General features: G+C 38.9%; 3 protein-coding genes and 1 long non-coding RNA gene across 4 annotated transcripts; 3 read left to right on the top strand and 1 right to left on the bottom strand.

Moving 5' to 3' along the window:
* Nucleotides 1-1,989: 1,989 nt before the first annotated feature.
* On the top strand, nt 1,990-23,742 carry LOC124131169 (multiple epidermal growth factor-like domains protein 10). Its single transcript, XM_048395169.1, has 16 exons — nt 1,990-2,049; nt 5,382-5,459; nt 5,914-6,048; nt 6,498-6,632; nt 7,086-7,220; nt 7,670-7,804; nt 8,257-8,391; nt 8,841-8,975; nt 9,429-9,563; nt 15,817-15,951; nt 16,389-16,523; nt 19,839-19,976; nt 21,192-21,317; nt 21,864-21,908; nt 22,093-22,171; nt 22,577-23,742. The coding sequence occupies exons 2-16, from the start codon at nt 5,399-5,401 to the stop codon at nt 22,767-22,769; spliced, it is 1,857 nt and encodes a 618-aa protein (XP_048251126.1). The 5' UTR covers nt 1,990-2,049; nt 5,382-5,398; the 3' UTR covers nt 22,770-23,742.
* Nucleotides 23,743-25,326: 1,584 nt separating this feature from the next.
* On the top strand, nt 25,327-34,124 carry LOC125379212 (fucolectin-3-like). Its single transcript, XM_048395446.1, has 4 exons — nt 25,327-25,360; nt 32,156-32,233; nt 32,485-32,589; nt 33,883-34,124. The coding sequence occupies exons 2-4, from the start codon at nt 32,173-32,175 to the stop codon at nt 34,122-34,124; spliced, it is 408 nt and encodes a 135-aa protein (XP_048251403.1). The 5' UTR covers nt 25,327-25,360; nt 32,156-32,172.
* A 66-nt stretch (nt 34,125-34,190) lies between these two features.
* LOC124131170 lies at nt 34,191-91,702 on the top strand. Its single transcript, XM_048395166.1, has 32 exons — nt 34,191-34,396; nt 36,317-36,427; nt 37,055-37,288; nt 37,857-38,054; nt 39,568-39,702; nt 54,223-54,357; nt 54,811-54,945; nt 55,400-55,534; nt 55,989-56,123; nt 56,541-56,675; nt 57,130-57,264; nt 58,003-58,137; nt 58,592-58,726; nt 59,144-59,278; nt 73,374-73,488; nt 74,013-74,089; nt 74,380-74,576; nt 74,909-74,996; nt 75,594-75,667; nt 76,032-76,068; nt 76,459-76,556; nt 76,932-77,063; nt 78,982-79,136; nt 79,353-79,488; nt 79,733-79,879; nt 81,177-81,276; nt 81,576-81,649; nt 82,872-82,994; nt 83,835-83,957; nt 84,390-84,526; nt 84,850-84,985; nt 90,334-91,702. Exons 1-32 carry the CDS (start codon nt 34,204-34,206, stop codon nt 90,403-90,405), a joined length of 4,107 nt encoding a protein of 1,368 aa, XP_048251123.1. The 5' UTR covers nt 34,191-34,203; the 3' UTR covers nt 90,406-91,702.
* Nucleotides 62,588-67,324, bottom strand: LOC125379148. The gene is made up of 3 exons (XR_007220605.1): nt 66,980-67,324; nt 64,182-64,369; nt 62,588-62,613 (listed from the first exon to the last, which is right to left on the bottom strand). It is a non-coding gene; the product is annotated as an uncharacterized LOC125379148 (long non-coding RNA).
* Nucleotides 91,703-144,179: the final 52,477 nt, after the last annotated feature.

Raw genomic sequence — 144,179 nt, forward strand, 5'->3', positions numbered from 1 at the left:
AATACTAACTACACTATGTATTATATACACTATATACTACTGGTATATTACTGGTTAGTTGACAGTTAAACAAAACCTGTAACTGCCACATTGTAACCACCCGACCTGTCAGACACACTTGAGATTTCGTTTGATTTGTTATTCTCGTGTTTGTTCAGGTGAATACAAAACTTGGCTTGCATGCTTTTGTGGTGCCCTTATCGCGAACAACGTGTATCATCATTCTTTTATGGTAATTCATAAACACATTTTAATGATATTGTCAGAATCATACAATGGACACTTCTAAGGAGAGATTTCTTATTATTATGGAAACCATTTTGTCGCTTTTATCACGTTCACTAAATGGTGTCCTAGGCAAACAGGAACAGTTCGAGATTTATGCAAAACATACACATACACGTTTTGTCACATACCAGGAAGCTAATTCCTTAAAACAGAAGGGTTAAACATTTTCCTTATACTTTAGCTTGGTGCGTTCTTTCTCATTGATTCCTATGTGGCCATTAGTGCTGTGGGCTGCCTGTTGTGTCGCGTGTTCACTCAGCGTTATCATGTTCAGGATAGATTTGTGGTTTGCCCTCCTTCCCTTCCCTTCCCTTCCCTTCCCTGTTAACCCTTAACTCACAAAGAATAGCATGTTGGTTTGTTACCAATCCAGCGAAGCAAACAAAAGACGTTATGTGCGGGTCATAAACATGACTAGTTGTAAAATAATGCTGCCTTAAAATGTACTTGAGCTCTAAGTTAAATGGATTGTTTTCAAATTACACTGCGGTATGGTGATATTGAAACATAAACGTCGATTTTACGCCATGTCGAATAGTAACACCGGAATTCGCTTGAAAATCCATCAACAAAACCTAGCCCTCCCCAACACCCAATTCCACCATCACCCCCACACACCAAGCACGACCACAAATGAGCATGACTGACGTTGCCCATCCATCTATAGCTGGCCGTTATCGTGTGGCTTTGTTGTTGAATCATCATGTGTCCCCATCGTGTATAAAGTGATGTATCTTTAGATCAGCACATTATTCTTTCCATTATTTGATCCAAATAAGTAGTTAGTGGTAAGCTGTTTTTTTTATATTTTGCATTATCCGTTCAGTGATAAACATTTTAATCCTGATGTTTTGATTCGTTACTATCTTGTTATTTGGAACAATTATGTTTGTATGAATATGTACAATAACAGTATAGTTCATCCAAGCACATAAAAACTCTTCGTTGTGGTTCTGCAATCTTGAAAGACCTAGCTGTATTCTTTGCCTGTATTAATCTGTATAGTTGTTAAAGAATATGTTTATATTCTGGACCATGTGGTTTCTGAGTACATTTGTCTGAGTGCCTGACTGTATGTAACGAACGACGTTACTTGAAGCTCACTGCTGTGAACACTGCTCCAACTTACAAACAGTGCAGTAATTGAGGTATCTGACTGATGGATAAAGTAGATTCCTGTTACAGCAGAAACAGGGAACGGTCTTCGTGTACATGTTGTTGGAACAACATAATGTGTCTCGTACAGAAAACAACACCCGCACTTTCTGTTGTTGTTAGTTCCAACTCGGACGTGTCTAGCCTTGCTTCGGTCCCATATCGCTGACACGATTCCGATAAATATACTGTTTGTTTACTGTATAAGTCCAGGTATTGCCATCAAATTTTGAAAGCAGTATTCTTTTTTATATATGTAGATTAAGACGCGTCATCAATTATTTCATACACTTCAGACGATTTATGAACACTACAGTTAATATAAGAGGGACAAGTGAGTAAGAGGGATAAGTGAGTATGTGTTTTATCAATGCCTGCACGTTGAAAATTGGAGTCCGTTCATGTGTTAATAAAGTACACATGGTTATATTATCATTATTAAAGGGTCGTGTGTGGCTACATTGTCGGACGAACATTGCCGACTGACTACATATTTTATCAGTGATAGGTCGTACATCCTGACCCCACACCGTGATAAGAAACTAATTTACTTCCTTGTTCAACACAAGCTGGCTCGGGGTGATTCAAGTGATGTGAGGAGAACAGGTGAGCCTTTTCGTTACTATTATTTGTCAGCACCTTGCTTGAGTTTCACAAAGGTGGTACAAGTCTCTGACCTGATTCACCTTGAGCTTTCGTCTCACATTGAGCTGGCAGACTATGATATAACTGAGATACTGTTCAGGGAGGTGTTAAACCCCAAATCCATCATTAACACTGAGAACACAATATCTGTCATCATAATAATTTCTATTCCTTTCACAATATTCTGTACAAGTCGGTTTAAAGCAGCAATTTGGTTACTGATTTTCATGATAATGGATCATAATGTCATCATGACAATTACATGCACTGTCCTGTAACAGTAGAGATCTTGTTGAGGGGATGAAGTCCTGTGATAAGAATTTATGTGCAGTTACACAATTGACTTGTTGAGGGTTTAAAGACCCAGTAAACGTTCCTTGACGAAATGTAAATGTATTTTGAGAAGTCTATTTCAGTTTGACCCTCATTTGAGTACGCCCTATCACAGTATCTCAAAGTGCCAGTACCGCATTTGTGAGAAAACGGGTGCATGCTTATGTCCAAGAAGCAGTGACAACCAATAGCTGTGATATATGGGACCGTCATGGATCCATAAATGCAAAGACTACAATACAGTTCTCTGTGTTCGTGTTTAGAGCACGTTTAGAAAGTTGGGTTAGAGTAAGCGTGAATAATGTAAATGTAATTACTAAGATTCCGTATACAAGTATTTGAGGCATATTTCTCAAAAGTGTCACAGGTTTTTTTTCTGTGAAACAGAAAGGTCAAGGTATTCGAGGTATTTGATCGTGGTGATCTATCTACATGTAAGTAAATCTCGGGGAACGGGTATTGATTTCCTCTACGTTTAGTAATATTCAATGAATTTCACGGCGAAGGTAAACAGGTATGGGATTCACACCTTTTACTTATGTGAGTAACTGAAACTTGCCCTCCGGAGCGGACGCTTCATCTACTACAAAAACAAGTGTAAACATACTCAACAACGAAAGTTCCTGTGACACAACCTTCCTAGTGCTCAAATGGGATACAAAAATATATAAATTGTATCACAAACGCAAAACCTGAGCAGACAAGCATGATCTGATGGCAAAAAGTGTCTTTCACGCAGCAATCGTGCAATTGATGATATACACCAGGGTATGAAAGCATGCGTGTTGTAAAGATTCGGTATGAATGGTTTCTGCTTGTCTTAGCACCTGCAACCAGGAAAAAATAACAAATTTCAATCATTATTTGAAGTTTCGAGATGCCACGCCTTTCTGAAAATTACCGCTTGAGAGCCATTGGTATGCTCCAGTCAGGAACGTCGCATCCTGAAGTAGCCTGGCGAGTGAACGTGCACATAAACACCATTTGGACGTTTTGGCAGCGTTAGCAGCAAACAAACACTGTCAAAGACCGACCAAGGAGCGGCAGGGTCCTCCGTTACGAGCGTCCGTCAAGATCGTTGGATTCTCACCACCCATCTGCGAAACCGTTCTAGCCTACAACAATCACTGCGAGAACCATCCCTGGCCTTTGTCGAATATCGGCACAGACTGTACGTCGCCATCTTAGACGTTACGAGATTGTTGCGAGGAAACCAGCCAGACGTCCAGTTCTGACCAACAATCACCGCCGATTGGGTCTGCAGGGGTGTAGACAGCGAGTGCGTTTGACGGAAATTCAGTGCAGGCAGGTTCTGTTCACCGATGAGTCTCGTTTTGACCTCCATCACAGTGATGGCCGAATACGAGTATACCGACGTCGTGGCGAACGTTACGCTCAGAACTGTGTTCTGGAGGAAGACCGTTTCGGAGGAGGCAGTGTTATGGTGTTGGGATGAGTTTTCAGCGCGACAACGCCCGACCCAATGAAGCCCTGATTGTTTAACACGCACTTGAACAGAACAACGTGAATGTGATCCCATGGCCTGCTCGCTCTCCAGATCTTCTCCAATTGAACACGTGCGTGATGAAATGGAACGCCGTCTCCGACTTTTACCACGTGCTCCGACTACAGTACAGGGACTGAGAGACAGACTGGTGGAGATATGGGATGCCATCCTACAATTCTGTGATTTTCGTTATTTTGCAAATATTACGAATCAACATTGCTATGCATGGAATGCAGGCTAAAAGTCTTTTAACAGTTCTAAAATGCCAATATATAACTATCACATGAAACATATGAGATCTTACGAAAATAAAACTGACCCAATTCCTAGAACCAAACTAAACTGTAATAATACAAAGATTGTTGTTGTGTCCCGCATAAAGGTCTAGCTTGCTATCGGCGTGACCTAGCATTGTCCTTTCCTTCCTGGCCATGGTATAAAGCTCAAACCCGCTGTCACGCATTTGCATCACGAATAAGCTGTCATTCAGAAATACATATAGAACGTTAAAAGTCATGTTTATACGAAATGCTATTACACATGAATGATTGATATAAAGACGCCAAGACTGTTGATTGTTGAGATTGCATATCGATGTTACAACTGAAGTATAACATGGAATTGTGAAGGTGTATTTTTTAAGAGAACTCTTCAATAGGGAACTCTTTCTTTTAATAATTTGACAAAACATTATTATATCCGAATACTTGCTAATTCCGCAAATGCACCAATTAGGACGTATTCTCTCACAAAATGTCTTTACATAGAGTTAAATTGTAAAAAAATATCTGTTTGTTGGCATAATAATGCACAACCAATATCTGGAGTGACTTGGGCCTAGACTGATGAGTTCATGTTTATTCATAACACCGGTAATACCATAAGAATGTATGTCGACAATCACAATTACCTTTTCAGGTAAGAAGAAGGTCACATAAACATCTGAAACCTTCAGAATTGTACACCGAAACAGAACAGAAGAGTAGAATCATTTAAAAATGTGGGGAATTGATTTGAGCTCAAAGGGGAGTGATCAGAACCTGGAGTGATTGTTTTGGGCCTAGTAGAGAGGAGTGACCTTAGCCTAGGCTAAAAACACTCTCAAGTGATCTCAGACAGGGTTCAAATCACTCTAGAGTGATTTTTTAAGGGAATGATTAGAGCCTGCTAAACCGAAGTGCAGCTGGAACATTTTGCATACCGGAGCGGTAACGATAAGAAAGAAAGCTTTTTTAGAAATATTTACATTTTCGTGGGCATGCTCCACACTGTCTCTTCCTTTCTTTCAGCTCGTTAGATACATTTAAACATAAAACAACACCCATTGTACCAAAATGGAGGTCGTTTAGTAATCTGTATATAGTGTTTACTTTCATTCTTTATTGTTACCGTTGTAATATATGTTTCAATTTTCTCATTTGTGTTTTCATTTAGATAATTCGGTATTTTTCAGCACCTGACCTGTGCAAGATGTGTTTTGTTGTCTGTCTTCTCATGATCATGCACGCAATGTCGGTCATAGCTGCGCAAGGTACGATATAGTGAATGAATTGTGTTTAAGACATGGCACATTGTGATCAAATGAATGTTTTCGGTATATTTCATGTTACAATATATTTAACAGTCCTTATCTCAATGCACTAATGGTACTTTGGTAATGCTCATGACCAACGTGGCTACCGATCTAGACGTGAGTGATTTGCTCTCACAATCCCACCAAGTTGTGAATGGGAAAACTGACGATATTATGTCGTGTATCATAATGTGTCAAACTATCAGAAAATCTCCAAGCGTCACTGCTGTAATGGGGCAAACTATAGTACATTTTGTAACTTATCTGGTTCAATTATTTCTCAATTTACCTCATAATTCATTCCTGAAAAAAACACATGTTCATTTCAAATCTGCACAAGACGATTAAGAAAACAAATGAGAAATAAGCTATTGAGAGAAATCTACATTGATGTTCAATATTTCCATTTTAGACTGTGTAGATGGATATTACGGAGGAAACTGTTCACAGCAGTGTGGTTCTTGCAAAGATGGTACTCATTGCAACAAAAGTAATGGTGAATGTCCACAGGGATGTAAGACCAACTTCCAAACACCATATTGCAAAGGTAAGTGTAGTGAATGAATTGTGTTTAACACATGGCACATTGTAATCAAATGAATGTTTTCGGTATGTTTCATGTTACAATATATTTTACAGATCTTTGCTAAATGCACTAATGGCAATTTGTAATTGTTCATGGCCAACGTGGCTACCGATCTAGACGTGAGTGATTTGCTCTCACAATCCCAGCAAGCTGTGAATGGGAAAACTGACGATATTATGTCGTGTATCATAATGTGTCAAACTATCAGAAAATCTCCAAGCGCCACTGATGTAATAGACAAACCATAGCACCTGTTGTAACTTATCTGGTTCAATTATTTCTAAATTTACCTTTTCATACATTCTTGAAAAAAGACGTACATTTCAAATCTGCACAAGACGATTAAGAAAACAAATGAGAAATAAGTTATTGAAAAATAGGTTTTTTGATGTTCAATGTTTCCATTTTAGACTGTGAAGATGGATATTACGGAGGAAACTGTTTACAGCAGTGTGGTTCTTGTAAAGATGGTACTCATTGCAACAAAAGTAATGGTGAATGTCCACAGGGATGTAAGACCAACTTCCAAACACCATATTGCAAAGGTAAATGTAGTGAATGAATTGTGTTTAACACATGGCACATTGTGATCAAATGAATGTTTTCGGTATATTTCATGTTACAATATATTTAACAGTCCTTATCTCAATGCACTAATGGTACTTTGGTAATGCTCATGACCAACGTGGCTACCGATCTAGACGTGAGTGATTTGCTCTCACAATCCCACCAAGTTGTGAATGGGAAAACTGACGATATTATGTCGTGTATCATAATGTGTCAAACTATCAGAAAATCTCCAAGCGTCACTGCTGTAATGGGGCAAACTATAGTACATTTTGTAACTTATCTGGTTCAATTATTTCTCAATTTACCTCATAATTCATTCCTGAAAAAAACACATGTTCATTTCAAATCTGCACAAGACGATTAAGAAAACAAATGAGAAATAAGCTATTGAGAGAAATCTACATTGATGTTCAATATTTCCATTTTAGACTGTGTAGATGGATATTACGGAGGAAACTGTTCACAGCAGTGTGGTTCTTGCAAAGATGGTACTCATTGCAACAAAAGTAATGGTGAATGTCCACAGGGATGTAAGACCAACTTCCAAACACCATATTGCAAAGGTAAGTGTAGTGAATGAATTGTGTTTAACACATGGCACATTGTAATCAAATGAATGTTTTCGGTATGTTTCATGTTACAATATATTTTACAGATCTTTGCTAAATGCACTAATGGCAATTTGTAATTGTTCATGGCCAACGTGGCTACCGATCTAGACGTGAGTGATTTGCTCTCACAATCCCAGCAAGCTGTGAATGGGAAAACTGACGATATTATGTCGTGTATCATAATGTGTCAAACTATCAGAAAATCTCCAAGCGCCACTGATGTAATAGACAAACCATAGCACCTGTTGTAACTTATCTGGTTCAATTATTTCTAAATTTACCTTTTCATACATTCTTGAAAAAAGACGTACATTTCAAATCTGCACAAGACGATTAAGAAAACAAATGAGAAATAAGTTATTGAAAAATAGGTTTTTTGATGTTCAATGTTTCCATTTTAGACTGTGAAGATGGATATTACGGAGGAAACTGTTTACAGCAGTGTGGTTCTTGTAAAGATGGTACTCGTTGCAACAAAAGTAATGGTGAATGTCCACAGGGATGTAAGACCAACTTCCAAACACCATATTGCAAAGGTAAATGTAGTGAATGAATTGTGTTTAACACATGGCACATTGTGATCAGATGAATGTTTTCGGTGTATTTCATGTTACAATATATTTTACAGTCCTTATCTCAATGCACTAATGGTACTTTGGTAATGCTCATGACCAACGTGGCTACCGATCTAGACGTGAGTGATTTGCTCTCATAATCCCACCAAGTTGTGAATGGGAAAACTGATGATATTATGTCGTGTATCATAATGTGTCAAACTATCAGAAAATCTCCAAGCGTCACGCTGTAATGGGGCAAACTATAGTACATTTTGTAACTTATCTGGTTCAATTATTTCTCAATTTACCTCATAATTCATTCCTGAAAAAAAACCATGTTCATTTCAAATCTGCACAAGACGATTAAGAAAACAAATGAGAAATAAGCTATTGAGAGAAATCTACATTGATGTTCAATATTTCCATTTTAGACTGTGAAGATGGATATTACGGAGGAAACTGTTTACAGCAGTGTGGTTCTTGCAAAGATGGTACTTATTGCAACAAAAGTAATGGTGAATGTCCACAGGGATGTAAGACCAACTTCCAAACACCATATTGCAAAGGTAAATGTAGTGAATGAATTGTGTTTAACACATGGCACATTGTAATCAAATGAATGTTTTCGGTATGTTTCATGTTACAATATATTTTACAGATCTTTGCTAAATGCACTAATGACAATTTGTAATTGTTCATGGCCAACGTGGCTACCGATCTAAACGTGAGTGATTTGCTCTCACAATCCCAGCAAGCTGTGAATGGGAAAACTGACGATATTATGTCGTGTATCATAATGTGTCAAACTATCAGAAAATCTCCAAGCGCCACTGATGTAATAGACAAACCATAGCACCTGTTGTAACTTATCTGGTTCAATTATTTCTAAATTTACCTTTTCATACATTCTTGAAAAAAGACGTACATTTCAAATCTGCACAAGACGATTAAGAAAACAAATGAGAAATAAGTTATTGAAAAATAGGTTTTTTGATGTTCAATATTTCCATTTTAGACTGTGAAGATGGATATTACGGAGGAAACTGTTCACAGCTGTGTGGTTCTTGTAAAGATGGTACTCGTTGCAACAAAAGTAATGGTGAATGTCCACAGGGATGTAAGACCAACTTCGAAGCACCACATTGCAAAGGTAAATGTAGTGAATGAACTGTGTTTAACACATGGCACATTGTGATCAAATGAATGTTTTCGGTATGTTTCATGTTACAATATATTTTACAGATCTTTGCTAAATGCACTAATGGCAATTTGTAATTGTTCATGGCCAACGTGGCTACCGATCTAGACGTGAGTGATTTGCTCTCACAATCCCAGCAAGCTGTGAATGGGAAAACTGACAATATTATGTCGTGTATCATAATGTGTCAAACTATCAGAAAATCTCCAAGCGTCACTGCTGTAATGGGGCAAACTATAGTACATTTTGTAACTTATCTGGTTCAATTATTTCTAAATTTACCTCATAATTCATTCCTGAAAAAAAACCATGTTCATTTCAAATCTGCACAAGACGATTAAGAAAACAAATGAGAAATAAGCTATTGAGAGAAATCTACATTGATGTTCAATATTTCCATTTTAGACTGTGTAGATGGATATTACGGAGGAAACTGTTCACAGCAGTGTGGTTCTTGTAAAGATGGTACTCATTGCAACAAAAGTAATGGTGAATGTCCACAGGGATGTAAGACCAACTTCCAAACACCATATTGCAAAGGTAAGTATAGTGAATGAATTGTGTAAGGATAAGAAATTTATGGATGAACAACTTCTTTATTACAATTAAGAGCGACGTTTCGGTGTAGGTTCTAACACCGTTATCAAGCAAGTGATTATACAGAGTGACTGACTGACTGACTGATATAGAAGATTTAATGTGCGCTTTCCGACTGCAGCGTTTTTCGCACACGGGCCTGGCCAGACCATTTAGTGTATTCCGAGAAGGGTGAAAGTGGTGTGTGCAACACAAGAGGGGGCTTTTAGGGGTTGCTTATATCGATTTTTGGACGTTTTAAAATTTGGAATAAATGCCGAGGTGGGTGGAGGAGGGAACTAAGGGAGCCGGGTGAGGTGGGTGTTTGTATGTTTATTGGATTTTGGATTGGTAGATTAATTAGTTTTTAGATGCGCTTAATTAGGCCTGTTTTGATTAGGAATACGCCTAGGGCCTTGAAGTTTTCTAGTTTATTTTGGGGGTTTAGTATTTCATCTAGAGTAGGAACCTTATTTAGATTGAGGTTGGTTTGTAGTGTGGTTCTGTGTGTTTGGTAGTGGGTGCAGTGGATGAGTGCGTGTTCTGTGGTTTCGGGTTGTTTGCAGTGGGGGCAGTTGCCTGTGGTGTGTCTTTTAAGTTGTTTTAGGTGGTTATTTAGGTTCGTGTGTCCTGTTTGGAGTTTTGTAATTAATCTGTCAATTTTTTTAGAGGGGTGTAGGATTTTAGGTTTGGCTAGTGGTTTTCTGAGCACTTTTTGGATTTGGCTATTTGAGTTTTGATATTGATTATGCCATTTTTTGGTTATTTTTTGTTTGTTTACACTTTTAATTTCTGATTTTGAGATGGGTAGGTTTAGGCTTATTTCTGGTATTTTGAGAGATAATTTAGCTGCTTTATCGGCGCTTTCGTTGCTGTAAATTCCTACGTGGGCGGGGATCCACAAGAAGGTTATTTGTTTGCCTGCTTTTGTTAGGTCGTATATTGGTGTATTGCTTGTTTAGCTGTCCTGTTTTTATATCCTGTTCTAGTCGGGCAAGGTTATCGAGAGTTGATCGGCCAGGAGTGAAGCCGCTTTGGTCGGGGTTTATGATGTTGTTTTGGTCTAGGTAGTGCTGTAGCCTATTTTTCGTCCTAAGTTCCATTATTTTGCAGAGATTTGAGGTTAGGGATATGGGCCTATAGGAGTTTGCCTGATCTGCTGGTTTATTTGGTTTAGGTATTGGGATTACTAGAGCTTCCTTCCATGAGGATGGGACCTGTCCGTTTAGGTAAACTAGGTTGTATAGTTTAAGTAAAGTTTGGAGTAGTTTGGTAGGTAAGTGTTTGATTATTTGGTAAGAGGTGAGGTCTAGGCCAGGTGCTGTTCCTTTTTTTCTATTGTTTAGTACGTGATTTAGTTCTTCTATGGTGTAAGGTTGATTTATTTCTAGGTTGTCTTGTCTGATTTCTTTGGAGAATTTTATTTCTTTATTTAGTTTATCTTGGAATTTCTTACTGAAGTTACTGTTGCTACTAACTTTAGAGAAGTGTTTGGCTAGGTTGTTGGCCTTTTGGGTGGGGTTAGTTGAGTTGTTTATATTGGGGCTTTTTTTGTGCCGTTTGATGCCTCGGATGGCGTGAATTTTGCGCCACACCTTCCTAGCGTCGGTGTGGTGGTTTAGCTCCTCACAGAATTTTTTCCAGTTTTTGGTTTTAGCAGTTTTAACTAGGTTTTGGACTTGGTGGTTTAGTTCATGAGCTGTTTTTAGATGAGAGGGGTCTCGTTTAGCTCTGTTGAAAGCTGAGTTGCGTTTTAGTCTAGTTAGCTCTATTTCCTCATTCCACCAAGGGACAGTGGGTTTTCCTGGGTTGGATGATTTGAAGGGGATTGCGGATTTGGCTGCGTTGATTATGAAGTTAGTTAGGTTTTGACAGAATGTTTCGGGGTCTGTTGTTTCTAAATCGTTTAGATTAGCTTCGTTGCATAATTCTTGGAATTGGTCCCAGTTGGCGTTTTTGTACTGAAATTTAGGTTCCTGTTTAGGGGTTTGATTTGGTATTTTTATATTTCCTAGGGTTATATTTATGGGAAAGTGGTCGCTGCCTAGAGGTACTGAGTAGACGTCCCACATCAGACTTTGTGCTAAGTCTGGCGTACATATTGTTAAGTCGATAGCCGACATGGTGTGGTGGATTTTGTCGTATCTAGTTGGTTGGTTATTGTTTAATAATATTAGGTCATTTTTTTCGATCCACTCTGATATTAGTTGTCCATGGTTGTCTAGTTTATCTGCAATGCCCCAGGTAGGATGATGGGCATTGAAGTCTACTAGGAAGATGGTTGATTTATTTCCTAATTGGTAAAGGATATCTAGGTCTGTATCTTTAATTGGTTTTAGTGTTGAGTGATAAATGTTAATGATTTTTTTTTTTTGGTTATTGATGGTGACTTGGATTCCATTAGCTTCTAGATTAGGAGTGTTTACTTTAACTTCCTCGTAGTTTATATCCTCTCTAACGTAGATGATTAGACCTCCTCCTGTTCTGCCTGGGATGGTTTTGGACCTGTCGGTTCTCACTGCGTTATAATTTGGTAGGTTGAATTTAGTTTTATGTGAGTATTTGGTTTCTTGAATACAAGTTACATGGGGACCTTTATCTATTTTGAATTTAGCTTTAAGTTCAGAACCATGGCCGGCGAGGCCATTGGCATTCCATTGAAAAATGTTTAGGCCTTCCATTGGGAAACTGGGTGGATTTATGTTTGGTTTAGGCTTGGTTTAGGTATTTACTTTAGTAGGTTATTAAGGTTGCTGCTGAAACGGTCGAAAGAGGTGGTGACGAGTTTTAGTTTATGTGCTACACCAAAGAAGGCTTTGGAGCTGGCTTCTGGATTAGACTGCTTTAACATGTAAGCTAGAAGGAGGACTAAGTTGTTTAGTTTTTTGCTTGCTACGTTTTGGGTGAGTTTTTTTCTATAGCTTTTGGTTTTTGGGGCTGACAAGGTAAGATCGTTTATTTCCTCTGAGGATGTGTACTCGTCCTCTTCGGTTAAGTTATCTTTAGTTTGGTCACTCTGTTCGGTGGTGGGTTGCATGCTGGGTTTGGGTGCGAGAGTCTGAGTGGTTTCTGTAGTTTCCCTGTTGACTGGGTGTTCGGGGGGTGCCTGTAGGTTTTGGAGTGTTGTTGCCCTTGTGGCTGTGATGGCTTGTGTTGGTGCTGGTTGTGTGGTGGTCGTTGTGCGTTGGGTTTTGCTTGCGGGTGTAGATGTGGTAATTGTAGGGTGAGAGGCGGGGAGGGTGAGAGTGTGAGTTTGTGGGATGTGTAGGGTGTTTGTTTCATTTGCGATGTATGCGTCTCGCTGATTTTGGTCCCATACGGAGACTGGGTATACTGTTTTGCGTGCGTGAGTGTTGTTGTTTGGGGGGGGTGTTGGTAGTAGTGGTTTGTATGCTTGCGGTGTGGGTTTTTTGGTTTGGATTTTGGCCGTGTTTATGTCTATATGTTTGTTGGCCTGTTGGGTGAGTGATAGTCTGTGGGGGCATTGGTTCGAGAGTGATGAGTGTTTTATGGATTTGCAGTGGATGCACCAGGGTGTGCATATCCCTGGGCAGTCCGTTTGGGCACAGTTTTTGCATTTAGTTTTTTTGAAAGTACATTTGTAAGCGGTGTGATTATATTGGAGGCAATTTGAACATTGCTTTACTTGCTTGATGTATGGTTTGACCTCTAAGTTATGGTTAGCGCCGAAAATGATATGTTTGGGGGCTTCAGGGTGTTTAGCTGTTTTTTTTAAGTTTATTATTACAATAGGTGTGGGGGTGGTTTTCCCGTTTCTGTTTGATTTAATCCTGCGGAGGCTAGTTATTTGTGGTTGGGTTTGGATAGTGTTAGCTTCTTTGGCGTATATGTCGAGGTCCTCGTCGGTTTCCCTTGGGTGCACTCGAATAACTCCCCTAGTGTATATTTGCCAGTTAGGTTTAGAGCTATTTACGGTGAATTGGAATATTTGTTTAATTTTAGTTGCGGCTATGTAGGATTCCTGATTTGGGAAGATTATCTGATATCCTTTGAAGCTACGTTTGATGTTTAGGTAATTGATTTTTTGTTGCCTTAGCCACATGCCTATTTTATTTATGGTTAGTGTTGGAGCTAGTTGTACTGAGGGGGTGGCCGAAAAAAAGTAGAGGGCCCATGTGGTGATGAGGGCTGCGGGTGAGAGGGTGTGTGAGGTAGGTGATGCCGATGCGTCTAGTTTGCGTTTTTTTGAGTTGCATGCTTGGGGAGGTGGGGTGCTGGGTTGAGTTTCCATGTAGGAGGCTTGAGGGTCTTGATCGCCGTAGCCTGTTGGAATGAGTGAGGGTGTTTCCCTGTCGGAGGTGTTGTGCGCCTCCGCAGGTGTAGGGGAAGTAATGCCAGAGATTTCGCTTATCTCGATTTGTCTTTGGTCTGCCATGCTGGGATTGGGTGTATAGGATGAGTGTGTGTTGTTGTGGTGTTTGAGGTGAGGGGTTGTGGGTGGAGTGTTTGGAAGGGGTGAGTAGTGTTTGCGGTGTTTTGGTTGTTTTGGGTTTGTGAGTTGTTTACAGCTTTAAGAGATTAATTAGAGGGCTTGTGTTTTAATTTCAAGTGTTTGAGTTTGTTTAGGTGGGCTTTTTTAATGTAGTTTTAGGTTTGGGCTTGGGTGTGAGCGTTGATTAGGAGGTGTAGGTTGTTGTGAATGGATGGGTGAGTGGTTATATAATTACCTTTGGGTTGTTGTGAATGGATGGGTGAGTGGTTATATAATTACCTTTGAAGTTCTCCCTGGGCTTGCTATCAGCGGTGCTGTGCGTGGGCTTGAGGAGGCTACAGAGTGCAGTAAGCAAGTATATATACACGTAGGAGGCAATGTTTATACAGTAGGGTAGATATTGTTATACTGGGGTAGAGAAGCCTGTTGTGTACACACAAGGGCAGTGATGATAACCATCGGTGAAGTCAGTGCCATGAAACAAAGGATGAAGCCAGTAATGTAAACAACGGGATTATGGCTGATTGGGGTCTTTGGGGTCTTTGATGAGTTGATGGAACGCCAGGGGTATGTAATAGCCTTGGTCACGGTTGATTGAGGGCTGAAGTCTTTTGATGTTGATGGCTTCTTGTAGTTTCCTGATCTTGAAGTCTTTGAGGTTGGTGCACACACTACCTAACACATCGAACCGCATTACAAACCACCCTCAATCTAAACAAGGCTCTAACTCTAGAAGCAATACTAAACCCACAAAATAAACTAGAAAACTTCAAGGCCTTAGGCGTATTCTTAATAAAAACGGAACTAATAAAACGCATCTAAAAACACAATAACTCACCAAATCAAAATCACATAAACAAACAAACATCCACCATACCCAGCTCCCTTAGTTCTCCTCCCCAATCCCATCGGCATCTATTCCAAATCTCAAAATTCCCAAATTCTATATAAGCAACCCCTAAAACCCCCCTCTTGGGTTGCACAGACCACCTTCGCCCCTTTCGGAAACACATTAAATGGCCTGGCCGGCCCGTGTGCGAAATACGCATCAGTCGGAAAGCGCACGTTAAATCTCCAAAGTAAGTAAGTAAGTAGGCGAGGGTTGTAACTCTCTCCCACTGGATGCTGTGGCTCGGGTTGTCACGGATGTGGTCTGATAGAGCTGATTTAGAGTATACTTGCTTACTGCACTCTGTATAATCACTTGCTTGATAACGGTGTTAGAACCTACACCGAATCGTCGCTCTTAATTGTAATAAAGAAGTTGTTCATCCATAAATGTCTTATCCTTACGTAGTACTCCAACTTCTAAATGCCTATCAAACAACTGAATGAATTGTGTTTAACACATGGCACATTGTAATCAAATGAATGTTTTCGGTTTATTTCATGTTACAATATATTTTACAGATCTTTGCTAAATGCACTAATGGCAATTTGTAATTGTTCATGGCCAACGTGGCTACCGATCTAGACGTGAGTGATTTGCTCTCACAATCCCAGCAAGCTGTGAATGGGAAAACTGACGATATTATGTCGTGTATCATAATGTGTCAAACTATCAGAAAATCTCCAAGAGCCACTGCTGTAATAGACAAACCATAGCACCTTAGTACCTTATTGGTTCAATTATTTCTAAATTTACCTTTTCATACATTCTTGAAAAAAGACGTACATTTCAAATCTGTACAAGACGATTAAGAAAACAAATGAGAAATAAGCTATTGACAAAAGGTACATTGATGTTCAATATTTCCATTTTAGGCTGTGAAGACGGATATTACGGAGGAAACTGTTTACAGCAGTGTGGTTCTTGCAAAGATGGTACTTATTGCAACAAAAGTAATGGTGAATGTCCACAGGGATGTAAGACCAACTTCAAAGCACCACATTGCAAAGGTAAGTGTAGTGAATGTATTGTGTTTAACACATGGCACATTGTGATCAAATGAATGTTTTCGGTATATTTCATGTTACAATATATTTTACAGATATTTTCTAAAATTTGGTATTTTTCATGACTAACGTAGATATCGAGGTACACGTGAGATATTTACTCTCACAATCCAACCAAGTTTTGAATGGTTATACTCACGATATGATGTCGTGTATCATAATGTGTCAAACCATCAGAAAATCACCAAGCACCACTTCTGTTATGAAGCTAATAGTACATTTTTTAACTTATCTGGTTCAATTGTTTCTAAATTTACGTTTTGATACATTTCGGTAAAAACATACATTTACATTTCAAATCTGCACAAGACAATGAAGAAAACAAATGCGAAAAGGCTATTGAGAGAAACCTGTATTGATGTTCAAAATTTCCATTTTAGACTGTAAAGATGGATATTACGGAGGAAACTGTTTACATCAGTGTGGTTCTTGCAAAGATGGTACTTATTGCAACAAAAGTAATGGTGAATGTCCACAGGGATGTAAGACCAACTTCAAAACACCATTTTGCAAAGGTAAGTGTTGTGAATGAATTGTGTTTAACACATTGCTTGGTTTTCATGAGTGTGGAAAAATAAGGTACTGCCAAAATTTGGTGAAAAGAAAAAAACCACAAACATCTGAGGGCATGGCACCAAAACACACCAACATGACATGTAGGGCTATAAAAACGTTGGGTTTTCATTTGGATGGCATCACAACCTTGAACAGTGAACGGCAATAACACGCCACGACTGACAGAAGCCCAACGCAACAACGCCATCCGCCGACTGCATACACATACAGGCGAATCATCTTCGGCCGAAGTCAGGTTATCCCACGTAGGACCAAGCACCATTACAAGACACTGCGGAGCCATTATCAGACACCCGAGACAACACGTGGCCTTCCCAGATCACTACCAGAGCACCGGACAGATTCATACGACCACGTCACTTCCGTGATGGAACCACAACGGCCACCTCTGCAAAATGTGGAGGATATCAGCTCAGACAGTGAGAAACCGCTTCCGCGCTGAAGGTATTCGCGCAAGACGTTCCGTTTGAGGTGTCATTTTGACGGACCTGCATCGTCGGCTGTGTCAAAGTCACAGAGTATGGGAGACGTCATGTTTACAGGCGTCGCGGGGAATGTTATGCCCGAAACTGCATTCAGGAAGCTGACAGATTTGGCGGTGGTTGAGTGATGATGTGGACAGCCATCTCCTACACATATATAACACAATTGGTGCAACTTCAAGGTAATTTAGCATCACAACGTTACACGGATGCACAAATGAGATGAATCGGCCACACGTCCTTCCAATGATGCAGCAAGGGAAAGTGATTTTCCAACAAGACAACGCCCGCCCTCACACTGACAACAGCCATTTTGAGTAATCACAACACAGACGTCCTTCACCTTGAAAATCTACTGTTCCATGTGTTCCATATGGAACCTGAGTCAATGAGAATGATGTGTGCCAATTTTGAACAATCGATTACCATCTGTTCATAATTAATGTGATATACATAAAATATACATCTAAAATCACTTTTACGTTGTTGTTTTTTGTTTTTTTTGCAGAGTATCAATTTCCTACTTTTAAAAGGCTTTTCTCAATGTATTGAATATAGCTTTATAGACAAGGGGTTTGTTTGTTCTCTATCAGATAAATATGCATATACATGTATGTGCTATGAATGGTCATATTTCGTTAGAGGCATTTAAAACTACTTGCAGAAGCAGAAACACCACCTTCACTTTCATTTCCGTCAAATATTTCAACATCAGAAATATCGTGTACTTCAAGTCTGAAACATTACTTCCAGACATTGATCTTAATCGAAACAATTCGAAAGATCCAGCAGTGACCCAAGTCTCACGATTGTAAAGACATAACTAGCAAATAGTGAATGCCTGGCAATAACCTCGACATTGACCTTTATGGATGTAGTAAGGTTTGTAAGGTTACATGCAAAAAAAAATAACCAGGCCCCAGCAATCGGTAAAGATAAAACCTTTATCAAAATCGGAAAGCTAACATTGACCTTGACCTTATAACGTTTTAAACCAGAGCACCATCCCGGACAAGGTATTTACTAAATGTATTGATAATGCCTGAAAACATTTTAGAAAGTGTAATGGAAACTTTTTTATGAGATTTGTTAGATATAACGACCTTGACCTTTGACTTCCTCATGACATAGACCAAATAAATTAGCAAGAGTCCATGGAAGAATAATCTCTAATTCTAATAATCTCTGTGTAATAAAAGTTCAACAATTTTCAACAGATTTCTGTACTATTGACATCACTTATGGTCTCAAACAAAACATGACATATATCCTGCGTATCCGATTGCGCTAACTTCAATAAGGAAATTATACATCACATCAGAGTCATGGCATTCCCTCTGCATAATAAAAAAGAGTGCACTTCCAGTTTAATGACTTCATTTCCAGTCCAGGAAACCACATGTCATATGTTGTACGTATTTAAACAAAGGGTATCATGCATCTAGTTACCCTTTACTAAAGTAATGTACATTTTCTTGTAAATGACATCACCTCCACTTTTGAAACATCGTATGTGATGCAGCTTCACTTTAAAAAGATACACTGCAATGTCTGTAGCTACCGTTATAGAAAGTCAACTCACCTTTAAACAGAATGTATCATTGCTGTAGCTTTCCCTACAAGGACATTATATGCACCTTCCATTTGGAAGAGGCATGCCACATGAACTTCGGCTTTAGAAAAGAAAGGCCTATGGCAGCTCTCAAAACTTTTTATGCCATAAAAGGAAGTGAATCGATAAAGAAAGATTAGGTATTTTTAATGTGAATGTTGATCTTCTAGATCCACATAGTCAGCTTATGTTGTGTACTCCTCAGTGAGCCTACAATGACATTAGAGAGCATACCGACCCATTAAAATAAGTTGTAGCTCTATGAACATGCTAGTTTGTGTTGTCATTATTAATACTCTAGGACCGCCTCCGTGGTCTAGTGGTAGAGCGTCCGCCCGGAGAGCGGAAGGTCCGGGGTTCGATCCCCGGCCGCGTCATACCAAAAGACGTTTAAAGATGGTACTTGGTGTTACCCTGTCTGGCGCTCGGCATTAAGGGCCTAAAACAAGGACTGGTCGGCTCGGAGTCAGTATACTGTGTCTGAGTGGGGTATTCATGTTAAACTGCGGCATGGTATCTCAGTGGGCTAGCACTATAAATCGGCATCAGTCCGGACTAGTACAAGCAGCCACACAAACACACACACGTACATGGACGTCGCTTTATAAGTGCAATAATCTTGGACGCGTCGTTAAACCCAATTTCACCTCACCTCACCTATTATTACTTTAGAGCAGGGACCTTATATCACAATTTCACTCATGAGTCACATATCTAAAAGGCGTCTATGAAAACGTTACGGTAATCGCTTTAGGAGGAGCCTTTTGATCTTGGTGGACTATTGGTTAAAGGAAGAAATTTAATATTAATGAATAATGTGAATTTAGATCCTGCGACATACTAGGATGAGATTTTGCTGATGGCCGTGTTACCGTTTTTTTGCAATCGAACGGCCCTGGCCCTGGCACGATCACGCCAGAAAACAAGTCGACAGAGTTGCACAGCAGTATCTGACTCAGAACAATGTTTATGTGTTACCCTGGACTGTAAGCGTGAGACAAAGTGAGCCGAATCTGGAGAGGCCTTCTGTAGAATATTTGTAGCACCAATGTGAAATTTGATCAAGAAGTGGGTATCCCCACGGGCATCGTTCTCCACTTTGCTGATCGTTTGTATAATTACATGTGATTACTTGATAAGGCTTTTTTCGTCTTTTTCAGTTTGCAAGGATGGCGTGTTTGGCACTGACTGTAGCAAACACTGTAAATGCAGAAATAGAACTGAAACATGTGACAAGGTGACAGGTAACTGTAGAAGTGGATGTCCTGCTGGGATACGCGGATCTGGATGCCAGGAGGGTAGGATATGATTAAGTGATTCTTGTTACAAAATGTAGTTATGGCACTGGTGATGTTTTTATCAAATACATTTCTACAATATATCATTTGAAGTCTTGTAGTGGTTAAAGGCCACTATATTCACAAAAAGCAAGTTATAAGTAATGCGTATGAAACCAACTGGCTTTTCAGGAGTGGATAAATTGATGCGAAACATGGACTTGGGAACCAGAAGCGGATGTAAACAATGAATAAAACATCATAAAATTAAATTAATTGCATGCTGCTATTAGTAGGACAAAAATTGCAGCGAAATTTAACATACGTTTGTACTTTGGTTTTCAGTTTGCAAAATGATTATCCTGCATTACCTTTTCATTCACAACATACTTCTCTGAAACCCCTCGCCTTTGGAGCTTAAGCTTTGTTTGAATGATCCTACCAGCTACCAGAATAGTATAATATGCTGAAAAGCAGTCTCTAAATGTGAGGAAGCTCAGGCGTTTTACAAGTTTTGGCAACTTTGCAGACATAAATTGCGAAACGATTTTTCGAGAGCACTAGCCAAATGAGATCAGTTTTCATATCTATGCTTGTAGACCTTTTGGGCTTGGAACCTTTTCCACAAATTAAAACAGTTGGATACGAAATATGTCCCAATTGTTCCCTTGTTTCGTTATGTCGCGGTGTGTACATTTGACAGGACTTAACGTAAAGTTATAACAGGACAGACCGACTGACACGTTCTGCCCATAATAGTGAGAAACGACAAGGTTGATACATCTCCATTTATCCTGTCTGCTATTGTAAGAGTTTGGGACATATGCACGGTGATTGTGCGGCTCTCGTATCTACACACGTAAACTAATCACATATTAATCGACTTACAATATTAGATAATAGTCTCTTCGCCAAATGCTCATGGATTCAAATAACGTGTTGTGTTGCTCACAGAATGTTATGTAGCTGGAAACATTTGCCGCTTTCATTTGAAATACACTCAACAATGACATGTGGCATGGTTCATAAAGAATCATATACCTTGACTTTCAATCTCAACCATGACATATGTCTAGTAAATGGAATAAAGCAGGTGACTTATTATTTTATTGAAAAAATGAGCCAACCCCATGGCAGTCATATACGTTTATAGGGATGGCTTAAGTGTATTCTGTAGGTACTACATTGTGACTACTTTCGTGAACATGATTTTGTTACAAACATATTTGATTACAGAATGTGCGGACTACACATACGGCTTCAACTGTTCCGGTGTCTGCAGCTGTCTGAACCAGTGTGAGGTGTGTGAGAAGATGACGGGGGAATGTCAAACTGGATATCACACTACAACAGCGGAGAAGAGTCAGTTCATTTGGATGCTTATAAAGCGAATTGAATCATGATTAATGTAACAGACATCTGAAATTATAAGAAACAAACACAATTTGGTAAACACATACGCCTTTCTTCACAATAAAGTCTTTATTTTGTGTTCACGAATATCTGCTTGAAATATAAGCGAAACAATCAGCAGATGATTTAAAAAGTCAATTCAAGAGCATATGCAGAATCCATTGAACGTAAAAGGCAAATTAGTGGTAAAAAATTATATGAATGGATGACTGAAAATCAGTGAAGACACCCAGTGTTCAGGAAACTGGTACGCTCCACGAGTAGTACCGATCACTCACACAATTTGCATAGAAAGTGTTTGTTTGTTGCCTGACGCCGCACGGCAGTACGTACACGTGTCAAACATGTTATTGAGGACAAGCAACAAAAGCAAATACATAGATTAAGATCACATCGATATGATAATACTGAAGAAACCAGTTCAAACGTAGATTTAGCGTTGTATCGTTCACATATGTTGCCATGCTTGGTTTATATATTATTTTATCCAAATAGGCACAGCGATTCCTTTGAAGAACGAAAATATTGGACACAAGACAGGTATTGACATTTCAACTCATATGATCAATACATATATTATGCTATATATAAGATGGTGTCATGACGACTAGCCAGCAGCATTGAGGAAAAACATTTCCTCGATAAATCGAGGTTCCCCCATAAATATAGGAGACATGTTAAGCATATGCATATACTCTTTTCACTGATATTTACCCTGTTTCAGATGTTCGTTTCATCGTAGTGTGTTGTCTGATGGTGGTGCTTGGCGTTTACTCAGCTGCAGCCACGACTCTCGTTTTCAGGTAAGATTTTACTTCCTGGTGTACTAGTATATCAAGTTCTGATTGTAATGTTGCCAAGATACCAAAGATAAGTTACACCTTAAATGGTGACACTTTAATTGTGCTTATCGTATTATACTGGACCTATCAATTATAGTTTACTAATACTTATTCAATTGTCATCTATACACATTCGTTTATCAGTCTGTTACTCATTTTTAAATATGAGCTTTCTGTATTGAAAATTCATTGTAAAGTTCTGGGCATATACTCACTTTTATTTCCTGAGTGTTTGTTTTGCAATTCTACCATCTGAAAAAACCCGTGTCTATTCTTTTCATGCTTTCAGTACCGAATCAGTTCCAAAATCAACAATAGCAATTACTCACATAAAAATTGAATTGTTCGTGTTTTACATTTTTTCAGACTTAAACGAAAAAATGCCAAAACCCAAGCTGAACTAGAGAAGCAGTATATGTCACTGGAGACTCGGGGGGGATCCTCCGTCTATGACGTCATTGACGGAACTCATACATACATCAATGACGTACAACCTGAGAACAGTGTTTATGAAAACACGACCAGGCGTGTCATGAAACGCGATGAACATTCATTATAGCATGCCTGATGCCTTCACGAGAACAGTCAACATGATGGAGACACACGTGACAGATGTCATGTCCAAGTCCATATTGAAATCAAAGATGATCTTGAAGAAGACCCATGTCATGTGTGGTCCTGAAGATGAATTGTCTCAAAATGAAAGACAATAATACTTAAGGCATGCACTTATATTCGACTATTAGGATAAACAGTGAGTGAGTGAGAATGGTTTTACATCGCTTTTAGCAATATTCCAGCAATATCACGGCGGGGGGCACCAGAAACGGGCTTCACACAGTGTACCCATGTGGGGAATCGAACACGGACCTTCGGCGTGACGTATGAACGCTTTACCCACTAGGCTACCCCACCACCCCCTGACACACAGAGGGAATTCAAGTTTGACCAACTCCTCTTGAGTCCCATACCCCCGAATTTTCAACATGAAAAGGTACACAAGGTACCGCCGATCTCACATTTCACGCCTTGGCGATTCATTACATCACATCAATATTTTCTTGAACAGACCGACTCCACTTGACACGGAGAATTAGCATTGTGACCGTTGGGAGGGGTTCAGTGATCAGGGGTATGTCGGTGTATGTCGCGTGTCAAGTCGAGTGGTGTGTTTGGTGTGTGCTTCAAGATTGATCAAAGGCGGTGCATTTTGGATAAAAAAAATTAAATGTACGTTCCCCCGTCTTTCAAATTCAAATACAGTTTTTCTCGGGTCATAATGTTAGATATGTGCAATGTATCGAGTAATCTTACAAAAGTTTGAATGAACGCAACAGCAGTTTATGTGAGGACAGTCAGCAGAAGAATAACTAAGTCTAATCATGTTAAAGTGTTACGTATATATTGTTCTATTCATTCTTGTAGTCATCCTTCTAAAACTGATTACATCTGTATCTTTAAGTAAGTTTTCTCTGAAATGTCTTGATAATGATGACAGCAATTTCCAGTAATAAAAACGTGTATTATGTTTACTTGTTACTTTGTTTTTGCATAATGTATCATAAACAATGCATCAACTATCAGGGACTGTTTTTGCCGTGAAAGGATTCAATACAAATGTGATTGCGTGACAATGAGATATATGATACTGGATTCAGTTATTATTCAACGATAATTATTTTTGCCAACAATACCTACCTCAACGACACCAGACGCATATTTCTAACGAAATGTATAATATAATCTCCATGAAAGATCTCTAGATAATCGTTATGGAGCTCTCCAGTGTTTGGCAGCAACGAATCACGCTGCGTGGGAGCGATGACACACAATCAGCCAGGTCACACATTGTAACCACCCGACAATCATCAGCCAAGCATGGGAACAAGTGCCTTTTTCTCCTCATGGGCTGGATAATTCATGTTGTAGCGACGTTAATACAGCGCTTTCCGATTTAGATACTATGCCACAATTGACCATGAATACCCCACTTATGCACCTGGACGAAAGGGTATTTTTTTACAATTTGTTTATTTTCCTGGAGCAATTACATGGTTGTGCATGACAATATATTCACAGAAACAAAGCATGCAAGCTTGAACGAAACTTGTTAATGTAATCTCTATTACAAATTAATGACGGAAGTATACCTTGTTAACTTGTTCAATTCTTCAATCCTTCTGTATAAATTGTTTTTCTCGTGTTTGTTCAGGTGAATACCCGACTTGCTTTTCATGTTTTTGTGGTGACCTCATCGGGAACAACATGATTGTTGTATAGTGACTCATAACATATTTTGATGATATAGTCAAACTCACTACTCACTAGTACAAAGGACACTTCTAAGGAGAGATTTTTTCATGATTATGGAACCATTTTGTCGCTATTATCGCGTTCACTAAATGGTGTCCTAGGCAGAGACGAACACTTCGAGATTTATGCAAAACATACGCATACACGTTCATCACGAAACTAATTCCTTTATACAGAAGGGTTAACCATGTTGACCCTTAATTCGTTGAAGTACGCGAAGATGACAGCACATTTTACCTCCGAGCATTAAGCAATCGACTCTCTTTATTTCCAAACTTGCAACAGTATTTCGAATATGAAAGCTGTACACACAGTTTTCCCTTTTCTTGAGGTTGGTGCGTTCTTTCTCACTGACTCCTATGTGGTCATCAGTACTGCCTGTTGCGTCGCGTGTTTACTCAGCGTTATCATTTTCAGGTTAAATTTGTGTCCCATATCGCTGACACGAATCCGATAAATATTAGTATACTCTTTGTTTACTGTATAAGCCTGTGTCCATGTATTGGAATTATCACATATTTTGAAAGCAGTATTCTTTGTCATACATTTAGATTACGCGTCATCAATTCAATTATTTAAAACACGACAGACGATTTATGAACACCACAATTAATATAAGACGGATACGTGTTTCGTTCGGGTGTTAATAAAGCCCACATGGTTCTATTGTCTATTAAAACGTCATGTGTGGCTACATTGTCGGGCGAACTTTGCAGTCTGACACCATATTTTATCAACAAGGGCCGTACATCCTGACCCCACATCGTGATAAGAGACTAATTTACTTCCTTGTTCAACACAAACTGGCTCGGTGTGATTCAGGTTATGTGAGAACAGGTAAGTCTCTTCGTTACCATTGTTTGCCAGCGCCTCTCTTGGGTTTCAGAAAGGTGGTAAAGTCTCTGACCTGATTCACCTTGAGCTTTCCTGTCACTTTGAGCTGGTACACTGTGATATAACTGAGGTACTACTCAGGGAGGTATTAAACACCAAATCCATCATTAATGGTGAGTACACAATATCTGGCATCATACAAAATATGATATTCCTTTCACAATAATCAGTACAAATCGGTTTCAAGCTGCACTTGCTTTACTGATTTCCATGATAATGAATCATAATGTCAACATGACACAACTGCATCTACTGTCCTGTACGAGTAGAGATCCTGTTAATGTGGTAAAGTCCTGTGATAAGAATTTATGTGCAGTTATACAAATGACGTGTTGAGGGTTTCAAGACCCAGTACTCGCTCCTTGACCAAATGTAAATATATTGTGAGAAATCCATTTCACTTTGACCCTCATTTGCATACACCCTATCACAGTATCTCAAAGTGCCAGTAACGTATTTGTGAGAAAACAGGTGCATCCATATGTTCAAGAAGCCGTGACAGTCAATGACTGTAATATATGCGACCGTCATGGATCCATAAATGCATAGACAGTTCTCTGTTTAGAGAAAGTTTTGTGAGTTGGGTTAGAGTGACCGTGTACATTGTAAACATACATATGAAATTCCATATACTAGTATTTGAGGCTTATGTCTCAAAAGTGTCACAGTTGTGTTTGTACTGATGATGGAACAGAAAGGTCACGGTATTCGAGGTATTTTGTCGTGGTGATGTAAGTAAGAGTCGGTGAAAGAGTATGGATCTACGCCGCGTTTAGCAATATTCAATCAATATCGCGGCAAGGGAATCTACGTATGGGTTCCACACCTTTGGCCTTTTGTGTGTAACAAATGCGTGACGGTGGGGTTGAGCTTAAAACTAGGAAGGAAAAGACAATGTTATGTCATATGGAAAGCAAGCTGGACGCTAAGGTGGGACACAACAGCCATGTTGTAGAGCATCTGGTATTATCTTTCTAATATTACAGTTTAGTTTGCTTCTACCAATTGGTTTAGTTTCGATTTCGTGAGATCCCTTATGTGTCATGTGATAGTTATACTAACCTTGGTACTTTAAACTTTTAAAATACTTTCTAGCTTGCATACCATGCATAGCAAATGCAATTTTAGTCCAATACTGTGGCAACAGGGATGTTCAACGTTTTATCTGTAAGCCAGTAACAGGACGTACATTCCACTGTAGCACAGGGAAAACATTTTCTTTCCATATCTTTTACTGAGTTTTACTGAGTCATCTTACGACGAGTACATACATGCTCAGCACCGGCGTTGAGCAAACACAAACTTTGTCACCTTTATACTTCATAGTACTACTTCCAACATCTGTAAAGGGCACGGGTGGCGCAGTCGTTGTAATACGTCAACGCCAGAGAATAACCAGTCTCAATTATCCCCCGAAACAGATTTCATTCGGCGTTAAAGGCAAATAGCGATGAAATTAAGTGAAGGATCACTGAGTTTGTTGCCTGAACCCGCAGGCCAATACTCTTGCCATGCGACGGCGGCTTTTAACCAAACGAATCAAGTGATCGATGGACCAGACAAAATAGACTCTGCAATTCGAGTTGAGGTAATTTTGCATGCCAGAAACATATGATGGAGGGCTCGAATCCCAGATTCTCCTTAATTATGTTTCTTGGTTTGTCTGCATCATACCCGTGCTCGTGAGTGGTAAACATCTGAGACCTGTATCATTTGGGGATTTCCTCCCGCATCAAGTTGAGATGCCATTATATACTAAACTGCAAAAGAAACGTCACCATGGATAGATATATCAGAAACCTTATTTGTCCAAACACTGTAAACATGCTTTGAGAAATATTAAATAGATGAAACTTGGCAAAACGGAAATTAAAGTATCGAACGTTCTTGAAGTGAAACCCACCACTAGTCTCTGGGAAAATGGCATCACAAGTCAGTATCTCGGGTGTCCGCCAGGTGCATTGATGACTGCCGTGCAACGTCGATACATGGAATGGATGAGGCGGTTGATGAAGGTCATAGGCACTTGAGCCCACACTACAGATTTCAGGCCACTGCATGGTTCTGATGCCATTCTGCTTGAAGTAGTCTCCTGTTGCTCTCGCAGTGTGGGCACGGGCGTTATCATTCTGAAACTCGTGGTTGCGGCGACGTGCCAAATGAGGTAGGGCGTGTGGTCGCAAGATTTGATCAATGTACCGAGCTGCTGTGACGCCATTGCGTCTCCCTGGACCGATGTGATGGAAGACCACAGGACCGACCCTCTGTGCAAGACCAATTCCACACACCATGGTGCTCGGACCACCCCACCAGTCTCTCTCAACAACACAAGCATGCGAATAACGTTCCCAACGGCGTCGCCAGACTCTCTCTCTGCCATCTGCTGTTGAGATGCAGTAACGGCTCTCGCCTGAGAAGGAACTCTTCTCCACCGCCAATGCTGGTGCTGTGTTGCCCACTGAAGACGGTCCCGGTGATAACGCGGTGTCAGAATTGATCCTCGGTGTGGCCTGTGACAGTGGAGGTGTCCGCTCGTCAATCGTCGACGCACTCATTTGTCGCTGGTGTGTCCCCATGGTCTGTCGAGCAGTTTCCGCAGCAGTAACAAAGTGATCCTGAAGATGCTGTCGCACAATTTGACGATCCTGACGTCGGGTGGTGACCCTTGGTCTTCCACTACGGGGTCGGTCATCTGTGGTGTTGGTGGTCTGGTACCGTTCCTGGAGCCTGTATATTGTCCTTACGTGGACTTGAAATGCATTGGCTACTTGCTGGGCGGTTTGTCCAGCTTGCAATCGTCCAAGGGCTTGGTGTCGCTGGTTATTTGTCAATCTTGGCATGTGGTAGCAATTCAATCACGAATGAATGTTATCCGATCTGGGTGGATTTTTATGGGGCACTTCAATTTGCACGTGCAACGGGTTATCATGGCCGTTGCTGTGATGCGTTTGGACGATCGGTTTTATTGTCATCTGCTTTGGGTTTTTTTACCATCAAATTTCATTTTTCCGGACAAGGTAATGTTACTTGGGGTGACGTTTCTTTTGCGGTTCAGTATATAATACTGATGAAAGCGGCCTCAAACAAAACGCACTCACCGAAAGATCAGTCACTCTTTCAAATCAATATATTGTCAGAACCTTTGATAAGTGGATGTCTTTTGAATAGATTTGCTCTATATTAAGCTCCAAATTGTGACACTTTTCAACATGAAGGAAAGTGATCATAGGCTTTCGTGTTTTCGTATTTTCTAAAGCATACAAGACGTATTATTATTGGCGACATTTTATAACGGTTATTGGAGTTTTGATCAAGCACTGACATGATCACCAATATGATTGTTTCAGTAATTATACGGAAGGGTCCTAAAACTATTTTTATGTCTTCTGAAGCTGTTTTGCCTAAAACTATTGTAAATAACATCACATAGGTATAAAATACTAAACTCGATCTCGTTTCATACCAATGTTATGGAAATCGTGAATAGTTCTAGTATCTGACTCGATTTCACTCACACATTTCATAAAATTGGTATGACATGGGAGCGAGTTCAGTATTTTATGTATTACTTCACGTTTAAACCTTCTGTAGGTGTCATTATCGTCTGTAAATAGGCAGACATCTACGCGATCCACATCATAATCCAAATGAGGTTTACAGTATGATACTTCAAACACATTAAAATTTGATACGTATTGATTTGATACCCCAGAACAGAACTATTAGAATTGAGGGATCTGTCCCACAAAGCTATCGCAGCGTTAGAATAATCGTAATGCAACTCCCATACTTTAACATAAACAGACGACGGGAGTTGCGCTACGACCACTTTGTGGACCGGGCCCTGCACCACAATACCATATGACGTCATTTTGGAAATGCTGTTGCAAGATACAACCAAACAATGTCATATGACCTAGCAACATGGTGACTGGGGTCATCTGGTGTGCATAAGATCCTCTCAGTTATCTATCATCTCTACACGCAATGTGTCTGATATCCATTTGTCTGATATGTCTACATAGAGTAGAGACAGGCATGGAGATGTAGACCTTCTTCATATGTTTGTTTCAGTTGCCCCAAAACGGATACTTATTGAAACATTTTAATTGATTTTATTAGGTCCGAGATCTTTGGCTGTAAACTTTGATCTATCGCTAGACGAATATTTGGAGTCCAATGGGAATAGGGATAGTTCCTTCTGAGACAACAAGCATGCGGCAGTATTTATTATCTTGAAATATTGTATTTCAAGTAAACCACGTTAGAACTATTATCCCCAATTCTGTCACCGATGCAGTCTTTTTCGATGTTCCAGTACTTAGCGATAATTGCAATAAATTACATATGGCATGTAGCTCTCGAACATCATATGGTCAAATGGATATTACTGGATCTTTTATCGGACTCCCACAACCAACTCTGAACCAATGTTACATAAAATGAAGCTTGTTTTTGTGTGATTCCAGTATTTTCACGTGTTTATCTTTTGATCAAAACAAAATATTTTTTTGACAACTTCACAATTGATACGTCAAGCAATTGTTAGATTTAAGACGCTTTACCATCCAAAGTAAATATGCTTCTGCGAATATTTTGTGTGCCCAAATACGTTGAAACAATGACTGTTGCTACATTAAGTTAAATATAATTCATGTTCTAAAAGTGATAAAGCATAAACTAAAAAGAAAGGTGTATTTTAAAGAGAATTCTTCCGATGATCTATGAACTGACCAATAGGTAACTCTTTATTTCGATAATTTGACAAAACATTATTTTATCCGAATACTTGCTAAATCAGAAAATGCACAATTAGGACGATTCTCTCATAAAATGTATTAACACAGAGTTACATTGTAAAGAATATCTGTTTGTCAGCATTGATGTAATGCACAATCGATATTTAACACTGTTAACAAAATATTTAACATGCAGAGGATACCTGCCATATTCACCATAGGTAACAGTTTAAGCATCTCCAGCACCCATGCCATTTATGTCAATCACCGGATGGTCTTGTCCAGACGCGATTCTTTACATACCGCCGGTGTTGGAGGCTCAACTCAATCCCCAGCTCAAATCACCCTGGAGTGGCTTGGGCCTAGGCTGATGAGTTCACATCCGGCCTTAGAAGATTTGTCCAACTGATCTGATAGTGTTTTTCATACGTAATACCGATGATACCATAAGAATGTATGTCGACAATCACAAATAAATTTTCAGGTAAGAAGGTCACATATACATCTGAAACATTTTGGGCCAAGCAGAGAGGATTGACATGAGCCTGGAGTGAATGTTTTGGGCCAAGTAGAGAGGAGTGACATGAGCCTGGAGTGAGTGTTTTGGGCCTAGCAGAGAGGAGTGACTTGAGCCTGGAGTGAATGTTTTAGGCCTAGCAGCGAGGAATGACATGGGCCTGGGGTGAATGTTATGGGCCAAGTAGAGAGGAATGACTTGAGCCTGGAGTGAATGTTTTGGGCCTAGCAGCGAGGAATGACATGGGCCAGGGGTGAATGTTATGGGCCAAGTAGAGAGGAATGACATGAGCCTGGAATGAGTGTTTTGGGCCTAGTAGAGAGGAGTGACATGAGCCTGGAGTGAGTATTTTGGGCCTAGTAGAGAGGAGTGACCTGAGCCTGGAGTGGGTGTTTTGGGCCAAGTAAAGAGGAGTGACCTGAGCCTGGAGTGAGTGTTTTGGGCAAAGTAAAGATGAGTGACCTGAGGCTGGAGTGTGTGTTTTGGGCCAAGTAAAGATGAGTGACCTGAGCCTCGAGTGAATGCTTTGGGCCAAGTAGACATAATACCGATGATACCATAAGAATGTTTGTCGAAAATCACAACTACCTTTTCAGGTAAGAAGAAGGTAACATAAACATCTGAAACATTCTGAAACTGGACACCGAAACAGAACAGTAGAAGTAAAATCCTGTAAAAAATGTAGGGGATTGATGTGAGCCCCACGGGGAGTGATCTGAGCCTGGAGTGAGTGTATTGGGCCAATTAGAGAGGCGTGATCTGAGCCTGGAGTGGGTGTTTTGGGTCGAGTAGACAGGGATGACTTCAGCCCAGCTCTAGCCCACTCTAGAGTGATTGTTGGGGGATTGATTTGAGCCTTCTACACCGGCATATAGCTTGAATACTTTGCATAACGCAGCGTTAAAACCACAAAGAAACAAAAGTATGTGTAGAAATATTTACAACGTCGTGTACACGCTGTACACTGTCTCTTCCTTTCTTTTAGCTCGTAAGATACAACCGGATACGTTTACTAATCTATATATGATATTTACTTTCATTCATTATTGGACCGCCTCCGTGGTCTAGTGGTAGAGCGTCCGCCCGGAGAGCGGAAGGTCCGGGGTTCGATCGCCGGCCGCGTCATACCAAAAGTTGTTAAAAGATGGTACTTGGTGTTACCCTGTCTGGCGCTCGGCATTAAGGGGCTAAAACAAGGACTGGTCGGCTATGAGTCAGTATACTGTGTTTGAGTGGGGTATTCATGTTAAACTGCGGCATGGTATCTCAGTGAGCTAGCACTATAAATCGGCATTAGTCCGGTCTAGTACAAGCAGCCACACAAACACACACACGTACATGCACGTCGCTATATAAGGGCAATAATCTTGGACGCGACGGTAAACCCCATTTCACCTCACCTCATTCATTATTGTCACCGTTGTAATATATATTTCAATTTTCTCTTTTGTGTTTTCGTTTAGATAATTTGGTATTTTTCAGTACCTGGCCTGTGTAAGATGTGTTTTGTTATCTATCTTCTCGTGATCATGCACGCTGTGTCTGTCACAGCTGCACAAGGTATGATATGTTTTATTTTGTCAGCATTATTCCTTGTTCTTAATATAATGGGGTTGGTCCCTAACCTATGCTGTCAGGGGCGACTAGATAATAACATGGTTGGTTGTGTGCTATCGTATGACAAAGAGAGTAAACTATTCGAATCTTGCCCTACATGTACATTCCATGTGTTTCATGTCATTTCTAAGTATTTCATTTTTCATGAACTCTGTCAATACATGTACATTACTCATATTATACTTTTGAAACAGGATCAAGTTGCCACTACAAGAATGGATGCAGTCCTCTCCCTGATGTGTGTTCAGTGCCACCTCCTGTTTGTGTGACAGACTGGTTTGGACACTACTGTCAAATGCGTAAGTCTGAATTTTGCAATGGTCTAATCAGAATAACCATTGGATTATATACATAAACACACAATCTCAATTATTACAATAGATATACAATAAGGAATATGTTAAATCACATCAGGTTACTTTGTTCATGTAAATACTAAACGAGTCACCATAAAATACCATTTTTATTACCAGTATATTACAAAGCGTTTCTGACGAACGAGCCAGACACGTTTGAAATAGACAAGTAGTAAAAAACATTGTATCTAACCAGCGCGTGTTTAGTAATTGTCTTTATTACGCACTTTGTCTTTACATATTATTCAAATTCAACGTTGAAAAAAGACGTTGTTTGTATTCGGCTTTTGGCATTTGGACATGATGATTCGACCATAGAGTGTTCTCTCAAGATGCAACCTTGCAATAGCTTTCTCCGAGATCGATTTCAACGGGAAATCTAGCTTCAAACTCAGTTCAGTGTAGGTGAGGGGAGTCCCCGAGACCATTGACTCATACAGTTCTAATAATACGGTTTTGAAAAGTATGCAAAGTGTGTTTATGTATCTTTGGTGTTTTGTGACAAATAATAGTGTCTATCGTGAGTAGATCCTATGTCTAGGTGTAGGGCAGACCTTGCAGAAAACAGTCGCACAGTACACACGTGAAGTTATTCACCGGGTGATCTGTTCACGGAAGAGTCATAAGGCTACTTTTCAAAACACGAATCTTGCCCAACTAAACCAGGTTTAAGCAAAAAATATAAAGTGCAGGCGATTCCATGACATTTGATTGGCTAACATTTTTGCGTTATGATTTCATAAACCTTAAAGCAGCAGGCCACGTCCAGCAGTGGACTGCTAATGTAGGCTACATTGAGACGTGTTCAGCATTCCCCGAGTCTAGCCCATGTACGCATAGCCTCGTGTGGCATAATTGCGCGGAACGATGTCATTTTGAGTTATAGTCTGTGATGTTATTATTGTTGACTTGATTATTTATTGGAATTCGATTTTTGTGTTTATGGAGGTGTGCACACCGGTTCTAATGTTTATCATCCATAAAGGCCATAGAATATTGAAGTCAGTTCTTAACTAATCATTTACCTTGATTTTACAAAGGTATGTTTTATGAGCTATTACGGTGTGCGCTGAAGCACACATTTATCAAATCTTATACCTAGGTTTGATATATGTATTATGTTTCAATACACATGAAGTATGTGTTCATGTTTATCGCCTAGCTATCACCAACATACATAGAGGTATGCACACTTCATATCATTAATGTGATAACAAACTATCGTTTTGCTTACAGATAACATCGCACGTGGTAAAACTGCCAGTCAGAGCAGCACGTGGTCAGACACTACTGGTACATATGATGCCAGTAAAGCTGTTGATGGGGATGTCACCACACACTTTGATCATGGGAGTTGTTCACACACAAATGGCGGGCCTGCAAGCTGGCAAGTTCTCCTTGGTGGAACGTTCCTAATCAGCCGGATAACGATCTATCTCCGTGATGACAGTAAGTTATGTTACCTAGCGTTTGATTAATGAACCAACTGTGAAAACTCCGACAATACAGTAAAGTTTATACGCATTATTTATTTCAGCCATTGACCACAATGAAGCAATGGAAATACTGGTCAGTGGTAATACATGCAGAACGTTAACGGTCACAGACATCAGAGATTCTACAACTCATCTGAGAACTAACCCGGTGACACTCAGCTGTACGGAACCTACAGAGGGCGACAATGTCACAATTGTAATGGCAGGACCGTATTTAGCACTTTGTGAGGTGCAGGTGTTTGGTAAAAAGAAAGGTAATAATACATACACGCCAGATAACAAATGCAAATGTTGAACTTATATACGAATGACGCTATTTCTTTAAAATTTTCGCATGTTGAACTAGGTATCAGGGAAATTAATCCCCCGACAGTTGCCCCTGGAAACAGCCTTCCCATCCCTCCCCACGAACACTGCCCCCGAAGACTATACACAGGCCAAGCGCCTGGGCAAACTTTGTTTCACTATTACAATGTTGACTGAATCCTTCCAAACAATGACGATCCAACTGCTCAAATGTCCAGATCCTAAAAATATGCATATGTATTTAAAAATGTAGACTGTGACCGGGCCCCTCTGAAAAGGTGGTAATGTGCCTGAATGCAATGTTTTCCTATAGATTTAGGAGAGAAGGCAGATTTGAATAGATTTCTAAAATCCTCAAAAAGTATGTATAAATTGGAAAACAGATTCCTCAGATACACGTCCTGTGACGAATTACTAAAAGGGCTATTTTCGGGCGAGCAGCTTCCCTGAGATATGAAATAGATGAATAATCTGTAATCGGAATCATAGGAAATTATTCAGCGTTTGGTGTTTTGAGGTTAGTTATGGTGCGTTGTGCCTCTAACGTATCTATTGTCAGCTTTCACTCGATTTGATGATTTCTTTTACAAAATGGATCACGTTATATACAGATTGGGATATGAGTTTATTGTCTGGAGCAGATAATGTTGACCCGAGATAAAAATAATAAACGTACTGGTTACCTCCAACCACCCACACAAAGCCCTCACCACGCAAAACTCTTCAACACCCAAACCCCTCACCACTCTAATCCCTCAGCACCTTAACCCCTCACCACAAAAAAAGTTCTCACCATCCTTACCCTTCGCCACCCAAACTTCTTTCCACGAAAACCCCTCACCACCCCTACCCCTCACCACCCCTACCCCTCACCACCCTTACACCTCACCACCATTACACCTCACCACCCTTACACCTCACCACCCCTACCACTCACCACCCCTACCCCTCACCACCCCTACCCCTCACCACCCCTACCCCTCACCACCCTTACACCTCACCACCCTTACCCCTCACCACCCTTACACCTCACCACCCTTACCCCTCACCGACCGAAACTCTCAGCAACCTAACCCCTCACCACCCTTACACCTCACCACCCTTACCCCTCACCACCCAAACCCCTCACCACCCTTACCACTCACCACCCTTACACCTCACCACCCTTACCCCTCACCACCCTTACACCTCACCACCCTTACCCTCACCACCCTTACACCTCACCACCCTTACCCCTCACCACCCTTACACCTCACCACCCTTACACCTCACCATCCTTACACCTCACCACCCTTACCCCTCACAACCCTTACAGCTCACCACCCGTACCCCTCACCACCCTTACCCCTCACCACCCTTACCCCTCACAACCCAAACCTCTTTCCACCAAGACCCCTCACCACCAAGACCCTTCACCACTCTAAACCCCTCACTCACCACAAAAACATTCTCACCATCATGAACACTCACCACCCAAACCCCTCACCACCCGAAACTCTCACCACCCTAACCCATCACCACCTTAACTCATCACCACCCTAACCCCTCATCACCCAAACCCCTATCCACCCAAACCCCTCACCACCCAAACCTCTCAGCACCCTAACCTCTCAGCACCACCCGAATGTCTCACCACACAAACTCCCCCCAGTAGGTATTTTATCAACATTCATCCATCAACAGATCATGATGTTCAAAGGGCAACCCTAACTTCAAATTTCCTTTGTACAATAAACACACTCCGAGCTATGCAAAACCTCATGCAAACCAATCTTGAACAGTGTATGTCATTCTAGACGTAGATATTATTCTGCTGTTTTGATACTATGCTCAAGGTTGTATTACAAGGAACACTTTCTATGTTGCAGAATCCTGTCACTGCTCTAATGGCTGCTCAGACTTTCCGAATATTGCATGTTCAACATCTCCATCGGGCCCAGTTTGTAAATCACCATGGTTCGGAAGCTTTTGCCAAAAGGGTGAGACAAATCAAGATAAGGACAGATTAATCGAATACCTTGCACGGGTATGGTAATCTTCGTAATGATTTAATTTTGCTGCTGGATACACTTGCACGTACATGAAGGTATGTAATGAAGATCCGGCGTTTGTGTCATTGGGGTTTGCATGTACATAGACTATTACATGTTACAACACTTATGATGGCAGTTGAGCTTGAAACGCATATGGGTGTGATATGTAAATTACGATTCTTATGAATATAGGTCTATGCGAATCATTCACTGTATTGGTGAAGAAGGCATATATTTTAATTGGTTTCTGCAGGTTATGCACACACACACACGCTCGGTTTGTAGCTGTAACTGAAAAAATAAAATATCTAATCTCGAAACAAAATCCCAGCCACAAGCACACACATACCGTATATCAAATGGTCTAACCCAGAATCCCAGATTGGATGAAAGTAGCCAAAGTAAAATGAATATAGGATAGGATAGGATAAGTTTTATTCCATACTGAAAGGCCTCAGGCCCATAGTACAATTCTGCTTTCAGTATGTAATAAAACTTATCCTATCCTAAATGAATATAAATGTAATGACACACAGGTGTGCTTCAAAACTGGTTCTATTCATGTGATTACAGAAAACATTGCGTTTCAAAAGACAGCAAGACAGAGTAGCACGTATAACGATACCGGTGGCCTCTATTGTGCTGCGCATGCAGTAGATGGGAACACTGCCACAAACATCAGTCAAAGGAGTTGTTCTCACACAGATGAAACAGATACAGTTGCAGTGAAAGCAAGCTGGCAGGTTCTCCTTGATGGTCACCAGATGTTTAACATCAGCAGGATCAGAATCTTCCTGCGCGGTGATCGTAAGACACATACAATAATTCGTCCTGTTCTTGTAGCTAGAACGATGGGTAACTCAGCTGTGTTCCACATGACATCACAAAAACCACTTGAAAGAATTATATTATGCAACAAAAAAGTTAAACTGGGGTTACTTGTAAACTCTGAATTTTATATAATACAACCACAGGGGGTTCTGATACAAATGCTTGCATGATTTGGCTTGAATTGAAATATAGAAAACACTTGTAGTTGTAGAGTGAGGAAATTCAAATATCATTTCTGACACTACAGCTCCCGGATTGTCTCACTGGGCTATTTTGAAGACATCGTGATTTGGTCACTGACTGGTAATGCCAAATGTACAGAACGTTAGTCATGTGCAGATTACTTTGTCGTGTCCTCATTTGATGTCCTTGTCTGACGAAGTAAATGGCAAAAACTGGAATTTATACTAATGGAATAATATAAAAATGCTTAGAGTCATACTTTTACATCTAGGGAGAGACGTATAATTAATATAATAAAATTATATAAATTAATATAACGTTGACATTGATTCATGTTTCATTTCTACTTAATGGTTTCAAGAGTGGGATCACAACAAGAACATGACGGTGCTGGTGAATGGTGGTGTGTGCAACTCTGTGAGTGAGACAACACTTCAAGGGAAACTTAGATCTGGCTCAAACCCCTTTAACGTCACATGTACACAAGTCCTGAAAGGGAACAATGTTACCATTACTATGAGTGGACGATTTCTAACATTGTGCGAGGTTCAAGTTTTTGGTAAGTGTCATAGGAATGAGTGATTGAGTCACATTGGCAATATTTCAACCTCATTGCAATTGTGACAACATCATGTATCAATTTTTATGTCATATAATATCCTGTCAACAAAGGACAGCAAAATAACCAGTAAAATGCCACAGAATTACATTAAAACAGGTTGCAGAACATTAACAGTGTGAACTATCAAACAACAACACAATATTAAGTTCGCCAGTTGATCCCCAGCTACCAAAGATGGATCATTGTCACACAATGGCTGCCCACCAACTGACAACAGCACATGATATTTGTATTGAATTAATTTATTTACTCCAACAATCACATGAATATCTTCCCATCAATTTCGCATCTCGCACATACATAGATTTACACCAAAATACTTCAAGCTTTTATTCCAATAACTACTGTAAACAATAGACAACTATGGTAAACTATAGACAACTTAAGTAAAATATAGACGATTATACTTCATTAACCTTATTTATTATACTTATTACGATAACAGTTCTTGATAGTTACAGTTCTTGGTGACATTCGCAACGTTACATTGTCCACTCCCCTGTGTCGTACACACGAACTCACCCTCAGGCGAATATCCTGTGTCACACACACACACACACACACACACACACACACACACACACACACACTGTAAACACACAGAGGAATGCTAGGTAGAGCGAATTTACGTTTCAAGATTTGACATTGGGCTTTTAATATAACCAGTCGTGGTGATCCCTGATGCATCACTGAATTACGGTACATATATCCCGGACATGACATTAGATATATTGTATAGGCGAAAGGATATCCTGCCCATATACCAGCGTGAATGTTACTAAAAAAAGGCGAGGCCTGAGCTGGTTAACCATCAGAAGGTGTGATACTAAAACGTATCGCGTATCGACAAAACCACTTGCGCTGTCAGTTTAATGTCGAACCGGGTAGATCAACGCGGTCAGTGAAGGGAAGATAAATTGCCGTCTTTGAGTAAGAGTGTTGATTATTTTGTTGATTACTTTCGTAGTGCATTGGGTCCAGCTTTATTTAGAAATTTCAAGTGTGATTTACTGCTTAAGTTTTGATGTGTCCATATGCAACCCAGTCCAAGGTGGTGAAAAAATATTTAATATCATCTTTCAGTTAGAGCTAATATATTTGTGTTGATAATTACGTTAATTGTACGATGTGAATTCTTCTCCAAATTATAATAATTTCATTTGGTTAAAGTTTTGATAGGTGGAGACTTTGACATTCTGAATATGTCATAATATGTAAAAACTCAACCGGGGATCCACAGTTTCAAAAGAGTAATAAAGGTAATATTCCCAAAACTCCGGACTTTGTATTTTAGTAGCCCTGGGCAGTCTTTTAGGGTGAGTTTCAGTGATATTCACCCAGGCATACTATCAGTGCATTAGATAATGGAAAACTTACAAATAATGTTTGTTAGTCTTGATTATTACAAGTACTTGAAAAACATTAACAAAAACAGATTGATGTCTTGCAGTTTGCAGTGATGGTTGGTTTGGCTCTGACTGTGACAAGCAGTGTCAGTGTCTAAATACAACTGAAGTATGCGACAAGGACACTGGATACTGTAAGAGTGGATGTGCTGCAAGGAAACAAGGACAGGGGTGTCAAGGTAACATGTAATTAAAAAACCCAGTAACATTCTAATCCAATATAAACTGGGCGGCAAAAGAAAGTGTAGGTCGAATTCAATGATCGATCAAAAAATAACAAGAAGAGGTTTTGTTGTGAATTATAATATAATCTAGGGATGGGTAACATATGATTGATCAAGCACAGTTAGAATGAAATTGTGCAATCACAGGTAATGCAAGCTCAAGGTAAACAATGGTGGGGTAAGAAATTTCATTTTCAAAAGTTGTCTGAAATGTCACAAATAAATTGTCAGACACACTTCATGTTCATTGTTGACACAGTTGCCTTCAATAGCGTGTATGACCTCCAGCTGCCTCAATGCATGCTGTGATACGCAGCCTCATCGATGACGTCAGTCTTCTGTTGACGTGGACTGGAATCCGTTGCCACTCGTCTCTCAGGGCCTGCTGCAATTCTTATCTGTTGACGGGAGGCTGATGGCGTGCTCTAATCTATCTGTCAAGATGGTCCCACAGATGATCAATAGGATTCAAATCGGGTGAGTGGGCAGGCCAGGGCAAAAGGTCAACGTTCTGCTGGTTTAGAAAGTTCCCAGTCAGTCTTGCACTATAGAGCCTGGCATTGTCGTGTTGAAACAATGTCCTCTGCTGTTGGTTTTGTAAGAACGGAAGCACAACTGGCTGCAACACTTGTTCTCTGTACTGCACAGCGTTCAGGTTTCCCTGTATAATCACCAAATCAGACTTCTGATCTCCGGAAATACCGCCCCACACCATGACACCTCCCCCGCCGACTGGATGGACCTCTCGAATACACGCCGGAGCCAAACGTTCCCCTCTGCGTCGATAAACTCGTTCTCTGCCGTCATTTCGAAACAAGTTAAACCGACTTTCATCAGTAAACAGCACTCGACGCCAATTTCTCACCTGCCAGCGTCGAACCTGCCTCGCCCATTGCAGTCGCAGGCGTCGATGTTGAGCAGTCAGTACTATTCCTCGGAAAGGACGATACGCTCGGATTCCAGCAGCACGAAGTCGTCGTAGTACTACTGTACGTTGGCTGATGGGATGTCCCAACGCTGCTGCTGCTGCTGCCGTCGCCGTCGCCGTTACGAATCTGTTTCGCAGGTGAATGAGCCGTATCTGACCGTCTTCCAGTGGTGTTGTCACTCGGGGTCGTCCGGTTCTAGGCCTGTCTTGTGTCCTCCCTGTCTGCCTGTACCGTTGAATCAGCTTGCCCACTGTCAATAGTGTACAACCAAACCTTCTGGCAATTTGGACCTGGGTTGCCCCCACTTCGGCCATGCCATGGCTCTCTCTCTCTCTGTGCTCCGGTGACAGTCGTGGCATTTCTATTGTGTGCTTTCATCACATGTGGTTATACCCTGCAGACGAAAGCACTTTTCTTACACACCTGTGGGTGAGAAACCCATTTGAGATAACTGGTATCAAACATATGTGTGAGATCGAATTCCAGGCCCGTGATTGGCTACTCCATGGTGATGACCTGGGGTCAGATGATGACGGACTACTTTCCTGAGTGTAAGTCATTCATAAGTTGCTCGTGCTTCAGTCGAATGTTCACCTACGTCTGTATTGAACAACAGGACCGTGTAATTAAAAATAAAAATAAACAAACTCGTCCTCGTCTGCGAGTTTGTTTGTTATTATTATTATCAGTTACATTATATCTGTTCTTATGTCAACATTATCGTTTTTTCAGAGCGTAAACCCCCTGGCTGCCACAGCGACACATGTCCCTTCTCTTCAACCCTCACTTCGAAATCGAATAAAATTCAAAATACATCACGCAGACACTTCACAGTTTTGAATTCCCCCTTCTGTTTATCATTTACTGTCATTTTAGGCAATTCAAAATTACTGAAAGTGACTGAAAGTTAGGTACATTGTAAACTCGCCAAATCACAATTCACGGCGTTATATAAATATTTACTGTGTGTTTAGAAATCTAAATATCGGATATTTACTCGAATAATTAAAGTAGAAAAATAGCATATTAGCGATCACGGGTATCAAATCACTAATGATAACTCCGAAACGTCGCTGATAAGCCTAGAATAGTTTAGAATGTTTTGGAAAATATGCACACACGAACGCCGAAGTGTACGTTCCGCCATATTGGATTGTGTTTACAAAATGTCGATTATGAGACGCCTATATTCGATCAGGTATATTTCAAACTCAGCTGCTATACATGCATCCCTGAATTCCTCATACATTTTCGAAACAATGGATAAATGGTCTTTGTCACCAATGTAAATTATCTAGATGAAATCATGCGAAATAAATTAGGTATGGACACGAAAACTGTGCTCGGAAAATTGTACTTGCTGAAATGTAAACAAAGCAAAGTTCAGATTTTACACTGTAGCATTAAAAGAGGTACTTTCGTCTAATTGTTGCATACATTGCTCGATCACGCGTTTGAGAATATTCATGGGAAGAGTATCGTTGCACTTATTATGGAATTACACATATTTACATTACAATGATGTGGTAAATTCAACAGAAGCCGTAAAAGTTTCCGTCCTGTGTGACGCCATGACTGACGCTAAATCACGCACAACGATGACGGTAGGCCTAGTTATCTGCATTTCTGACTAATTCTCTGTTACATTGGAAAACATGGTAAACAAATAACAGTACGCAGATTGTCAGAATGTTTCTGAATACTTACGTGACACATTTATGTGTATACGATCTCTTAATCAACGAAAACCTCCTCTGGAAATCCCGAGTACTGTTGTCAGTGAACACGCCATTTTGTAAAAGTCGGTCACCGGTAGTGATGTCATACGGAAGTAAACATTGTTGGACATATTTGGTAATTTCTTTGCGGTGTAAACTTTCAACTTGGCACCCAGCGTGTTCTTGGTTTTTGTCTAGTTTGCATTTTCATCATCGCCTTGATAATCCACAGATAGGACGAAAACCTTTTTGTGTAGGGTCACATTATTTATGAGTAGTAAGCAGCACATGGGATGACGTCACTTATGACAGTGGTGTTACATGTATTAATGCGCTACTGCAATCATGAGAATAGACAAAATTCATCGGTTCGATGTTAAAAAGGTGCGATTTTAGGGTGTGTAAGAAACAGATTACTGCACTCGTGTCTGTCAGATACCATTGATCTTACACCTCGTTGTTACAAAGCGTATCTAACTCGCTTTCGCTCGTTAGATACGTTTTGAAACAACTCGTTGTAAGATCAATGGTATCTGACAGACACTCGTGTAGTAATCTCTATATACAGCTAACATGCACGTGCAGTTTATGCCATAGGCGGGAAACCTGTTTCACCATTTTTTTTGTCACCGCACGAGCGCGTTCGGGTGAGGTGTTTTTTGGTACCTGTTCCTGGGCAGTCATATTCCCAATACCCACTTTCCACTAGTTATCGCTGTTTTTAGGAAAATTACAAATTGCCAACCTATACTTTCTTTTGCCGCTTAGTTTACAATACGATATCATTCATACACAATCCAGCTATTGCCATGATGGTGACTGGATGATATACGGGTGGACAATGGTGACTTGATTATATAATGATAGCTATATGCACACTACGGTTTACATCACTGTGCAGGTAATTAGACTGTTGTTTATTTTAATGAAATATATATTGATATGTTCGACTTTGGCACTAGAACCTTATATAGAGCAAAAGTTTTGACTGCGACTGTTATGTACGCAGATAGGTGTAGGTACAAAATACAAAATTTGGGCCCGTTCTGTTGGTTGTCATGTTGGACCTACTCCTTCTCATTTTCTTATTCATTTCCATCACTAAAGACCTCCTTGTATTTCTGTAACCATCTGTTATTTTCGAATACCCCATACGTTTTTGAGAGTATATATCTGATCTGGAATGTTGTCAGTACAAGGCAAAAAACTACCTCATGTCTCTTTTTTCCCCGCGTCCCATGCAAGAGGAGTCATATTATATCATTGTGAATTGAGACCATTAGTGTGTCAAAGTCAAAGTAAATAATAACAGATCTTCCATAATTCTAGGATGATGGCAGCTTGGATACAAAGTCCTATTGGATTAGCCCATTAACGTTATGATGTAGAGGAGACTGTCCGAGTGACTCTCCATTCATGATTTCCATTTATGACATATTTTTAAATGTCATCATTTTGTAAGAGGTTTGTGATTAGTGTGGATAATTTTGTTGACAAGATGACGCGAGTTCTTGACCAAAACGTTATAATTCTCACAATTTAAGTTTGGATGGTTGCATATCTTCCAAACTCTGAATAGATCACAATGTATACAAACAAGACACCTATCGACTGTTTCGAAAGCTGTAATATTCACAAATATCATGACTTTGTATTCATTTAGTAGGAAAAGTGCGATGGTTTTATTTGGCGACCTCTGCTTACGATAAAATATGGTGGCCAGTCTGCTGAGCTGAGTTTGGGTAAAATGTGTTCCCCCAGGTTGTGACAGTTAGCAGTGGAGCTGATTAAGGGGAATATATAAATATTCATTGTTTGTCTTGACCATGGACCATTTTATCAACATAAACAAAAGCAGATTAATGTCCTTGCAGTTTGCAGAGGCGTATGCCCGGCGCTGGGAAAATATATTTCGAAAAAACAGTTACAATTTAATGAAACATATAATATCATGACATTCAAAGGTAGGTCTTCAGCTACCAAAGGTGGGTATTTCCCGCGTATTCTCACAATCCTCACGTCGATTACCTTACCTTCTCTCCCAATACCACTTGTCATATTTCTCTCGGGTTTCGGCAATCGCGTTTATCTGCGCTGCCCAGGTACGTATATTGGGTACAACTCTCAAAAAGTACATCGTCAAACATACGACGTCATGAAGTTGCGAGAGCATGTTCGAATCTCAAGAAACAATGCTGTATCGTGAAATAAACCACCCTTTGTTCTTCATTGTTCTTTGCAATTTATCGCGTAGCTACCTTATATTACTTTGGAATGTCGAGGAACCCCAATATTACAATCGAGGGGATATTCCCTTTCTGCTTACCTGCTTCGTGCATATTCAAGGTCCAAACTACCATTTGAGGCCGAATGCCGAGAAGTGATGAAACAGTTCGCCTGTTGTTGTTTTTCGCTCGATAGGGTTCCACAAATATGACGGTAGACGCTCACTGCATTGCAGTGATTAGTCTCCAGGAAGGTAGTCCTAGTTAATGTTAGCAGTCGGCAGGAAGTACTATGTTTGGATGCTAGTGTTGCGTGTGAACTTCCGGTTTACTGTGGACTGTGATGTTCTAGAGCCGCAAGACTGGTGAGGGCACTGTGTAGAAATGTCCTGTAGCTAGTAGGCTGTATGTAAAGGGACAAGAGCGTGTTTCTCTCACGCACTTCATCACTTCTGAGTGAGGACCACAGTTTTTAAGTGAGGATCACTCATCATCCCTGATTCCCTGTCTAGCCTATCTCGGAAGCTTGACCACTGTCACCGCTGTTTGAATATATATTATTTTCACTGATATATCATCACCACTGTATTTTTATATTTGATAATGACAAGGTTCATAGTATGTATTGTCATTACATATTGCGCTACCACTCTACTGTGTACGGCCATTGTAATTGCTGTACAGTTATTTGTATTGAGTTTTAAACCTACTTCATTTGTTTTATACATTTGTTGATTGTATACTACGTGTTGGTTGTTTGTTGGTTTCACACTGTGTTCGTTTACGTACAGATTTCTGGGGTAACATATTGTTTCAATTTGGGAATCGACAATAACAATATATAGGAAAATTGATATTCGCAAAAAAACGTCGCAATCATGTTTATCACTCTTATGCTCCTCAAAAGTAAGGGATAAGTCATTCATAAATAGGTTGAATAATAGGCGCAACAAAAGGCATCCTTGTTTTAATCCACACTTTCAAGAAAACCATTCTGTCGTACGCAACTTCAAATATTGTTCGTTGCGCTTTCCATATTTTACATCTACCCCCATTTGACTTATTCTGAGCCACAATATACGTCTATCCACTGAATATGTTTTGCGAAAATCGATGCAGGCTGTGGAAATTTGAGGAAAACAATCTTCATAATAGTTTCTACAATTGACGTCATCAATCAAAGATGGTCTGCTGTGCGTCTACTCTTTTATAAGCTTAGTTTATTCTTCCGCAATAAGTCCTAAATTTTCTGTCGAAAGTGTTACTCTATTATTTAGGACATTGTAGTACAATTTGTACAACACCGAAACTAAACTTATCTCTGGGGTCTGCTGTGATTTAATTATGCCCTAAAATCACTTCTCTGGAATCTGACTTGTACTCTAACATATATACTCTTCAAAAAAAGAAACTATACATCAGGATTGCAAATGGGCTTATTTTTCGAGTGTAGATTTCATAAATATTAAAAATAGTGGAATGCATAGGTAAATTAATGCTGCACAATATGCACGTAACAAAAACAGGTGCAAAGACGTCCGGGGTAGGTGGAAAGTCAGTAACGATTATGGCCTCCACGAGCTACTATCAGCTCATGGCAGCGACTGCCCACAGACGCGATCAAAGTCAGAATAATTGGTTGGCGTTGACGTACACGACGATCCAGCACGTCCTACAGATGTTCAATAAGGGACAAGTCTGGCGAGCTGGCAGGCCAGGGAAGCATAGGTACGTTGTTCTGACGCAGACTCTCTGTGCAAACACGTGCGACGGGGGGTCTGGCGTTGTCCTGCTGAAAGATGCCTCCATGATGAAGGGGACAAAGTGGCGCTGCAGGATCTCGTCTCGGTAGTGCACAGAGCTACATCCACTCTCACAAGTGCTGTCTGGCCTCCGTGATGAATGCCTCCCCACACCATGACGCTTCCCCTCCAAAACGATTCATATGCTGAACGCAATTTTCATCGTAACGTTTGTTACGACGTCGGTACACACGGGTCTTCCATCACCACGTCTCAGGAGAAAATCGCACACGTCTGTGACCGGAACACGTCTCGATCTTGCTTGAGGCCATTTGACTCTCTGAGGACACCACTGCTGACGTTCACGGAGGTGATGCGGCGTCAGGATATTACGCCGCACCGGTCTCCTGGCTAGAATAGATTTCGAACTGTCAAATCCGATATTCGACGAAGGCCCGGTACTTGTGAGGCTGTTGACGTCGCCCTGATGGAACTGTCCCGCAGGTGTCTTACCCGTATGTAGCGATCTTGGCCATGTGTTGTAACGCGAGGTCGTCCTGACCTTTGGCCTATCACGAACGTTGCCGGTGGTGTTGTAGCTTCTCCACAAGTTGGAGATGGTCAGTCTGGTCACACCCATCATCTGCGCCACATGCTGTTGTTTCACCCGCTTGCAGTCGACCGGTGGCGTTGTTGCGTTTTGCTGATAGACGTGACATTTTAACGGCTCGTTCTTTTTATTTTCTGATGTGTGTGTCAGCAGTCATTGTCCTGGCCTTTTAAACCTTGCTGGCAGGAAATGTCAAGACAATTCAGAAAATTGCATACTGCACGTTTAAGGCATAGCAGCTGCGTTAGGGCGAATTGCTCCGTCGCGACGTTTCAGGCAATCTCCATGTTTAATGAAATTTAATGATCACTTAAGAATTAAAATAACATGTCTGCCCTACAATGATTTAATGTATGTATAGTTTCTTTTGCTGAAGAGCATATTGAACAATTTGGTCTGTGTACTGTACGCTGCGAAGTTCACATCTTTAAAGTTTGTGGCTTTAATGTTTACACTTGCTTTCTCTTCGAAGATCTTTCTTCTTCTCATCAAGTGACATACTAGCATGACAACGCCAGGTTTATAATCGTTGTAGGACTTTGTCTTCTCAGCGTGTGAGAAGGTGAAATTAGAGATCTGAAGACCATCGCTTTAGTCCTATCCTGTGATGAGCATCGTTCGTTGTTGATGCCGTCTTACGCTCCACTGACCTCACACGTTCTGTCAGGGTTTTCATTCCCATGGAAATGTGCGAGCAGCTTAATTTCAGGGACAAACTTTGCACCAAGTTACGTATTATTCTAGCTTCAAGATCATATTGTCTTCGTTCATACGATGATTTCATTTGGCTGAAACGCACTTGTGTATCTACGTTTCGTCAGCATCGTTAGGACTGTGATATTTCCATCCACGCCGTGGGATCGTTTGGGAGACAATTCAGACTCTTCTACACATTGACGCTTTTTCTTGACAGTGGACACACCTTGCGTCGCAGTTGGTGATCCGCTTTCTGGTTTTTCTTACGAAACCTATGTTTTGAAACGGATTATTCTTTCTTGAAGCTCATATATTATCATAGTATTCAGTCGGCGAACGTTTGGAAACTTGGAAAAATATACGTTTTCATGCTATCCTATTTCACAAATGAAAACCTTGTGAGGCGTTATTATTTTTCTGAATGCATATCTGTAAGAAATGAATGTTTCATGCTTATATTCTTCAAAATAATTGTAAACAATAAGTTATGATTTAATGGCGAACTTTCCTAAACTAAAGTTTACTACTTTGAAACATTTGGACAAATATTATAATATACAAATTGGAAACTTTTGGAAAGTATAACAGTTTTGGAAATGTATGGAAACTGTAATAGTTTACAAAAGTTTCCAAATTTGAAAACCGCGAGGATCCGGGTGGGATTGGCTCATTAGATTAGATTAGATTAATGCTCATCATGTCAATCATTCGATTTACAGGTCCAGACTCGATTATTTACCGACCGCCGTCATATTGATGGAATATTGCTGAGAGCGGCGTTAAACAACATACAATCAATTATGATCAATTTATCCAAATTTACAAACTCTGGGATATTTAGTAACCAAACTTTTTATTCCAGAGCAGGTATATTCGAACTTTGTTACAAACCTTGCAAAAAAAGGTTATGTTCAAAACCCCGATAATAATAGAGATATATCTATGGAAGTACTTTGAGTAAATATATGATTGCATTCTGAATGAACGTTTAACGCAATGGGCATATATAATCAATAAAGTAACTATAATAAAGCAGGTTTTAGACAGTAGATCACAAGTGCACGTTATATGCCATTATCGAAAAATGTATAAGAAAGAGGAAGAGGAAAATTATTTGTTGCTTTTATAGATTTTAATAAAGACTTTATAATGTAGATAGATTTAAATATTGGAAAATGTTATCTAGCTATGGTCTACGTGAGAAAATGTTTCAAGCATTGAAAGGTATAAATCCTCAGTATAGTACTGTTCTATTTGATTCACAATTAAGAGACTACATTAATTTTCCATTCAAGTGTGAATGTGAAGTCCAAGGCTGTTTTCTTTATTCATAAAAGAACTTGCTGTAGAAATAGTACCCAATGGAAAGCATAGTATCCAAAGTGTTACCGGATATCGTGGAGATTCATATGTTACTTTTTGGTGATGACGTAACTTTTGTTTCAGACTCACTATGTGGTCTCTTGTGTCAGTTAGATACACTGACGGATGACACAGTAGACATCATTTATTAAAGAGGCTGATGACAATGGTATAAGGATCTATGCCGTGTTACGAGTCGATTCCCAAAAGAAACAAAATGTTAATTTAGAAATCTGCACGTAAAAGAACCTGGTTTGAAACCAACAAAGAACCAACAATTGGTATACAATAAACAAATGTATGAAAAAACTTACAAATCAGTAAAATTACTGCATGGCAATTGCAATGGCAGTACACAATAGAGAGGTAGTACAATATTCAATGGCAATATATATAATATGATATAAGAGTTTGAAAGTTTTAGAAACCATTTCTCATCAATCATTTTTTTAAATATTTGATATAAAGATACTCCCCATTTTGTTGTATGGGGCAGAAGTCTGGGGTTTACAGCACTTTGATGCCATAGAAAAGATTCATTTATATGTTTGCAAAAAGTATCTAGGTGTTAAAATAAACACTTCCAGCTTGGTGGTTAATGGAGAATGTGGAAGATTCCCTCTCTATGTATATTCAAATATAAAAGTTATTAAATACTGGCTGAGACTTATTGACTTGCCCTCATATAGATTGCCAAAAAAGTGTTATAATATGATGATAGTTTTATGATAATAATGGGAAAAGAAACTGGGTTACAGGTGTTAGAGAATTACTTTTCAGTTGTGGCTTTGGTGATATTTGGCAAAACAAATATGTGTGTTCCAAATCAATGTTTATACTTTCATTAACCCAGAGATTAAAGGATATTTATTAACAATCTTGGACTGCATCGTTGACTCTTACAAACAAGTGCTCTTATTACAAAATGTTTAAATCAGAAATAATTATGGAAGATTATTTATCAAAAGGTAATGTTAAAAAATTCCGAACGGCTCTTTCACGTTTTAGATGTTCTTCTCACGACCTTTTAATAGAAACAGGGCGATATGCAAACATTCCTCGTGAAGAAAGAATCTGTAGTCTATGTAGTTTAAACTCAGTAGAAGATGAATCTCATTTCTTACTTGTATGTCCAGTGTATTTACACCTTAGAGAAAAATACCTGCAAGCTTATTATTACAGGTAGCCTAATATTATTAATTATCATATAATGGGTAGGTTTCTCGACAGGATAAAGCCAACGGATAAAAACGGTATCCGTTGGGGTCATATGCGGATAGAGATGCAAATATCAAAGGTCAAGTAGGGACTACTTTCACTGTTTATAAACAAACATGGCGTCGCACTCGTCATTCGGCGATCGAGTCAGAATTAACCATCGGGAATCTGGATAAACTACAGGGATAATTGCTATCATTATCAAAAGAACAGTCTAATATACTGAAAATCTGTGTCTAACTGTGACGTAGCTAAGGCATTTTAAAAGTTTTGGCAACTTTGGAGATATAAATTTCGAAACAATTTGGCGAGGGCACGAGGCCTAGCCAAGCGGGATCAGTAGCCATATCTGTGCCTGTAGACCTCTGCGGCTTGAAACCTCCTCCACAAATTAAAATAGTTGGATTTGGCGGAAATATGTTTGAATTGTTACCTTGTTTCGTTTTGTCGCTGTGTGTACATCTGACTACACTTCTTATCGTTATGACAGGAAAGACCGACTGTCAACAACATCTGACCGTGGCCGTGACGTCTCAAAGACTAGGGTTAGAGTGGCTTCCCTTTGACAAAGGGCAGTTACTCTAGCGGACAGACCGATGGATTGCCGCGAAAGGAAATTTTAAAAACAATTCTTGTTTTGCGTATATGTTGCTTCGCCACTGTATAAGAAACATATTTCAGTTGGAACTATATTGGCTACTGTCACTGTCCGACTGACACATCATTTACCCTGTGACGTAATAAATATTAATGCGCGCATTCCAGGAAAACTCGCAATGTTTCGGTAATGTTTGTGAGAGAGGAAAAGCGATTTTGAAGCACAGAATTAAAGAATGACATTATATGATAAAGAGGTTATCACGCTTGTGTGTTTGGGGATGTTAAATATCCTGTATTAGGAATAAACACTATGTATTTAGCTCGCCAAGGCTCGCTAAATACAATGTTTATTCCTAATGCAGGATATTTACCATCCCCAAACACACTCGCGTGATAACCTCTATATTTGTTACACTGCTGTCAAACACAAAAAGGAGTATCTTACAAAATGTTTCCATGTACATATATTATGCCTCTTTATACCGACAGAACCTTATGAAAGAATAATCCTAGCTGCTTGATAATAGGAAACTATTGTGTATATACATTAAGCACACTTTTATAGATATTTGCCATTTGAATAAACTACAAACAAAAAAGTTAGAAATGGTATTAAACTATTAGGCTGTCATATGATATTGTGGGACGTGATATTACAAATGGTTTAGTATAGTTATATGTATATAATTTTTTAATTTGAAGTTTACACGATATACGGCTTTTCCATTGGGCGTTCATACGTTTTTCACGAGACCGTATTCTTTAAATGACGTAAACACTGACGGACTACTTCCACATTCCTGGGGAAACCCCTGGGAATTCCCTAGCACGAAAACACACATAAGCGTTCTTTCTGATCATTTAGAACCTTTATTCTTGGTCTCAGCGTTTCAGTATACATTGAGAAATGTCAGAGAGCGTGACTGCATGCTTGTTCACGAATATCCTCGCTGCGGCCTATCCGAATGAACAAACGATGAAATGCACATCTAAACTATCGTAGTGTCGACTCGATCCGTGCCAAGGCTGATATTGACCGTCTCAAGCAATCTATGAATTTACCTTAGTGTCTGTTTGAGGCATCTTTATTCACCTTTCAATAATCGGCCAGTTGATCAATGATGACTAACACTAACCGCCACAGGTTCATTAACAACTTTGGAAATCTCTCCCGTCACGTTTATCGTGTCGGCCATTTTGACGTCTTGTTCTTCATGTAAATGTATTACGACGCGCTGTCATTGTGACTGACTTACTGAGGTAGTTCTTTACAGACCTTTCTCATCTAATGAGGATATGATTTGAACACATGTGCTGCTTAAGATGTTTCTGAAGAGCAAGTTGTGCATCCATACGCCCATGTCACCTCTCTTTTTGAGGAACTATTTTACTCCGCGATATAGCTGTTTGTTGTATGGCTGTCAGTGTAAACATGAAGTCACACGTATGTAAATGAAATTGTGTTTAGATCTTGGCCTACATCGTTTGAGGTAAGAAATTGTGATAAAAATTTTATAAGAATTGACTTTCACTTTGTGTGAGTTCATTGGAGTATGAACCTTCATACTCCAATGAACTCACACAAAGTGAAGGTCAATTCTTAAATGAAATTATATGATGTGACATGACATGATGTGATATGATATGATAAGTGTTGTGGTATTATACATGATACATGAGGGGATATGATGCAATATGTTATGTGTATTATAGAAATTGGGTAAATACTGTTTTTTAGTGTACATATTATATGGCTTGCGGTCTTCCAGTGTTGAATAAATATTGATTAATTGATATGATATAAATTGGCATGGAATGACATGGCATTATATGGTATGATATGATAAGATATGATGGGACAAGCTGTGAAATTGCTAATGTGTTGTGTGATATGACATGTTGAAATGTGATAAAATATAGGTGTGATATATGGTACGATGGTATGTATGGTATGTTATGATAATGGTATATAAAATAATACTATATAGTATGATCTTATAATAATGATATAATATGATATGATGTTATAGAATATGTTGTATGATATAACAAGTTGTGATATGGTCAAATAGAAATTATGAAATTACAGGGTATGGTATTGTACTGTATGTGTGGAATTATGTGACTGTGTTGAGATGCGATGTGGAATGACGTGAGGTGATTTGGTGAGATATGTACATAAATTGTATACAATTGTATATTCTTCAAATTGTACTATAGGCCTGTGGCCTCTTCAGTACGTGAAATAAAGATTGAATATGATGGCATTTGTCAGTACACAATAGCGAGGTAGTACAATATTCAATGACAATATATACTATGATGGCATTTGTCAGTATCGAATACAAAAATACATTACTGATAGCAAAAATCAGTCATAATGATATATTTTCACCCAGGGGCGACAGTGGTCAAGCTTCCGAGATGGACAAGGCAGGGAATAATGGATGAAAAGCTATCCTAACGCAATAAGTTAGGTATTCAACAGTTTCGGTATAATGACAAGTTAATACTGATTTTTTGGAGTGCAATCAATATAATCATAATATAATTGAAGATGAATATCATATATTTTAGTTTGAACATTTTATGTGAAAACCAGAATAACAGAAAGCTCTACATCCAAGCAATTATTACATTTACCCATCACAATCAAAATGAACTATCAGCAAGAAAAGAGGTTTAGCTCATAAGAAAACGTCGTCGTATAACTGAAAATAAATCTGCCTGTATAATGTATCATAAATATTGTATTGAGATGGTATGACATTTGCCTCCCCTGTCCATGTGCAAAGGTTTTATCTTATGTTTTGTACTCTTGGTCATTTCATACCGAATAAACCTCGTCTTCTTCTTCTTCTTCTCCTTCTTCTTCTTCTTGTTACCAAATGTTTTTCTTTACTCAATATACTAATGACATCTTGGTAGTGTGCATGACCAACGTGGCTACTGATGTAGACGCGAGTGATTTGTTCTCACAACTTATCCGATTCATTTCTGTACTAAATTTAACATTTGATATATTTCTGGCACATTGTCACACAAAAAGAATATTGTCGGTATACTTCATGTTAACAAGTATTTTACAGATACTTTCTCAATACACTAATGGAAAGTTAGACGTGAGTGATTTGCTCTCACAACCAAACCAAGTTTTGAATGGTTATTATGACGATAGGAAGTCCAAGCGCCACTGCTGTTATGAAGCAACCGATAGTAAGTTATATTATCTGTATAATTTCTAAATGTACCATTTGATACATTTCTGGTAGAACAGACATGTTCATTTCAAATCTGCATAAAACGATTAAGAAAACAAATGAGAAATAAGTTATTGAGAGAAAGCTACATTGATGTTCAATATTTCCATTTTAGACTGTGAAGATGGATATTACGGAGGAAACTGTTTACAGCAGTGTGGTTCTTGTAAAAATGGTACTCGTTGCAACAAAAGTAATGGTGAATGTCCACAGGGATGTAAGACCAACTTCCAAACACCATATTGCAAAGGTAAGTGTAGTGAATGAATTGTGTTTGACGCATGGCACATTGTGATCAAATGAATGTTTTCGGTATATTTCATGTTACAATATATTTTACAGTTCCTGTCTCAATGCATTAATGGTACTTGAGTAATGTTCATGACCAACACGGCTACCGATCTAGACGTGAGTGATTTGCTCTCACAATCCCACCAAGCTATCAATAGAAGAAACTGACGATATTATGTCGTGTATGATAATGTGTCAAACAATCAGAAAACCGCCAAGCGCCACTGCTGTAATGGAGCAAACCATAGTACATTTTGTAACTTATCTGGTTCAATTATTTCTAAATTTACCTTATTATTCATTCCTGAAAAAAGACATGTACATTTCAAATCTGCGCAAGACAATTACGAACACAAATGCGAAATGAGCGATTGAGAAAAAGCTACACTGATGTTCAATATTTTCATTTTAGACTGTGAAGATGGATATTTCGGAGGAAACTGTTTACAGCTGTGTGGTTCTTGTAAAGATAGTACTCGTTGCAACAAAAGTAATGGTGAATGTCCACAGGGATGTAAGACCAACTTCCAAGTACCACATTGCAAAGGTAAGTGGAGTGAATGAATTGTGTTTAACAGATGGCACATTGTAATCAAATGAATGTTTTCGGTATATTTCATGTTACAATATATTTTACAGATCTTTGTTAAATGCACTAATGGCAATTTGTAATTGTTCATGGCCAACGTGGCTACCGATCTAGACGTGAGTCATATGCTCTCACAATCCCACCAAGTTGTGAATTGCCATACTCAGGATATTATGTCGTGTATCATAATGTGTCAAACTATCAGAAAATCTCCAAGCGCCACTGCTGTAATGGAGCAAACCATAGTACATTTTGTAACTTATCTGGTTTAATTCTTTCTTAATTTACCTTTTGATATATATCTGGTAGAACAGACATGTTCATTTCAAATCCGAATAAGACGATTAAGAAAACAAATGAGAAATAAGCTATTGAGAGAAATCTACATTGATGTTCAATATTTCCATTTTAGACTGTGTAGATGGATATTACGGAGGAAACTGTTCACAGCAGTGTGGTTCTTGTAAAAATGGTACTCATTGCAACAAAAGTAATGGTGAATGCCTACAGGGATGTAAGACCAACTTCCAAGCACCACATTGCAAAGGTAAGTGGAGTGAATGAATTGTGTTTAACACATGGCCCATTGTAATCAAATGAATGTTTTCGGTATATTTCATGTTACAATATATTTTACAGATCCTTGCCAAATGCACTAATGGCATTTTGTAATTGTTCATGGCCAACGTGGCTACCGATCTAGACGTGAGTCATATGCACTCACAATCCCACCAAGTTGTGAATTGCCATACTCAGGATATTATGTCGTGTATCATAATGTGTCAAACTATCAGAAAATCTCTAAGCGCCACTGCTGTAATGGAGCAAACCATAGTACATTTTGTAACTTATCTGGTTCAATTATTTCCAAATTAAACTTTTCATACATATCTGGTAGAACAGACATGTTCATTTCAAATCTGCATAAGACGATTAAGAAAACAAATGAGAAATGAGCAATTGAGAGAAATCTACTTTGATGTTCAATATTTCTATTTTAGACTGTGTAGATGGATATTACGGAGGAAACTGTTCACAGCAGTGTGGTTCTTGTAAAAATGGAACTCATTGCAACAAAAGTAATGGTGAATGTCCACAGGGATGTAAGACCAACTTTCAAACACCATATTGCAAAGGTAAGGTATCTGCACAAGACGATTAAGAAAACAAATGCGAAATAAGCTATTGAGAAAAAGCTACACTGATGTTCAATATTTCCATTTTAGACTGTTAAGATGGATATTTCGGAGGAAACTGTTTACAGCAGTGTGTTTTTTTGCACAGATGGTACTCATTGCAACAAAAGTAATGGTGAATGTCCACATAATTTGTCAAACTATCAGAAAATCTCCAAGCGCCACTGCTGTAATGGAGCAAACCATAGTACATTTTGTAACTTATCTGGTTGAATTATTTCTAAATTTACCCTTTGATACATTTCTATCAAAAAAACAGACATGTTCATTTCAAATCTGCGCAAGACGATAAAGAAAACTAATGCGAAATAAGATATTGAAAAAAAGCTACATTGATGTTCAATATTTTCATTTTAGACTGTGAAGATGGATATTTCGGGGGAAACTGTTCACAGCTGTGTGGTTCTTGTAAAAATGGTACTCATTGCAACAAAAGTAATGGTGAATGTCCACAGGGATGTAAGACCAACTTCCAAGCACCACATTGCAAAGGTAAGTGGAGTGAATGAATTGTGTTTAACACCTGGCACATTGTGATCAAATGAATGTTTGCGGTATATTTCATGTTACAATATATTTTACAGATCTTTGCTAAATGCACTAATGGCAATTTGTAATTGTTCATGGCCAACGTGGCTACAGATCTAGACGTGAGTCATATGCACTCACAATCCCACCAAGTTGTGTATGGCCATACTCAGGATATTATGTCGTGTACTATAATGTGTCAAACTATCAGAAGATCTCCAAGCGCCACTGCTGTAATGGAGCAAACCATAGTACATTTTGTAACTTATCTGGTTCAATTATTTCCAAATTAAACTTTTCATACATATCTGGTAGAACAGACATGTTCATTTCAAATCTGCATAAGATGATTAAGAAAACAAATGAGAAATGAGCAATTGAGATAAATCTACTTTGATGTTCAATATTTCCATTTTAGACTGTGTAGATGGATATTACGGAGGAAACTGTTCACAGCAGTGTGGTTCTTGTAAAAATGGTACTCATTGCAACAAAAGTAATGGTGAATGTCCACAGGGATGTAAGACCAACTTCCAAACACCATATTGCAAAGGTAAGGTATCTACGCAAGACGATTAAGAAAACAAATGAGAAATAAGCTATTGAGAAAAAGCTACACTGATGTTCAATATTTCCATTTAAGACTGTGAAGATGGATGTTTCGGAGGAAACTGTTTACAGCAGTGTGTTTTTTGCACAGATGGTACTCACTGCAACAAAAGTAATGGTGAATGTCCACATAATGTGACAAACTATCAGAAAATCTCCAAGCGCCACTGCTGTAATGGAGCAAACCATAGTACAATTTGTAACTTATCTGGTTCAATTATTTCTAAATTTACCCTTTGATACATATCTGGTAGAACAGACATGTTCATTTCAAATCTGCATAATACGATTAAGAAAACAAATGAGAAATAAGCTATTGAGAGAAATCTACTTTGATGTTCAATATTTCCATTTTAGACTGTGTAGATGGATATTTCGGAGGAAACTGTTTACAGCAGGGTTTTTTTGCACAGATGGTACTCATTGCAACAAAAGTAATGGTGAATGTCCACATAATTTGTCAAACTATCAGAAAATCTCCCAGCGCCACTGCTGTAATGGAGCAAACCATAGTACATTTTATTTTCAACTTATCTGGTTCAATTATTTCTAAATTTACCTTATAATTCATTCCTGAAAAAAAGACATGTACATTTCAAATCTGCATAGGACGATTAAGAAAACAAATGCGAAATGAGCGATTGAGAGAAAGCTACATTGATGTTCAATATTTTCATTTTAGACTGTGAAGATGGATATTTCGGAGGAAACTGTTCACAGCTGTGTGGTTCTTGTAAAAATGGTACTCATTGCAACAAAAGTAATGGTGAATGTCCACAGGGATGTAAGACCAACTTCCAAGCACCACATTGCAAAGGTAAGTGGAGTGAATGAATTGTGTTTAACACATGGCCCATTGTAATCAAATGAATGTTTTCGGTATATTTCATGTTACAATATATTTTACAGATCCTTGCCAAATGCACTAATGGCATTTTGTAATTGTTCATTGCCAACGTGGCTACCGATCTAGACGTGAGTCATATGCACTCACAATCCCACCAAGTTGTGAATTGCCATACTCAGGATATTATGTCGTGTATCCTAATGTGTCAAACTATCAGAAAATCTCTAAGCGCCACTGCTGTAATGGAGCAAACCATAGTACATTTTTTAACTTATCTGGTTCAATTATTTCCAAATTAAACTTTTCATACATATCTGGTAGAACAGACATGTTCATTTCAAATCTGCATAAGACGATTAAGAAAACAAATGAGAAATGAGCAATTGAGATAAATCTACTTTGATGTTCAATATTTCTATTTTAGACTGTGTAGATGGATATTACGGAGGAAACTGTTCACAGCAGTGTGGTTCTTGTAAAAATGGTACTCATTGCAACAAAAGTAATGGTGAATGTCCACAGGGATGTAAGACCAACTTTCAAACACCATATTGCAAAGGTAAGGTATCTGCACAAGACGATTAAGAAAACAAATGAGAAATAAGCTATTGAGAAAAAGCTACACTGATGTTCAATATTTCCATTTTAGACTGTTAAGATGGATATTTCGGAGGAAACTGTTTACAGCAGTGTGTTTTTTTGCACAGATGGTACTCATTGCAACAAAAGTAATGGTGAATGTCCACATAATTTGTCAAACTATCAGAAAATCTCCAAGCGCCACTGCTGTAATGGAGCAAACCATAGTACATTTTGTAACTTATCTGGTTGAATTATTTCTAAATTTACCCTTTGATACATTTCTATCAAAAAACCAGACATGTTCATTTCAAATCTGCGCAAGACGATAAAGAAAACTAATGCGAAATAAGATATTGAAAAAAAGCTACATTGATGTTCAATATTTTCATTTTAGACTGTGAAGATGGATATTTCGGGGGAAACTGTTCACAGCTGTGTGGTTCTTGTAAAAATGGTACTCATTGCAACAAAAGTAATGGTGCATGTCCACAGGGATGTAAGACAAACTTCCAAACACCATATTGCAAAGGTAAATGTAGTGAATGAATTGTGTTTAACACCTGGCACATTGTGATCAAATGAATGTTTTCGGTATATTTCATGTTACAATATATTTTACAGATCTTTGCTAAATGCACTAATGGCAATTTGTAATTGTTCATGGCCAACGTGGCTACCGATCTAGACGTGAGTCATATGCACTCACAATCCCACCAAGTTGTGTATGGCCATACTCAGGATATTATGTCGTGTACTATAATGTGTCAAACTATCAGCAGATCTCCAAGCGCCACTGCTGTAATGGAGCAAACCATAGTACATTTTGTAACTTATCTGGTTCAATTATTTCTAAATTTACCCTTTGATACATATCTGGTAGAACAGACATGTTCATTTCAAATCTGCATAAGACGATTAAGAAAACAAATGAGAAATAAGCTATTGAGAGAAATCTACATTGATGTTCAATATTTCCATTTTAGACTGTGTAGATGGATATTACGGAGGAAACTGTTCACAGCAGTGTGGTTCTTGTAAAAATGGTACTCATTGCAACAAAAGTAATGGTGAATGCCTACAGGGATGTAAGACCAACTTCCAAGCACCACATTGCAAAGGTAAGTGGAGTGAATGAATTGTGTTTAACACATGGCCCATTGTAATCAAATGAATGTTTTCGGTATATTTCATGTTACAATATATTTTACAGATCCTTGCCAAATGCACTAATGGCATTTTGTAATTGTTCATGGCCAACGTGGCTACCGATCTAGACGTGAGTCATATGCACTCACAATCCCACCAAGTTGTGAATTGCCATACTCAGGATATTATGTCGTGTATCATAATGTGTCAAACTATCAGAAAATCTCTAAGCGCCACTGCTGTAATGGAGCAAACCATAGTACATTTTGTAACTTATCTGGTTCAATTATTTCCAAATTAAACTTTTCATACATATCTGGTAGAACAGACATGTTCATTTCAAATCTGCATAAGACGATTAAGAAAACAAATGAGAAATGAGCAATTGAGAGAAATCTACTTTGATGTTCAATATTTCTATTTTAGACTGTGTAGATGGATATTACGGAGGAAACTGTTCACAGCAGTGTGGTTCTTGTAAAAATGGAACTCATTGCAACAAAAGTAATGGTGAATGTCCACAGGGATGTAAGACCAACTTCCAAACACCATATTGCAAAGGTAAGGTATCTACGCAAGACGATTGAGAAAACAAATGAGAAATAAGCTATTGAGAAAAAGCTACACTGATGTTCAATATTTCCATTTTAGACTGTGAAGATGGATGTTTCGGAGGAAACTGTTTACAGCAGTGTGTTTTTTGCACAGATGGTACTCACTGCAACAAAAGTAATGGTGAATGTCCACATAATGTGTCAAACTATCAGAAAATCTCCAAGCGCCACTGCTGTAATGGAGCAAACCATAGTACATTTTGTAACTTATCTGGTTCAATTATTTCTAAATTTACCCTTTGATACATATCTGGTAGAACAGACATGTTCATTTCAAATCTGCATAAGACGATTAAGAAAACAAATGAGAAATAAGCTATTGAGAGAAATCTACTTTGATGTTCAATATTTCCATTTTAGACTGTGTAGATGGATATTTCGGAGGAAACTGTTTACAGCAGGTTTTTTTTGCACAGATGGTACTCATTGCAACAAAAGTAATGGTGAATGTCCACATAATTTGTCAAACTATCAGAAAATCTCCCAGCGCCACTGCTGTAATGGAGCAAACCATAGTACATTTTATTTTCAACTTATCTGGTTCAATTATTTCTAAATTTACCTTATAATTCATTCCTGAAAAAAAGACATGTACATTTCAAATCTGCACAGGACGATTAAGAAAACAAATGCGAAATGAGCGATTGAGAGAAAGCTACATTGATGTTCAATATTTTCATTTTAGACTGTGAAGATGGATATTTCGGAGGAAACTGTTCACAGCTGTGTGGTTCTTGTAAAAATGGTACTCATTGCAACAAAAGTAATGGTGAATGTCCACAGGGATGTAAGACCAACTTCCAAGTACCACATTGCAAAGGTAAGTGGAGTGAATGAATTGTGTTTAACACATGGCACATTGTGATCAAATGAATGTTTTCGGTATATTTCATGTTACAATATATTTTACAGTTCCTGTCTCAATGCACTAATGGTACTTTGGTAATGTTCATGACCAACGTAGCTACCTATCTAGACGTGAGTGATTTGCTCTCACAATCCCACCAAGTTGTGAATGGTTATACTCACGATATTATGTCGTGTATCATAATGTGTCAAACTATCAGAAAATCTCCAAGCGCCACTGCTGTAATGAAGCAAACTATAGTACATTTTGTAACTTCATGACCAACGTGGCTACCTATCTAGATGCGTGTGATTTGCTCTCACAATCCAACCAAGTTTTGAACGGATATTATGTTGATAAGATGTCGTGTATCATAAGTGACGCCCGATTGTGTCGGAATTCTTATGTAGTTTTCTTTTCTCTATATTCCTATCGCACTTAGCAATAGGTCGGTCATTATGTAACTGATTTTAGACACCATGCTCGTCAGGTATTAAATATACAAATGTTTGTGTGTCGTTTTCATTTATCGAGCGGGAGTTTTAGGTTAAAGTATCAACAAGTGTTGCCGACTGATATTACCTAAACATATCGTAACATGATAATACCATATATCGTAAAACAACTGCATGTTATTGGCAAGTTTCTGAACTTTGAAAACAATGATACGTTGAATATGTATATTTGGAATTAAGAATTAAATGACAAACAATTCGCTGAATTCAAACATGTGTATGTACCATATGTACATAAGGAGTCTTCAGTGGAACGCTTATTTAAACAGCAGCCGTACATGGGGATATAGATATTGCTGGTGGGATTTAAGGTTACACACAACCAAATGTTTTCCTATAGACTTCTATAGTAACGTTATGATTTTTTTTTAAAATAACTAAGCATTCAACAGCTATTACCTGTATGTGTGTGCACAGTTTGGCCTTAGAGCAGCAATAAAAAAAATAAAAATGACTAGCTTAGTCAGCTCCTTTTCCGAGTACCGGAAGCTAAACACACCACCCCCAGTTTCGCACCAAATGTCACCTACTTGAAAATAGCTCTGGTCACATTCAGCATAAGTCATCATGTTGAAAAAGACAGTACTAAATATAGAAAAACATGGTCAGTTTTAATAACTGGATGGATGTACATTTGAAAGACATAACAATCTTACAGAATATGCTCCAATCACAGCCTGCAGATATCTCTCGATCTACACTGAAGGCTGTCCAAACTGGTTCTGATTTGGTGTAGTAGAACCTGTAGACAAATCAGAATATATTTGCACTTGTCAAATGTGTGATTTATGTATTGTATATATATGTAGCTTCTCAGAAAAAAAATGGAAATTGGATTAAACTTCACTACTTGTTCCTATCCAGCATGTCTATATGGCACCAGAATACATAGTTTTGATGCACAGAAAGAGTTGTGAGAGTTTAAGGATGTACACTTCATCAATGTTTTACAAAAGGTATTTCTGTATTAATAAAGAAGTTTCTACCTTCATGCACTGACCATGGGAGTTAATTCATATTTCATAAAAGAAGGGGGTCAAGGGTCAATTCTATAAATGATTGAGGCTGCATAGATCATATCACCCTAAAATATTTTTTCGACTAAAAAAATTGAACAAATCTTTAAACCTCAAAACCAGTTACAATACATATTTAAAATTGAGTAGTGGTCTGTTGTTTGCCTTACTTTGCTGACATCATCAGAACATAGCAGAGTCTGCTACATTCATGGAATATGGTTTTGACACTCATGACATGATGCGGTTGATATTGTTTGAGATTGCTCGAACTTACACCATCCATTGTTTATATAATTAAACACTCAAATGGCTGTCAGCATTTGGTAAATCATCTATGGAGGGGCTATCACAAATGTTTGTGCTTTCATATACTTCAAAAATCAAAAGTATAATCCCCTATGATATAGGCTGGTGACATAAGTACACATGGAAAGGAATCAGAAAAAAATCTCAAAATTGAACAGAGAGCATGGAATTCAGGCCAACAATAAGCAAGGGACACATTAAGTAGCTTTAAAGTCATCATATATGTAAGGCTGGATAATGAGCTTTACCAGAAAATAGGAAGTAAAAGGGTGCATTGTTGCCAGCAATCTCAAATGCTGACCAGTGAACCATACCGCCTATTAAAGCCAAGAAATAGAAAATGGACCCTCAAGTAGAAGAAAGCTCTTTGAAACCACAACATGGAAGGAAATTACACTTAACTCTATTGGTTTATTTAGTTAAGACTTTAAAATACTCACAGGACATCAAACATCCTTACTGTTTAATGTTTCAAGGTGGCTAAACTTGCTTATTTCAGTTATTTGCCAGTTTCAATGAAACAAAGTTAAAATTCCATATAATTTTGAAAATGTACAGCTAATCCTGACATAAATGTAATTCTTTTTATTCACAATTAACAGTGTCATGCAATGCCAGCTTAAAATAGTGTTTCTCTCCAATAATTTATGGGTTTATAGGGGAATGAAAGATACAATGCATTTTACTAAACAGGGGAGATAATTCAGTATTGTCGAACACTATCACATTCTTTACAGATGATTTCAGAACCATAATGTTACATTCCAAAAGAGCCAGTGGATATTATTTTCATCTAAGCAGGTTCTTGGACTGGTGTATAGCCCTTATTTCATGTTTGCAAACTGAAAAACTGCACAGTGGGGCATTAAGGGAGCACTGTTAGAAATGTCTAGTGCATGAGGGTGATCTTATTATGGCACTTGATAGTGAGCAACAGAGGAACCTCAAATGGACTGGGGTTCTTAAATGTACTTAATGTACCTACATGTCCAAGTTCCACAACTTCTACAAGGTAATAGAGCGTAGCGAGGCAAAACAAGGGTTGTCGATCACACACTGCCAACACCGGACTTCGGATCAGCTTCTCCAAATGCCAAATTCGATGTCAAAACTCCTACTTCTTCTGCATGAGTGCACATATACCTCCCCAGTCAACATCAGGCATGCGAAAAGCTGAAAAAAGTGTTCAGACAATATCAAATGGCAAACCAGTTTGGATATAACAGCCAGGAGTTAGTTCTTGAGGGGCCAAAATAATTATTTGAAAGTCATATGAGTGAAAAATAAGTCTGTTTTAAGAAACTTAATAGAAAAATAGCATCATTCATTCACACAGAGCACCTAACAGAAAGATATATTGGTATGCTACATTGTTTACTGTAAATAAGAGGATGTGTGACATATTCTGCTGTCAGCAGTGTACATGCTTCATACTCAAGATAACGGCATCGCGTAACTTGACTGGCAAGCGATTGACATAAGGCAGAAATTGTTGTGGCAGTGGTGACTTTACCCTAATTTGTTGTCAAATTCATCAGTTTCAACAAATTCAGAAGGCAGGATGAGGGCTTGTTGGACAGAGGTACCCTGGGGGGTTCGTGCTGAGTTCGACCACAATACGAAGCAACATTCATTTCCAGGCCATCCAAATGCTCCATTCAACCCAAAATGTCCCCAACTTCACTGTCATTGTTTTTAAATTTGCCTCCATGGTGTATCCATGGTGAAATATAAACAGAAAAGCATGTAAAGTATGAATTACTGAAATGTGCACTCACCCTACAGGTTACACACAACCAAATGTTTTCCCATAAACTTCTATAGTAACGTTATGATTTTCTTTTAAATAACTAAGCATTCAACAGCTATTACCTGTATGTGTGTGCACAGTTTGGCCTTAGAGCAGCAATAAAAAAAATAAAAATGACTAGCTTAGTCAGCTCCTTTTCCGAGTACCGGAAGCTAAACACACCACCCCCAGTTTCGCACCAAATGTCACCTACTTGAAAATAGCTCTGGTCACATTCAGCATAAGTCATCATGTTGAAAAAGACAGTACTAAATATAGAAAAACATGGTCAGTTTTAATAACTGGATGGATGTACATTTGAAAGACATAACAATCTTACAGAATATGCTCCAATCACAGCCTGCAGATATCTCTCGATCTACACTGAAGGCTGTCCAAACTGGTTCTGATTTGGTGTAGTAGAACCTGTAGACAAATCAGAATATATTTGCACTTGTCAAATGTGTGATTTATGTATTGTATATATATGTAGCTTCTCAGAAAAAAAATGGAAATTGGATTAAACTTCACTACTTGTTCCTATCCAGCATGTCTATATGGCACCAGAATACATAGTTTTGATGCACAGAAAGAGTTGTGAGAGTTTAAGGATGTACACTTCATCAATGTTTTACAAAAGGTATTTCTGTATTAATAAAGAAGTTTCTACCTTCATGCACTGACCATGGGAGTTAATTCATATTTCATAAAAGAAGGGGGTCAAGGGTCAATTCTATAAATGATTGAGGCTGCATAGATCATATCACCCTAAAATATTTTTTCGACTAAAAAAATTGAACAAATCTTTAAACCTCAAAACCAGTTACAATACATATTTAAAATTGAGTAGTGGTCTGTTGTTTGCCTTACTTTGCTGACATCATCAGAACATAGCAGAGTCTGCTACATTCATGGAATATGGTTTTGACACTCATGACATGATGCGGTTGATATTGTTTGAGATTGCTCGAACTTACACCATCCATTGTTTATATAATTAAACACTCAAATGGCTGTCAGCATTTGGTAAATCATCTATGGAGGGGCTATCACAAATGTTTGTGCTTTCATATACTTCAAAAATCAAAAGTATAATCCCCTATGATATAGGCTGGTGACATAAGTACACATGGAAAGGAATCAGAAAAAAATCTCAAAATTGAACAGAGAGCATGGAATTCAGGCCAACAATAAGCAAGGGACACATTAAGTAGCTTTAAAGTCATCATATATGTAAGGCTGGATAATGAGCTTTACCAGAAAATAGGAAGTAAAAGGGTGCATTGTTGCCAGCAATCTCAAATGCTGACCAGTGAACCATACCGCCTATTAAAGCCAAGAAATAGAAAATGGACCCTCAAGTAGAAGAAAGCTCTTTGAAACCACAACATGGAAGGAAATTACACTTAACTCTATTGGTTTATTTAGTTAAGACTTTAAAATACTCACAGGACATCAAACATCCTTACTGTTTAATGTTTCAAGGTGGCTAAACTTGCTTATTTCAGTTATTTGCCAGTTTCAATGAAACAAAGTTAAAATTCCATATAATTTTGAAAATGTACAGCTAATCCTGACATAAATGTAATTCTTTTTATTCACAATTAACAGTGTCATGCAATGCCAGCTTAAAATAGTGTTTCTCTCCAATAATTTATGGGTTTATAGGGGAATGAAAGATACAATGCATTTTACTAAACAGGGGAGATAATTCAGTATTGTCGAACACTATCACATTCTTTACAGATGATTTCAGAACCATAATGTTACATTCCAAAAGAGCCAGTGGATATTATTTTCATCTAAGCAGGTTCTTGGACTGGTGTATAGCCCTTATTTCATGTTTGCAAACTGAAAAACTGCACAGTGGGGCATTAAGGGAGCACTGTTAGAAATGTCTAGTGCATGAGGGTGATCTTATTATGGCACTTGATAGTGAGCAACAGAGGAACCTCAAATGGACTGGGGTTCTTAAATGTACTTAATGTACCTACATGTCCAAGTTCCACAACTTCTACAAGGTAATAGAGCGTAGCGAGGCAAAACAAGGGTTGTCGATCACACACTGCCAACACCGGACTTCGGATCAGCTTCTCCAAATGCCAAATTCGATGTCAAAACTCCTACTTCTTCTGCATGAGTGCACATATACCTCCCCAGTCAACATCAGGCATGCGAAAAGCTGAAAAAAGTGTTCAGACAATATCAAATGGCAAACCAGTTTGGATATAACAGCCAGGAGTTAGTTCTTGAGGGGCCAAAATAATTATTTGAAAGTCATATGAGTGAAAAATAAGTCTGTTTTAAGAAACTTAATAGAAAAATAGCATCATTCATTCACACAGAGCACCTAACAGAAAGATATATTGGTATGCTACATTGTTTACTGTAAATAAGAGGATGTGTGACATATTCTGCTGTCAGCAGTGTACATGCTTCATACTCAAGATAACGGCATCGCGTAACTTGACTGGCAAGCGATTGACATAAGGCAGAAATTGTTGTGGCAGTGGTGACTTTACCCTAATTTGTTGTCAAATTCATCAGTTTCAACAAATTCAGAAGGCAGGATGAGGGCTTGTTGGACAGAGGTACCCTGGGGGGTTCGTGCTGAGTTCGACCACAATACGAAGCAACATTCATTTCCAGGCCATCCAAATGCTCCATTCAACCCAAAATGTCCCCAACTTCACTGTCATTGTTTTTAAATTTGCCTCCATGGTGTATCCATGGTGAAATATAAACAGAAAAGCATGTAAAGTATGAATTACTGAAATGTGCACTCACCCTACAGGTTACACACAACCAAATGTTTTCCCATAAACTTCTATAGTAACGTTATGATTTTCTTTTAAATAACTAAGCATTCAACAGCTATTACCTGTATGTGTGTGCACAGTTTGGCCTTAGAGCAGCAATAAAAAAAATAAAAATGACTAGCTTAGTCAGCTCCTTTTCCGAGTACCGGAAGCTAAACACACCACCCCCAGTTTCGCACCAAATGTCACCTACTTGAAAATAGCTCTGGTCACATTCAGCATAAGTCATCATGTTGAAAAAGACAGTACTAAATATAGAAAAACATGGTCAGTTTTAATAACTGGATGGATGTACATTTGAAAGACATAACAATCTTACAGAATATGCTCCAATCACAGCCTGCAGATATCTCTCGATCTACACTGAAGGCTGTCCAAACTGGTTCTGATTTGGTGTAGTAGAACCTGTAGACAAATCAGAATATATTTGCACTTGTCAAATGTGTGATTTATGTATTGTATATATATGTAGCTTCTCAGAAAAAAAATGGAAATTGGATTAAACTTCACTACTTGTTCCTATCCAGCATGTCTATATGGCACCAGAATACATAGTTTTGATGCACAGAAAGAGTTGTGAGAGTTTAAGGATGTACACTTCATCAATGTTTTACAAAAGGTATTTCTGTATTAATAAAGAAGTTTCTACCTTCATGCACTGACCATGGGAGTTAATTCATATTTCATAAAAGAAGGGGGTCAAGGGTCAATTCTATAAATGATTGAGGCTGCATAGATCATATCACCCTAAAATATTTTTTCGACTAAAAAAATTGAACAAATCTTTAAACCTCAAAACCAGTTACAATACATATTTAAAATTGAGTAGTGGTCTGTTGTTTGCCTTACTTTGCTGACATCATCAGAACATAGCAGAGTCTGCTACATTCATGGAATATGGTTTTGACACTCATGACATGATGCGGTTGATATTGTTTGAGATTGCTCGAACTTACACCATCCATTGTTTATATAATTAAACACTCAAATGGCTGTCAGCATTTGGTAAATCATCTATGGAGGGGCTATCACAAATGTTTGTGCTTTCATATACTTCAAAAATCAAAAGTATAATCCCCTATGATATAGGCTGGTGACATAAGTACACATGGAAAGGAATCAGAAAAAAATCTCAAAATTGAACAGAGAGCATGGAATTCAGGCCAACAATAAGCAAGGGGACACATTAAGTAGCTTTAAAGTCATCATATATGTAAGGCTGGATAATGAGCTTTACCAGAAAATAGGAAGTAAAAGGGTGCATTGTTGCCAGCAATCTCAAATGCTGACCAGTGAACCATACCGCCTATTAAAGCCAAGAAATAGAAAATGGACCCTCAAGTAGAAGAAAGCTCTTTGAAACCACAACATGGAAGGAAATTACAATTAACTCTATTGATTTATTTAGTTAAGACTTTAAAATACTCACAGGACATCAAACATCCTTACTGTTTAATGTTTCAAGGTGGCTAAACTTGCTTATTTCAGTTATTTGCCAGTTTCAATGAAACAAAGTTAAAATTCCATATAATTTTGAAAATGTACAGCTAATCCTGACATAAATGTAATTCTTTTTATTCACAATTAACAGTGTCATGCAATGCCAGCTTAAAATAGTGTTTCTCTCCAATAATTTATGGGTTTATAGGGGAATGAAAGATACAATGCATTTTACTAAACAGGGGAGATAATTCAGTATTGTCGAACACTATCACATTCTTTACAGATGATTTCAGAACCATAATGTTACATTCCAAAAGAGCCAGTGGATATTATTTTCATCTAAGCAGGTTCTTGGACTGGTGTATAGCCCTTATTTCATGTTTGCAAACTGAAAAACTGCACAGTGGGGCATTAAGGGAGCACTGTTAGAAATGTCTAGTGCATGAGGGTGATCTTATTATGGCACTTGATAGTGAGCAACAGAGGAACCTCAAATGGACTGGGGTTCTTAAATGTACTTAATGTACCTACATGTCCAAGTTCCACAACTTCTACAAGGTAATAGAGCGTAGCGAGGCAAAACAAGGGTTGTCGATCACACACTGCCAACACCGGACTTCGGATCAGCTTCTCCAAATGCCAAATTCGATGTCAAAACTCCTACTTCTTCTGCATGAGTGCACATATACCTCCCCAGTCAACATCAGGCATGCGAAAAGCTGAAAAAAGTGTTCAGACAATATCAAATGGCAAACCAGTTTGGATATAACAGCCAGGAGTTAGTTCTTGAGGGGCCAAAATAATTATTTGAAAGTCATATGAGTGAAAAATAAGTCTGTTTTAAGAAACTTAATAGAAAAATAGCATCATTCATTCACACAAGAGCACCTAACAGAAAGATATATTGGTATGCTACATTGTTTACTGTAAATAAGAGGATGTGTGACATATTCTGCTGTCAGCAGTGTACATGCTTCATACTCAAGATAACGGCATCGCGTAACTTGACTGGCAAGCGATTGACATAAGGCAGAAACTGTTGTGGCAGTGGTGACTTTACCCTAATTTGTTGTCAAATTCATCAGTTTCAACAAATTCAGAAGGCAGGATGAGGGCTTGTTGGACAGAGGTACCCTGGGGGGTTCGTGCTGAGTTCGACCACAATACGAAGCAACATTCATTTCCAGGCCATCCAAATGCTCCATTCAACCCAAAATGTCCCCAACTTCACTGTCATTATTTTTAAATTTGCCTCCATGGTGTATCCATGGTGAAATATAAACAGAAAAGCATGTAAAGTATGAATTACTGAAATGTGCACTCACCCTACAGGTTACACACAACCAAATGTTTTCCCATAAACTTCTATAGTAACGTTATGATTTTTTTTTAAATAACTAAGCATTCAACAGCTATTACCTGTATGTGTGTGCACAGTTTGGCCTTAGAGCAGCAATAAAAAAAATAAAAATGACTAGCTTAGTCAGCTCCTTTTCCGAGTACCGGAAGCTAAACACACCACCCCCAGTTTCGCACCAAATGTCACCTACTTGAAAATAGCTCTGGTCACATTCAGCATAAGTCATCATGTTGAAAAAGACAGTACTAAATATAGAAAAACATGGTCAGTTTTAATAACTGGATGGATGTACATTTGAAAGACATAACAATCTTACAGAATATGCTCCAATCACAGCCTGCAGATATCTCTCGATCTACACTGAAGGCTGTCCAAACTGGTTCTGATTTGGTGTAGTAGAACCTTAAATTTTGATACTAGTAATTTTAGTACTTGTTTGCACGTTTTTGAAGGTTTTCGGAATATGCCTACTCTGTTATGTATCATTGTTACTGTATTAAAACAGGGCTGTGTATTAAGCCCAATCATATTTTCACTTTTTTCAAGAATTGTCCGCTGATATGATTGACATATGTCGGACAGGAGTATTGATTATTCCCAGAATAACATTGCTTTTTTTTAATATGTTAATTTATATTTTGTAACTTAAACTCTTCCGTCTTCATGGATGCGATGTATGGGGACATTAAAGATAAGAGATAACCGAGTCCAATATCTAGCTTGTTACCTGTAATATTATCTTGGTACCGATATTACCAGTCACAGGTTATAATTATGGTCTGAGGGGGATGTGGACGATATCCCTAAACAGTTCGGTTTAATGCATAAAATACTGGCTAAATCCACTTCTTTGCCAAGTAAATTGACTTCCCTACATGGCTTCCGAAATCTTATTTAATATTGATTTAGTAGGTAGACACAACTGGGCATGACAGTTTACACTTATGTTTCGTTCAGGTCTCGGCTATCCTTGGATCTACCGAGATGTCGCATGTGTAGTTATTTTTCTCAACTTTTGTTTTCAAAACAAATTGAAAAACATGAACTTCTAAGCATGTTTTTTTATTGTATCACCCCGTACTCGATATCAATGTTACTCACATTTTAAGATAAGACTAGAAGCAGAGAAATATGTTTCGACTGTGTACATGTATATATTTGCTACCGATTTTGATCGTGCTCATGTTGGATGTAAAAGGCTTAATATTGATACCGGGAGACATCAACAAATTCTAAAATCTGAAAGTTTATGTATTTATTATAAGACCTGTATCATTTCACCTTTATATGTCCATCTATAGAAATTATTCAAAGGCAATAAACACAAAACAAATAAATAATTCGACCTTCAGTCCAACAATTTACTCGCCTTATGGCAACCACAAATGATCAAGATTTTTTACAAACCTGTCTGATTTGTTTTGACAATAACAGTTCCAACTGATGACGAACTGTCTGTGTGTAAGTGTGAGAGTGAGTTTGGTTTAACGTCGCTTTTAAAAGTATTCCAGTTATATCACGGGATGTCAGCTTAATGTTGGAGGAAAGCCCGAAGTGATGTAGGTCTAAGACATTTACCACGAGCACGGGTGTGGTGCTGAGAAACCTAGAAACATAATCGGAGATCTGTGTGTAGGAGACGTGGGGGCGTATAGGTAAATAGACGTACCACCTCTTTTAATAAGTCATTGATAATGCTGGCTGCTGCGTCATACATCTACTACTGAAGCATAAACTTGGTTTACGAGCATCGGTAATATATGTACTCGCCCGGAGTTACAGGTATAGCCACATGGATTAAACGTGAATCTAAAATCAATTAATTTATGCGAACATTAGTTACCAACCAGCGACATTCTTGTCAACTCGGTGGTATCCGAAGCAATGAACGCGTATTCACGGCTGGACGGGACCCTAGTAGGATTGTTCATGGGGAGAGTCGAACCAAGGAACACCAATTAAGACGGCCCCTCATTAACCCAAGATTCACATCTTATTGTTTTGTTTTATCATATTATTGTCATTCAAGTGAAGCGCGATTCCGTGTTACAGACACGGCACCCGTTCGTCACGCCTTGCACACATGTGTTCAACGGGTCCTCAATCTGTGTTCAACACTTTAGTAACTGTGTCACATGCATATACCATGCGTTCTTAACAGGACAGTATTGTGCTATTGATGAGCTATGACGCGAAGAGGAAATGGGATCTTGTACTCATAGAATGTTCATTGATGTTTGTAATGGTTTAATTACAACCCCGTACAGATTGTGCACTTCATTACTACGGCGACAACTGCTCCTTAACATGTGGTCACTGTCTTGGTGGGTCCGACTGCAACAAAGAAGATGGGACCTGCCCTGATCAATGCGAACAAGGTTACACAGAATCTTTGTGTGTAGGTGAGAAAATACTTTTCCACTGTTTTTATGTGTTGTTAAAGAAACCTATTTATCAACTATGTCACGGCTTCCTATACATATTCTGGTCAGTGCCAGCCCAGTGGTTGATAGCATGAATGCCGACACATACTGTCTGGGTACGATGACATGCTATCAGATATGTTATAGAGCCTGTTGAAAAAGTTATAAACTATGATTTCTGAACATGCGAAATATAAAAGATATCATGACTTAAATGGATCTTTTAAAAGAACATTGGCCTATATTGAAGAAAAAAGAACTGTTTAAATCAACTTCGAGCCATGCTCATTCTGATTTAGTGATGGTTTTGCACTATACTATATACTTGTTTCATTTATTGTAGTGGCACAAAAGAGCAACAAGCAAGGGCCCCAATCCCTGACTGGTGTCATTGTGGGTGTTGTAATAGCTGTGCTTTCACTTGCGGCCGTCGTTGCTGTGCTGGTTTACATGCGAAGGTCAGTCGTGAACAGTATATGGTTATAAAACACCGAACTTGTAAACGCTTCGCATCAAACTTATCATTTAGTAGGATACTGTAACGATACGTTTTGAATATCAAGTATTCACAAATATAACTGCTATGGCTGTCATCTTTATGTAGTTTCATTCTGTCTTTCCAATCATTACCTATCACAGGTGTGCCTTCATCAGCTAATTTCTGTACAAGTGAGGAAACTCTCTATATAGCTACCTGTACTTTAATAATTTATTTGAATTTGTTTTGCTGTAACAAATGTTATTAGCCAATATTTTATGTTGTCCATGATTGTCACAACGAGGAACAGAGTTGCATAAAATGACAAATTGAGGTAAGCGTGATTGTACGTTTTTATAAGGACCAATGCGACCAATTATCTTATGAACTGAAATGTTTCTAATTGTGTGTATATAGTTAAAGGATATTTCGTTTTCAGTTTTTCAAATATCAACTTTTTACCATCTCAGGTATTAATTAATATTCTTCTCTTGAAACACGTAGAAGAAGAAATTCACAGAAAACTGAAACGGAAGACCAATTTGAGGAAAGTACCACTGAGAGTTCCTTCATTGCATCCAGTAAGTAAAGCTCATGAATATTCCTTATCTTCCACAAAATCAGGTGTATTCTCAAGCACATTATTTCTTTTGACACAATGAGTAACACTACTTCTTTATATGAAATGCTCCAGGCAAGGAAGCCATGTTAAAGTATCCACACTAAGAACGTGTACCTGTGTAATCTTGAACAAATGTTCTGTTTTTAATGATCGATACATTTTGTTTTAGGGTTAGTGTCTCTACACATGTCATCAAGTAAAATTTTCAATGTTTTGTTAAGAAACTTGACAATGTCACATGTGTTTCAGGCGAAAGGACAGCATCCCCATCCTTGAAGCCAACTAAGCCTGTTAAGCCACCAAAGAAACAGAAACCTCCCGCAGACAACGTGTACGAGAACTCGGACCACTACTATAACGTCCTCCCAGCCCCTGTACGCCTGGACAGACTCATGCAGTATGTCAGGGAGAAGGTGACGGGCATGGGATTCGAACACGAGTACAAGGTCAGATTTGCTTGTATAAGTGGGATAAACTTTATATTCACTTGCAAGTTGAAACTAAACAAAAGTATTCCCTTAAATTAGACAGAAATAAAATGTTGTCCAGAGTCACATGTAAAGTGACCTCCACTTCAATTACCACGGGTTTGGAGAGAGATTGGCAGAATCGGAAAACAAACACATGGTCATTTATACATTATAAAAAGAAGCCCTGACCCACTTTAAAATGTTTTTATATCAGTGAATAATACAGAATGGAGATCATGTGGACATCTTGTATGGGATCAAATCAATATATTCCTTCGGGTCGTAACTCTTCTGTTTTTATTGCAAAGCTACTACGTCATGGACTGAATGGAGAGCACACGGAGGGGAAGAAACCTGAAAATAAGAAGAGAAACAGATTTCTTGCTCTGTTTCCATGTGAGTTGTGTACTATTTTTGAGAAAATTCATACTGGTTTACACATGGTCATGTTAATATTTCAAAGATGAGATGGAAATAGTGGAAAATGTTTTATTGAATACAAGACGGAAATGTCATAATGTCATAATCTCTTTTGTCCGTCATTAAATGTATCTAGTTGATTTACATATTGTCCTGCACACCAATAACATCTCATGTATATCTTCTTTCTGTGCCTGACAACCCATCTAAAGACTGCCACACTTTCAAAATGTCATCATATTTTAGGATAAACATTTTCAATGGACCCTGTCAAAGTATTAGGTGCCAGATTACCAGAATAAGAACGGATCCCTGTGTTATCAGTGGAGAGTACACACGTTGAAATATACATTGTACATAAAGTAAACCTTTTAGGTCAAAGTCGATTCAGCCTCAGTGTTTCAGTGATTAATCGGTTTCAAACAAAGTATGAACACATAGTTGCGTCCCTTATTACTGCGGAGATTCACCAGTCCTTGGGTCCGACTGAAGATTTGTTAGGATTATAATGTTTAGTTTGTCATCACCATATCCATGGCAACACGCATCTACGACATGTTTCGTATTCAATAGATGATGCCAGTCGAGTTGTCCTGTCCCCTGATGGTGACGCTACGTGTGACTACATCCACGCCAGCTATGTACAGGTCAGTTATCACTGTTGATAATCTCTAGTGATTACTGGGCCACTATAGACAAACGCTTGGGTTATATTTCCGAAGAAGCATATCAGCATAAATGATATTACAACAATTTGAGTTGTGCTATTTGTACATGGAACGTTCCGTGATTAAGGAATAAAACAAATGTCGGATGTCTTTATATGTATTTATATTTATTGACCTGAATTTGTGAATTTATGTCAAGCAACCTTGTCCATCATGCATCTCTCGTCGATGGGATATTTTTCATGTCAGCTGGTAGCACAATGACACACAAGTGATATAATTCCAAAATAAATTAATCACGAAGTTAATTTAGGATTTGACAGAAAAAGTTAATTTCTTTCAGGGTTTTCATGAAACCAGTGTCTTCATAGCTGCTCAAGGTATGCCCCACGTTAATTCTTCCTACTTTTAAGCACTGGTACATCACAAATGACAAATTAACCAGCATTTGAATTAAGGATACAAAAAAGACCGTTACGTCATACTGATTTTATTTGTAAGTGTGTGATTCTGTTTCAAGAGTTATCAAACATCCTTTTACCTTTTGTAAGAAATACAATTCCGTGAATTTTCACCGCTATCCTTTCAAACGCATTTGAATGGTACTAATTTTTGGGGGGTTTTGCTATGTTTAGTCGGGTTATGGTTTTGGCATTAATTAACGCTTGATTACACTCATATAAGACATTCGTTGCATTTATTTAAACCCTTGGTTGGTTTCAATGTTAATTGTCACGGCGGAAAGTCGATAAAAACTCTCCATATTGCAGGACCAAATAACGTAACTGTTGATGACTTCTGGAGAATGATATGGCAAGAGAATGTGTCACAGATTGTCATGCTGACCAGGGTAATGGAACTCAACAGGGTAAGTCCCTTTAATACTGATTATCTGTTTCCCTTTGACTAATCGAACACAAGCCTTTCATTAATAGTACCATTAAATACAAGCATGTAAACCGACAATCCATATCCATAGAATACGTACGAGAACATAATTATGCTAACTGATATCAACCCATGTTTGTTATTTGTCCTTGGACTAGGTGTCGGAATTCAAGATCAGCACCAGATATATTTCTGCTTGAAATCAGTAACAAAACGTTACAAATGTGCTATGGAAATTCAGAATAGCATGGTTAAAAGTGCTTTAAAAATTTTCGTGATTGATATTAAGTGATTTCACTGCGTTTAGGTGTAATAATTGTGTGCACATTACTGTTCATATCATGTGTTTACATAGAAAAAGTGTGAACAGTACTGGCCAGATGGCATGAAGGAAAAGAAATGTGGAAACATTCTAATCAAGCCACTCCTCTCAACTGTCAGGGCGGATTTTACCATCAGGAAGTTCCTGGTTCAGCATTCCAATAAGGTAGTTAAAACTGACTTCTTCAGATAGGAATATTGTTTCTGTTAGATTAGTCTTTGTTTCCCTAAATTTGCCAGTAAGGTAGCAGTGATATGACCGAAGTACTGACGAAAGAAGCATTGAACCCGGGCGTTCTTCATCTCTCAGTCTGTGAAGGATTGTTGGATAGTTGTATCCCATTTACTCATAGCATGATCCAGGATCCATGCAGCCATAGACTCATACAACATCACAACCAAATTCCCTTCCAGAATGCAAGTGTAGCTTTGTAATAGAGCATACATGTATGTTGCCGTACTGAAATATTGCAGAATAAGGCAAACGAACAAACAAACAACGTCTTAACTGCCCAGGCATTATCATGTTGGAATGCATAATGGGAGTGACGTGTGTCTGCGGAAACTTCAAATCGATATCGATGTACAGTTCAGTTGTCCATCAGGGGAACTGGGTTGATCCTCTCATTTAGCGAGATTGTTGACTGCACTCTCACACTAGTCTCGTTCACGTCGACGTCAAAATACACCCGACATCTTTCGTTAAAGCACACAACCCTCCACGTCGCTGTCGACGATGTTAGGGCGTCACAATAGCACACTGAACAGGCCGTCTGAATCGAAGAGCTGCCTCACTTATGCTGTTCCTCGCCGTCTAGGCTGATACCCTTTGTAGTCCTAGGTACGGTAGATGCTATAGAGGTTTCGTGGTCGACCCAGGTGTAGCTGCCCTAGGCAATAGTGGCGACACATAATCTACCGGATCAGGGAAAGTCGCATGTTGTCCCTTAGTGTTGGTAACGATTCTAGAATCAAGTTCTGGTGCTTGGGACCAAACCAATGACCTTGTTTCTTTCTGTTTCACTAAGCCGCCACAATGTGTTTTCTGTTGTGCTCTAGACGAAAATCCTGCACATTCTTCACAGCCTTCTAAAGGGGCCGTCACACCATGACGTTCTGGTCAACGTTCTCTGAACATTTCAATCGTTCAATTTTTTAGCGTTCTAGAATGAGGATGACACATCTGGCGTGTGATTAACGTGTGCCTAACGCATGACTAGCGTGTGTCTAACGCACGAGAAGCGTGTAACAGCGACCAAGTAAGATACCCCTGAAAACCATTAGCGTGTGCTAACGTGCCACTGGCGCGCGACGAACGATTTGTCAACGTTAGACGAGCGTGTTGAGCGTGTGACTAACGTGTGAATAACGACAGAATAGCGTCTTGCTGGCGTGTTATTTTTACGTGCGCTAGGGGACCGTTCAGCGGTCGTTGACAGGTCGCCAGTGAGTCGTTCAATGCAAAGCAAACGATTAGTAACAACCAAGTAACGCTAGAGTAACGACTGACTAACGATAGCCGAACGCGTGCAACGCTAGGCGAACGTTAGTAAAACGTTCCACGAACGTTCTTAAACGTTCTTCAGCGTTTAAAATTAAACGTTGAAGAACGCTGGTCTCAGTGAGAACTTTTGTGCATGTTCAAAAACAGAATTCCGGACCAGCGTTCTCCGCCGATTCCCGGCGATCACCGACGTTCACTAGCGTTCACACAACGCTCTTCTGGCGCTATCCCAGCGACCATGGGCGACTACCAACGTTTCCTCAAACGTCATAGAACGCTGACCAGAACGTCCCATAAAGGACATGTGCTCATGTTTCACGCTCAGATCGCGCATTTACAATTCACGTGGATGCGTTTGGGCGCGTTTGCATGTTCATGATCTGTATTTGTATTTGGCGACTGTAAAAATGGCGATCTTCTTGGACCACCATATTGCATTATTATCATGATCCCTCTATTGCTTTGGGTGATACTGAGACACATATTGATGATTTCATTTATTTGTAAAAAAATACTCATTTATGAAAAATTAGCCTCCCTATTAGACAAATGTTTGCATTATATACATTTCCAATTAAAGCCCTCTGACAAGAGGACAGTGACCCAGCTTCACTTCACGTCCTGGCCTGACCATGATGTTCCTTCAGCGCCGGCTCTAGTCGGCTTCTGGAAGCAGTACAGGGGTTTGGTGTCATCAGAAGAGGACATTACCGGACCGGTTGTAGTTCACTGCAGGTACGAAACATACATGCTTGTGTAATATCATGCAAAATAGTCTCATAACATATCAATAATAACACACGACAGGAAATGGATTCCATGCCACTCGATTTCGTGCATTTTTATGTTACCTAGCTAAGTATGATCGAGAACATTTCATCCAGTAGATATTCCGATTCTGTACAGGAAATAAATGTACTCATTGTAGCTGTATTTTCGCTGTATTGATAGTGCTGGAGTCGGTCGGACGGGAACGTTCATTGCTCTGGACAACCTCTTTGATGAAGGAGAATCTCAGAACAAAGTAAACGTGTTTTCGTGTGTGTCCAAGATGAGAGAAGCCAGGATGAACATGGTTCAGACTGTGGTAAGAACACATTTTTACTGTTGGCGACAAATGACTCCTGTTTCCTGTGTCGGTATAACATGGTTTGAAATATTAAAGAAGACAAATACTATGTCAGTGTTGTAGGTAGGCCAGCAGCAATATCATGCTTAGCAATGTTTCATTATTGAACTGTAGAATCGTCGGAAATATCTTTAAACTGTTTTAAAAAGAAAATTTACCCGATATTGAAGTTGTTTTTGTCAAAAGAAAATCGTATTTATAGGAGCAGTACCGTTTTGTCCACGAGTCTGTCATGGAAGCCCTAGAGAGTAGGGGCACGTTCTACACTTTGTCCGACTTTGAGAAGAAGTTTGGTACCGAGGTGAAATATACCAGACAACAGGAAATGGAGATGAACAAACAATTTCAGGTGCGGATGATCATCAGTTAGAAAAGGGAAGGCGTGATTTGTTATAATATTTAAGTAGTTAACTAGAAGACGAGAAGTTTTCCCAAAAGTGAAACAATATTTTGAACATTTTACGAAGATATTGCACATGTTGTGTCGTTATCATCGTGTTCCAAAATGAAAGTACAAGATCATATCATTCCCCCCTATATGTAAAAGTTGACAGTAAGACTTGCCGGAATTCACATTGTCCAGCTAAAGGGTATAGATATGATATCACATGGTCCAGCTAATGGGTATAGATATGATATCACGGGGCTGAAGCTGGATGAAATAATATGTAATCATTCATTACCGTATTACCCATCGCTCTCTTACTTCTCTTCAGTGATATAATACATGTGTCAGCTAAACATGTGTGTTGGTTGTGTAGCTAGTATTAATTACAGGGAATGTTTTTAGCCGGATTCTCCGCAAGATGAACCATACATGCCATTGACATTGGTGCATTTTTAGAGTCAGTGTACACATGTCCATTAACAGGACTACAAGGCTGTGCTGAAGTATTTTCCATTCTCACTAAAAGGATTGTCATTACTTCCGGAGCCATTTCTTTAGGAAAGTATGAGACTGACCTTTACCATTTAACACGAATTCGAGGTCAAGAACATGTTAACATATATTGCGAACACGTTTACAGTTTTCATTGTATTTTGAAAATTATGTTTATTAGAATGATCTCAGTTCCTTTCCTTGAATAGGGTTTAGCTACTACTTAGGGACTGACATTGGTATTTTTTTATTTAATATTGTGGCAATACATGTAAAACACACGGATACATACTATTCCCTGCACATGCATATTTCGAATCGTACAGTGGACTTGTAGTCTTACACAGAGATTTCTTATGATTATGGAAATGGCTTTGCTGCTTTAACGTAAATGTAAATTTATTTAAAATGAAAGTTGAAAACACAGTATGATCGTATGTTTAATCATCAATAGTTAAATCCTGTTTCTTTTGTTATAGTTATCGTCCTCTCAGTAACATATGCATGTCAGTAGTGTTGCAGTCGGTGTTGATTGCGTTCTTCAATCAAAGGGACACAACTCCATCATCCCCGAGAACATGCGTTTCAACCAAAAGGCTCCATACTTTTCAAAGTGTGCTCTGTACATTAATGAAAATAGTCAGAAAACGTTTTATTGATATGTTGTGTTTGTAATTATGTTAAGTTTATTCTTTAAAAAACACTGTATTGTACTTATGCATTCCTACGTATGATGTAATGACGTGTTTATGTTTCGTTTGATCAGTCTCTTGAATACATGAAGATGGAGATCCCAGAGAAGTTGGCATCTGATGCTTATCTTCCAGATAACATCAGCAAAAACAGAAACAAGGATATTGTCCCAGGTTTGCATCTCGTCTCGCATGGTCCGCCATGTTTAAAGACTGACTTTTCCTCATTTTCCTTTGCAACTGGTAAATGAACGATTTCACAAGTTATGCTGACAACGTCTTAACCTCCGTATATATATGTGCCTATACAAACTTAATCCACACCGAATCTAAGGTAAACAGCAGTAGTGGTAAGAAAACGTTCTTGTCCATTTGCACGATACATCCAAATATCATGTTATTTGTTCCAAAGATCATTTACATTATACATGTGTACAAAGTGGGGTTTTGTCGTTTATCTCATGTGATTCTAGCGAACAGAGTCCGGCCCTTTCTATCAACTCCTGTCGCAGATCACAATGATTACATCAACGCTGTCGTACTTCCTGTAAGTATGTCGACTGTCTTTTCAAAAACATTTTATCTGCTTACATGTATATACTAATGATATGAATTGCACTGGACATTAGGATACGTATGAGAAATCGTTCCAAGTATAGCTTTGACTCAATTAATTTGAGGAGTCTTGAGAATATATATATTTCACTGTCTCGTGTTCACTCTCCAAACCTAATGTAAGCAAAATGCTTACGACCTCCTCAGTCATGTTAGTTGTATTGATATGTACATAGGTTCGCCCCTTGAACTTGACATTTGTAAAACTTATCAACCTAGTGTATATCTAAACACAGACTTCATATAAAAGGTGAGGTGAGGTGAAATTGGGTTTAACGTCGCGTCCAAGATTATTGTACTTATATAGCGACGTGCATGCACGTGTGTGTGTGGCTGCTTGTACTAGTCCGGACTGATGCCGATTTATAGTGCTAGCTCACTGAGATACCATCCCGCAGTTTAACATGAATACCCCACTCAGACACAGTGTACTGACTCCGAGCCGACCAGTCCTTGTTTTAGCCCCTTAATACCGAGCGCCAGACAGGGTAAACAACATGCACAAGTATCATCTTTTAACGTCTTTTGGTATGACGCGGCCGGGGATTGAACCCCGGACCTTCCGCTCTCCGGGCGGACGCTCTACCACAAGACCACGGAGGCGGTCACTTCATATCAGACCCGTGAAGATCCGGGGTAGAATATGTCTTCAGCAAACCATGCTTGCTGTAGAAGGCGACTATGCTTGTCGTACGAGGCGACAAAGGGATCGGGTGGTCAGGCTTGCTGACTTGGTTGATGCATGTCATCGATCCCAATTGCGTTGATCGATGCTCATGATATTAATCACTGGATCGTCTGGTCCAGACTCGATTTTTACAGACCGCCGTCATATAATTGGAATATTGTGAGTGCGGCGTTAAAAACCGAACCAACCGACCAACTTCATGTCACATTCTTTAGAACTTTTGAAATGGTATCCACCCTGTCCAGTACACTCATTTTCAAAATGGACGTGGACAAACAAAACGTCAACGCCAGCGAATTATCAGTCAGAATTATCTGCTGAAACTGATTCATTTCGACGTAAAAGGCAAAATCGCAAGAACTTTAGTCACTGTAGAACTTTATGACCCTGTCACCGTCATGAATAACATTGATTGACTGAATGATATCAATTTCGAACTAGATTACGTAATTTACCTATTTTAAAGTCTGCAACACAGCCCCTGGGTCTGCTAGCAACCCAGACACCGCTGACGCAGACTGTTGTAGACTTCTGGAGGTTGGTATATGACCATGACTGTTTCACCATCGTGTGTCTAGAGGATAATCAGGTAAGTGATGCATGAACTTCAACGACACACATATATTTGTTAGACTCCTGTGTGCATTTGCCGTCTGTCCCACCAAGAACAACACAGTAGCATCTCATAAAGCATTGGCAGTTTTATTGTTGTAGAGTCAGTGGAATTACGTTCATGATCGAGTTGTTACCGAAATGTCTGGTGTCCGTAGCCTGCAATGAAGTATTGTTGTATTTACTCAGCAAAAGCGAGGGTAATCATCACACTAGTTTCGTGAAATCATACGACGAGAGTGCAATATTGTCTTTATAGCCATTATTTCTTAATCGTTTTGATCTACCCGTAGAATCTTAGAAACCCACAATTGTCGAATGACCTTCACAATCTCTAGCAATAATGTCGTTTCTAGTGTGTCACAATAAGATTCGAATGACGTCAACAATACACTTGTGCGCGAGAAGTGATGTTTGCTCTTGTGCATATACGATTTTGATGAACACGGTTGTATCTATATAATTTACAAGTTACACCGTTTCTTTCATTCTGATTGGCTGAATGAATAGTCACCTAATTTGATATTTGGAGTTCACACACCTGTAAACGGAGAGAAAAGTTCACACGTTGTGAACAATTTTTTCTGAAATTGATCGTGTAAACTTTTGCCGTAACTACATTCCGGCGTTAACCCGAACTCTCGATCTGCGTTTACAATCAACTCGTTTTTCTATTTTCTTTTTAATCCATCGCAATCTCGAGGTTCACACAGTTTAACCAGCGTTTTCCAATAGTTCATACATCAATGAACCCATCCAGCCCGACGTTCAATTCTTAAATATACAGATTTCTGAATGATTTCTTTTTTCTTTGAAGGCCTTATATCCAAGACAGAATGAGACGTTGAACATAGGACCGTTCCGCATCACTACACTGCAGGTGGACACATCCCGAGACAGTTTTACTGAGATGCAGCTTAACTTGGCTCTCCGGGAACAGGTAGTGATGTACCAACTGTGGTCCACTCGGCTTATGTCTTGACTTACTTATTGCTTACGGAAGAAACAGCGTAGTAATCTTGTATGCACCGATCCCTCTGCATATAGTTCGTATGGCAGGGCGGCCGGTTAAAGAACAAATGTCTTTTAGAGTTAAAAGTATAAAACTTGTATGTAATGCCGCCGGATTGTACTGTATACTGTAATAGCCATGTGAAACCAGCGCATCAGGTGCAAATATGAGTTTCACTAAATGGTGGCAAAAGCTAACGTCAGGGATGGGATTGAGTCGAGTGTTGGTATACTTGTACCAAAGGAGCCTTTAGACACTTCCAACTCTCATAGCTCATGTCAATAAGGAATTATATACTATCCAGGAACACTTTCTTAGTCAAGTGTCTCTATACTTCACTAATAGCCTTCTTATCTTTAGGATAACACCCATCAACAGATCCGTGTGTTCAAACTGAGATCACAGATTCCTGGACCTCCAGAACCATTCCTAGACTTTGTGAATGAAGTGGGAACAAAAGGCAGTTCCGAAGAACACAGGACACTTGTACATTGCGCGTATGTTTCAGACTGATCTGAGCGCTTTTTAAAAAAGTTGAATGTCCTTTTGTAGCATGTCCCATTATTTTCCATTCATCATAACCAGTTTCCTTTTTTATGTCTATCTACTCTTTGAGACTACTGTCTGATGCTATGGCATTGTATATATAAATATACAACACAATTTTCTATGCATCTTCTACAGCTGATATAATACTTTAAGTGTTTATCAATTCGAAACTCCGTGAGTACTGATCTTGGTGAGATTTGTTAAGTCAGTTAAATGTGTACAAATTTACAGTTTCAAAGTCTTACTTATGTTGTTTTCTCATCCTAATCAGTGACGGTGCCCGACTGTGTGGAGTGTTCTGCAGCGTCCTCAACATCATCAGCAGACTCCGACTGGACAAGGAAGTGGACATCTACCTGACCATCCGGGAACTTCAGTGTTATAGACCTCAGTTCATCCAGTCGTATGTAAGTATTAGAGACTTCGTCATCCAAAAGGGAACGTACACGTATGTGTAACAACAAATCAGCACTATGATGAGAAATACTTAACACTCATTGCTTCCACAACTTGTATGCAATCAAGGCGTTCACTTTGGGTTGATGTTATGGGATATCAAACGAATGAGCTCCTAATGTAGAGTTAGTTTACCTGACTATTTGAACAGAACACACAGCACGAGGTTTTAATGCTAAATTAATGTTACATTAGATAGATTGATATCTATGTAACCTGTAGACCGTGCCAGTTATCAAGTTAACATCGAGTTAACATTATGATATTGCCCTTCAATTACAGGAGTTTTGTTTAATGAGCGAAACGCAAAGTACGTACAATGTATAGTTAGGCAATGGTTTATGGTCAGTGTAAAATACTCTCGAGTGAAACAGACGCATTTTTTATAATAGTGCCACAACACTGTAGCAAGTCTAAAACTAAACACCATCCCGGTACCAAACAACCACAAATAGTGTTAGAAGTTCTAAGTCAGCAGAATCTGAGCAAAACTTTCAGAAAATTGCATCATTCATTGGACACAATAATGGCCCCTTCAATGAGGCACTTTTTAGGAAATGTATGCACACGCATAATTTAGCACATTTCTCGTGACCTCGACCTTTGACCTTCTCATAGCTTGTGACATGAAACAACTTAAAAGAGATTACAGTAAACCAAAAACATACAAAAATGTACATAAAAAAATCTTCGTATTCCCGAAACTACCGGAAGTAAATGGTCCGATTTGTCATTACGTGACCTGTAGTTAAAGTGGAGAGTTGACTTGCAGACGATCACTGTTTTCGTATAATGTTTGGCTGATTACTAGCGTTCACCATGGCACCACGAGACAATGCCTTCGATGAAAACGTTGAATGTTCACTCAATGTGAGAGTGAGTGAGTGAGTTGGGTTTAACGCCGCTTTTAACATTATTCCAGTTACATCGCGGTGTGTCAGCTTAATGTGGGAGGAAAGCCGTAAGTGATGCAGGTCTCAGGCGTTTACCACTTCGGTGAAACCCACGAGCACGGGTATGGACCTGAGAAACCTAGAAACATAATCGGGGTGAACCGGGATTCGAACCCACAATCATAGGTTTCTGGCGTGCCAATGGAACGCAACTCTGCACGGCGCCTTAGAAGACTGGGCCACCCGTGTCCCCGTTCACTCAGTGACGTTACACATAATCATCATATCGATATGAGCCCGTGGTTAGTCACTCAAGTATTGACAGCAGCGAGGACAGCGAAGAAGATCTACCGAGTGAAGACGATCAATCTGATGATTTCACGGAAAGACTAGGAAACTCAATATGGTGTCAAACGCTATCCTGCCATTTCTAAATAAAATGTATGTTTATCAATACAAACAAAATCGTATGATAGTTATTCTTGTGTGAAATATGCAAATTGTAGATTGATGCTTACTATTGTCAAAACATTGTTTTTTGTGTTGTCTTTAAGCCAAGTATGGGGCAAAAGCTTAATCTCTGTAAAAAAGAATGGTATGTGTTAATAGTATTGTCTTGTGATGGTTGTCTTCCCTATAGGCATATAAAAGTTGGAGTAATAAATAAGGATAATATTTCTGGATGAAAAACTTCTTTGTTACAATTAAGAGCGACGTTGCGGTGTTGGTTGTATTGCCGTTCTCAAGCAAGTGTTGTACAGAGTATGAAAATGTAGTCTTTTTCATCGTGTTTTCAGAAAACACATGCATGGTAGCACGTTCATTGAATATTCTAGAAACAACAAATCAGCTTGTTACCCATATTTTCTTATATCTTTCTCCAAAATCTGCCTCGAGCACATTGGAGAGAGAAATTCTTTCTCGTGAAAGCTAGATTCCACGGTGATCTGGACGACGTTTCCTCTGATCTTACCTCAGATTTAGGCACTTCAGAAGCGTTTTTTTCCAAGTCTCGGTAGATTTTAGATTCGGGAGAGAAGTACTTTCTCATACATTTTAGTTTCCACAGTTATCTGATCTCCATACAGGTCCTTTTTCATTTTTTTAGCTCAGAACTGCGTATTTTCAGACAGAGCGTTTTCAAAGTCTCGGAAGATTCTAGCTAAACGAGAAAATATGTATGTCGTGGTTGTATTTCAGTTTATACATAAAAAACACAATAAACAGTTCTGGGAGCGATTAGGTATTTGCCGTTAAGTCCATTGCGAAAAGAAAAAAATGTTACACTAGGAACACATATTGAACAGACCGATGTTATTTTCAACATAGAAATACTTAAGGATCTAAATATTGATTCACGTAACACCAGAATATGTAGATTATATGAGTGTTATTCGCAGTTTGAAAGCAGAGGTGTAGTATGTATCATATATTAGTAAATTAAACTATGAATCTCTAATTAGTTCACGTTGAGATTTGGCGAATAATACCCTTTCAGATTTTTAGAAACATATACTCTTCAAGAAAAGTAGGGGATCATGGAATATTAATGTTAATACTATATTAGAACAAATATTAGAGTTGACGACAAACATGCTATTATGTCTGTAATTTTACACCAAAATATATCGCCACAAATATGCGTAGGGTGTCATTCCTGACAGGTCGTGTCTGACGTCGTCGAAATGATTGTCAGCCCAATTTTTTGGGGCGGTCGGGTAGCCTAGTGGTTAAAGCGTTCGCTCGTCACGCCGAAGACCCGGGTTCGATTCCCGACATGGGTACAATGTGTGAAGCCCATTTCTGGTGTCCCCCGCCGTGATATTGCTGGAATATTGCTAAAAGCGGCGTAAAACCATACTCAGTCAGTCAGTCAGTCAGCCCAATTTCAACCTGAGACCTCACGACAGATTCGGTCACTACGAGTGAGCGACCCCCATGCCATATTGTTCAAGGAAGGCTCACTAGACAGTACAATCCAACCTTCACACTTTGTTTACAAGGCGTCTAGGCCGACACTTTGTTATTCAGGCCGGCAACGCCCGTGATCACCGTGCACGAATCGTCAATGCTCACCTCTAGAAGCACACCATCCATAAAATGCATTGATCAGCAATGAGCCCAGGACTTTTTCCCCATTGATAACGCCTGGGACATTATAGGGAGACGTTTACGTCAACGTCATAGACCGCCAACCACGTTGGCTGAACTTGGTCAGGCGCTGCAAGAGGCGTAGGACAGATTCCCTCAAATCGCTATTGGGAGACCTTATACGCAGTATGTCTCGTCGAGTGAATAAATGTTTGACAAAACGTGGCGGTATTACTGCTCCAAAAAGGTCAACTTTGAAATTCCCTATCTTACCCCTATCGTCCTTTAAGATCGTTGGCAGTCCTATCATCTACTGTCATATTTCACTACCGGTTGTAATGGTATCCCAATCCGTTCATTATCATCACGAAACAATTACAAAAACTAATATCTCTTGCAATTTTTGAAACTTTCCGAGTATCCCTATATTGTTTTGAAGAGTATCTAATACATAACTGACTTATTCCTTTAAAATATCTGTTCCTTTGTGAGCTAGAATAGTGTTTGAAACTACTTACAAAAACAGACGCTGCCTCGCCATGGATGTCCCTAAAATAAATACATACCACCATACAATTTCAGTGTGATACCATTGCCTTCAGTTTATATAAATGCATGTCCACTATAACCTCATTGCAGGTTAAAGTACCTTGACTCCAGCTAAAATAATGAGGAACATAAAAGCATATTTAACGGCTTCACTTTCGACATGGCAAAACATGTTTAATGCAAGATATTCTAACAGAAAGTCCTATGCCGTAATAAGAAAGTATAACACACTTTATTTTGGGTATGGGAAAGCATAAACTCCCGGGAAGAGAAAGTAAACACCCATGTTTGATGTTGGCTAAAACTGAAGCAAACAATAAATAGTTATTCCATGGTGATCCATTTGATATGAGTGTTGCAGTTGTGTTTTGGACTACATATTCATTAGTTGTAGAGTTTTGGCGGGAAATAAACGGTACTTGTTTAAGAGTCCAAATTGTTTCTATGGAGACACAAGAAAGTAAAAAAAGGGGAAAAAATGGAAAATATGATAAGGCAATAGTTGAGCATCAGGTCATAGGACATGTATAGTTTCAAGCTAACATATCCATTAGCTTGAGAGTTATGAGACTAAGTAACAAATATAATTAAGAAATAAATTGAAATAGAACCAGTTCATCTATAGAGAAATGCATATGCCAAGTTTGGTTGAAATATGTTGATCGGTTTTCAAATTATGGCCCGGAAACGAACCCTACCCTCGTTTGAGACAAAGTCGAAATTGTTTCTATATATCATAAAAGAATACAATTTCGAAAATTTAAAAAATGTCAAACGGCACTAATTCAGCTGATGAACAATGCACATGCCAATTTATGTTAAGAACAGCCAATCGGTACAGAGCAGAAAACTATATGTCTCTCCTCCCTTTGGAGAGGGGGGTGGTGCATAATTACAGTTGGTTGACATAGCTCTCACTAACATGTCACATATACCCAGGCCATGGGTTGGTGAAATACACAATGAAGCTACCGTAATTATTGCCATTCCAGTTACCATGACCATGACAGAATGCGCCACAAACATTATCACATTTATGGTCCTCCCTGAAGAATTGTACCAAATTATTAGAATGAACTCATATTGTGCACATAATGCATGATAGTGATAGTGGCCTTAAAAGTGAATTTTCCCTTCAATAACATTTGAATGTATAAGAACTACATGCATGCGACTGTAAAATAGCTGCAGAAGGTCATTTGAGTGAAACTGACGCATATTCTTTATGAGTGGCATTCGCTGTGACCTTGACCTTATACGTAATTCAATCACAGCCTTTCCGACGTGGGCCCTAAGGAAGACGTACCATGTTTCATATATTTATGCAAACTTCTTTCCGGCTATGGCATTGAAGATGACCTTGACCCTTGACATGATAAACCAGTGTGTCAAACACATTTCCCAGGGCGATGAAGGATATTCAAGTCACATGGCATACCCGTAACGTCCAAGCAGTCCGTGGTTTCAGTGACAGTGGCGTTGTTAAATGTCAGCCATTCGTATAGGAGGCTGAATAATCACGAGGGAGAAGCCAAATTTTGTTTATGAACCACAACATATTTTATTTCAGGATATCCAGTCTCCAAATTATTTCTTAAAATCTGAAGCGTTTTTTTCTAAGTAGGAAACTGTTGGTCCCTCAAGCACTGATTCTGTTTCGAAATGTATGAATGATGAATCGTTTGTGAATTCCAGTAACGAATGTATTGCATACTTAATTGTCTGCGTAAGTTTGAGTACAACATACCGGTTTTCTTCTTTTCCAGGATCAGTACAAGTTCTGTTACGGCTTGGTGAAAGAGTACCTACGAGATTCCGGTGTCTACGCCAACCTGTAAACAGGGGTAGAATCGTTACGTATTGCCATTTGTCTTCAACATATAACACATATACATGTAAGGAGTACTTTACTGCTTTTATATTCATTAGTAGTGGTTATTTCATGGGGATAATATAAGACATGTATTTCATGCAAGTTGATGGATCCTTTTTGGTGAACTAGGTCTAATTTATGCACTTTACGTTACGTATTTGTAAAAATCGGTTGGAATGATTATTTTTATTAATATTTTCTGTCGGTATCACAATCATTCAGTTATTTTCTAACCATATATTGTGGATTTTGTAGGCCATTGTACTCAACATCTCTGTTATTTACAATTACGTATATGTTACATATAGGGACACACACATGTAAAAATATAACAAATAAAATGTATTATATTTTGAAAACCAATGGACATGTCCCTACATCGTTTATATAAGTGGACTGGACTTTTCACCCTGTAACGTACAATATTGTGTTTTGTTTTCGCTCAGTCGGGCACTGTGACACATAGACACAGAGGAGTTAATGATCAGGTACTGATATCGTCGATATACTTATGTTTTGCCGAATTACCTACGGAAAGGTTTTTTATATTGATACGTATCTGGTTTTGTTTAATCAAGAAACATAAAGAAGTTTCATATTTGTAGGAATGTTGGAACATATCAGACTGTCAATACACAACTCGAGTCATCCATACTCAAAGTGATTTAATAGCTTTTATTAAGAAATACACAATGCTGGTACCAATGCAAAGAAGTTGGCATTTACTGTAGTCTACAGGATGGTTGAGAATGCCAGGCATCAATAGAGATAAAGACATTTACTAAGGATTTTCATTTCAGCTATGTTTGTAATTTTATTATAACAATGAGAAATGCGTATTTCAATCTGACATGTATCTCTATAGCATTATAAGTCTTTAGTTTTGCTTCCATTGTTGTTTTAGTGATGAGTCAAAATGAAACATACATAAAATATAGATGGTTATGATATATATGACATTTCCAATACATATTCTGTCACTATTATATTGCCTTATCTTTTTTTATATTTGTGTGGCTTATATACTTTTATCATTTTGATAGAAACGCTTTACGTAAAAATAAGTGTCACAATACAACAATTGCCACTGAAATCGCTTCACCTGCACCATGGCGGCACTTTCATTAGTGTTAGGAAATCAGGTATATTCTTATCTGACGGCACTGCATCTCATAAACACACATTTGACCTAATAACATTAGTCTTCAAAACAATATTTTGCGAGCATTTGTAGTTTGTAGAAATAAATAAAAAATATGTTCCTCAATTTGTCTTTGTTCCTTTTAACAGAAGCAGCCAAGCTATCTAAGGCCACGCAAACTGCATAATTCGTCCCACGCCTGGACAGGATCTACTTATCGTTGGAGCTTGTCACATATGTGTTGCCATTGTGATGTTTGGTCTGTAAGCACGCATTTCAGGCCTTTGGGTTTCATGAAGGTTGTCAACGTCAAAGACCCGTGTCACACTAGAGGGGCGGTCTAGTGATTAAAGCGTTCGCTCGTCACGCCGAAGACCCGGGTTCGATTCCCGACATGGGTACAATGTGTAAAGCCCATTTCTGGTGCCCCCCGCCGTGATATTGCTGGAATATTGCTAACAGCGGCGTAAAACCATACTCACTCACTCTCTTACTGTCACACTAGAGTTTCTCAACAGTGAAGATGACATGATGCAACTGAAACACGGTGGCGTAAAACCTGACTCTTACGCATATGGTATTGGCTTGAACGAGGGAGCTGCGAAGGTGTATATGATATGTCTATTTAAGACAGCTACGCGATAAATCGCAAAGCACAATGAAGAATGAAGTGTAATTTATTTCACGATATAACATTGTTTTATCATGACGTCATTTCTGGAGAATCGAAAATGCGCCCGCAAAGTGATATTTTGAGAGAGAACTGCTTAGTGAGTTGTTCCCCATACATGGAGCTGGCAACTCAGATAAACGCTATGGTCGAGCGATCGCATTCAAACGTGAATGTCAATTTATGTCACTATATTGATGAATGCAACGTTATTCCTAATACATGATATTTACCAACCACCACAACACTCCCACAACCTTTATATCCTTCTGTAGCCTTACATTATCACACAATACTTAAGTTATGGCTGACATCAACATATGCTACGTATATATTGTCTTGCTGCATATCAAATGTTGTTTCCCAGATCTGGTAGAAAGTATTTCTAGGATCATCCATACAAAAGTTAATCTTCATGGGTCTTAAGGTTTCAGAAGAGGTGTCGCAAGAATATGAAGCCGTTGGTATTAAAATAATAGTAACTATTTCCTATTGATATCAAATTGCTAACTTAAGTACAACTTCATAAGTCATTTGACCTTATCGTGAAAAATCCCTGCTAGCAATCGTTTGACGAGTTTTGATAATGCTTAAAATATCTGTCAGTTACAATGTACTTGTGAACATGTATCTGTCTTATTATGGAACTAAGCTTTTTTCTGAAATTATATCCCTTGATTCAGGTTAAAGATGGGAAGGGTGTGTAAACGATAGACCCGGGGACATGTTATATGCTCATGTTGTTAGTAGTTCCTCGTTTTGAAAACTTCCAAGAAACAAATATTTTTTCCTTGTTATTTGGCTTTCAATATTTAAACTGACCAAATATATTTATGAAGATTAGACATACGGATTACATTTAGATGTATTTTTTATGATAAACGGGTATACCAACTAGAATAGTTGATAGGTATAACTTCTCAAGCTCTGTTTGCGATTTTTTGTCTGTCCTGTAGATCGATTAATCATGAAGAAATGTTTTACAGAATGAATGTTTTGTTAGTAAAACATACTTCTGAACTTGTATACTTTACAACATGTATACTCTATATTAAAGAAATGAAAATAATGTAAGTACCATGGATAGCTCAGGAAATATTTGCGTTTCAGATATGATTCCACGGGAAATCTATTCTTGTTGACATGTGATATCAGCTAAGCACAAATCATTTATAGCTTCCTTTGACCTATCAGGACAGTGAGAAATATGAGTTTGTTCATTGGCAGCTGTCATGATTCGTTTCTTTGCATGAGCCAGAGGCCATTTACAACAAGACAAATATGTATTAAAGGTTATCTCGATTGCTCAAAGGGACAGGAGTTTTGGCCATTATATGTCACAGTAGCTCTCTTACTGATATCGTTACTATATTTCTGGAGATCACGCTACAAAATACTGTGTAAATGCAACGCTTAAATATTCAATAGTCTACTTCTTAAAAATTGTTTGCGTAAAATATTCGTTGTATTATTACCATTAGTATTCCGATGCTACCATCATATTTGTGACACCAGATGCAAAAGATATAGATTGTCTGTTACATGAACAGCTGTTTGAGTTAAAGGACGTAGGCAATTATCACAAAAGATCAAAATGATATTGGTATCTTTGGCGGTTCAAAAGCTTTTTTCTCTCAATGTTCAAATCAACACAAACCTTGAATCATTCAGATAACGGTCTATGCCATGATACACAAAGCACATTAATCATGTTGACATTGATAAACGCTTTAGAAAATCGCCGTTTTTCATTGCCATGACACATGTTTTATATCTTCATGTGAACAATGATAAAAGTTTCAGATTAAACATTATTGTTGAGTTGAGTAAACATGTAAATGAGGATTTTTAAGGTTTTGCTTGAATTTCATAGAAGCCTATTTTTTCTTTGAAACCACGCAGTGCTTACATTTCACAGGGATATCATATCAAGTTTATCTATCTCCTTTATGGGAACTCCACACGGACATAAACTGATGAAAGTTGTATTTTCACTGCTGAACCCGATTAGGATTTACTCTGTACAGGTCAATGGTTTGGGGTACATGGCACCCACAATATTTGATACAGAGCATTTTCCTTCAGGTATTTATTAACAGATGCCCACTTACATGGGGAAAGCAGATCGTTCCGATTTTATGATTTATAATAAGCCTCCTTTGCGACTGCACATTCCACGCAGTCAAACAAAATATGATTGAAAGGTAACCTTTCATCACAAGGCATTTATTTATGGTCCTGGAAGGAGAGGCTTCATTTCTTTCATGCAAGTAACCAACAGACTGCCACAAATTCACAACATTTTCCATGGCCATCGTTTTCCATGCCACGGAAACGTAAAACTTCATTGGCATTCTCTTTCAAACTATTCTATTTAAATTATTTTTCACCAACAGGGAACATATTTTCCAAATAATACGTTTCAGGAAACCCTTTTTTCATCCTTTGAAATACGAGGTTAAATAAAGAGTATGCAAATGGGATAATCGCACCCAAACATCTGACAAAGTGTAATATACCATGTGTAACAACCATTACGTTAATTGAGAATACAAAACGGCATAGGTTGATATAATTGTGGCAATAATGCCCAAAGTGAATAATGTCTTTACATGATCTGGTGTCGCCTAGGACAAATAAGTTAAAAGCAGCATTTAAACACTTTGTAATGACCTCTGATATCGACCGATTCGCTGAGTAGCATCCCTTGGGCACACCAAACATTATGTGGGTTCGAATCCCTGTTCGCCCTGATTATGTTTCTAGGGTTGTCAGCTCCATACCCGTGCTCGTGGATTTCACCAAAGTAGTAAACGTTCGAGATCTACATAACTTCAGGCTTTAATTTCCTCGCACATTTATCTAACATGTTGTGATATGACTGGAAAACTGGCGTTAAAACCAAGTACCAGGCTGTCAGACTCCCCATTGTTCTCTGTACCTGAGGTTCGGTACTTTCAAATCTGTTGTCTGACATTGGGAGTACCCGTGTTTGCTGCCAGGAATAGGCAGCGCTTGTGGGATAAGTCCCACTTGCTGCCTGGGCTGCGTGTAGAGTGGGAAAGGGCCCTGAGCTGATGATGAGCCTAACCAGCCTGAATGTGCTCGGATCACCCAAGCCTTATTTACTGCAATTTTTATTTTTATCTGTACATAACAATCATCATCATATTACTACTACTACTACTAATAATAATAATAATAACACTACTTGTTCACAAAGAAAGGTGATTTGACTGATCCCAAAAACTTTCGGCCTATATACTTGTCTGAATACACAATACAAAATATTTACAAATATTATGTCATCATTCTGCGCATCCAATGACATTATTTACATGGAGCAGAAAGGAGCCAGAAAGGGATTTTGGGGTTGTAAGGATCAACTACTAGTTCAGAAAATGATCCTTGAAGTGGCTAAAACTTACCACTGTAACCTTTCAATGTGTTGGATAGACTACAGAAAAGCTTAGGATTCTGTACCTCATGAATGGATTTTGAAGTCACTCAAACGTACTAACCCACCCGAGCGACTACTTGTTTTACCCAAGTCTTGAATAAATTGCTGGTCAACTCATCTTGAGGTGTATTCGCAGGGGCGGGTGGTGACTTCGGAACCTACTTCTATTGAAGAGGAATATTTCAGGGCGATTCCTTTAGCCCTTTGCTTTTCTGTTTGTCACCAAATCATTTAGATTTTTGCTCAGCAAAGAGGAAGGTTATCATTCGGGACCTCCTCAGCACAGATCCCCAACACCCCTTCCTCACCTCCTTTACATTTTGCCAATGGATGATCCACACTCAAAAACATTGACCATCTCGTGGTAGGTCAGGCATACACGTACTTAGGGATGAGGGACAAACTTCAGAATGCCCACATTTCAGAGTACAAACGAAGGTTTAACAAAATCAGAGTTCAGAGCTGAACGCTCGCAATAAAGTTCAAGCCACAAATACTCATGCTGTATCCGTTCTTTCGTATTCTTTTGGTGTTGATGATTGGACGAAATAAGAAATTCAGGGTACTGACACCCTCACACGAAGAATCATGGCAGACAATAGATCCCACCACCCTCGCCCTTCCTTCAATCGCTTATATTAACCAAATATGATGGGAGGGAGTGGTTTGATTGATGTGGGGACTCTACATGATAGAATTGTTTTGAGCACGTTTGCACACATATATTTGTCTGATAATCCTCTTGTGAAGCATGTCAAGACTCAAGATGATGAAAACAAGGCATTCCACAGTTTTCGTAAACGAGCCAAGGATGTAGGACATATTTTCAATGCAACCCTGCAGAGTCCTTTGCTTGGATGAGGTCGGCTGACCTGAAAAGTGCTTTCTGTTTGCTGCTCAGGACCAGTCACTTCCCACTCGAAACCGTCAATGTGTGATTATTCATCAAAATGTAAGATGAAATGTAGATTATGTAATGAACACATTGTCATTTGATGCCCAGCTTTGGCACAAACTCAGTATCTTAAGTGACATGATGGAGAGGCTACATCATTTTATTACCAAAAAAAAACATGGCAAATATGCGGACCTCGCTATCCTAAGTACCAAGTTGTCCGACTCCCCATTGTTCTCGATGCCTTAAGTTTAGTACCTCTCGATCTGTTGACTGACATTGGGAGAGTACCCGGGTTTGCTACCAGGAATACAGCCCCTCTGACAATCTGAGTAATGCAGAAGGCTGCAGTGTTGGGGAGGCTTCACATTCTCCGAAAAGTTCTGGGCGGGTTTGACTAGCTGTAGGCAGCGCTTCCTGGGAGAAGCCCCTTTCGCTGTATGGGCGGCGTGTAGAGGAGCAAAGGGTCCTGATCTGATGATGTGCCTAACCAGCCTGACTGTGCCAGGATCACCCAAACCCTCTTCGCAGCATTTTTTTGACCAATACATTTTGAATCAATGCATACGTTGACAGTTCCGATTTCGTACTAGCTTGTTCAGATTTATGCATGACTGAACAGATCAATAATTGACATATCTCAGTGTATTGCATATATAGGAATTCGTTCCCACAGTTTCTCAGGGCAGCATTGGGCTCGTTGCGCGTGAATTTCTAGGATTATAAAACGTTTTAACTGGTGTTTTTTTAATTGGTAGTTTTACAGAAAGAAAGACATTCGGCGGATAATATTCGGCGGATAATAGGCAGATATCTGCGTCGTTACAAGAATGGTAGTCTTCTGTGCACTGGCAATGATCTTTGGGAAAGTTATACTAGTTGTATTGACAAACTCTCACTGGGTAGAGATGTGCAAGGATTCTTGTGTCGCGACAAAACGGTGTGATACTTTGCAGAAAAGAATTTTCAGCTATGCTTGCAATAGACAAATACAGGTGAGGTGTTTCGGTGTTTCAACAGACCAAAACCAAACTTTGAGTCATTTAAAGAGCATTGATGATCAACAGTCCATGCAGACATAAATCGTACATGTACGAAGAATAACGAATAGACATCAATACGAGAGGTGCCTTAAAATAACATAGTATGAATAATACACCCTCAATAATGTGCATGTGTTAGGTACAATACCTCACATGCTTGCACGCTGCATTTGAGCCAAATACGCATCCAGGCAGCATATTTCTGCATATTTTCACATCAAAGTGACTAAGTATTCACAGTTGACGAAAATAGACAAAATTGGCGACAGCACCATCATCAAGTATCGCATCAAATACGCATCCAGGCAGCATATTTCTGCATATTTTCACATCAAAGTGACTATGTATTCACAGTTGACGAAAATAGACAAAATTGGCGACAGCACAATCATCAAGTATCACCAACTGAAAGGGCTGACACTTTAACAGCCATCCATTCAAAATGGTGTCGACTTTAGGGGATGATACTCATGCCTTTGTCACTGATAAGAGGTAGACAGTGAAGTTTAAGAGAGGAAGGGTTTTTCGAAGATAATCCAATATCAGGAAGACCATCAACTGCTACCACTCAGGAAAATGGTTGATCGACGATGTCTCATAGCCAATACAGTAGCCATCCCTCTGAGGAATGAACTGGGCATGACAAAGGTTTCAGCACGCTGGCCTCATCAGAAACGCTTCCAGGTTCATACTCTCATCAGCATATGCGTCGTTTTGGAGCAGATCCAGCAACTGTAAGGCAGTATTTTCATCCATTATGTAGTTGCCCAAAGCGCATATGATGAACATGATTAAGCCAGGCGTAGTATTTGTGAAAGAGATGCGTTTTAATACAGAATTAAGCACACACAGAGAAAAAGAGTTCTTCAGTTCAATTGGCAGAGAGTTCCACAGTGAAAGAACACCACATAATGAGAAAAATCTTTATCCAAAGGTATTGAGACTAACACACGAAACATAGAGAAAAAGTATTCATGAATAGCACATTCATGACTGGGCTGTACTTCTCCACCAACTTAAATACCAACAGTTAATAGGCTGGTGGAGATCCATTGTAAGTACAGTATGCAGTTAGGTACCCATGCCGGAATACCAATATAGCTGTAATGTGTCATCACTTCTTGCATTGATGGTTCATTTGAGCAGCATCATTTTGCTGTAGCTTGTTGTGCCTTGTTGCAAAGATCTTGTCTGATGTTAAAACGTAAGGAAGTCGTCAACGTTCTCCACAAAGTCGGAGAAATGGGCACTGGAGTCTCCCAGTGCACATGCTGAGTCAGGAAAAGTGCTTTGCCTGGTAACAATGCAAGGCTTGTAGTATGGAGGCTGCTACCTCTAATTGTGGCATCAATGTGTGATATCCAATCACAGCACATAGACGTTTAAATGTTAAACATCTACTTGAAAAAGTTTTGAGATGTTGAGAAAGCTTGTATCAGGTGTCAGGAATGTCTATGAGAATACTGAAACATTTGTGTTGCCCCAAAAAGGAATGGTACCGGTCACAGACCACACTGTAATCACTGTAATCAAGAAAGTAATTAAGTAACTGTTCAGAACTGATAGCGAGAATACTATGGTTTAACAGTTCTCTTAAATCTCGTTTGTCCCGACCCCCATTATTCTGGAAAATCATTTTCTGTGCATTTGCTGTTAATCAAGATGTTTTCTATGAGATGTCTACTGTCCGAAGTGATTACCAGGTATTTTCATTTCATCACAACAAAACTGCCCATTGCCTGAATTCAGAAAACATGACTTTAAACTGTTAGTCTCTCTATAAGTATGAACTTCAAAGAACGTCATGTAAGTAGTGAGTTGGGTTTAACGCCGCTCTTAACAGTACATGTATACCAGTTACATCACAACGTGTCAGCTTTATGTGGGAGGAAAGCCCGAAGTGACGCAGGTATCAGACGTTTACTACTTCGATGAAACCCACGAGCACGGGTATGGTGCTGACAAACCTGGAAACATAATCGGGGCGAACCGGCATTCGAACCCACTATCATAGGTTTATGTCGTGCTCAAGGGACGCAACTCTGCACAGCGAATCGCGGCACCTTAGACGACTGGGCCACCCGTGCGCCCTTATATCAAGAAAACGCCAGCCTCCAAACAATGAATTCAGGATAACATGCTAACACATGTGTCTTTTACTATTTCACATAATTGTAATCGTAAGGCATGTGGACTCGATTCTTACACAACATTATATGAATATTGCAGAATGCAGCGTTAAACAACAAACAAACGATACAAAACGAGTATTTTGTTATTTATAAGACTTGTATTTTACTATATGAAGTCTGACACTCTTATAAAAGGTCGTGAGATCACTTGAATTTGTATGTTGATGATTTGAGATGGCAAGCCCTTTATCATCCATAAGCATACACGAGGACACTTGCACTGAGATGGCATTAGTAATTCATTGGCATGTAGTTTTCTATCAGACAACATGTGTTGATCTGTATCATCACAAATTGTTTGTTTACTTGCAACATCAAAACAGTTTCTTGACTACGTAAGTTCTGATTCCTACACAACGCATAACAATCATTACGTTGAAAAAAAAACAGAATCCGTGTACATTCTTCATATACTTTTTGCAATTCATACATTCTATTATAAGCTGGGGCGGTGGGGTAGCCCAGTGGTTAAAGCGTTCGGTCGTCATGCTGAAGACCCGTGTTTGATTTCCCACCTTGGTAATTTGTGTAAAGGCCATGTCTTGCTTAAAGCAACACTCACTCACACTTATACGCTAGACATTTATTTCTGGCATAAGGTCACCTTAAAAGGCATTTTGCCCTTTCTGATAGGAAAAAAGTGTATCAATATTAAGGAAATCATTTCCAAGATTCTTATCTCAATGTGTCAACCAAAGAACATTATATCCGGACTAACATTCACCAAGATAATTCGGTTTATCATATAATGGGTGGCTTTCTCGCCAGGGTAAAACCACCGGATCAATACGATATCCGTTGGGGTCATATGAGGATAGAGATGCAAATATCTTTCAGTGTTTACAAACAAACATGGCGTCGCCCATGGCAATCGGCGATCGAGTCAGAATTGACAATCACGGATGTGGACTCATTACTGAAATAATAGATCGAAGTTCAATTGAGAAGTCCTTCTTGTTCTGATCGATGGGACTGATTACGAAGGACGACTTGAACGACATCGTTTATGAAACATACCATGTCAAATCCCACGTCCGATAATGCCGATCTCCGAGCAGACGACTACAAGGTTTCTTCTTTGATAGGCATGTTGGAGTACTAAGTAAAGGTAAGAATTTATGGATGAAGGTTTCGTTTAGTTGTTAATGAGGACATCGATGAAATCAGAGAGACAAATGAAAACAAAAACACTGCTAAAAAGACTTTGTACACTATGAACCTTGTGGGTGAATTTCTTTCCTTTCCATGAACATAGGCCTATTGAAACCACAGTTTACTTTGGCCTTAAGGGTGGGGACGACACCGGTTCATGTGTTGGGGAGATGTTTTGTTGAAACGTGATTCAAACGGGTTGGAGTTTCTCACTTTCAATGACAAACACGTCCAGGTACAAATCCAAAAGATATCCAGTTTGTTACTCCCAAACTGTGGGGAAATCTTGCCGATCCTGATAGGTGTGTTGTCAAAATCTACAAGGTGTATGCAGCAAAACCTCCGCTTGATTATAATGAACCAAATGATCCTTTTTACATTTTCGACAAACACTCTTGGTCCAAACGCACAATATGGTGATTCCAACACATGGTTTCGTCGCCAACCAATTCGAGATAGAAAACTGTGTTCACTTATGAAATCCATAAATGAGTCGGCAGCACTCGAAACATCCAAACGCCTCACAAACCACAGAGCAAGGAAATATCTGATTCAAAAACTGTCAGACCGCGCGCAAGTCCCTCCCAATCAAATAATGCAGCTTTCGGGGCACAAAAACATGCAATCAATAAACAATTACAGTAAACTAAATGAACAGCAACATCGTGACATCTCCCGAGTTCTGCCAGATACAACTAGACCCAGTTTCAGTTCATTCAATCCTGCCTTGTGCTATCCTGTCCCACCGATCGGCACCTTTGGCTTGGTCGCGCCATGTGCGGCTTCCACAACTCGGTCACAAAACCGAAATGACTCTGAATGTGTCAGGCGGTGTCAACACTTTGTTCGCAGGTCCTGGCATGGGGGGAAACATCACTGTGAATGTTGTTCCTGAGCAGAAAACCGTCACCACCGCGGAAATACCGGCGTCTGGCAATAATGGACTCAGATAGTAGCCAGGAAACTCTTGACTGATGTCGTTGTTTCGCCTCCTGATGACCCGTTACACTGCCCACGTGCAGAAATGTGAACCAAAACAAACCTTTGTAGTTATTTTCAAACGTTCATTGAAGCATATTCTCCCTTCATAACGTGTGTTTGTTTTCATTATCAAAATAATTAGTCTCAGATGCCAATAATCAGTGTCTTAAAATACAAGTTTCTGTTGGAACTATTGTCTGTTGTCTATGTCCGGTTGACAATAGACTGGTTCCCGGAACGGACGGGAACCAGTCTAACTGACTTATCACTTACTTTGTGACGTAATATATTAATGTGCACATTTCAGGAAAACTTGCAATGTTTGTGGGAGATGAGAATACTTTTTTCAACGGTAAACGTTAAGAATAACATTATATGATAAAGAGGTTATCACGGTCGTGTATTTTGGGATGGTAAATATCCTGTATTAGGAATAAACATTATGTATTTAACTCGCCAAGGCTCGCTAAATACAATGTTTATTCCTTATACAGGATATTTTCCATCCCAAAACACACTCGCGTGATAACCTCTGTTTATGTCTAATACGTCTCGTGTGTAACTGAAACACAGCAAGTGAATGATCACAATGACAAGGGTCACGGTTCTGTGGTCCATGTTTAGAAAGCACATCCCCATCAAGGTGACGTAACACGGCTACGTTGATTTTAACAGACAAAGAAGTGTAAACAGTGCAAAGCTTTTAATTCTATTCATATGCTTTTGACATGAAGGCATGTGTATTTTCATGACGTTATTTTGCTACTCAACACACAATGTAGATGTTATGTACGTTTTCATTCATATCAACGAATTCGTACACATATAATAAGATATATTATCCCATCTGGTGTATGTGCCAATGTAATATCTACTTAGAGTTTAAATCTCTTGGTTGTTGTGTTTTAAAGCTAGATACTGGTTTGGTTGACATATTCATTGATTGCAGTTGCAGTTGTAGTCGATGGCTAATCACTACTTTCACAATTACACGTGATTTCTTGACTTTAATCTTCTCTTTAAACCTCCAAGCCTAGCGCATTAAGAATTTCTATTATCGTTACATTTATCAAGAATGACAGCAATAGCCCTTTCTTTAAATACATCCCTTTTTCGACGAACTATATATTACTTAATTTAGTATGTGTTTTATTGAAGTTCTTTAACATGGCCATGTCGCCGGTAACTCAGCATTTTGTATGTTCACATTCTGCATCAAACCATAGTGAAGAATGGAAAACAGTATTGTCAATAATGATATTTAATTTGGCCATACCACTTTCTTTAGCACACTGTTGAATTATAGTAGTCAATGTCTCAGTTGTTTGTAATGAATTAGTGCCATGTGAAAAGTCGGCAAAACTGTTCTGGGGACGACATTAAAACATATGTAATGAAATATAATATGAAAGTGTAACGTAAATAAAATACAACTGATCAGTCAAATCACCGAACCATTGTCCAGGTTGCTATGAATATGTTTTATGAAGAGATTTTTAATTCTCGGACAATGTACGGCATGATAGTCATTCTCAAGTTGCATACACAAACTGTTCCTACCAAAAAATGTATCATTTACACACTGCCACTTTTTACAAAGCTTTCAGGTTATATAAACAGTGGGTTTTTTTCAAAACGCTAGTGAAATGAATAGCTTTAACAGCCTTAACATGACATGCAAATGGTCGATGGGCATTTGATAATGACACACGTTAACAGTTAAAAAAGAGATCGTGGGAGAAAACTCTTTATTTCTTTTGATAGTCGGTTTTAAATGATATTACAGATATACCTACGTTTCTTACATGTACCGTGATGCATATGGCTTGCAGTCTTCTAGAAACGTACCTTAACTCTTCAATATTTCTTCATAGTTAGATATTGTGTCAGATGATATATCACCAACTGAGATGGGTACAACCTATAAGAAGGCAACAACAGTGTTGATCCTCTTTTATAGACACTAGGCCCCCTATTATGTGATTTGGTTTCAGCCGGAAATAATGTGACATATGTTTTCTTACGTTAGACGTTATCACATTTTACAGCAGTTAACCATAATTCACAGTGCAAAGGAATTGAAGAATCGACTCAGTTTCATCTTTTCTAACCTGGTTGAGATTGAAATTGTCTACGTGTACACGTAAGTCAAATGAACAATTCAAAGCTGTCTGGATTCTCAATGAATGGGAGAAGTTATTACAATTTACGCCAAGGGTTATTGCAATTCACCGTATATTGAGTTACAATTTACAGTTTCTATTGCAATATATACATTTAATAGCAGTTCCTAACATTTAACAGAGTAATTGAAATTGGTATATGTGTATTTGTTATCAAAACAATTGATATGTGTTTCATTTATTTGACATGTCTGAGAGAAAATACAGGTTAAGAAAGCTGATTGCAAACTATAATCACCAACGTGTACATAATGTCTCATTGACACGAATGTCACACATCCATGCGAGTACCAAGTACAGTAGAACTACAATCCAGAGTGTCTCAGTGACTTACTTAATGAGCAAAGTGCATGCGTCTGAATGCATCTGAAACTGCATGTGACGCACATCAATGCGTATGTAAACGTTAGTTTCTAATATAACTGTGGATGAGAAACCCACTTGAGATAACTGGTATCAAACTTATGTGCGAGATCGAATTTCAGGCTCGTGATTGGCTACTACAAGGTGATGAACTAAGGTCAGGTTATGACGGACTACTTTCCTGATTGTAAGTCATTGATCCAGTTACTCGTGTTTCAGTCGAATTCACCAACGTCTGTGTTGAACATTGCGGTTTCAGAGTGACTCTAAAACCAGAACGTTCAACACAGACGTAGGTGAATTTATACTCGCTGGGCAATAATGGGGACCATTACTGTTTGTAAAACAAACTATCTTCAAATGTAGCTGTAGTTATTTTATATTTCTTTGAACAATAGGGAGTATAATCTTTTTCTTACCTATGGTACCTGAAGGAGAGACAAGATCTTTTCTAAATCAATGATATCATTCATACTTTTTGTGATCATTTTCGTGGCAATAAGTAAAAAAAATGATAAAAAGCCTACAACTGTTGTTATAAAATTGATTGCAAGTGAATTCATTTCTGATTACAAAGAAACAATGCCGCCAGACTAGTTCCTATTACAACATCTAGGCTTGACATGAGAATAAGTCAGTGTGATCCCTCTTAAGGGGAGGGGATATGTGTCAGAAATATCGACGGCAAAAGAAATTGCATCTATGCTGAGTGGGCTGATTATGTTTTTGCATGTTTTGCAACCTAGAAATACGACTCTAGTAAATGTCCTTAATGCCTATCAGCAGTACATCAAAATATATAGAGAAGGTTGATAGTATATCTCTGGAGTAACGGATTTATTTCGGTAGGATCATTTAAGACAAACTGCTCCTTCTTAATTCCGATTTGGAACATATGATGGAATACGTATAGACCGACGTCATATACATGGAAGTGTATGTAATACTAGTTTTCCGTTATGTTGGTGATTTGAGCTGTCAAGCCTTTTAGCATCCATAAATTATGGGGCTATGGTTTCATATGTGGGTTCTTATAATAATCCAGCTTTAGCGAATTTAATTCAATAACCTAACGGGTAAGCTGGTAAAGCTGGCACCCGAGGTCACATGCACAAATATATTTTCAATTTCTAGTTCCCGTTCCACGACCCGAAGTACAAGGGTTCAGACATGTTGGTTTCTTTAACTGGAAGCGAAATAATCACTCCAGAAGTACTCATGACTTTACTGATAAGACTAATTTCGAGGACACTGGGGTAGCCTTAAGGTTAAGGCGTCGTCACGCTGAAGGTCCGTGTTAGAATTGCCTGATGAGTACCATGTGTGAAGCACACAGCCGCTTTGCTATGACTAAAGATTATTGAAATCGGCGTAACACCATAGTCACTCACATTATCAGAAGCATGTGAGCAAAAGCGAGTTTCTGGTCTGAAGACATTTTGAATATAGAGCGTCATTCTCACAATCATCGCCAATATTGCGGCTACATTTTGTTATTTTGACCTTCATGTGGAAAGGAAATTTCTATATAACATTATAGCACTAGTCCACCAGAATCATTATTCGTGACTGTTTAGTCGTGTATTTTCTCACGGCAACGGTGTCTCAAAATCTTACCTACATACGTCTTACATTCTATGTAACATGGTCGCCATATCAGTCACATTCAGTCCAAATTTAATTCAATATACTGTCAGTCTATCTATTGTATTGAAACGTATGATCTGACCTTTATGGATTTGCACATTTTTCAATGACCGCAATGTATCCCCTTGAATCTGACATCGCAACCTATACTCGAGAAAACGTTTCAGATTTGTTGCGATAAGACTTAGTGTGGGTATATGTGTGTGTAACTGCTGACGACCTCAATACTGTCTACAGGCTGTATCATGTTCCTTCATCCATAAACCAACTGAGACATTTCAGCTCGTTATTGACCGAACGACTTGGGTTTTTTTTATAAGGATGATTATATGACAACAGTCTATGACTATTTGTAATTATAAAGCAACTCCTATAATATTGTAATTTTTCCGACGTATGGTTTGCTGATATTTTAAGGTCCCGTCACTCTAATTTAATCGATATCTTCAGCATTTTTAACTGAGATTTGTCGAAACCTTATATATTTAATCTCGAGGTTTCAATTTGGATATATTTGGGATGAGATTGGGTGACCTCGGTAGATACCGTCAAGGTCACTGGAGTTAGTTCAAGCAATATCACGGCGGGGGACACCAGAAATGGGCTTCACACATTGTACCCATGTCGGGAATCGAACCCGGGTCTTCGGCGTGACGAGCGAACGCTTTAACCACTAGGCTACCCGACCGCCCCTTCATGAAAAGAAAAAAAATCAATGAAGATAAACTGAAGCTATTTTAATCAACCAATGTTGTGGTCATTAAATTACTATAATCAGTTTCATTCAGAAAGCATTTGCAGTATGGAGTGGAGTCCATATGACAGCTATTTCTGATGTTTATTAATTTACTCATATTTCTCTCACAACACAGGTTTGCAACTAGAAAAAATGGTGACTGTGATAATCGAAGGTCAAGATTAGTCTGAATTAATCTTCCCAAATCATTTACACCAAAACATTGTTTGTACATGAATTTGACCCAGATGTGAAAGTGGATGGGGAATTAGCCGAGTAGTAAAGGTTTTAAAGTTAGATAATTATTTCATGAAAACCCAACAACAGATAAAACGATTTGGTCATATTTCGATCTTCAAAGGTCATCTCTATTCCGTCAACATGCATGACATTTTAGCTGCTTTTGTTGTGCATTGATTGATAAAGACTTTGTGATTTATTCTATTGGTATCTTGCTGAGTATCCGTCCTTTGCAATATCATCTATATCTGGGGAGTCGCCTAGACACAAAGCCATGTATGGAAATCATTAAGTCATTGATCCTGATCCTTGTATGTTGTCTCCTACTGTCCATAGAGCTGTGCGAAAGACATCCGTTCATCTGAATAGAATATTATTTGAGTTGTGAGAAATTTACTTGAACTAGAAACAATTTGAACATATATATTTGCACCTTAAACTGGAACAGGAAAATAAGGCACTTGCAGTATTCCCATATTAAACTATATCAAATTATACTTTGATAATTTATAATATTATTACAATATTGGTATTTTAATATCGAATAGATTGACTTTTATGTATTATTATATTTATTTACAAAGGTTTCGCCCTTTCTACCATACCTGGCTTTTGGTAAGTATGTATATTTTCGCTAGGCCTTCATCAGAACATCACATTCTGTGAGTTTGTGTCACTTTCTACAGATATGTATTTGTATCCAGAGTCTTGTAAAACATCAGCGGACGTAGAAACCGTTGTATCAGTTCCTTTCAACACTGATACCTGGAAGAATCCAACATTCTCGGGACACAACAAGGTGGTGTCTTATCCAGATTTACATGTGATTTCAGCAAGTCGTATAATAGCTGAATAGATTATCCAGTGTGTCGATCATATTTTCCACACTGGGAAACCATTATATTTCCCTTCGTTTTGATCGATATCGTTTTTTGTTTGATTAATTATTCCACACAGGGAAAAATAAGAGTTATATGGCAAATTGGAATTAATAAAGCCGTAATTAAACGTATTTGGAATTAATTTAGCTGTAATTAAACGTTTTTGAAATTAATTAAGCTGTAATTAAACGAATTTGGGGTCGAAACGTTTGGATCCGAGCAAATTGTAATTGTATTTGATGTTCAAGGAAACATCGGCTGTTCCGTAAACCAATGAATGGAAAACATTGCCTAAACATGTTTTAGGTTTGAAAAAGTATAATTTCGTACCCATGAATGAATTTCAAATGCAAATAATGATCTTATAATAGATTCTTCTTTACGAAAATAAAAATAACTCCATATAATACTGGTGTGTGTCATGCAATGCGTAACATACCCCCAACGTATCCTCAACGTTGTGATAACTAGGTGTTTGATGGATAGACACATTTGTAAACACTACATTGGAAAATGTCAAATTAAAATGGTCTTGACTGCATTGCCCGGAATTTCTCAGGCTTACCGCATCATCACTTTGTCACCCTTGTTTGTTTGTTGTTTTTGTTAATTTTATGTACATGTAATTCTTGCACTTGCATCTGTACCAAAACGTTGCATTGAAAGAATACAAGTTGAAATACAGATTGACACAGAAAGGACTACAACTGTCCGATACACCAGGGTTAACTTTTGCATATTGATTATGGCATATTCCTTGACAATTTTGGGGGTAATTTCAAGTGTATATTGATGGTTTTCACATCTTACTCAACAAAATGCACTACCAAACGTTTTTTTCTGGAAAGGTTTCCAGAAGGTTTCAAGGTTGCAAACATTCTGGATCACAATGGGAAGGTATGAACGGAAACTTGAGCTATCTAACTACTTCGTGCTCAGGTTTTGATCGCTTGCTTGATAAAGATACAAGCAAATAGACAGAAACGTCCATTGGAAGATTGAAAGAAGTTGAAATACATAAGTCAACTCTGCCGCCATTTTTACTTCAACTTCTAAAGGGTCAATAACAGGTTATAAATAGAGATTTTTATACGAGCATGTGTGTCATGCTGATTTTACAAAACGGGTGTCAGAATTCTAGTATTTCTCGAGCGAGAGCGAGGGTAGTACATGGATTTGTAAGAGTTTTGTAAGATCAGTATGACAAACATGTGAGTGTAATAATTTCTTTATTAACCATTTTTTCTCCCTCTTAGAAATATGCACTGATCGCCGCTGCTGGCCTAGAAAACTATGACGATTTTTATGAACTCGGTTATTTCTAACACTATGGGTAATAATTAGTATTACGAAACTGTATTCATGTTTTACCCTCATGTACAAGAATTCTGACACTCGTATCGTAAAATCAGTATTATACACATGATTAATGATCTCTAGATATGCAAATATAGAAAGGCATCATCTCAAACAGAGTGAATGAGTAAGTGACATCAGCCTGACGCTTTCAGCAACTTTCAGCCATTATACCCACGTAGGTGATTGAATCCGGGTCAGCACGACCCACTATCCCATTTGGAATGAACATCAGTTCCAATTATTCCAAACTTTCCAAGAGTGGGTTGTATCAGAGACGAGCAAGAATCGTTCCAGATGGAATGATAAGTGTTTTGTGATATATTGAAGAAAGGGCCCGCTTCAGAGTTTAGAATCTGGCCAAATATCGATAGTACATATGTTTGGTTTGGGAAGATTTCTTTCTCAGTTAACATACTGGCCATACATAAGCTTTTGTGCCAGTTAACATACTGGCCATACATAAGCTTTTGTGCCACTTTTACCAAGGTCTTTAATAAAGATTAATGCAGTGATGCTTTCATGCACTGGTTATGATATCTGACACCTTGTCGCGGTGGAACAACTACAGGCCATTCATGTAGAACATCCAAACTTTGGATGACAGCTGACCAACACAGAAAGGATATGTCCAAATTCTGTTTCCTCTTTTTCAGTTTGTGCATTCTACCAATGACAACGTCACGCATTTACAAAACCCTATCTGAACGATAATCAAGGGGCCCATCTTCTTCTTTAGCCCACGTTTTGCACATGGCTTTGGCAGTATTCATAATGATTTTAAAACTGTGATCTGGAAATTCTAAAAGGTTGTCACCAATGCAGGATATTACATGATATATTTTCTCTAGTATCCAAACTTTCATGAAAAGTGTTAAGTGTTTGTCAGAATTGAAATGTTGGTAGACAACTGTTGAAAACATTTTTGTTGATCTTGACGATAATATCTGTTGTGTCTTTCCAAAAATTCCTAACAAACCAGAACATGCGTGGTCTTGCGATCTGATATAATACTGAAATGAGCAGGGAGTATTTGGTTTCGTTATCTGTGCATACAGTCACAACTGACTTATTCCAGAGGATTAAATATTTACATATTTAAACCAATGGTATTCCACAAATCGATCCGCTAGAAAAAAGACGATCCAGTTACAAGCAACTTTGAATGCCAATGAACGAAAAAGCATTGAGAAGCAAGCATTTTTGGAATGCAGACTGCTACCTCTAACTGTGTAATCCCTCTGTGAAACCACGGCAAACGGTTAGCATAACTTGGAGTACTTAAATATCTTAAATATCAAAAGTTGGATTGTCGATCCATTGTCTTTCACTGAATGAAGGAGCATCGCATAAACACGATGATTACTTTCTGTGCATTTACACTAACGTTGAGTACGTTAGCATCAGCTAGTTCAATTAAGATAAAGGTTTGTAGGGACGTCTGTGTGAAGAATGAAAGGTATGTGTTATTGCAAAAAGGAATTGTCTACTTTGCCTGTCACAGACCAAACCTTGATCACGGAGATGCTGGGGAAACACAGAGAATCTCAGTAAGTGTTCAGGAAGCTTTCTTTAAATAAAGAGTATCAGGGTTTTGATCCGTTTGAACCCGTATACTTTATTTCCGACGCATCAGTGACAAAAAAACAACGTAGATGCAATTCCCTAATGTAAATTGTACCATATGTTCCCGGTTTTGTTCAGGTGAGTACTTGACTTGATTTATGGGTAGCCAGCGGTAGGGCAGGATACTCTCACATTTTCGTAAAAACCTGATATCAATAATTCATCTTGATCAATACTGTAAATGCGAAAAATGTTCGCATGAACGAATCTTCGCGTTTTTGTCTCCAAAATGACTATCAACAATAAGACAACATCACTGCACACTTTGGATAGCGGTAAAATGATAAACTCGGTATCGTACAACGATATATTATCCCGCACAGGAAGTGATGCTAATAAATGGGAGGTTCTTATAAAATTAAAATTAAAGTAGCTACAGGCATAAGAATCTTTCTTTCAAAGTCTACTTCTGTTTTTGCATGGAATGTAACACTTTCCTGGTTGAATAATATTTGAAAATGACGTATGTATTCATTTTTATTTTTGACAACAATAGCGTTCAAATCAGACTCTGGAAACAAACGCAGGATTGCGATGCGCTAAGACCCGCAACTCTGTGTTGACAAACTCAATAATGAAGGCACACGTTAACATGGGGAAGATGGTGCAAGATGCACTGAACACAGCCAACCGAAACCCAAGTCAAATCAGCCATGATCAACAGACAGGAAGGACAATCAGACGAAGTAACTCTCAATCACGCGTTAATGTTCAAACACAAGATGCAAAGGGAATAAAAACAAGAGAAGGTGGAGTGAATGAAACTAAACCAAATTCATCTCCACTCAGCAAATCTCAAGACCAGGATACAAAAAACAAGGGAACAGAGAGGAGAAGGGTGAATGAAACCACACGCAGCCTTGTCCTTAACCACGATACAAAGAGTAATAGAACAGAGAGGAGAAGGGTGAATGAAACCACACGCAGCCTTGTCCTCAACCACGATACAAAGAGTAATAGAACAGAGAGGAGAAGGGTGAATGAAACCACACGCAGCCTTGTCCTCAACCACGATACAAAGAGTAATAGAACAGAGAGGAGAAGGGTGAATGAAACCACACGCAGCCTTGTCCTCAACCACGATACAAAGAGTAATAGAACAGAGAGGAGAAGGGTGAATGAAACCACACGCAGCCTTGTCCTCAACCACGATACAAAGAGTAATAGAACAGAGAGGATAAGGGTGAATGAAACCACACGCAGCCTTGTCCTCAACCACGATACAAAGAGTAATAATACAGAGAGGAGAAGGGTGAATGAAACCACACGTAGCTCACCCAAACACAGTGGTGTCCCCAATCAGGATACAAAGAGAATAGAGAGGGGAGGAATGAATGAAACCACACACAGTGGTGTCCCCGACCACGATGCAAAGAGTAAGGGAATAGCGAGGGGAAGAATGAATGAAACCACACGCAGTTCAACCACACACAGTGGTGTCCCTAACCACGATACAAAGAGTAAGGGAATAGCGAGGGGAAGAATGAATGAAACCACACGCAGTTCAACCACACACAGTGGTGTCCCCGACCACGATACAAAGAGTCAGGGAATAGCGAGGGGAAGAATGAATGAAACCACACGCAGTTCAACCACACACAGTGGTGTCCCCGACCACGATACAAAGAGAAAGGGGACAGAGAGAGGAAGAATAAATGAAACCACACTCAGTTCAACCACACACAGTGGTGTCCCCAACCACGATACAAAGAGTAAGGGAATAGCGAGGGGAAGAATGTATTACACCAAACCCAGCTCACCATCACGCAAGAGTGCCATTAAACAGGATTCAAAGAGGAGGGGAACAGAGAGAGGACGTATGAATGAAACCACACGCAGTGGTGTCCTCAACCACGATACAAAGAGTAAGGGAATAGCGAGGGGAAGAATGTATTACACCAAACCCAGCTCACCATCACGCAAGAGTGCCATTAAACAGGTTTCAAAGAGGAGGGGAACAGAGAGAGGACTTATGAACGAATCTAGCACCAGTCCATCGCAGGGCATCGGTATACATAGCCAGAATATAACAAGAAAGGAACCAGATCATTTGGGAATCAATGCGACTGTACTAAAGAAGCAAGCCCAAAAGTTGGATCTGACAGTGACAAAAACGATATCAAAATCACAACCAAGTGTTGTTATGCCCAAACAAGGTGTAAATGGAAAGAAAACTGGAGATGATAACGTCCATCAAACGAAACAAATCGTTCCTCCAAGTAAGTGCAAAATCAAAAACTAGATCACGTTGTCGAAAGTAGGACACAAATCAAAACCGTATTGATATATACATGTGTATGTGGTGCGCATGGTAACATCTGGCCCAATGACACAATGTTGTGGTAAGGGTAAAAAAGGTCCCCATGACTTGAAAAAGGCAATTGAATTGGTTGGTCAACAGGTCGACTCGTAGAAGGCAATTCGCAAATTGCATTTCATCCTGCCCAATAGCGTTGACCTATGCTCATGTTTCAGTTCCTGCTTTGCCTCGCCGGAACTCAATTAGAACAGGCCGTCCGACAAATCTTAAGAACGTTCATTTATCCATTCATTCATTCAGTGACACTCGTCAATCGTCAATCGTTTATAACACAAGAATGGTGTGTCATAAGTTGTCATTGTATTTTCCAATTTTCTTCCGTACAATATGCCAAAGGTTAACCTTCATTGTAACAAATGTTACATTTGGGATAACACTTTCTTTGTAATGTACAAGACTCTCGTACGTCTTTGAAATTCGAACACAGCCAGAGTGAGGCACCTAATCGCCAGCACACAACGTCAGCGATCTGACCCACTCAGCCACCGAGGCTTCCACAAAAAATAAAAATCCGGCAACTACTCGTAGTAGTCTAGATCACATACTTTTTGTATGCCTCTGACAAGTACGAGAATCTGTACTTTACAAAGAAAGTGTTATCCCAAATATAACATTTGTTACATCTGACCGCTTTATAAATGGCATTGTGTGTTAAACCTTCATTGTCTATTAATTTGGTTAGTACGGTTCTTAATGTTGTTTAATTTAAATAATAAAATACCTTGCCGTTTTGTTAGGTCCAGTTGGCTATCAGAAGATGACGGTTGGAAAGAGAGCGTTTTTAGTCAAAAAGTATGCTGCAAAGAAAACGTGGGAGAAAGCTCTGGAAAAGTGCCGTTCTGATGGTGGAACACTTGTGAAACCAGACACTCGCCTCAAGAGCCGATCACTTATAAAAAAATATGCGTTCTTTAGTATGTATAACATTATTTTACTTTTTCAACCATGCTCCATATTGACAATTTCTCCTTTTCAAAACACCTTGACATAAACTTGTACTTCGGTGTTGGATATGGTAGTATTTTCCAACGTATCACTATTCAATATTCATAAACAACACTTTGTCTAAATTACATTACCATATTGATAAAGCATGTTGTATCATATCCCATTTCAAAAGCAATTTCTTTATTTATAAATGTATGTGTAACTTTATGAGGTGAGGTGAAATGGGGTTTCGCGTCGCATTGAAGATCCACCGACCTTGCCCTCTGCGGGGAGACGCTCTTTCCACATCACCAAAGGAGGTGGTCTTGTAACTTTACGTATCAGGTGCAAACAATCTATGATATGTCCTACCATGCCATTTTAGGAACATGCACTCTGCATGGTCTGGGAGCGGTTACAATTGACGTTCAGATCATGATTTTGCTGATGGCAATTTCACTGAGAATTAACATTTTCCTTTCGAAGCAGTTCTTTCTCAAACCAGACCACCATAACATTTGAAATACTGGTTTTTGTTATGCTGAACGTACCACACAATTTGCCCAAAAATCTTGACATAAAATCTTTTGTGTTTTAGAGGCTAAAAATTGTCCCTTTTCTTTTTAACTCTCTTTTGGGGCATTTGTCATTAGTTAGTACACGAGTAATTGCTAATGTGAGTGAAAAAGGACGATGACTCAGAACTGCAACCAAAGATTATTTGGCCTATGTTTGTATGTTATGTTAGTGTTTAATTCTGGTTCATACAAACACATCTGATAACATTCAAAACAAGGTGTAAACATATTGATGAATTACCTAAATTGCATAGATCCTGGAGACCAAAAAGGGTCCTAACATGTATGCTACTGTGTCCTGAAGTTTTGAATTGTAAATACGCGTTCTTTTGGAACGGAATGAAATTACATGTATATACATCTGAAATTTGTAGTTTGATATCACGGTCGGTTAATATTGAACATCTAAACAACTTTTGTGTTATTTCAGAGTCACACTGGATAGGCTTGAAGGATGTCTATGACAATGACACTTTCTCCTGGACTGACGGGTCACCTGTGATATTCAGTAAATGGCAAAATGGTCAACCGTCTCTCAGGGATCCGGATGGGAAGAAGGAGAACTGTGTCGATCTTTCTGTGAATTTTTTTAAGGGACAGGGTTGGAACGATCAACGATGTGATAAACCATATCAGTTCATTTGTGAAATGTAGCTTGTGTATATTCATCTTTCCGCGTCTTCAAATGGTACACTGTACACTGATCCTGGGGATCTGTTCCTACCACCAAAACTGGTTTCAGAATAACACTATAAAACATTGTGCTAAAGTTTGCCAAAGGCCTATGTTGCCATATAATGTATCAAAAATAAAAAAAATAAAAAGGGAAGCAAGGTATTTTATGAAGCCCTGTTAAACTCTAAATTCATCAAACACAAGTGTCACAGTAAATAGGAAGATTGCTTTGAAAATCGTATGCAGATACAGAGTGGATAAACTTTAACCGTATTGCAAAAAGTTGTACATAAAGAACTGTATTAAGAAGGTTTCAATTTCAGGAACACAATATTTTAAGGCCTAACTGTTTTTTATTTACAATTGGATATGTTGAATCGCCTGCAGCTGTTTGTTCATTATGTAATGAACCATCTGAAACAATTACTTATGTATTATGTAATTGTCAATGTGCTGCTGACATATGGATGAAACTTTCAGATTGGCTTGGAAACCATACAGAAGGCAGAGTTAATTTTAGTAATGAACACATACTCTTAGGATTTAAAGGGGAAAATAGCAGTTCACTCAATGCAGTATTTATGGTAACAAAATCATTAATAGAAAAATAGGTAAAACCATTGTTTTGGCTAATTCAAAAAGAAATACTTAGATACAATGAAATTACAAAATTTATTCCATATTCAAGTTGTAATTATGCAAGTTTCTATGCCTTCTGGTCTTTTCTTTTCATTTAGAAACCCAATATAAACAATGAACTATGATCTGTCATATGATTTAATTTTGTTATTATTTTTTAATTTGGCATTTGGCTTAAATAGAATAAAATATATCTCGCTATAACAATTATGTTAAATGTAACAAATAATCCATGCACACTCTATGTATGACAATGAAATGTAAAATATGATGGGAAATGTAATACAAAAAATAAAAAACTGGTATCACTCCATTGATTGCTAGGAACTTGGGACATATTAGGGGTTTTGGAAAGGTACAATGAAACATAAGCCCAGATCCGTCAAGGTAACTACTTTTGGGAACGACAGTATAAAAGCAAGAACTTTAGCATGTAACAATGCGTTTAGTTAGTTTTTGTAATCCCGGCGATTTGACAATGAATGAAATTAACGATGTATCATCGAACCTCGTACAACGAATAAAGTTAAGCGCTGATCTACAATGCCTCAGACAGTATTGTTTGGACATTAGAATCTATAAAACGTAGTTACAGTATGGAAGGCTCTGCTGATTCATATAATAATTTTCAACAACGTTGTAATAAAGTTATATGGTCGCAAAATGCAGCAAGAAGTTGGGGGTGGAAATTAGGGTTCATTTTAGAGTGAGTGAGTGAGTGAGTATGGATTTACGCCGCTTTTAGCAATATTCCAGCAACATCACGTCGGGGGACACCAGAAATGGGCTTTACACATTGTACCCATGTCGGGAATCGAACCCGGGTCTTCGGCGTGACGAGCGAATGCTTTAACCACTAGGCTATCCTTCATATTAGAAATAACTCATAGTGTGTTTTCCTTATGCAGCGCATGTCATGAGTTCGTTGTGCCATTGATGCTGGTGTTTCAGAACTGTAACGAATGAAAAATTGTTAACTCCTCTAAAAATCAGACAAAAAATTTGACAGCTGAAGAGTTTTACAGTGCACTTAAACATTGTGATTATGTATGAATAAGTTACCTCCTTGGATCAGAAACTAAAGAGCATGGCCGAAGTATTGCCTCTCTCTGTTCAACCGAACATATAGCGTGGTTATACAGTCATTTCGTATTTAAGTATTTAAGATCACATAACTAAACTTGATCAAGAACGCACCGGAGGGTATCTTCAAAACATAATAAAGTTTTAAAAAATAACTTTTGGGTTCACTAGGACTCCAGTGATGTGAAGGGAAAGTTGCTTCCCACCAGGTTTGACATATATCTGTCAAGGGACAGCACACAGTCGGTAGGAGGCTGCCATTCCGATAGTTGAGCATCATTCCTAAAGTGTGGTTTGTTGGGAATTGTTTTGTGTGCTTTGATCCCCAAACGAGTCATGAAAGAAATAACTCGTGATATCTGCAATTCCGAGAAAGACATTGACTGTGTAAAGATAATATTATCCTCGGGTTGTTTAAACGCCAGAAAATGTAATAGAGAATACACGAGGGAAGAATAGGGTCTCACAGGCTCACATACCTTTGTATCAGATGGTGTTTAAATATTCAGAGCTGATGTTTTTCATCATATTCTTATTTCTGGAAACGAACACGTCGAAAAAACGTTCTTTATAGAATGTCTAAAAGAGAAAGTAGTGAAGGCTAATGACTTAATACATCAAACATCTTTCAATAATTCGAATGTGCCTCTGGTAGAGGCCATTTTCTAGATCTCCACAATTATTTAGGTCTTCAAACGTTCTGATAAGAGACCACTTTTATCTTTTTAAGCTGACATTCTTTAAACAATCAATCCAGGACAACATGCGAAATACAACAAATAAATATTTCTATTCACTGGATAATCTGGTCCAGACTCGATTGTTTACAGGCTGACGTCACATAGCTGTAATAAAGCTGAGTGTGGCGTTATACAACAAACACATAAATGCGAAGCGAGTATTAGTATATATTATAAGATTCGTTTTTTACTAATTAATAATAAGTGGGCCATTTATTATGTGATTTATTTCCACACCACACAGGGGCATGCTCAAGGCTACACCATTGTTACCCTGGTCATGAGTTCATCGCATTCTCAGCTCCCTATAGAGTTTACAACCTAAGCTACCTGTAAGGCGCTTGAAGGTTAACGATCATATTACCAGCTCATCCTACTGGCTACCCATTTACTGATGGGTGAACAGAGGCTCAATTCGAACAAAAGAGACACCCAATGCACGCATGTGCTTCACTTCTCTGGAGGCGAGCTGCCGCAGTCACTAATCCAACTACTCTCCGCGCTGCTAAACATCGCCTTATTTGTCACCTAAGCGCTGTACACAGAAAAATGTGCAACCATTAAGTCGTCAACGTACTTCGACACTCTGATTTGAGGTCTCATGTCTCTCACACATTCCTGATAAAAAAACAAATAAAAGGTCATTTCAATTGTTTGCAATATTCCATTTCCGCTGACAAGCTCTTTAGCATCCATGGACTTTAAATATGTAGGGTCTCGCCAACTTTCCAATAATCCAATGTCAGCAAATGCAATTCAATGATCAAAACAATACGAATAATTGTTGTCATAGGTGTTTCATACTTGTAAGCTGGTAAATATGGCACCCGAAGCCGCTGGCATATTACCTATATCTAGTTCCCCCTCTCATTGCCTCAGATACCAGGGAATACGGGCACACACTGTAAACAATAGGGGTGTTTCTTACCTACCTTTATGAGGGTAGAACTTCATCATCAAAATTCAACGCCAAATTATTGGAGTCCTTTATTGTTGCTTTGACATTATTGTGATATTAAAGGCAAGTGATTAATGAAAGGAAATTACTTTATGATATCCAAGCAAGTCCTGATATGTCGTAAAGGTACCGTAACATCCAATTTTAAATTTATTTTAAGCAAATATTTTTTAAAAGTCATTTCTGGTATACATGTACCTTTCTACCAGAAACATTTTTCGTGTACATCTCTTCTGACAACACTAAACTGTTTGGCTGTGCGCGGTATTGGTGTCTCGAAAACATTTGTAAACGTTATTATGATCAAACCCACTTGAACTATTTAAATGCAGGACTAAGCGTTCTAAGATAAACAAATGCGTACTTTGCATTAGATGGTACAATTACAACAAGAGTCTCATTTACCATAGGAATCGTGTATTTCAGGAGTGTTATTTCTTTCATGTGTATACTTTGTACGTGAGATTGGGAGGTGAAGGTGAAATTGGGTTTACCGTCGCGTCCAAGATTATTGCACTTATATTGCGACGTGCCTACACGTGTGTGTGTGTGTGTGTGTGTGTGCGTGCGTGTGTGGCTGCTTGTACTAGTTCGGACTGATGCCGATTTATAGTGCTAGCTCACTGAGATACCATGCCGCAGTTTAACATGACTAACCCACTCAGACACAGTATACTGACTCCGAGCCGACAAGTCCTTGTTTAAGACCCTTTATGCCGAGCGCCAGACAGGGTAACAACAAGTTCCATCTTTTAACGTCTTTTGGTATGACGCGGCCGGGGATCGAACCCCGGGCCTTCCGCTCTCCGGGCGGATTCTCTACCACTAGACCACGGAGGCGGTCTGTGAAATTGGGGACATAGACATAGATATGTACTGTGATGTTTAGTTACTGCAACCATCGCAACCTCCTTAACATTCTTCCCTCAGGTTCCGCAATCCATAGCATAACCTCGGAAGGGTGCTTTATCTAGCTTTGATACTAACAAATCGTGGTGTGTCAGAATATATTGAGAAACCATTAAGCGAATATTGGTCAGATTGTCCCACCAATACATAAGTTGAGTTCACTGGCGTCTAGTCAGTTTCGCACGTGCAATACATGTATCGCATGAAAGCAACGCGTGCGCAGTTATTTCTGTCATTTGTGCTCTTATGAAATTCTTCATATGCGATTGCACATTTCAGTGTCATGAATTTATAAGACCATAAAACTTACATTGTATTAAATTTTCCGAGTATTAAATTTTAATATTTTCAAAGCATGACTTCAAGAACAATTGGTCTGTGCATTAGGCATCAGTGGCCGAATGGGTCCGAGTTCGGAATCAATAACAATCCGGTAAACGCGTTCGAATCCCAAGATCGGGAAGTATTTAAAACCAATTTATTCAGGTATGACTTATTACTATATTGGAGGTAAATGTTTATAATCACTTAAGTTTGGTTTTTTTGGATTTTTTTCCAGGTTATTTTAATGTTTGTAATTATCTATTTCAGTGTAGGTACAAGTAATCTTATAGTTGATAAAAAAAAAACATCAGCGAAGGTTCCGGCTAATAAAGGGTTAAAAAACACAGTATAGGTCAGTATAAAGTTTGGTCAGAGGTCAACATAGGAAAAATCCTAACGCAATACATGGCGTCAGAAAACTATCATCTAACATTATGGCTTTGAGACATTGCATAAAAAGTTCATCGTAGCATCATTGTATCTGTGAAAACAATGCTAAACATTACCCCAGTGCGGATTCCGGTAAGAATTGGTCCCCAACATCTCGTACTCATAGGGCAACTGAAAGGTTAAGCTCTGCAAATCTGCTCAATGTGTATCATCGTACTTTGACGTCGTGTGACGTTGATGCGTTCAGCCATTTTTCTTTTGGTCTTTTGGTTTCGATTATTGACACGCCGCCATGAAATTGCAAAAACATTGCTACCTCGTAACAAACAATGTATGCAAAAACAATATTCACTCACTCACGGTAAAAATCGTGGTAACGCCTCAGACATGAAACATGATGCTCTTTTTATAATTCAGAGCAGAATGTAGCAAAGAAATACGAGTAAGACGAAAGTTCTGTTTTGTCAAACTTATGCATACTGCAGTATCACTTAAGATACTGTTTGACATTTGAAGCATATAAATTGTGTTCACAAAATGTAACATTTACCAGAATCAGTTTCATAGGAACTGACTGGAATTATGTTCCGTCTTCATATATAAGTAGTATAGGTAATGGGGGTTCTCCCGCAACCCCACTGGAGCCAGATTTATATACCAATACCACACTACAGAGGGAATTTATTATGCAAAAATGATGATGCGATTCAACGATCGTCATGAGATTAAACTAAATTGTAATGAAAATATTCTCTATTATTTTTAACAAAGTGATATTCAACATTTTTACCAAGTTCTTCGTTCATATTTCTAGGAGACCAGACTATATATATATATATATATATATATATATACTCTTCTTGGTTATTGGAAAGACACAATTGATGACCGTATTTTGTTGGTTTGACATCATTGATATAATATATAATATATACCTTGTGGTAATTCTCTCCATTTGATAATTTTGTCCCTGAGCATAATTGCTTTGATAGCTTTTTCGAGTTCTTCCTTTGTTGGTTTGTAATTCTCCATTATTATATATTTATGTAAGCATTCGTTTAAATGAATGTATGATTTTTCATGTGGTGCGATCCAACGATAGGAAGCAATCTATTTTTAATCTCCAACCAGTTCTTTGGTTTTAACACGGAATAATCGACGCGCTTGTTGTCTCCCCTGTTCTATGAACTTTTTTTTCTCGTCTTCACTAATACCACTGGTCTTACGAGAATTTGATCGAATCTCCTGCTTCATTGCGTTGTATTTGGTGAGTTCTGACAACACTAAACGAAACTCCTCCTCGGATATCTTACAATCAGCCAGTGCTGTTGAAATATGATCCTCAATGCTATTCAACTTTGCTTCCGCGAGTATCCGAATATAATCATGTTATAATGCTTTCTTTTGCAACTTACGAGAAATAAATTTTATCGCTTTCCCTGCCAGTCCTGAGATTCCGGCGGCTCTTTCCATGCCAAGGACGATAGGCGCGGCGATTATAGTTGATAATAAACCAACACCGGCTACAACGAGTTCCATGCCAGCTGTTACAAGCACAGTGTCAACTCTGTCGAGAGCATTCACGGCTCTGTGATACTTTTTATACAATGCAAGTCTCAACTCCCTCTCCTTCTCTATTCGATGTTTTATGTCGCTTATTTGATGTAATCGAAATCCATCAACAGTATCCATCTTTTCAGATGCTTCATCGAGCGCCGGATATAAACTCATAGTGTATATTATTATATCATATAATAGTCTTTAATTGGTCTTGCTTCAATGTTTTGAGAGTATACGTCAACCGTATTCAATGTACGCATAAATATTTCTAGTAAGAGAAATGCTATCACCTTTATTAATTTGGACTCCCTCAAGGTTTGTAGTGAGCCCTATTCCTGTCTGAACAAACTACAACGTTGACGTTCGTGTATCTTAAGCCATTTAATTGAGAGACCTGGTAACATTTCGAAGGCATCTTCTGGTGCATCTCCAAACAAGACTTCAACAATAAGTGTAGCACCATCGGGTATATCCTTCAAGTTATGTTTTATATCATTGAATTCAGTAACCAAACTAACATTTTTTTATGCCGAACGACTCAATAACATTATGACCTGGGTTTTCTGGCAGGGGAGAGACTAACACAATTTTTCGTTTTGATGGGATATGAGCCCCGAATACGATCCCACTATTTATTATCTTGGTTAATTGATGTGCCATACCCATCATCACATATGGTGGCGTAATGATGATATTCAATAGCCACTCGATTTTTTCTTCGACCATAGTCCATTTATTATCATTGTTGCGAGTAAGATTGTATGAAGTGTTTTTATGGAGTCTACTAACGTCGACATCGCTTAAATCTCTTAGATTAACAGGGAATGTAACTTCTTTCCGCTTGTATACATTATCTAGTAAGTGTAAAGCGTATACTTTGCCATCGGTACCGGATTTACTGAATCCTTCTGTGTCTCCAAGATTGGAAAGCGCAATTGTATTACATTGTCTGAGTGTTCCAGGGCCTGATGAATCAACCATTTTTTATAATATGGAGTGTTACACTTAAGTATCCTATGTGTACAGGTTGATGTTTTAAATCTAATACAGAAAATTTTAGGTCTGAAATAATACCCCGCTTAAATTTTTTATATTGTAATGATGAGAAAGATTCTGTTCTACCGTTATTATATTTTTCATCTTTGACTGGAATAGCTCTTAGTAGAGTTGAAGGTCTTTCGAGTTGAATATTATCCGTTGTACTGATCTGATCAAGATGGATGCACAACTCTATATAGGGAACTAAATCGGGCAATTTAATTCCATGCACTTTATCGTTGGGTGGTATTATTCCCGTTCTGGCTTCAAATCCAAGTGTTACTGCTAAGCGATGGACAAGAAGTAATTTCTCTTCTCCAGGGCTTAATTTCAGCATCCCATTAGACTCATTTTGCATGAGACTAGATCCATTAGGCTTAAAAATTTCATCAATGAGTGAACACACGCTGTAATACCCATTAGGTATAACAATGCTAGTGTGATCAATACTTAATTCACCTATTAAAAACCAATTATTTTCTCTCACAACATTTATATTGGTCTACCGCGGGTAATACGTTACATCGCATAGAGAGACTTCAAGATGACCAGCCGAGTTATCGACAGTATGAAGCAGTTGAATAGACTGACCATTTGTTATTACTGGGAGTGTAACATACATATTAAATATACAACGATACTATATAATAACTCAAATATGAAATCAACTTACATATACTAATCGGTCGATTTTAGTAAGAGCCCTTAGTTCTAATTGTTTTGTTAAATTCCCTGATATCTTTGAAAAATACAGGGTCACGGCAACTAGCGATAAAATGGTGCATGATTGGTTCCACAATCCAATGCAATTTTGGCAGAACCAGTTAAACTTTGCCATATGGTGTGCAACAACAGGATGTGGTGTATCTCTTTATGCCCCAGGATTTGAACTAAATAAGTCTGTTTTATCATTTCACGTGTACTATCAGATTAGACGTATTCTTAAGGAAATTAGTGCACCATTACCACAGGATCGAGCATGGAATTCCACAAATAATCCATACAATAAGAGAGCCTTCGAACGTATTTTTAATGAATTTAATGTTAACGATTAATTAACAATGAATCAGATGATTTAAATAGTATGAAATACCAGCTGACAGTTAAAATGTCATAGAGTAAAGGTAACGCAGACTGAATATACCGAACCTTTTTTCCGAAGCAATCAAGAAGTTATAACCGAATCCGATACTATAAACGCATAATTAGATACATCAATTAAACGGATACAGGAAACTTTAGAACCCTGGACTAATAGAGGTTCGGGTTGGGGTGTGGATAAAATCGATAGTTTATATTTAGATATAGCAAATTATATGCCTTCCAAAGGTGGATCTTATGTAGATTTATCCTCGTATTATAAAAAGAAAAAAGCCATAACAAATAAAGGCGATGACTGTTTCAGAATGATGATAAGATCTGCATTGTTCCCCGCAGATCCAAAATTGCAAAAGACCTTCTAGCTATCCCCAAAACGACGGACTAAACCTTGATGGTATAGGCGAACCTACACCAATCTCACAAATTGATAAGGCGGAAAAGCAAAATAATTTAGCTATAAATGTTGTCGGACATTCTCCTAAAGGATTTGTTGTACATAGGAAAAGGTCCGCTCCGGAACATATTCGCAGAATCAATTCATTTCTGATTGAAAAATATCATTATACGTGGATAAAGAGTTAAAGCAGGCTATTATACGATCAAACAACCCATAAGGAAAAGAAATATTTCTGTGAAAGATGCCTGCATGGGTATAGCAGACAAGATCTATTAGAAGCGCATAAAGAAGACTGCAGAAGCGCATAAAGAAGACTGCAGAGGTGTTGGACAGACTGCTATGAGGATTGATATGCCTAAAGAGGGAAAAAGTATATTAAAATTTGAACATTATTGTAATTAAATGCCAGTACCGTACGTAATTTACCCTGACTTCGAAACGCTTATCAAACCTATAGAAAATACCGACCGAAGCAATCAAGAACTCAAGAACATATTCCTTGTGGGTTTGGTTGGATATATAGTTGTAAGGTATGATGGGAAAACAAAGCCGCCCATGATTTACAGAGGTCCCGATGCAGCGGGAAAGTTCCTAGAATATCTACAAAATGAAGAGAGAATAATCAGGGAAAATTTATTGCGTAAGAAACCCATGTGTATGACGAAGGATGATTGGAGGACCTATAAAAAGTCAACGAGTTGTCATTATTTGTAATAAACCCCAGAATGGGGATTCAGTAAGAGATCATTGTCACGTCACGGGTAATTATCGGGCAGCCGCGCAAAACGAGTGTAACTTGAAACTAAAAATAAATTCTCAAACAATACCCATCCCCGTTGTGTTTCACAACCTTAAAGGATATGATTCACATCTCATCATGCAAGCTATCTCAAAGACCAGCGGTGGCTAATAATATGGAAAAATACATATCACTCTCGTTGACTAAAACTATACATTATACGGACAAGGATGGGAAAGCCAGAATAAAGCAAAGTAATTGACTTAGATTCATAGACTCGGTACAGTTTCTGTTATCTTCCCTGGACAATTTAACTCATGCGAACAATCCTGATGACTTTGCAATAACAAATCAATATACCGATCGGTTAACTCGTCATTTGTTGCTGAGAAATATATATGGATGATTGGTCTAGATTCGACGAAACTAAATCACCACCCATTGAATCATTCTATAGTAACTTAACAGAATCTAAATAACCGATGCCGATTATGAACACGCTCTGACGGTGTGGGATAAATTAGGTTGTAAGAATTTAGGTGATTATCACGATCTGTACTTAAAAACCGATGTACTGTTACTCGCCGATATATTCGAGATATTTAGAAAGACATGTTTAAAACAATACGGCTTGGACCCGGCATGGTACTATTCCAGTCCCGGCATTGTTGAAGAAGACCGGTGTAGAACTAAAACTACTCACCGATTACGATATGCACTTGTTTATTGAGAAAGGATTAAGAGGTGGTATATCGATGGTAGCGAAGAGGTATTCTAAGGCTAATAATAAATAAGTGGAAGGATATGATCCGATTAAACCCGATAAGCACATATTATATCTCGACGCCAACAATTTGTACAGATGGGCTATGAGTCAACCTTTACCCACAGGTGGTTTTGAGTGGGTTGATATTCATAATATCAATGTGAATGATATCCCCAAAGATTCCGATAAAGGGTACATACTAGAAGGTGACTTGGAATATCCAAATTCGTTGCACAAAGACCATAACAGTTATTTGCTGGCTCCCGAAAGATTAATGGTTTGATTGGATGTCGGAATATCAACACTGCTTGATCGGTAATACCAGGTAAGCTAACGTAGAAAAACTCGTTCCAAATTTGATGGATAAGACAAAATATTTAGTTCACTACAGAAATATCAAGTTATATCTTTCGTTAGGTATGAAACTAAAGAAAATACACAGAGTTCTTAAGTTTGATCAAAGCCCTTGGATGGAGCCCTATGTAAGGCTGAACACAGATTTAAGAAAGATGGCTACCAGCGATTTCGAAAAGAGTCTATATAAGCTCATGAATAACTCAGTATTTGGTAAAACTATGGAGAAACTAAGGAAGCGTGTTGATGTTAAATTAGTCAGATCTAATGAGGAAGAAAGACTCAGGAAACTTATAGCCAGTCCGGCTTTTAACAGAAGCAAGACATTTGATAACGACTTAGCCGCACTACATCTGCAGAAGAGTAATATAAAATTCAACAGACCGGTGTACGTTGGTATGAGTATTCTTGACTTGTCAAAAAACTAAATGTATGACTTTTATTACAACGAACTTAAGAAGCAATACGGCAATAGATGCGAGGTATTATATACCGACACAGATTCTTTGTTGATGGAAATACAAACCGAGGATGTATATAAAGATATGGCAGAAAAAATAGATATGTACGACACGAGCGATTACCTAAAAGATAATCCAATGCACAGCGTAGTAAATAAAAAGGTAATAGGTAAGATGAAGGGTGAATGTGCTGGGACCCCTATTGCGGAGTATGTCAGATTAAGGACTAAGATGTATTCTATAAAAAAGTCTGATAATGGGGAGATAAGAAAAGCTAAGGGTGTTAAGAAGTATGTGGTAAAAAAGCATATGAAACACGAACAGTATAAAGAAGCATTAGTCAATGGTAGAACATTTAAACACGAGATGAACTCTTTAAGAAGTGTCAATCACAGGATATATGGATTAAGAATGAACAAGACATCATTATCCCCCTTAGATACAAAGAGATGGATTGATAAGGATGGTGTAATAACCTATGCTTATGGTTCCTTTGGGAGGTAATACTGTATCGTTGGGAAGTATGAGCAACCTTCTCGTACAAATGCCCTACCCGGTCCATCTTGAAGATAATAAAGGATAGGCTGTCCTTCTTTCATAACCAACCGACTTATGTTATATATCTTAAGTGACCAAATCGGATCGGTTGCGCAACGTTGGCCTCCTTCGAGTTCACCGGGCTGGTATAAATATCTTACGCTTACTCTATCCGGAAGTTTTTGTTCTTTGCCTCTCCACAGTGCTGAAGATTTGGAAGTCACAGATTTCATTTTAATCGCATCAGATGGTTTCTTCCTGATTAATTTCGTTACTTCATTATCCAGCGCTGATACAACACCAGATAATCGTGTCACCCATTCGGTTGATCTTAATCGTTCCGATTTCATTTCGATCCCGTGCTGATAGCCAAACAAACGCTAATGTCCGTATAAATCTTTCAATGATAGCTTCACTACGGTGGGCCTCTTTTTCACCACGCCTGATTTCGACATTGTGCTTTGTTAACATTTTAGTTACTGATCCCATAAACTTGCGACCAGGATCTACTTGAAATAACTGGGGCAATTTTAGTGGTCTGCGTTTATATATGTGGCTCAGTGCATTAGATACTTCTGTTGAATCTTTCGAGGTTAATGGCTCAGCCTCCTTGTAGCGACTAGCCACATCCACTACGGTGAAAGCATATATATACGTTTTGCGTCTTACCTTATCATGTGGAAGAAACAAGAGGTCAGCCTGATGAACTTCATTCGTTGTAAAAATATCAAACTTCTTCCTCGGCATATAACGCGGTGCCAGTAAGTATATTTGCCACATCACTTGTTTCTTCAACCAATCCTTGGCAAATCTTTGGATACCTTAGCTGCAGTGGCTAATTTTTTTATTGTTCCTATACCTTTCCAATATCCTCGTGGGCTATAGTAGATTTTATCCATTATTAATTGATATTGATGATTCTTTTAATACGAATCATGACGATCGTTGAATCTCATCATCATTTTGGCATAAAAAATTCCATCTGTAGTAGCGGTATAGCTATATAAATCTGGTTCCAGTGGGGTTGAGGCAGAACCCCCATTACCTATACTACTATTTCTGTTTTTTAAAACGACATGCTTGTCTGGAAAAAGGAGGGTATGAGGCCAGCAGTGTCACATCATGTCAGCATGTGTTTGGCTGTGGTAAATACCACGTACACCTTATACAACACTAAACAGTTTCAGTAAGCTTTTTGGCTCATTGCACGTGTACAAGGTCAAAACTTCTCTAGACTCTGAAATACGTAATGTAGTAAATACACTTTGTTCCACAGTAAAAGCACCATCCTAAAAGTGTGTCCAGCTGAGTTTAAATATGTTTCCTCCTCTCGAATAGTACATTTAAAATCTAATCTCGGTATTATCAAGAATACTATTCCCGGTTTGGAGGAAAAGGCAAATGAAAAAAACGTCTTAACCATGATATTATCTATGACATTATCTTCGTCGTATTCTTGATCTTGGGTTCTTGTGAATGGGTTTCCATTCCATTCGTCAAGATATGACATGACATGATAAAGACAAAATGATTAAATGAGCTATCAGGCAGTTAAGTGCGGGTCCCACAAACGATCAGATGGAAGATGGAGAATAACATATACTAAAAGTTCCAGAATTATTGATCCGCTGTCAAGCCTACGTTTCCTGCTCATTATTCATCACAAAAACGTCCCCATCCGTTACATCAATCAGCAATGTAATGTAATGTCAGTTCAGTTTTGAAAGAGAGCTTAAAAGGAAGCCACAGAAACGGAGCAAAACTGGTGTGTTCATTGTTTTGGATTTGTGGAAACTGCCAGCCTAAGTATATAACTTTGTTTTATTTGATTGACCTTTTGGGGTTTCCAGTACACATGTCTTTACGGGGGACACGGGTGGCCCAGTTGTCTAAGGCGCTGCGATTCGCTGTACAGAGTTGCGTCCCTTGGGCACGCCAGAAACCTATGATTGTGGGTTCGAATCCCGGTTCTCCCCAATTATGTTTCTAGGTTTGTCACCACCATACCCGTGCTCGTGGGTTTCACCGAAGTGGTAAACGTCTGAGACCTGCTCCAGTTCGGGCTTTCTTCCCACATTAAGCTGACACGCCGTGATATAACTGGAATACTGTTAAAAGCGGTGTTAAACCCAACTCACTCACTTATATCTTTACGTGTCAAGATTGTATGCTAAGCTTGTTGACGTGACTAATTGCATGTCATTGTGCCCCGTTGGCGTGGGGCGTTACTTATTATTCCTCCAGTTATTGTCTTGACTAAGCTCAAAATGTAATAGTTACATTTTCGGACCGTAAGTTCATGATAGTAGGTGTAGAATTTTGGTCTTTGAGAAAATGCAAAATATCATAGATTGATTCACTGACTGTTTGTTCTAAACCACATGCACCTTGACTTGTCAACAACATAGACCTCCTCGTGACTTTCCCGAAAGTTGGTTGGTGTGTTGTTTTACGCCGCACTCAGCAATATTCCAGCTATATGACGGCAGTCTGTAAACAATCGAGTCTGGACCAGACAATCCAGTGATTAATATCATGAACATCGATCCACGCAACTGGGATCGATGACATGCATCAACCAAGTCAGCGAGCCTGACCACGCGATCGCCTTTTACGACAAGCATAGTCACCTTTTACGGCAAGCATGCTGAAGACCTATTCTACACCGGAATCTTCACGGGTCGACTTTCCCGAAAGCAGTACTGATGACCACCTGTGTCAAGTTAGCTGTTCATCCCGCATTGAGCTGACAAGCAGTGATATAACTACACTAATCCAAAAGAGAAACGCATAAGGCAGAAACCTGAAGAGACAAAGGTTTAATTCAAACGTGGATAACTATTCAACAAACATACTCAGGAGCATGAAATGTGACGTGCACAGGGCAGAACCACGTGTGTATACGATAATAATGATCACCACAGGCTAAACAGTCATGATTTTGTTCAGCGTCAACAGACGTGTCAGTACCTGTTATGTCCACCACGTGCACGAATAACAGTTCGGACCCGCCTCGTCATGGACTGGGTCAGACGCTGTATAACTGGTTGAGGAATTCTTCTCGACTCCTGTTGAAGAAATGTAGCTAACTCCTGAAAAGTTTGAGGTTGACGTACACGCTGACGTAGACGCCGATCAAGTTCAATCCCAAGAGATGGCCAAGGGAGCACAGGAATGTTGTTATTTGCCAGATACTCCATGGTGACACGTGCTGTATGTGGCCTGGCGTTGTCTTGCTGGAATAACTCCCGTCGGACGTTAATGACTGGGAGAAGGTGTTGCATGAAGAATATTGTCCCTATAGCGCACAGCCGTCAGGTTTCCTTGGACATGGATAAGATTAGTACTGTTGGTGAAGGATATCGCCGCCCACATCATGACACTTCCTCCACCGAATCTGTCCACTTGATGTACACAGTTAGGAGCATAACGTTCATTGACCCGTCTGTAAACTCTGTTTCGTCCATCCCGTCTCTGTAGAAGAAACCTAGATTCATCGCTGAACCATATGCGCCTCCAGTTTCGTAAGTTCCAGGCCGACATGTTATTGCACCAGCGGAGACGTTGGACACGATGCTGACGTCGTAACACGTTCCTGAAGTAGGGTCTCCGGGCTCTCAGTCCAACCTCTCTCAGTCTGTTCCGTACTGTTTTCCCCGATATCCTTCGAAGTCCAGGCACCCTGGCCGCTGTGCTCTCAGCTGTAACAGGACGATCACGTAAATGGAGGACCCGGATGTAGCGATCCTGAGCTGCTGTGGTGACTCGAGGTCTTCCGGTGCGTGGACGGTCGTTTGTGGTACCCGTAAGGTTGAAGCGTGTTGCGAGTCGAGAAATCGTACTCTGGCTTACATTTCGACGTCTTGCAACTGAAGATTGCGACTCACATGCCCCTCGCCTTCCAATGGCGATATTGCGAGTCGCAGCGTCTAGACGTGGCATAATGATTCCGTCGTGCAACTTTTCAAAACTGATTTCACATTTCGATTGCGACATGACATTTTATAGACAGATACAGCATGCTACTCATGGCCCAATTTGCACGTGCAAAATAAGTTTGGTTTCGTTTTGGTGATGTGTTTTCAGAAATTTGTTAAACGTCTTATCAAACACAACGTTTTGCGTTTTGGTGGTTTTTTAAAATACAGATTTGCATAGAAGTCTCCTTAACAGATTTATCGATTCAGTTGACATATTCTTTGATCAGAGGACTTTTTAAAATTTAGAAACACCTATGGAATAGTATATAATTCTATTCAAAGGGGCTACGGACTACTCACTCACTCTGCATTCTTGGGCGGTGGGGTAGCGTTCGATCGTCACGCGTAGACCCGGGTTCGATTCTCTACATTGATACAATGTGTGAAGCCCATTTCTGGTGTCCTCCAGCTGTGATATTGCTGCAATATTGTTAAATCGGCGTAAGGCCATATTCACTCAATAACTCACTAACTCATAATAGCATGTAGGAATGTAAAAAGGGAAACTGTGCAAAGAATCCATCAAGCAGACTAAAGACATATTAGCTTAGAGACCAAAGAGAGTGCCCTGGCATCTGGTTCTAGCCAGAAGCATATCGTACTGGCAACCAAATTCTACTTCCATGGCCAGCGATTTTTAAGCCAATGTTATCATTCAAACCATGCTGTGGTGGATAATGCCAAAACAATGGCTTCATATGGATGGCATGATGGGGGTTTGTCTCGTTTTAGTGACGAGAAAAGATGTTTGCTGTGTTTTCAGAGTTTCTGAAAGGTGATTAACTGAATACAACTTTGATCAAATGAGCAATGGCATCCTCCATTCAGCCTAAGTCGTGTCAGCAGATTTGGTTTCCAGACAATTACTCACATAAATATTGCAAGACACTTCCTACGTTTGGGTTTCAATATATGGATAGACTGACGATTCTAGTTTTAGAAGAAATTTTTTTGTTCACATAGATATAACAATAACTCTAAAGCTTGGAAGGAAATAACCATTTTATCAATGTTTTTAATGATATTACCTTTATCGCATTCTTGATCTTTAGTGCTCGTGTCTGTTTTTTCTTTCCTTGAATAATGACATTATAAAGATCGTAAGTACCCCGAAAATTACTTTAGAAGCTTTCAAACCGTTATATATGCCATTAATGATTAGATGACAAAACTGTTTTTCATAACGAATGATCGGCTTCTATGCCTATATCCGTTTCCTATTTAATATCTATTGCACACATTAGCGTTTAATGTTTTGAATTCGTCTTTATTATTCTTGAACACACCAGCCACATAAGTATTATCACTTATAGCATGACTGCTCAATGTTGAGGGAGAGCTTAATATTAAGTAGATCGTAGATGTGAACCCCTTCTGTGGAACTGATTTTGTTGTTTTTGCCCAGAATTTGTCGCATGCAGGCGTACTGGAGTTTGGTGTGATCACTGATGTTCAGTGATCCATTCATGTAATGTATCAGTTATTTTGCCTTGTGCACCATATAAATCTGTTTCGGTGGATAATAGCTTGAACCGGGTGTCTTTGGAGGACATCATCATAAGCTTTGTAACATTTATCATTCATGTTGAGTCACTTACAAAAGATATGTTGGGCCTAGACATTAAAACTGTCCACCCCACCCTCCAACTGTGTTGCAAAACGAACATATTTCTTATACATTTTTTATACTTATAAGCAGCAGAATCTCCACACGTGTACACAGCAGGAGTAATTCTGGTCCATACCTGTCTGTCTAGGATCCGGATCCGAGATAAGAGTTAGCTATCAATCTAATGGGGATATTGGTGAAAAGTCAGACAATGCGGGTTGCAAGTCTTCAGTAGAGCGGGAACCTCAGTCGGTAGGGAAATATGGTGTCTCCGATGCTGATGTTAATTTCTCAGATAAGAATATTACAGATTCCAGCCAGTAGTTCCTGAACTAAAATCGACAGAAACAACATCCTCATTCTCGCCCATTAGAGCTTGTTTTCAGGTCATTTAGGTAGAACTAAACCTACCATCTTATTGCGTCAGATTTCATTTGGCCGGTATTGTACCACGATTCTGAAGAGTTTGTAAGAATGTGTCACGTATGTCAGGTACAACCAAATCAGCTTATCCCTCTCGCACCCTCCCACTAGTACCTATCCCTGTGGAGGCTTTCCCTGAGGTGTTGATAGACATTGTTGGTCTCCTACTTAAGACCAGTAGTCATGGTACTCTTAGGGATACATCAGTTTAGGCCTAGTGCTTGCCTCTTGAATAGTTTCATCAAACCTTAAAAAGTCGCTGAGGTATTATTTTAAGAACATCAGAGTGCTTGGGATGTCGGAATTCCGAATAGGTTATTTGCTGTATACGTAAGAGTGAGTGAGTGAGTTGGGTTAAACGCCGCTTTTAACAGTATTGCAGTTAGCTGACTGCGTGTCAGCTTAATGTGGGAGGAAAGCCCGAAGTAGTGCAGGTGCTGACAAAATCGGGGCGATCCGGGATTCGAACTTACAATCATAGGTTTCTGGCGTGCCCACGGGACGCAACTCTGCACAGCGAATCGCGGCGCCTTAGACGACTGGGCCACCCGTGCCCCCTACTGCGGGAGTCACTAGGGTTCTTGCTGTTTGCGCACCCGTGAGTCTACTCAAGCTAGTCAAAGATGGCTGGTCACAGGACAATCGTTCTGACGATGTATTAAACTATGCGTCGAAAATCAAAGACAGGCTATGGCAGGCACAGAGTTGGCAAGAAAACACCTGACACATGAAGGAGCAATTCCACAAAAAGCTATGGTTAGGGAATTCCAAAATCTAGGGATAAAGTCATTAAGTATTTACCCTTCCATACCTCAACTCTCAGATCAAAGTTCTTTGGTCATTATGCTTTAGACTGTAGGGTTATCGAGACTGAGTACGTTGTTCACGCACCAGATCGAGGTAGAAAGACTACATGTAGGTTATGCCACGTCGACTTGCTGAAAGCATATCACGAGAGATAAGCAATCCAGGGATGAACCTCATGAGAGATGACGCCACTACATCTCCGGAGGATAATGGGATGGTCGACGTGAAGCAATCCAACAGTGCGATCGTGGCCAACTTGATATCAAGCTGCAAAAGTCAACTTAAACTCAACTGAGACGACTTGAAGAAGCTGAAATTCGCCTCACTCTCCACATGATGCCCCAAATTGACTACACCAATGATCCACTACAGATTGATAGAGGAAGCGACCCCAGTCAAGCTACACCCACACCGACTGAACCCCCGGAAGAGATCGTACCTGAAGGCGGAGGTGGACCACAAAGGGAAACATGGAATCATGGGAACTTGGAATCTAATAGCGACTGAAATTTAGCAGGCTTGCTAGTTCCCGAGCCCAGAGGAAGTTACAGTGCTGCAGCCGACCTGAGACATGTAAATCAACACATCAAGGGTGACCGTCATCCCTCCCACTGGTCGATGTTTGCATTGACCGTGTAGGACACTATTAACAATAAAACCAAGCCCGACCTCTTACATAACGTGGTAAACGAGTGCTAACCGTTGTTTCTTCAGATGGACCATACCAGTGCAACGAAATACGATTTGGGGTGGACACTGCCCCTCTTGGTTTAAAATTCCTATCTGCTTGCAAACATAGAAGCTGGTTATGTAACAGCTGATTTGATCCGATGTCTGTTAATCAACGTAGAGTGGCCTCGTGTCAATTTATACTTGTGTAGATTTAATACCTTTTGTGTATTTAGATAATACCAGCTGTGCATTAAAACTGGCCAGTGCACTATCATTATTACTAACTTGTGTGTCTCACGCTTCAGTTCAACTTGCAACTACCTGAAGACTTAACGCTTTAACTGGGTTGTTATTGTCATATCCTTAACTTCAGCTGTTTTATCTTTGTCAATGCGCCTTATATTACTGCAATAGGTCTTATTTATTTTCCGTATTCACGCGTGTGTGTACTCACGTTCGTTATGTAAATCTTGCGCCCATTACGAGTCGTCCCTATGTGGGTGAGGCGTTTTTCTAGCGTAGGTGGTGGGTTGGTTCAGGACAGTCAGGTAGTTCATGCCTTAGGAAATCAGATAGCTCAGTCGGTTCGAAACAGGATTCAGGCTCATTATCAGGTGTTAGATGTGTATATTGTCACAAACCGAGTTACTTAATTTCAAAATGCCGTTTACTCAAGGTCACTGTCAAGGCTCGATATTGTACGAGTGCCTCAATGAAACTGCTACAACACTATTTAGTAGTGAATTCAATCAATATAAGATTTCGAATTTAAGGAACACTTATGGCAAAGGTACAACAACTTTTCATAAAGTGCTTATAATATTACATATGTATCTGATATTTGCTAAAAGGAAAATACATGTATACTGGAAATATACTGTTCACTGATAAGTTTCATTTGGTCATCTCTGATTGTCGTCCATGTGTTTTCAAGTGTCTTGGAGAACGTTTCAGTGACGCTTGTGTTGCTCAGTTTGGGGGTTGAAGTGGAATGGTAAGGGACGGCATCACAACTCATGGGTGAACACAACTCATCATCGGACGACGTCGTTCGAGATCATGATCTATCCTTTGTGCAAATGCAAGTGCAAATGTTACAGTGTAGCAACATAATCACCTCCCCATGCTTGCACGTTTTGAAACATACTTCTCAAGGCAGCATAACATTGCTTGTATAAGATACAACGATGTCTACGACAAGACAAGACCCAGACGGTAACGCTTCTTCAGTTGCGTCAATCTTTGGTTGACAACATTCCTCAGGCTGTGTTGAATCATCTGAAGTATTCAATGCGCTGCCAATGGTGGACATAGCCGATATTGACATTGTTAATTGAGTTCCCACATCACTCCTCTCTCAATCCGTAAAGATCCGGGGTAGAATAGGTCTTCAGCAACCCATGCTTGCTGTAAAAGGTGACTATGCTTGTTGTAAGAGGCGACTAACGGGATCGGGTGGTCAGGCTCGCCAACTTGCTTAACGCATGTCATGGATCCCACTTGCGTGGATCGATGCTCATATTAATTACTGGATTGTCTGCTCCAGACTCGATTATTAACAGACCGCCGTCATATAGCTGGAACATTGCTGAGTGCGGCGTTAAACAACAAACAAACCAACAACAAACCAACCACTCCTTCCTCTGCTGCTCTGTATGGGTTTTGTCCATTAATTTGTAAGTGTTTAAAAGTTGATCAGACGAAAAACCAACTATTATGTTGTTAATAACATAACATCTACACCATTTTATAAACTGCAGCAATAAAACACTAATCCTTTGGAAATGGGGATGGCTCATATTTTAACTTTCATTTTTGCTCTGTATGTCGATTCGTTTTACTCAAAACAACATTTGAACGTACATTTAGGTCCTGTTGAAGCACCATGAAGCTTTGGCTGCATACCCTGGTAGTGTTGGCTTGTAAGCTTGGCCTAACTGGTTCCTCCTACATTGAAAATGTGTGCAGACATGTGTGTGCAAAAACTGGAGGGTGTGAATCATTCAGACAGGAAATATTCACCGTTGCCTGTCACAGACAGACTATAAGAAAACAAAGAAGGGAGACTGTTGACGACAAGGACACTATGATGGTGAGTATTGCATTATGAGTTCACTGACCAATACAATAAGGTCTCTAATTATAACCATACACAGAGTTGGTTGGTTGGTTGGTTTGTTGTTTTACACCACACTCAGCAATATGCTAGCTATATGACGGTCTGTAAATAATCGAGTCTGGACCAGACAATCCAGTGATTGATAGGAGCATCGATCCACGCAATTGACGTGCTTCAACGTTTCAATGTTTAACGTCAGGTCCAAGATTATTGCACTTATATAGTGACGTGCATGCACGTGTGTGTGTGTGGCTGCTTGTACTAGTTCGGACTGATGCCGTTTTATAGTGCTAGCCCACTGAGATACCATGCCGCAGTTGAAGATGAATACCCCACTCAGACACAGATACTGACTCCGAGCCGACCAGGCCTTGTTTAAGCCCATTAATGCCGAGCGCCAGACAGGGTAACAACAAGTGCCATCTCTTGACGCGGCCGGGTATCGAACCCCGGACCTTCCGCTCTCTGGGCGGACGCTCTACCTCTAGACCACGGAGGCAGTATAAGTAGTGTTAAGAATAAGAATAAGTTGATGTAAAAATTATTGATGCTGTTACTTGCATATGTATTTTTAATTGAAACAATGCAGAATCCATCAACCCCCGAGATTGTAACAGAAATAAAGTGTACACTTGATGGTCTGGATACGAAGACGTTTTGGAATCCACGTTGCCAGATCAGTAAGTGATACCACTACACAGACGAAGTTAATGAAAATTGAACAACAATATACTAAATGTAAGAGTATATATAAAATATATGTCGCGGTTGATTCGTATCCCTCATAAATCTAAGTATGATCTTTTGTTTGTCCCATTTACCACCCTTGAGGGTCCATGAACTGAGTCACTTTGGGCTTTCCTTGCCTACAACCAGTGACTATCTGAGACAGAACTAAAATGCAGCCCATTAACACTCACCGTGTCACAAGTCAATGAATCATTTTGAATATGATCCTTGGATTTTCAGCTCCTGTTTGCTTACAGATTGAGATATAAATTAAATACCTTTCAAAGTGTCTCAAACTCAAACTCATTAACCTGAATTCTAAGAGTTTTATGACGGCGATACAGAGTTTTCTATAAACGTTGGTTATGTAATAGATTTAGGTAACCGGTGGGCTTTGATTACCATGTGTGTTTATAACATGTGCGAATGTCACACAGGAAAACCAAACCGCATCAAGAAAACACTGAATGCAGGGTGCATATATAGGAGAGTCGCTGTCACGAACGACTCCAAAAGTGTCTACAACTGCTCGGGAAACCGAGGCTTACATGTTTGCATGGTAAAGGGTGAATCAGGGAATACGAAAAAGAGGAGAGGAAACGTGAGACACACGAAGGTCGGTCGAGGCTCTGAGGTCAAGACAACATTAGAGTTCAAAGGCTGCGGCAGTGTTAAAGACAAAGATGTAAAGAATCGAAAACAACACATGAAGACAAACATGAGTATTATCTCGCAAAACAACATGGAGCCAGGTGCATTGAACAAGAAGAAAGAAATTATCATAAATAGAATCGGACAGGGTACTGAGCTCGAGGATAAGACATCAACCACACAAGTAGTGACTAATGTGCGCAAGATAAAACGTAAGTTCCTGTAGACTTAACTAACATCTCTGAGAAAAGAAAGCAAAATTTCAATAACTCAATCAAACAGTACACATTTACCTATTGCAAAACATATTTGAAAGTTGGGGTAGATAATACTTGAAACCCTTTCAAAAACATTTGGCCTAATAATTAGACCTACAGACTGTAAGACTAAACTGTCTTCTCTTGATCTTTCAGACCATCTTGATATTTGAAACAGCATGTTGTTGCTGTATATTATCCACCTTCTAAGCAGTTATTAATGATTATGATATAATAAAATATGTGTATAAAATGAGGTTATAAACAGCTTGGTGTGCTGATAAATTAACGTGTTCTGGTCACTAGGTGAAACATTGCGATGGAAGATATTGAATAGATTCATGACAGCTCGACGTTGAATAAAACAAAATATGAACTATAATCTAATATTGAATGGAAATTAATTTCTCATTTATTCATAATGATAGTGGGGAGGGGGGCACGGGTGGCCCAGTCGTCCAAGGCGCAGCGATTCGCTGTGCAGAGTTGCGTCCCTTGGGCATGCCAGAGAGCTATAATTGTGGGTTCGAATCCTGGTTCGCCCCGATTATGTTTCTAGGTTTGTCAACACCATACCCGTGCTCGTGGGTTTCACGGAAGTGGTAAACGTCTGAGACCTCAATCACTTTGGGTTTCTCCCATATTAAGCTGACACGACGCGATATAACTCGACTACTCTTAAAAGCGGCGTTAGGCCCAATTCACTCACTCACAATGATAGTGAATATGATAGTTATAACACATAAAATACCTCCATGATGTTTTTGTCAGGTCCCAAGGGCTACAAAAAAATGACAGCTGGTCAGGCAGAGATTTATGTTAAATGCTACAGTACAAAGAAGACCTGGGGGGAAGCTTTGAAAACGTGCCGCTCAGATGGAGGAACCCTTGTGAAGATAGATACTCGAGACAAGCAACGAGCCGTAAAAATATTGTTTAGTAAGTTATAGAAACAGTAGATTATACTCTCTATGCTCTCTCAAGCTCGACTGGTAAACGGCGAGGCATATTCTTCAAATGAATATATAAAAGAAAGATTTTAGCATTTGCTTAATGCAGACACAGATGCAGTAATTAAAAATATGATCTTCGTCAAAACGAAGAAAGGTCAGCGTCGCTAGGTGGTGCGGATGAACACCTAATTGCATATATGTAACTCCTGGGAGGTGTTAACATTCGATTGCATGTAAAATTTTAGAAGTAAATTGGTGTAACTTTGTCCTAAATAACACTAAACTATATTTATATAGTTATTTCACGCATTCCATAGATGTTTTGAAATATATGTCTAGTTATATTTTTTCGTGAATTATCAAATTAGATATAGCTTTAACTCGTTTCAGAAGTTCCTCTTTGTATAACCACAGTTAGTAAGTTTTAGTTATTTATTTCAAAGATAATTAAAATGTCAGCTTTAAGATTCAAACGATCTTGAATTTCGGTGACTTGCATCCATTAATTCTATTACAGGACCATATTGGATAGGCTTGAAAGATGTCTATGACAATGATACCTTCTTCTGGACGGATGGGTCTCGTGTAACATACAGCAGGTGGCAAAAGGAGCAGCCCTCTCTCATTACCAATGACGGAAAGAAAGAGAATTGCGTAGAACTATCTGTACATGTGTTGAAGGGAGTCGGTTGGGATGACGAACCGTGTGATCAGTTGAACATGTTTTTCTGTGAATTATGAATAACGAGTCATCATATTCCACACATTATAAAGTGTGTATTCGACATGGACTTTATATTTATATTTTTCAAACAATAACCAATTATTCATTGAAAAATGTAAAAATTCACTTCATGAAATTGTTATGGCGACTTTAAGTGAGTGAGTACGGTCTTACGCCGCTTTTAGCAATATTCCAGCAATATCACGGCGGGGGCCACCAGAAATGAGCTTCACACATTTTACCCATGTCGGGAATCGAACCCGGGTCTTCGGCGTGACGAGCAAACGCTTAAACCACCAGGCTACCCGACCGCCCCCTGTCGAATTTGACAGCAGTTCTAAATGCAAACAATTCGTAAAGCACCCCAAAGATTCATTATGAATTACATGTTGTTTTGAAAGTCTAGTTTGAAGGTCCTGTAAATACCTTAGATATATACTCCAGTGGTGAAATAAGCAGCAATGTGAAATTAGACTTTTCTTTCGGTTATTTTTCTCTTCGCTGCTTCACAGAGAATATGGTATCCTACCATGGACTTTTAAGACATATTAAAACCAAGTAAGGATAAGAATTTATGGATGAACAACTTCTTTATTACAATTAAGAGCGACGTTTCGGTGTAGGTTCTAACACCGTTATCAAGCAAGTGATTTAGAGAGTGTAGTAGGCAAGTATATATACAGGTAGGAGGCAATGTTTATACAGTAGAGTAGATATTGTTATACTGGAGTAGAGAAGCCTGTTATGTACACACAAGGGTAGTGATGACAATCATCAGTGAAGTCAGTGCCGAAACGTCGCTCTTAATTGTAATAAAGAAGTTGTTCATCCATAAATTCTTATCCTTACTTAGTACTCCAACTTCTAAATGCCTATCAAAGAAGATATTAAAACCACTTTGAACAGGTGTTAAAGGTTCAAGCCACTTGTTATCGCACAGCTTAAAGGTTCAAGCCACTTTTTATCGCACAGCTTAGTATCTCTGGAAAACGTTTTGGAAAATTTAAGTGAGGGTAATTGTTAAGGTATTTTGTAAGTTATTATTAGATCATTATCAATTTCAATGGCATAGTCACCTCTGTGTAGAGACATAAAACCCTTGGCAGAGGTGCGTTCAGAATAACATCTGTACCCTCTGAATGAAATATACTTTTGAAAAGGAAACATGTAGTAAACATGCCCATTCTGTTAAATGATGGTTTGATAAATGTGTGATATATTATATTGTACATGTGTGTGACCAGTGTGTGGGCTTCGTGTCATCTTGTCCAAATATACTTCTATAAAAGCATATATAGTCTGCATTATCTATAAAGCAACACAGTAATGAATTCCCGTGTATCATACATTTATATATGGATGTAAGTTGTTTTATAAACATTGTGTGAGTCAATGATAGAGATGTAACCACATCTATGGTCACTACGTTTAGTGACAAATGCTCCATGGATCAAGGAATGAAGCTCCTCCTTATTTTTTGTTTCCTTTAAGTGGTTTGTGGTGTACGGACTTGTATTGTTCTTTCGAATCGAGTACATAAGATGAATTGCCATGCCTGAAGGGGTTAGAGTCAAGCCACAAGTTGATTACTGATGCGTGGTTTTGGCCGAGTTCTTCCTCAGTTATCATACTGCCATATGTTTGGCATTATTCTTTGTTCCAAATAATAATGTACTGATGCTTATATAAAATGGTTATGCTAATTGCATTTTATTATTGACAACATCCCACTCTGAAAGTCATTTAACAGGATCATCTTTTCTACTGGCTCTGTGTCTGGCATACTTGTCCACAGTATCAAAAATGATAATAAAGCTATGATCCCAATTGGTAGCAGTTTGCTCGCGATATTTTCGACTTTATTTGAATAACTGAGTGAGTGAGTGAGTTGGGTTTAACGCCACTTTTAACAGTATTCCAGTTATATCACGGCGATTGAATAACTGAACTGTGATTGGCAGCAACACTTTGTGAAATGCACACCATGAACAACAATTTCCACGTTGGATAAAAGGGTAATCGTACAGGAAAATGAAACTGCTGGTGGGTCCTGAAATTTGAAATATTGAGAGGGAATTTAGGGAAACTGTCACAAAAAGAATGTCACAAAAGTTTCAAGCTTAAATTTCTTTGTTTGCAAATTTCAAAGTAAGGAGCATGCAGTCTTTTATGATATACTGGAATGTGCTTGGACAAACCTTTCAAACCAATATCAAGAACTATTCTCTCTAGACGATATTGTGGGCCCTTACTATTAGAAGACCTAACATTCACCAAAATTGGTTGAAGTTATTTCATTTCTTTCAACGACATAGAAAATAGTTTTTTGCTTACGTTATGCAGTACCTTTGGAGGGACAGCGCATTTGCATACTTTCCATACTTTGCATACACGGCAGTAAGTTAAAACAAATACCAGCTACACTTCTATCAGTGTTTATGGCGTTGATCAGACCAGCAGTGACAATCTTTCAATTTCACACAGGGTACGTATTACAACGTTTAGGCTTGACATGGCCATAAGATCTAGGGTAAGAATACATAGAGGAGATGATATGAATTCGAAGTATTTGTAATGAAAAAATACTTTATAGTTTCCCCCAAATACCACTCAAGTAGGTGTCCCAGCTGCCCATCAAACTATTTGTAGGATGTTGATTCGTAAACCGTGGGAGTTACAGATTGTGTGAGGCAAGTCTGGTTACGGAGAGTAAAGCTTGAAGTGAAAAGATTTTCTCTGGTACATGGAGTCCAGCAAGGACTTAAACAGCCAAATGTCTGAATATCCTGAGGTGAGACACATTTATTCTGTCAAACAAAGCAATTTTCCAGGTAAATGACATCAGAATCAACGGTTCGAATCAAAATCATGACCGTGTCTGGCAACGTTAGACATGTGCAAAAGTGACAATGTCTTAATCTGAACTGAATCTAGATCATATTACAACATCTGACCTTGGCAAACAATTGGACCAGAGAAAGCCTGTTCACTTGAATCTTAACAAGCAATTACTGGCTGTGACCAGACATCTTTCTTTGCGGGGAAAAGCAAAGACAGCGTGGGCAACATGGAATGTGTAAGATGAAGCAACAGAGGTTTTTAACCTTATTGGTGGTGTACCAACCGAACGGTATGTGAAGAACATGATGCCAGTCATTCAGAGTTTTGTGGTCTTAATGTTTGAGTGGGCCAGTATCTGTACAGGAGTTGATGAGGCACGCAAGGACTTATTCACTAAGTAAAGTACAGTAAACTACGGTTATAACGAACCCAAAGGGACCACTAAATTTAGTTCGTTTTAACCGTAGTTCGTTATAAGCATATATACAGCATAACTACAGCATATAGTCGGGAATAAAACATTAGTTCGTTATATCCGTTAGTTCGTTATAAGCGTGTTCGTTATAACCGTAGTTTACTGTATATCAATTGATTTCACTCCTCCTACATCACCTGCTTTGTACCAACATGTCAGTAGAGCTGCATTAAGCTGACCACTGTTGCCGACGAAGTCTGGAGGCCGGAAGAGACCTTCCCGGACCAACTGAGTTGAGACTGGCAATATCAGTAGCACAGTCATGGCTATGAGCTTTTGTGGAATACACTACCACAACCTTATAAGTCATGCCAGGAGATTCTAAGATGTAGATTTAAGTTTGAGAGGGATGCAGGCAGAGGGATGTTTGATAAGTACACCACTTTGCAAAAATGATCACAGTTACTTGTCACAAGCCAACCAAAACATTAGCCATG

The sequence above is a fragment of the Haliotis rufescens genome, unplaced genomic scaffold (genome assembly GCF_023055435.1).
Source record: "Haliotis rufescens isolate VD_foot unplaced genomic scaffold, xgHalRufe1.0.p SCAF_14, whole genome shotgun sequence".
Taxonomy (NCBI): Eukaryota; Metazoa; Mollusca; class Gastropoda; order Lepetellida; family Haliotidae; genus Haliotis; species Haliotis rufescens.

Bases quoted from the DNA above. Each gene is read 5' to 3' on its own strand.
- LOC124131170 (XM_048395166.1), top strand. From the start codon at position 34,204: ATGGAAATACTGGTCAGTGGTAATACATGCAGAACGTTAACGGTCACA. The intron at 73,489-74,012 runs GTCAGTCGTGAA...TGAAACACGTAG, and splicing joins GTGCTGGTTTACATGCGAAG to AAGAAGAAATTCACAGAAAA. The intron at 81,650-82,871 runs GTAAGTATGTCG...CCTATTTTAAAG, and splicing joins TCAACGCTGTCGTACTTCCT to TCTGCAACACAGCCCCTGGG.
- LOC125379212 (XM_048395446.1), top strand. From the start codon at position 32,173: ATGTGTTTTGTTATCTATCTTCTCGTGATCATGCACGCTGTGTCTGTC. The intron at 32,234-32,484 runs GTATGATATGTT...CTTTTGAAACAG, and splicing joins GTCTGTCACAGCTGCACAAG to GATCAAGTTGCCACTACAAG. The intron at 32,590-33,882 runs GTAAGTCTGAAT...TTTTGCTTACAG, and splicing joins TGGACACTACTGTCAAATGC to ATAACATCGCACGTGGTAAA.
- LOC124131169 (XM_048395169.1), top strand. From the start codon at position 5,399: ATGTGTTTTGTTGTCTGTCTTCTCATGATCATGCACGCAATGTCGGTC. The intron at 8,392-8,840 runs GTAAATGTAGTG...TTTCCATTTTAG, and splicing joins CCAAACACCATATTGCAAAG to ACTGTGAAGATGGATATTAC. The intron at 19,977-21,191 runs GTAGGATATGAT...ATTTGATTACAG, and splicing joins CGGATCTGGATGCCAGGAGG to AATGTGCGGACTACACATAC.